At 41.3% G+C, this 144179-nt stretch overlaps 1 protein-coding gene and 2 pseudogenes across 4 annotated transcripts; 1 reads left to right on the plus strand and 2 right to left on the minus strand.

Moving 5' to 3' along the window:
* The first annotated feature begins 7115 nt into the window (after positions 1–7115).
* LOC110219955 (homeobox protein otx5-B-like) lies at positions 7116–69135 on the plus strand. 4 transcript variants are annotated; one of them, XM_078145946.1, is made up of 6 exons: positions 7116–7280; positions 8683–8767; positions 22183–22310; positions 56558–56616; positions 60464–60645; positions 66052–69135. In XM_078145946.1, the coding sequence occupies exons 4-6, from the start codon at positions 56598–56600 to the stop codon at positions 66703–66705; spliced, it is 855 nt and encodes a 284-aa protein (XP_078002072.1). In that variant the 5' UTR covers positions 7116–7280; positions 8683–8767; positions 22183–22310; positions 56558–56597; the 3' UTR covers positions 66706–69135. The 4 variants fall into 4 exon arrangements, with proteins under 4 accessions (XP_078002072.1, XP_020859393.1, XP_020859399.1 ...); XM_021003734.2 differs by lacking the exon at positions 22183–22310 and adding an exon at positions 23311–23406; XM_078145945.1 differs by lacking the exons at positions 7116–7280; positions 22183–22310 and adding exons at positions 8025–8254; positions 23311–23406.
* On the minus strand, positions 38691–39186 carry LOC110219956 (small ribosomal subunit protein eS24 pseudogene; annotated as a pseudogene).
* Positions 69136–81597: 12462 nt separating the features above from the next.
* On the minus strand, positions 81598–82838 carry LOC110219985 (galactoside alpha-(1,2)-fucosyltransferase 2-like; annotated as a pseudogene).
* Between the last annotated feature and the right edge of the window lie 61341 nt (positions 82839–144179).

Genomic DNA, 144179 nt, shown 5'->3' on the forward strand with positions numbered 1-144179 from the left:
TGGGAGCTCATTGTGAAAATGAGTCTAAATATGGACAGACAAAGCAGACCTTACATCTTCAGAGCAATTCCCTCTCACACCTCCCTCCCTTCTTGGCTCAGAGTACCTATGTGAGCCACAATTATGGTCTCTATATGTTTTAACCATAATATGAGAAAGGAATTTCTTAAGAGGATTGATTTTAAATACAATAAGGTAGGAGAATGTCAAAGTGTCCATTAAAATTATAGATCAGGATACCTGTGTTTACCAAGATAAGAAAAGTCCCATTATTCAAGATAGTGTCTGGTTCCAAGTACCTTGTCTTGTCGTCATAAAAAGAGGAATGCTTCTGGTCAGCTTCATCTGGCCTTGTAGTTGCTGACCCAGGTAGGAGCATTTTGAGTTCACTCAGAGAGCAAAGCATGTCTGTTATGCCAAAGCACATAAAACATTATGGTAGGTCTAGCTCAGAGCAGGCCAAAATGTCTCTCCTGATTGACCAATCCAGGTTTTAGGCCTTTCTCAGGCTAACTCTTCATGACCCCATGAATGATAGTGTGCCAGTACTGTCTACAGGGGTTTCTTGGCAGAGATACTGGAGTGGTCTGCCATTTCCTGCTTCAGTGGATTGAGGCAAATAGAATGAAAAAATAGAAGAGAATGTGAAACATCTCATCAGAAAAACAACTGAGGTGGAGAAGAGATTGAGGAGAGACAATGTAAGAATGGTAGGACTACCTGAAAGTTACTTGATAACATCATTACAAGAAATTAAGGACAATTGCCATGAAGTTCTATAACTTAGGGTTCAAAATGGTTTGGGGAGGGGTCTAACACATATGTAAGACCATACTATGCATATTTCTATTTGTCAGTTCTTTCTCTGGATGTGGATAGCATTTTCCCATAGGTCCAAGTCTTCCCATGTTTTTCTAAATCAACCAGCTTATCACTTCTTTTATCACAGCAGGATTCCATCATAATCATATACCACATCTTACTTAGCCATTCCCCAATTGAAGAACATCCATGATTTTAGCCAATCTGATAGGTGTAAGATGATATCTCAAAGTTATTTTAATTTGTTTTTCTATAATCAATAATGATTTAGAGCATTTTCTCAAATAATTATACAGCCTTGATTTCTTCATCAAAGAACTACCTGTTAATATCCTCTAACCATTCATCAATTGAGGTGTGACTTGTATTCTTATAAATTTGATAAAGTTCTCCATATGTTTGAGAAATGAGACCCCTGAGAGATTGTCTATGAAAGTTTCACCCCCCTCCCCAATTTTTCCCTTTCCTTCTAATCTTGGCTATATAGCTTTTATTTATACAAGAACTGTTTAATTTAAAATAATTAAAGTTCTTCATTTTGCACTTCAACAATACTCTCTATCTCTTATTTCTTCACATATTATTCTCCTGTCCATGAGTCTGTTAGGTAATATGTTCCATGTTCTTTCAATTTTCTTATGATATCTCCCTTTATATAGGTCATGTACCCATTTTGTCCTTATCTGGGTACATGATTTAATATATTGGTCTATGCCCAATTCCTGCCAGACTGCTTTCTAGCTTTTCCAGCAATTCTTACCAAATAATGAATTCTTTTTTTGGGGGGGGGGCTGGGCGATGGGGTTAAGTGACTTACCCAAGGTCACACAGCTAGTAAGTGTAACATGTCTGAGGCCGGATTTAAACTCAGGTCGTCCTGAATCCAGGGCCAGTGCTCTATCCACTGTGCCACCTAGCTGCTCCCCAAATAATGAATTCTTATCCCCAAAACTTAAATCTTTACATTTGTCAAACCCAAAGTTACTATAGTCCTTTATTACTGCATCTTGTATGCCTACTCTGTTTCCCTAATCCATCTGTCCATTTCTTAGCCAGTAGCAGATAGTTCTGCTGTTTCCATTTTATGGAGAAATTCATACCATTCACATTCTAAGTTATAATTACTTATTGTGCATTTCTCTTCATCCTATTTTTTCCTTGCTATCCTTCTCTCCCCATTTACTCTATCCCTCCTCACTGGTCTAATTTAATTTTAGCAGCTACCTTGCCCTCCTATTCCTTAATCTATCCACTCCCCATAAGAGTCCCTCCCTTATCCCCCCACCTTCCACTTTAATCTGCCTATATTTCTAAAAGTTTCTCCCTTATTATCTCCCCTATCCTAATTCTTAATCTACACATCCATCTAAAAGACCCTCCCTTATCTTATCCCCTATCTCCATTATTCCTTTCTAGATTTAGAAGACTGTTTTGTGGCACCCTTCTAAAGATAGATGTTGTTCTCTCTTTAACCCATTCCTGATGAGAGTGAGGTTCCAGCACTATCAGCCCTTCCCCACGACTTGCTTCTTCTGTATCAATTTTTCCTTTCATGCCTCATTTGTATAAGATAATTACTCCTTTTTATCTCTCCCTATAAAGTTTTATTTTTTAGAATCACCCCATCACACACAGCTCAGCTCAAACCTTTATTTCCAACTACCCAAATAATGATGACAGTCATATGAGTACTGATAACATTTTCACACATAAAAAGTAGAGTTGGACTTTATTTAGTGCCTTATAATTGGTCTTAAATGTTATATTTCTCCTAGATCTTATTTATTGAATATTCCATTGTTCTGCTTTTTTTTGTCATAAATACCTGAAAGTCTTTCAATTCATTAAATATCCTTCCCCTCCCCCCCATTTAGGATTCTACTTAACGTTGCCAGGTAAGCTTCCCTTGTTCATAATCCCAGCTCTTTTGCTCTATGAAAAGTAGTGTTCCAAGACCTATGATCCTTCAATATAGAAGCTTCTAGGTCTCGTGTAATCCTAATTTTAGCTCCATGATATTTATTTTTTTTTCTCCTGTTGCTTACAGTATTTTCTCCTTAACCTGGGAGCCTTGGAACTTGGCTTTGATATTCCTGTCAGTTTTCCTCCTGGATCTCTTTTAGGTGGTGATCTGTGTTATTTTTTTTTCTTATTTCTGCTTTACCTTCTTGTTCTAGAACTTCAGGGCAATTTCCTTAATCTCTTGTAAAAATGTATCAAGTAACTTTCAGGTGGTCCTACCATTCTTACATTGTCTCTCCTCAATCTGTTTTCCACCTCAGTTGTTTTTCTGATGAGATGTTTCACAATCTCTTCTATTTTTCATTCTATTTGCCTCAATCCACTAAAGTAGGAAATGGCAGACCACTCCAGTATCCCTGCCAAGAAACCCCCATAGACAGTGCTGGCGTGCTATGGTTCATGAGGTCATGAAGAGTTAGAAATGACTCAACATCAGTGACCACGTATGTAACATGTTTGGATTTGGTTGTTGGCATGTTTTCTCCCCTGTTAGATTATGAGTTTCTTAAAAGCAGGGACTGATTTTTCCTTTTTTTTTTTTTGTATCCCAGTGTTTAGCACAGTGCCTGCCACATAGTAGGTACTGAATAAATGTTTATTGACTGACTAATTGATATAAGTACAATCATCCTAACAATTGTGGAACGAGTACTGCACAGTCTTCCTTTACTATTTGTGTCCCTAGTGCTTAGCACAGTGTTTAGCACATAGAAAGCACTTAGAAAATGTTTCATTCATTCATAGTTAGGTAGATTCATTGTTTTAACTGTTGTTGTATTCCGTTACATTCACATACCACAACTTGCTCAGCCCTTCCCTAATTGATGAACATCCCTTAAATTTCTGTTCTTTCCACCACAAAAAGAGCTGCTATAAATATTCTTGCACATGTGGGTCCTTTCCCTTTTTTTATGATCTCTTTGGGATGCAGACCTACCAGTGGTATTGCTGGATCAAAGCATATGCACAGTTAGATTGCCCTTTGGGCATAGTTCCAAATTAGTGCAATGACTTCTCACCAACCCAAAACAACATAGCACATGGGCTGTGAACTGTCCAGAACTGAATAGGAAGAAGAGGGTAATTGGGACTGACTTTGGAAAGATGGGCATTACTTTTGATGGGTCCAAGCATCCCCAAGAAACCAAGGCATATCTTCTTAGCATCAATATTCTCCTGGTCCTGGGGGATGGCTGTGAGTCATAGAATAGCACAGTCTCTGAGGAATTAAGGTTATAGGCTTCCTCCAGGAAAATGGAAAGGAATGTGGTAGGCACAAGCAACTTGCAACCTATAAAAGGCAGTGCAGAAATGGTACGTAAAAAATGCCAATTCACAAGCATTGATTAAGCCCTAATTATTGAAAGTACTCAGAATACAGAGACAAAAGTAAGGCAGTCTCTGTTCTCAGGAAGCTTACATTCCACGGGGGGGGGGGATACCATCAGAGAGATGTGTGCCTAGAGAAGGAAGTGGACTGATCTTAGGTGAGAGCAAGTCATAAGAGGCTGGGATGGATACCCCATGTATGCCAATAGATTTGACGTATCATCAAGAGATTAGGAGGTAGAGGCCCAGCATGTTGAGGCCACTGTCCCTGGAAGATTGACAGGACGTGGACAAGAGCTGCAATGGATGAGAGAGCTTGAGTAGATTGCATTTGGTGTCTTGAAGGGAGTACCCACATCTATTCCTCTCTTTGCACTGGTTGTCCCTGTCTGTCACTACTGAGTTTGTTCTAAGAAACACAAACAAAATTAGGCTGCATGTGCAGGTTTATTTGTCTCAAAGCCTGTGGAACATTCATTTAGAGATAGGCATGGGAGCTCATTATAGACAATGATCTGAAGGATGGACAGACAAAGGGGACGTTACATCTTCAGAGTAATTCCCTCTTATCCCTCCATCTCTTCCTGGCTCAGGATGCCTATGTCAGCCAAAATTAGAGCCTCTATATGTGTTAACCATGATATGAGAAAGGAATTTCTCAACTGGATAGGTTGTAAGTACAATAAGATAGGAGAAGTGTCAAAGTGTCAATTGAAATTATAGACCCAGGATGTCTGTGTTTCTTCCATCATTAACATGACATCATATAATATAATACAGTATGTGTCTATAGAATACCAAGATAAGAAAAGTCCCATTATTCAAGACAGTGCTTGGGTCAAGGCACCTTGACTTTCGCAGAATAATGCTTCTGGGCAGCTTCATCTGGCCTTGTAGTGGCTGACACTGGAAGGGGCACTTTGGGTTCACTCACAGAACAAAGCAAAGCATGTCTGTTATGCCAGAGCATGCAAAGCATCATGGTAGGTTGAGCTCAGAGTGAGCCAAAATGTCTCTCCTGATTGGCCAATCCAGGTTTTAGGCCTTTCTCAGGTGGTCGGGGTTCAAATGGTTTGGGGAGGGGTTCACATCCCCTATATATACCTGGAATGATAGCAGCTAGCATTTAGAGAGTGCTTTAAGGTTTGTAAAATGCTGTACATAGGTTATCTCATTTGACTCTCACTATATCCATGGGAACTACATGCTATTAGTTTACAGATGAGGAAACTGAGCCGGAAAGAGATTAAGTGACATACCCAGGGACACACAGCCAGGAAGCACCTGACAGAGGATTTGGACTCAGATCTTTCTGACTTTGTGTACACTTTCTTTTTTAAGTCTACACTTCTTGCTGAAGGACACCTTGAATTCCATAGTTCTGAGTCCTAGGAGGGCTAACACCAATCATGTAGACCAGGTGCTGCACCTAGTCCAGCCTCAATGTGGAAGAAGAAGAAGTTCACCAGGCTGCCTATGGAGTGGCATCCTGCCTCATCTGGGAAAACTGAACAATTGAAATCTTTTGTGCCTATCTGTATGGGGATTGGGTCTGTGAGTGGCTGTGGCTCTTCCAGCCTGAGCAAGATAGGGAGACCTGGTCTCCAAAAATAATTAAATGAATGAATGAATGAACAATCAACCCCCCCCCACAATAAACAAGCCTTAAATTTGAAACAAACAAAAAACCAAATCAAAACAAAAAGTCTACATTCTTTTCATTGTGCCACCTAGCTGCCTCTCCCCTTCTCACCTCTGTCTTTGGCTTCCTTCCAGACTCAGTTCAAATGTCCCCTTCTTGTAGGAAGCCTTTCCTGTTCCCCACAGCTCCTGAAGCCTTCTCCTCTGAGATTATCTGCCATTTGCTCTGTATGAAGAGAGACAGAGAGAGACAGAGAGACAGAGAGAGAGAAAGAGAGAGAGAGAGAGAGAGAAAGAGAAAGAGAGAGAGAGAGAGAAAGAGAAAGAGAGAAGGGGAAGAGAGAGACAGACAGAGAGACACACACAGAGAGACAGAGAGACAGAAAGACAGAGACAGAGAAACAGAGAGAGACAGACAGAAAGGGAGAGACAGAGGCAGAGAGAGAGCGACAGAGAGACAGAGAGAGAAAGCATGTGTGTGTGTGTGTGTGTGTGTGTGTGTGTGTGTGTTATTTCCCCCAGTAGAATGTAAACTCCTCAAGGACCTTTTAAAATTATTTTTCTCTGTATCCCCAGCACTTAGCACGGGGCTAAGCACATAAGACCCCCTTAATAAATGCTTACTGATGAATGCAGAACTGCAAATAGCTACTTTTATCCAGGGGCCCGCCCCACAAGGCCGGTCCAGGACAAGCTGCGGGGAGACAGACTCCCAGGTACAGGGACATTCTAAGGCCACACGGTCAGTACTGCAGAGCCCGCCCATCTCTCACCCTCATCCAAGGAAATGGACATGAGTGCAGGGACTGTTCTTTTATTTTTTATTTTCGTATTCCAAGTGCCTAGCACAGCCCCTGGCACACATCTGGTGCTCAATAAATGCTTGTTGGCCTGTTGACTTACTATTTAAACTGACCAGAGTCAACTAGCATTTATTAAGCACCTCTATCCAGACATTGGGTTAAGCCCTGCTAACCAAGAATAATTCATTATTTCTTCACCATTAGTAATCATCCAAAAAGCCCGAGGGGTCTTTGGGGACCACCTCAGCCTGCTCCTCTACAGAGCAGGATAAAGCGAAGGCAGACAAAGGAACTCATCCTAGGTCTGGGAAAAATGAGGCTGTACAAAAAGGTGGGGGATGGGGGCTGATGGAGGTGGTGCCGTGGAGGCCAAGGGGGAGGGGACTACGCGTTTGTATCTCATACCACGTGGGCTAAGCCTAGGCCCGAGGGGCGCGCCCCTCTCTTGCGCAGGCGCAGGAGCCACCGCTAGCCGCCGGACTTCTTTTCCCAGAAGGCACTGCCGGTGACGATGCCTCCTTTTCAGTCCCTGGACCGCTCTCAGTCAGTTGCCATGGAAATTGTCACTAACGAGGAGTGGGGGAGGGCCGGAAATGTCGGAGCAGGGGCCCAGGCCACCCGAGGGGGACTTCCGCTTCCTCGTTGTCCTCTTTTCCTCGCCTGGTGAGAGAGGCCGCCTGAGCCCCCTGTCCCTCCCCATCTTGTCTCGCGCTGCCCCGTCCCGGCTCCCGCTCGCCCCCGTCGTCGTCTTCCTTTCCCTCCTTCCTCCTCCTCCTCCTCTCCCTCCTTGCACCCTTCCTCCTTTCCCCTTTTCTTTCTCCCCCTTGCTGCCTTGCCCCCCTTTTCTCCTTTCTGCCTTTGCCTTCCCTCTCCCTTTCTCACCCTTGTCCTTTCTCCGTTTCCTCCTTCCTTTCCCTCCCCATCTTTTCTCTCTTTCCTCTCCCTTTTCCTGCTCCTCTCCTTCCCACTTCTGCCTTCTCCTCATTCCCCTCCCCCTCTTCATCTTTTCTACCCCGTTCCCTCCTCTCCTCCTCCCCCTGTCCCCCTGGTCACCTTAACTCTCCTCTTTTCCCATTTCCCTCTTTCTCTCCCCCTTCTCCTCCTTTCCTTCTCCCCTCTTCCCTCCCTTCTCTCTGTTTCTCTTCCTCTCTCTCTTCCTTCCTCCCACCCTTTTCCCCCTTCTCTTCCTCCCTTTTCTGCCCTTTCCAGACTGCCTTTTCTTTGGATTCCATATTCCAGAGTTAGAGCCCTATGGATTGGGAGGTTTCATCCTGGAGCTGAAACTCCTGGAATGAACCTGGTCACAGGCCTGCACCCAGCCTCTGAGCCTGAGCTTAGGGGAGAAAGGGCATTCAGTGGCATTCATTCATTCATTCATCATTCATTCATTCATTCATCATCAATCATTTGCAGGCCTTGTATCCATCCCTACTGCTACCTTGGGCTAAACCTGGACCCCAGAATTTAAAGTCGGGGAAGAGAAGGAGAGGGGGGTGTTGGTTGTTTGTGTTCCCCCTTCAGGGACTTGTGTGGTGCCTTCATTTCCCTTAGATAGCAAAGCTCTTAACCCTTTTCTCTCTCATCTTGGGAACTAGGGGTGTAGAACTTCACACTTGTGCTGCCTGGGGCATTCATTGGTAAGAACTCTGGATTTAGGGAGCTCAGTTTTGAATCCTGGCTGTGCCATTTACTGCTTCTATGTGGTACAAACATTGTGTAAAACCTGAGATGAGCTAATCTCTGAAATTCCCCTTAAGCCTTCAATCTTTGATCCTACAATCTCCTCTTCTGTAGAAGTGTGAGGTTTTCCAGTCACATCCATGGGGGTTTGAAGGAAATGCTATTTACTTGTTCTCAGGAGGCCATCCTTCAGTTACTTGTGTGTAAAATTTGTCCTCCCCAGGCAGCAAGGACTGTGGCCCTTTTCCCTTCTCCTGGGAGCAGAGGAGCAAGGGTTGTGCCATCTTTTTCTTCTAACCTCAGGCCCTTTCTGAAGGTGGGGGATTTGTTTTCCCTGGGACCAGGGAAGTGCCAGCCTCTCTCATGTTTCCTCTCTGCTTCCCAGCTCTGCCTCTGAGGACTCTGCTCTTCCCCAAGAGGGAAGCATTCAGGAGAGAATGTTCCCTGTGATCCCAACAGCCAGGTGCCAGGTTAGTTGGATTTTCTTCTTTGCTGAAATAATACCTAGATTCTCAGGGTGTGCAAATGCTTCTGGTCCATATGCCAGAAGTGAGGAAACTGGGTCCGTTGTGATGGATGCAGTCCTTACACCTTGAGGAATGCTTTCCAGAATAGCTGGTGTCAAGTCAGTAAGCATTAATTTAGTGCTTCCTATGTGCCAGACCCTGGGCTAAGCACAGGGGATACAAAAAAGGGCAAACTCAAGTCCCTGCCCTCACAGAGCTCACACTCTAATGGGGGAAATAACCTGGGAACAATTGAGGCAGCTAGGTGGTATAGTGGGTGGAAAGCTGGACCTGGTATCAGGAAGACCTGAGTTCATATCCAGCCTCAGACACTTACTATCTGTGGGACCTTGAGCAAAAAACTTCACCTGCCTCAGTCGCTCATCTGTAAAAGGGGATCCTCCCAGGGGCGTTGTGAAGATCAAATGAGATAATATTAGTAAAGCACTTTGCAAACCTTGAGGCAACCTATAAATAAGAGATAGATGGAGATAATCTCAGGCACTAGTGTCCCTTTCCTCTGACCCCAATTAATTAAATTGCTCAGCAATTTATTACTGCTATGTGCTTGGTACTGAGCTTGGTGCTGTGAATTCAAAAGACATTGAATTGACAGTCCAGTTTATTATGGAGATTTCAGTTTCCTTGAGGGAAGACCAACTATTTTATATGTATTAATGATGCCTCTTCTAGCATTGTTTTTAAAAGGACCAAAATGAGTAGGTAGAGACATTCAAGTTTTTAGAAATTCAGGGAAAAAAGATGTTGATAACGGGTTCAGATGAGAAATGAAGGATTCCTGAAGAAAGTACATTTTGGTTTGATATGGGTAGCATATGTTTAGTTGGGGAAGAAAGGAATTAACCTGTTACTTGTGGTAACTGGTGAATAGTCCCTAGCCGTATTTTCCTGTGGAAGGCAGCTCATGGTAGGGAAGCATTATAAAATTAAATGGGATGGGTGCCCATTGTAGTAAACTGTGAGTATCGTTCTCAAGTGACTCATCCCAACCTTAATAGTGAACAAATCTTTGACGTAGGCAGGGAAACAAATGCTGCATATGGAGAGAGGTATGAAAGGCTAAAATTTAGGGGCTGAGATGAAGGTGTATGTGGCCTTTCACTCAAGGTAAACTCAGAGTTCTCTATAGGACTGTGGCTGAGGCACTGAAAGAAAAAAGGTGAAGAGAAGGATACTGTGAGCCTAAAAAGTTCAGTGGAACAGTATGCCTTGGGTAGAATTGGAGTTGGCCATTTGGGAAGAAAGACTAGTCAAAGTGGGGAATGTGCTGGAGCTCTATGAAGAGTTTAGAAATGAGCAGGTTTAAAATAGTCACTTGCCTACAGAGCATTGAGTAGGTGAAGCTTGATGTAAGCTGTACACAGATGAGAGTTCTCTCACCTTAGTATGGCTTCTCCTTACCAGTCTCAATCCTCATTGTTCTCTTTTTCACCTTAAATGGAGCCACTTAGATTACTGCAGTAGCCTCCTACCTGCCTTTCACTTCTCTGTTTGTCTTTCCCCATTCTGTCCATCCATCCATCCGTCTATCCATCTGTCTTTCCATCCATCCACCTATCCATCCATCTATCCCATTGTTGCCAGATTCAGCTTCCTCATGCAGACACCTGAGTGTATCATTTGTTTGTTGAAGACACTTCAGCGAATCCCTATCCACCTGTGCATTACAATTCACATTCTTTTTTTTTTGAACATTCAGGACCCTCAACAATTTGAAATCATTTCCCCCCTTCCCTTTTCTAGTCTTATCTGAGAGAATTTTCCTCTTTGTGCCCGTGCTCTAGAACAGTGGTGTCAAATTAATAATGAGGACCACTGAGCTGTGTGTATGATCTCCGTGGGCACATGTTGACTTCGTTTTAAATGTAATGTCATCTGTGTCTTATTGTGTCTTTATTTGTTTTGTTCAATATTTACCAATTCCATTTTAATCTGGTTCTGGCACACACAGGAGTGATGCATGAATGTGGCCCAGGGTTGAGACCTCTGATCTAGAATCATGAATTGGATAAATGCCACCCCCATGAAGAGCCCCTCTTGCGCATGCTGTTTTGCCTGGCACCACAATGACCTCTGTCCCCTGTACCTACCTGCTGAAATCCTATAAGACACAGCTGAACCACACAGGAAACCTGTCCTCACTACTCAAATGAAATAATATTTTTGACAGCACTTAGGACAGTACCTGGCAGGTAGTGGCCACAATATCAATGCTTCTTTCTTTCCCTTCCACTGTTCATATCCTGCATCCAGTGATGAGAATTCTCTTCTTGCTTCTCACAACACATTTGGCTCTGCCTCTTTTATGCACTCACCTATATCCTTTGGCATAGCTTTCCACTCAGTGTAAACTTCAGGACAAAGGGACCATGCCTTCTTTAATTTTTTATCTCCCCCTGTGCTTAGCTCAGGATTTTACATGTAGTAGACTTTTTTTTTTTAAAGACCAGATCTCCCTATCTCTTCTCAGGCTGGAAGTCCAGAGACCACTCAAGGGGCTGGTCCTACTCTGATGGCCTTGGGGCTTTGACCTCTGCAGTCTCTGACCTGGGCTGGTTCTTTCCTACTTAGGCAGCCTGGTGGCCCCTCTGCTGTCACAAGTTCACATATTAAAGCTGCATTTAATTTGGACCCTTGATGTATTTGTTGGTTTAGTGCATGGAAGCTCAGACCTCTGGAGCTTGAGAGATCCAGCACCCTTTTTCCTGGTAGCAGGGATTACAAGGATGTGCCACCATGCCTGGCCTGTAGGGGACAGTAAGGGCATTCTGAGGTGCCTGGGGGACATATTGAGAAGTTGTGGGATATATACAATTGGGAAGAAAAAGGAGAGAGAGAAACAGAGAGAGAGAGGGACAGAGACAGAGACAGAGACAGAGACAGGGAGGGGGAGAGGGAAATGGAGCAAGCCCTGAAAGTAGTTCAACTAGGAGCACAAATTGGGGAATGCTGGAGGAGAGCAAAGGGAGAGGGGAGAGAGAGGGTGGGGCAAGTGCTGATTGGGTAGTGCAAGCCGGAAAGAGAAGACACTGTGACTTATCTGAAACTTGTCTTTCCAAGGTACCAGTGATCTTTTCACTACTAAATCCAGTGACTTTCTCAGTGGTCATCCTAATCTCCCTGTTGTGTTTGAGAGCGTTGACCACTACTGCCTCTTCCTAGATATTCGTTCCGTACTCCCCCACCCCCCTTCATCTCCCCTCTATGGTTTTTGTAATGCTACTTTCTCCTGCTTGCTCCAGGCTCTGCCCTAGGTGCTGTCCTCTCCGAAATAATCTCCTCTGTTCCATTATCATCTCTAGAGAGATGATTCCCAGTTTGAATATTCAGCCCGAATGTGTCCTCTTAACCCCAGGCACACATTTCCAGCAGCTGGCTGGATGTAGCATCTTATCTCAGATTTAGATGGCCTAAATATAATCTGTTTTCTCCCTTTCTACCTGACCATTTTCCAAATTTCCTGACAGCTGCTTGGGTAGGTGATGTAGTAGATAGAGTGCTGGACCTGTAGTTAAGAGCTCAGTTCAGATCCGGCCTCAGACATTTACTAGCTGAGTGATCCTGGGCAAGTCATTTAACCTTTAACTGCCTCTGTTTCCCCAACTGTAAAATGAGGATAATACTAATACCTACCTCTCAGGGTTGTTGTGAGGAGCAAATGAGATGCTATTTGTGAGGTACTTGGCACAGTGCCTGGCACATCATAGATGTGTAATAAGTGCTTCTTCCCTTCTCTCCCTCTCCCCCCAGTTCTAAGGTTCCCTGATATTCTCAACCTCAGAGCTGTCTCTGTTTCTTCCCACTCCTTCACTCCCAGGACTGGATCAGTTAGTTGCCAGATCTCATCAGTTCTTCCAGCATTCCTGGCATTAGCCCTCCATCACTTTTTACTTGGATGAAGGCTTCAGTCTCCTCATTGCTCTTCCTCTTTCCTGTCATCTCAGGCCTCTCTGATGTATCTTAGCACATTGCTGTCAAAATAATGTTCCCAAGGTAAATGGCTGATGGGATCAGTATCGTACTCAGAAAGTGTCAGTGGCTCCCAGGTCCTTCCAAAATAAAATAAAAACTCCTCCACTTGGCATTGAAGTCCATCCACAAATGGGCTCCTGTCTGCCTTTCTAATACTTCCACTCCATTTCTCTTCCCATTGGCTCTGCCTTCTTTCTAAAATGGAATTCCTCCTTGCCCTTCCCTCTTCATTCAAGGCACAGACCAGATTCTGCCTCTTTGGCAAGCCCTGCTTCTTTCCTTCTGTTGTTAACTGCTCTCTTCCCTCAAATGACCTTGTCTTGACTTCCCTGCATGCCTTCTTTATCCCCCCAATTGCATCCAAGTTCCTTGTACACCAAGACTTTTGGTTTTTTTCTTTTAACCTCCTGCACCTAGCACAATGGCTTTTGCATCCTGCCTTTGACTAGTGTACAATCTTAGGCAGATCCCTTAGCCTTCTGAGGCTTAGTTCCCTCATTTTGGAAATGGGAGAGGCCTGGAAAATAATAATGGAGACCAAGGAAGAGGAAAAGTTAGTGAAGCCAGACATCAGTTCTTTTAAAGGCTTTAGTGAGGTGTCAGGCGTGGGGTATGGCCTTAAAATACATGGGATACTTGGGAGAGTAGAGGCAATGAAAAAAAAGAAAGACAAAGAAAGAAAGAAGGTAAGAAGCCATTCAGCCCAACAAGTAAAAAAAATTACTGAAGCCTGTGCCTGTGGGTGCGCATAGCTTTATGCCAAGCACCGGAAATGCACAGAAAAAACCCAAATTAGGTCGACTTCAGTGAGTTTTGTTAGTCTTATATTTTACACTTCATTTTTATTGATATATTTTGTTTTTGCATTTTCGAAATACAGCCCTCTCCTACATAGATTTGTGTTATAACAAATATTAAAACCAGAAGAAAAAACAGTTTAGCAGAACTAAGCAGGGTAGGAGAAAAAAATTTTCAACTCAAAAGCATATGGGGGAAAAAATTTTTAAAAAAAATTAAATTAAATTAAAAAAAAAAAGAACTAAGCAGGGTAGCTGGGTGATGTGGTAGCCAGAGCCAAGCCTGGAGCCAGGAAGGCCTGAGTTTAAATCTGGCCTCAGGCACTTACTGGCTGTGTGACCCTGGGCTAGGCAGTTTACCTTGTTTGCCTCAGTTTCCTCATCTGTTAAAATCAGCTGGAGAAGGAAGTGGCAAACCACTTTCGTATCTTTGCCAGGAAACCTCTCTGTGCCCTCCCTGCGGGGTTGGGAAGGGCCAGTCAGCCTTGCAGCTGCACATGGAACTCCGCAGCCAAGTTTCCCCACCTTCGCAGGGAAGAGGAGACCAGACTCAGGCGTTCTAATTCTGCAGCACTGTTTAGGCCGTGTTTTGTTCTTTCTGCTGTTTTCTCTTCCACGTGGAGGGGCTTAGGGTCGGGGCACCCCTGCAGTCTGGAAAATCCACGTAAAATTTTTTGGCCCTCCCTTCGTACCAGAGACTTATTACGGTATTAAAAGATACAATATGTTGATATCATACAATACTATACATGTATTTTATGCATTTCTGAGTTTCTAAATTTTTTTCTGTGTCATCTGCTGGCTTTCCTTTGTAGTCTGTGACTTCCCCAAAATTTCCATTTAAATTTCTTATGCTGACCGTGATGAGGAAAGTTGTGATGTGGAAGGGATAACTGGATTTATAGTGTTGTCACTGGACACATGTGTTTCTAGTACTGCTTACTTCTGTCTGCCTGTGTTCATACATGTCTTTCCCATACTTCTTTGCCTTTTTCATAGCCATCACATCTTATGACATTAGAGCCATGTACCACATAGTGTGTTGAGCCATTTTCCATTTGATGAGCACCTGTTTTGCTTCCAGTTTTTTGGTGCCACAAAATATGTTGCTATGATTATTTTGGTGTCTGTAATTTTCCTGGGGCATATGCTAAGTAGTGGGATTGCTGAGTCAAAGATTGTGGACAGTTCAGTTACTCCTTTTGTGGAATTCCAGAATGCTTTCAGAGCGACTGTATCAATGCAGATCTCCACCCACAGGTGTTGGTGAGCTGATTTTCCACAGTCTGTCTGACGGCTATTTTCATTTGATGTCATCTCTGCCTCTTTGCGCAGTTATTTTGCATTGTATGTCTATTATCATTAGTGATTTATGGTAGTTAATAGTTAGGAATTCTTCCTTTGATAACTGTGTCTTTGACCACTTAAAGGTGCTTGTTTTAGAAGGTGTTCATAGGGCCATGAACACACGAGTACTTATTTCCACCCCCTAGGCAGAACAATTTGATGTTTAAAGGGAATTTATTGGTTTGTAGCAGGTTTGATTCCAGCTAAGACAGGAAGAAACATTGTATATTGGCCCAAGAGAGCTCACGTCCATGTCTGAGAGCAGAGCCTTGGTCTCTAGTCAGGTGAAGTGCACCTTTCCCCCCTTGTAACCGTGACAAGGATAACCACGTGCTTCCCCTCAACTCACTGAGCATTTATCACCTAGTTACTTTGCTCTAGAGAAGATACTATACTTTGGGATACACAGATAAAAAGGAATTGCCTCTGCTTTCAAAGAGCTCACATTTTACTGAGAAAATAGCTCAGGGATTCTGAAATTGTGCCTGGGAATGTTGGCTTTTGGTTTTTTTAGATAGTATGGAAGCAGATGTAGTGTGTGCCTATGATGTGCTAAGCATTTTACAGATATCTCATTTGATTCTCACAACAGCCCTGGAAAGTAGGTGCTAGTTATATCCTCATTTTACAGTTAAAGAAACTGAGGCAGACAGACATCAAATGACTTGCCCAAGGTCAGACAGCTAATAAGTGTCTGAGATGCCCAGGCTTCTGTTTGCTACCTTGTTGCCTCTCCTTACACTGTATTCCCTGGTCCACCAGCCAACGGAGCTCTGTGGTAGAGAGGATAGAACATGATCTCTGTCCATGTAGAGCTCTTTGCTCAGGGGCTTTCTTCTGTCACTGGGGCTGGGTAAGCTGTCTTCCTTATCTTGATCTAGGCACCCAGGATTATTAAGTCATCTAGGAAATCACCTTTCTTCCAGAAACATTCTCTGTATTTATGTAATGGCAGTTTCATCTACCCTGTCCTTTTAGAAAGCAGAGCATCTCCCCACAGTATCACCTCTTGGTCCCCCAAACCCTTTCTGGGAAGAGGTTGTTTGAATGATTCTAAAGGAAAGGACACTTTCCCAGTTGAGGGGGCTCTGTTTTTTCCTCTCGGTGGGGTACAGAGCTGTCTGATAATGTATTGGGAACAGAGGAAGGAAGGGTTAGAGAAGGCCAGCTGGAGCTCTGACCAAAGAAAAGTTCATCCTTCTCAGGTCAGTCTTCCTGGAAGCTGGATCTGAGAAGATGCTGGACCGGAAAATGCTCCTTCCTAAGGTAGCATTGATTTACCTCGGGCATATTTTGTGGCAGGTGGGAAGCAGGATGCTGGTGTCAAGGGCATGATAAATGAGCTGTTGATTAGCAGGGCCTGAGAGCCACCTTTCTGTTGGGGATAGGTTGAGGATTTTATGAGACGGATGGGATCTCTGAGTGGAAGGCGTTGCCCATTTGAGTATCTACTTCCTGCCTCAGTCCAGCCCAATGTGGCTTGCCTCATGGTACCTGGGGTACATCTGGGGTAATAGTAGCCTGGCGCCCAACGTCAAACATTGCTCCAGCTGGAAAGCCTTAGGCTTAGGTGCCCAGCGTTCTAAGTGCCAAAGCCGGGGCTCCTTTGGGAGAGGATTTCCCTGCCCCAGCTGGAGTCAGGGCTGGGCAGGCCTGGCCGGCCCTGACACCAGCTGCGGCTGATTGCTAAGAAGGCTTGCATAGGGGAGGGGCAGCAGAGTGACAAAAGCCAGATTTATACCGAATTTTTGTACTGTGAAGGAATTTTGTGTTTAAAGCCAGCCAGCTTCTCACCATGGTTTTTGAGGGTGGACAAATGGCTGGCTAAAACTAAGTTTGAGACACTCCTCCTTAGCTTGCTTAAGCCTTACCGCCCAGGGGCGCATGCGTGCTAAGAGCTTCCAGGCAGGCAAGCCTAGAAAGTGCTAGAGCTGGCGCGTGATGACGTCATTGTCTCGTACTGCGCGCAGCCGTTCTGTGTCAGTCCGCCGCCTTTCCGTGTCAGTCCGCCGCCTTTCTGTGTCTTTCCGCCGCCTTTCTGTGTCAGTCCGCCGCCTTTCTGTGTCAGTCCGCCTCCGCCGCCAGGTTTTTCCATGTCAGTCCGCCGCCTTTACATGTGAAGCCGCCTTTACATATCAATCCGCCGCCTCCTCTGTGGGGCTTTCCATGTCAAGGCGCCGCCTTCCATATCAATCCGCCGCCTTTCCATGTCAGTCCGCTGGCGCTGCGGTGCCTTTCTGTGTCAGTCCGCCGCCTTTCCATATCAATCCGCCGCCTTGCCATGTCAGTCTGCCTCCGCCATTGCCGAGGAACTTTCCATGTCAATCCGCCGCCTGTGCCTCTCCGCGCCCCTGGGAATTTACGTGGCTTCAGGGAGCGAAGTGGGGGCGGAGCGGGGCGGCGAGGGGCGGCGAGGGGCGGCTCGTTAGGTTACGGTTCAAGCGTTTCTTCTTTGTGGGGACAGCGGCATACCGTGCCACTCTCTGGGGACGGACTGGCGAAGTCTGATTCCTGGGGCCAGCTCCTGGTTCTTTTCATTCTCGTCCCCCTTCTCTTTTATTGTCTAATCAGAGGTTTAAGCCATTTTTTCCTCCTTTTTTAGCTTTTACAAAATATTTGCTTCAGAGGGTGTAATCACGAATGCACAGACTTCCTTCGCAGCACATGGGGAGATCCGATCCCTCCACTGCCCATGCTACCCCAGTCTCTGGGGAGAGGAAGGGGATTGCTTTAGGCCAGTTCAGAGCTCAGGCCCAGGCACCCCGGCATCTCAGGGCTTCCTGCTGGGCCGGCTTGCTCCAGTAAGGTCACCGTGACTATGGGGTCACCTCCACCACCTCAAACGAGGAGGAAGACAAACCCCTCCAGGCTCATTCCTTAGAGCTGAAGTCGAAACAGAGTGAGGGCAGGAGAAGGGAGTCCTCTCTCCTCACGGGTTCAGTCCATGGGCCCCAGCATGGATGACCTGTGATGTGCAGCCCTGGAGACTGAAGGAAAGAGGAGGCTGTGTCTGGCTGGCCAGTGTTACAGGGGAGCAGACATAGGGAGCCTCCATGTTAAGTGATCTGAGCAGGCCCAGACAAGCCCTGTCACAGTGTCTTTTTTTAAAATTACCAAGTATTTTTTATTAACCTGTCACTCCTACTATCCACCTCCACACTGTGCAAAAAAAAAAATTAATCCTCAATACTTAGTTGCAAATTAGCAGTAAAACTAATTTCTGTACTACTCGTATCAAAATGTGTATCTCCCTCTGCATTTTAAGTTCGGTCAGGAGGTGAGTGGTACGTTTCATCTTCATTCTTGTAGGTTTGTTAAGTCCTGAAATAAATCAAAGCCAAGAATTGGGAAATAAAGTATCTTTAATTAAGATAACAGGATAGCAAACTGCCTCATCCAATAGATTTCCCAGCATGGAGACCCATGGGGAAGTCTTTTATACCCTTGGGGAGAGTGGGGAGGAGGTGGCACTTGGGAGCAAGGTCTGACCTAGGGATCCCAGCCATCAACCCTTACCCCCCAGGTCGAAGCAAGGAGAACCTGCTTGGCCCTTCATTGCCATTAATCCTGACAGAAGAGGTAACCGTGTCAATGGGGTAACCTGGCCGGAGCAGGAAAGACTGAGGTGGGGGCTTGCAGATTCCAGGGTGGAGGTTTAAGGCGTGGCTAGCTCCACCTAATGTCATTATTTTAAGGGTAGGAATGTAATTTTGACATTGTCAGAATGACTAAGAGGTTGAGGCAGCCCACGCTGCAATTGTATTAACAATTTTTTGTCATTACATTAACGATCTTGTCTGGTTTATCTTTCCAGTGATTAGAATTGTACAGTCTTCCAAAGTTGCTTTTCTCTGTCATCGTAACAGTTGTTCTGTTTCTGCTCACTTTATTTTGCATCAGTTTATAGACCTCTTCCCAGTTTCCTTGAAATTGTCCATTTCATCGTTTCTTAGGGCCCAATGATATTCCGTGTTACATTCACGTACCTCAATGTATTTATTCATTCCCCCATATAAAAAACCCCTCCTTCGTTTCCCTTTCTGGCTACCCCAAAAAAGAGCTGCTATAAATTTTTTTTGGCATTCATGGATCCTTCCTGTCCTCGATGTCTTTGGGGCACAGGCGTGGTAGTGATGTAGGGTCAGAGGTTTAACCCGTTTTCTGATGAAGCCTCTGCGTCAGAGATAGCTCTCCCGGTCGGCTGGCTCAGCTCCTAGTATGTGGGTCCATACCCTGGTCCCCCCTTCTCCTTGTGATCTCGCCCTTTACTCCCTAAAATAAAAGCTCATAAGCACGCGGGGAGGAAAAAGCCACAGCGTGTGCAGGAGTGGGTCATTTTTCCATGCTGGTGGCACCCTGGCCCTGGGGCCCAGAGGACCTGAGTTCGAATGTGGCCTTCCCCTCGGTGGTTGCCCCTTTTCTGACTTTTTACAAAAGAGCCCGCCGAGTCCTGCTGTGGGAGCGAAGGGGGCACTTCCCCAGCTTCTTTCCTGTTCTGGGCCGCTCACGGGGCCTTGCACGGGCACGCGAGGCTGGTCAGCCTGGGGCTTTCCTTCTGCAGTTGTGTTGAGTCGCGGCAGATTTGGGCCAGTTCTCAGGGTCTTGGGGTGGGCCCTGGCCTGCTCCACCAACCTGGGTCTCAGGCTCTCCCCCGGCATGCCGAGGTGGGGCTCCTGGACTGCTGCCCCCGGCCTTCCTGGGCTACTAGATCTGGTGCCTTTGTTTTCGCTGGCTCAGGTTTTTTCCTGGGTCCATGTTCCCTGGGCTTTCAGAGGTCGGTGAGGGGGCATGAGAGCGACTTATTTCTTATTCTGTCATCTTCTGGCCTCAGACACTTGACACTGACTAGCTATATGACTGTGGGTGAGTCCCTCACCAAAAAAAAAAATTAAGAAAGCAAATTTACAGACCCTAGGTTAAGAAACCCTGCTCCAGTTAAGCATGAGAACTCACAATTTTTTTAAAAAAAACTAATTTATTTTGAATGATCAGCAATACTTCCATAAGCTTTTGAGTTTTAAATTTTTCTCCCCCTCCCTTCCCACCTCTCTCCCCAAAAGGTGCCCAATCTGATATAGGCTATACATATACATTCCTATTAAACATAGTTTCATATTAGTAATGTCGTAAGTAAGAATTAGAATCAATAGGAGGAGCTACCAGAAAGAGGAAACAAAACTCAACAGAAGAAAAAAAAGTATCAAATAGTATGCTTTGATCTGCATTCAGACTCCATAGTTCTTTCTTTGGATGTGGATAGCATTTTCCATCGTGAGACCTTTGGAGATGTCTTAGATCCTTGCATTGCTGAGAAGGTCTAAGTCTATCAAAGTTAGTTATCGCACAACACAACTGTTACTGTGCACAGTTCTCTGGTTCTGCTCACTTCACTCAGCATCAGTACATGTCTTTCCAGGTTTTTCTGAAGTCAGCCTGTCATCATTTCTTATAGCACAATAGTATTCCATTACATTCATATACCACAACTTGTTCAGCCATTCCCCAAAGGATGGGCATCCCCTCAATTTCCAATTCTTTGCCACCACAAAAAGAGCTGCTATAATTATTTTTGTTTATGTGGGTCCTTTTCCCATTTGTATGATCTCTTTGGATTATAGCCCTAGAAGTGCTATTGGCTGGGTCAAAGGGTATGCACATTTTTATAGCTCTTTGGGCGTAGTGCCAAATTGCTCTCCAGAATGGTTGGATCATTCACACCTCCACCAACAGTGTATTAGTGTTCCAATTTTCCCACATTTTCTGCGACGTTTATCATTATCCTGTTTTGTCATGTTAGCCAATCTGATAGGTGTCATGTGGTACCTCAGAGTTGTTTTGATTTGCATTTATCTAATCAATAGTGATTTAGAGCATTTTTTTCATATGACTATAGATGGCTTTAATTTCTTCCCCTGAAAACTGCCTGTTCATATCCTTTGACCATTTCTCAATTGGGGAATGACTTGTATTCTTATAAATTCAATTCAGTTCTCTATATATTTTAGAAATAAGGCATTTATCAGAGACATTGGCTGTAAAAATTGTTTCCTAGTTTTCTGTTTCCCTTCTAATTTTGGTTTCATTGGCTTTGTTTGTGCATTAATGTAATCAAAGTTATCCATTTTGCATTGCATGATGTTCTTTATCTCCTGTTTGGTCATGAATTCTTCTGTTCTCCATAAATCTGATAGGTAAACTATTCCTTGCTGCCCCAGTTTGCTTACAGTGTCAGCCTGTATATCTAAACCGTGAACCCATTTTGACTTTATTTTGGTATATGGTGTGAGATTTTGGTCTATGCCTGGTTTCTGCCATACTCTTTTCCAGTTTTCCCAGCAGTTTTTTTCAAAGAGTGGGTTCTTATCCCAGAAGCTGGGGTCTTTGGGTTTGTCAAATAATGGATTACTATAGTCATTGACTGCTGTGTCTTGCATACTTAACCTATTCTGAGAACTCACTATTGTCTATACATATATTGTCTCTAGGACATTAGTGGTCATTATAATTGCTATGACAAGCTAGACTTGGCACAGGTCAGTCTCCTAGTTAACAGCTTGAGTTTAAAACAGTCAGGAAGTGGTTGGACATACAGCATTTAACAAAAAATTTTACTTAGCCCTAACATTGGAAAGGTTACTAAACTGGGCTCCTGAAATGGCTCCTCCTTCTGAAGATAGAAATGGGTCTTATCAGTAGAGAAGTATATGGTGGCTTTTATGGCTGTGTGATATCTGCCAAGTTTGAAGGGCACTGAATTCATATGGCTGAGGGCTTAGGGATAAGATTGGAGACCTGTAATAGGAAAGGCTCTTCTTTAGGCTAGAAATTTTGTATACCTGCCCTAAAAGATGGGGCTGTTCTGAATATTTGTTGTTTCAGCAAAAAGGAATGTCGCAGACAGGACCATAGCTGCAAAACAAACAGGGTCAGGGACAAAATAAAGGAAGTACAGACAAAATGGAGTTGCTTGGTTTTCTTGACTACCTACAGTTTTTATCTGGATCCAAAGTGAGGAGTGAAGGTCATGATGCATTTCTGGTTTACTTGGGGAGAGAGTGTTTTCGATCAGCACACAATCCAATCCAAACCATACTCCATTCAGAACAGAGTATTTGCTATTCCTGAAGCGGCTGAGCATTAGGAGAGCCACTCCTTATAAATATGACCAACCTCTTGCTGCCACCAAGGAGGTCTGTAGTAGGAGGTATCCTTGGCTGAGCAGGATTGTGTTGGATGTTTCAGGAATCAGTGGCAGTCAAGGATGTGGCGGTGGACTTCACCAGGGAAGAGTGGGGGCAGCTGGGGGCCTGCTCAGAGGGACTTGTACAAAGAAGTGATGCTGGACAATTATAGGAACCTCATCTCCCTGGGTAAGAACAACTTTCCTCTGTAACTCAGAATCTGCATGTTATGGGATGGAAGTTTCTCCAGTTCTTGGCTGACTCACTGGTATTCAGGCGTATTCCGTAAGATATATAATATGAGGAGATCTCTGATCCCTTCGGACCAAGAGACAGGGTGTTTCTACTCCCTGTTCCCAGGTGAACAGGGTTTGTTTGGTACCACTGATGAGTTGTTGTGCCCCGGTGGCTGTGCCTTCCCTGTTCTTTGTTCCAGTAGGTCAGAGCTTGTCCCCTAATGCACCACAGCAGATCGCTGAAGACTAGGAAAGATGAATCTACTTTTTGAGGCCAAATTCACTTGTAATCCACTTCCCCATACATGTTGTGAACTACTACACAGATAATCTTACTGCAGTGCTCCGGATCTTCTTGGCACGCCTTTTTCCTGCTGAGGGGAAGTAATAATACTTGCGATGAAGACTGGCCTTTCTGAAGAGCTCTGAGGTTTGCAAAGTGCTGTTTGTGTGTTATTTGATTTCATCATCACAACAACCCTGTAGGGTGAGTTCTGAAGATCTTCTTGTCCCCATTTGGCAGATGAATAAACCAAGGCCTAGAGAGGCTAAGTGACTTGCCCAAAGGCCCATGGCTAATGAGTGTCAGATGGAATTTGAACCTGGGTCTCTCCTGACTTCTGCTTTATCACGTGTGCTTCTTCTTCTTGGCAGCTAGGTGGCAGATTGGACGGAGTACTGGACTGGGAAGCAGGATGACTTGAGTTCAAATCCTGCTTCAGACGCTTACTAATTGTGTGATGCTGGGCAAGCCCCTTGACCTCTCTTAACCTCGGTTTCATTAGCTGTAAAATAGGGATAATACCATCTCCCTCACAGGTTGTTGTGAGGATCAAATGAAGCAGCATATGTAAAGAGCTGTGCAAACCCTTATAGCTATAAATAAATGCTGGCTACCAGGAGTTCTGAGATGACTGTACAGAATGCTCTCCCACATCATTCTCCATGAGCAGGGCTTCCAGTTTCCAAGCCAGATGTGACCTTCCAGTGGAAGAGAGGAGGAACGCCATGGATGCCAAGCAGAAAAGACTCCAGCGACACCTCTCTGGGTGAGTAGGTGAGAACCAGGCAGATGGAAGTCCCAGCTGAGCCCCCACATTTAAGGGGGAAAAGTCCTTGCGCAGTATTGGACCAGGAGTGTTGTTCAGGGTATTCCAGGCTCGTGGCAATTGAGGCTAGCAATTCTCCCTTTTGTAATTCATTCTACAATGTGTTCATCTTTACCTCAAGAAACCATAGATTCACAAAATGTTAGATCTGAAAGATACTTAGATAACATCTGGTGCAACTCCGTCATTTTAGAGATGAGGAAACAGACCAAGAAAGGTGAAGTGAGTCAAATCAAGGTCCCCATGCTGAGGAGCTTAGATTCTGATTGGGGAAGACAACACATAAAAGAACGCTGAAAAAAGGAGTTGGTGGGGCACAGGAGAAAGTTGTGCGCAGGGGAATGGTGAAGAAAGAAGTCTGGAGAGTCATCAGTGGAACCCGGAGAAGAGAAGAAGGCATGAACATGGTAGCTGAACAATTCCTTGAAATGGTGGTTGTGGGAGGAACTGACCAGTTGGAGGAAGAGATTGTAGGAGTGGAGGAGCCTTCCAGGGTGAGAGCTTCTAGGGAATGGTGGAGAAAGAAACCCAGCATCAGGAGAAGAGTGAAAGAGTAGAAAATGTTTTCTAAGATCATCTTTGACTTGTATGACAATAGCAGCCTACTTTGCAGTTTAGAAGGCATTATACTTTGAAAAACCATAAGATGTGAGAGTTGGAAGAGATCTTAGAGGTCATTTGTCCAATGGCACCTGAAGAGGAGTACTGTCTATAACATCCCATAAATAGTAATCCAACTTCCACTTGAAGATATCTTTTAATTGGAAGGCCATTACTGCTTAAGGCTGATCACTCCTCTTTCAAACGGCTCTAGTTGTTGGAAAAGTTTGCTCATGCTAAGTTGAGATATTCCTGTCTACAAGTTCTACTGATTGTTCCTGGATTTACCCTCTGGAGACAAGTACAAATCTTTTTGTTTGTTTGTTTTGTTTTGCCTTCTTTTCCCCTCATTTGACTTGAAGTCTTTTCCTGGGCCCATACCCTCCCACTCTACTGAGTATCAGTTTTCCTCAGAAGCTATGATTCCTTTTCTCCTGAGGCAAGGATGAGCGTTCCCTCCGAGCACCAGATCCCTGTAGATCCTGTCTATTATAACATCTCCATCTTCCTGTATAGATTATCGCTCTTCTGTCATGTGAGCATGCATTATGCTACCCCTTCTCAGCACTTAAAATACATTTCCCCTTTTCTTTCCCTCTTTGTTAGTCTCCCTTCAGTACTATCTTGCAAAAAACATTGATTGATTGTGGATAGGGTGTTGTGAGGTTTAGTCTGTGATGTTTCAGGCCTCTGTAACTTCCATTTGATGTCTTTGTGACTTCCCTTATTTACTGATGTACATTTAGAAATATCTTAGAGGTTGCTCTGTTGTTATATTATTGTTATCCTTAGTTGCTCTATTTGTATTTCTGTCATTTGGATTATGTCAGAAGCAAATAATTTCTTGAGATCTGATTTTCTTTCTAGGAATGTTTTGAATGCTTCCTTTTATTGAGGGTCTATTTATTTTCATTTATGGTTAGGTTCAGATTTTCAGGTCACTTTGGGCTACATCTTGAGCTCCTTTACTCTTCAGAAGATATTGTTCATTCCCTCCTGTGTTTTTTGATGGGTGCAGAATAGTTGTGTGTTATTCGAATTTCCTTTCCTTTATATTTGAAGGTCTTTTTCCTCACTGCTTACAGGATTTTTTTGGTCATTGGATTTATTTACTTTTAATTCCCCCGTTCATGATCTACTCTCCTACCATGGAGTTTGTTTGCTTTAAGAATAATACCTTACTAATCCCATCCTTCTATTTTAAATCCCCACCTTTCCTACGGTTGTCCATTCCTCTTTCCCTGTTGAGTTTAATATATTTCTATGCCAACCAAGCTCTGTGTTTGTCTATTTCTGATAAAAGTGAGGTTCACGTAATGCCTCTTCTCCCCATTGCTTCATCATTGTTTATATATTCTTTATCTCACATACCTTGATTATGTGAGAATAGTACATTCTTTCTCTTCATTCTTCCCTGTTATCTCTTTTGCCTCCCTTTTCTTTCTTTGCAAGACCATCAAAATAGTACAACACTTTCCCCCTCCTTCACGGGTACTCATTTGTCTTATTTTAATTCCTTATGTGAGCTTGGATCACCTTATGATTATGACGGAGCACATATTTTTATTTTTCCCCATTAGAATGTAAGTACTTCATCATATAGCCCCTTCCAAATACTCAAATGTATTCACCTTTCTAATTTTTTCTTTAATTTCTGTGTTTGCATTTCATTATTTCTACTCAGTTCTCTTCTTTTAACAGGAATACTTTAAAGTTCACTGTTCCAATTTTTTACCTGTAGGATTTTACTGTTTTTCAGGGTAAGTTATCTTTAAGTGCAAGTCTTGTATGTTTTGTACTTTAGAGTATCATATTCCCAGCTCTTTTGTTCTTTAAAGTGGTAACTACCAAATCTTGTGAATTTTGACTGTGATTCTTTTGTACTTGAATTTTTTTCTCTCTGTCTCCTTGCGGTATTTTTTCGTTAACCTGGAATCTCTGGATTTTGGCTATGACATTCCTTGGAGTTTTCATTTGAGGGTTTCAGAAGGTAACAGGTGTTGATTCTCTTTCTCTGTGTATATATGTATATGTATATACATATATGTGTATACGCAGACATGTACATGCACACACATGTGTGCGAATATGCACATACACATGTATACACATCCATATACATACACACGTGCATACATGCATTTTTTATGTACATAAAATATGTGAATAAATGTAAGTAGGGGTGTGTGTATACACATACACACACACACACACACGTATATATACACTTTATATTTTCTTCCTGTTTTTCTGTATTTTGATTTTGTTCTAATATTTTTTATTGTCTCATTGAGTCATTGTTTTTTGTTTTGTTCGTTCTACTGTTTCTAGTTTTATAAAATACTCTTTGCAAGTTATATTGGTATGGCATTCAATATGTACATTAACTTAGGTAGTATTGCCATTTCTATTACATTGGGACAGCCTAACCATAAGTGTTTATTTTCCCTCCAATTATTTAGGTTTCTGTTTCTGTAGAGTGCTTTTATAGTTGTATTCATATACCTTCTATTCATGATTTGATAGGTGGATTACCAGGTATTTTATACATTGGATGTAATTTCCTTTTCAATTTCTTTCTGTTGGGTTTTGTTGGAAATATGTAGAGAGGCTAAAGTGTAAAGAGTAATTTTTTTTCTTTTTGTCTTTATTCCCTCAATTTCTTCTTCTTTTCTTATTATAGATAGCGTTTCTAGACTGTTAAATAGTGATGGTGACAATGTACATCTTTGCTTTTATCCGTGGTCTTATTGGAAACATTCCCAGTGTTTCTGTATTACAGATAATCTTAGCTTTTGCATAGAAACTATTTACCTTAATAAGAAACAATTTATTCCTATTTTCTTTAATATTTTAAACATAAAAACATGTTATATTTCTCATTTTTTTCCCTATATCTGTTGATATAATCATGTAATTTTGAAGTTTGTTAATCATTTATTCTATATTATTTATAATTTCTTAATATGGAACCAACCTTGCCTTCCTGGTATAAATCTTACCACATCATAGTATATAATGTTATAAATTCTTTGCTAGTATTAGATTCAGTGTTGTTGCAAAGTTTTGTTTCTCTGCTTTATCTCTTCCTGGTTTAGGTTTCGGGACCATATTTTTCTTAGGGACAGAGTTTAATGGGATGTTACCTTTCTCTTTTTTTTTTCTTGCAAACAATTTATGTAAAATTGGAGTTAATTGTACTCCCTGGTAGGTTTCTGGATTGAAGAGGCCACAGTTGGGTGGCCTAGGTGGGGGCTATTGCAAAACTTCCTGGGAAGTATTTAGAGTTAAGGGCTAAGGGCCTCATTCTAGGGATCTGGGTCTGGGTTTGACATTGGGCTCCAGGGGAAATCTCAGAGGGTAAAAGAGACCATAGGAGGGTAGCCTGGTCTAAGCCTTTTTTTGGGGGGAAGTTTTAAGACTGAAGATAAGAGTGAATCTGAAACTGATGCAGGGTTTCATGATGGTAGGTCCCACCATCTGCCCCAATTCCTGACTTCCAGTGGGCTCTGGTTACATTGAACTTTATTTTTAAAAAATGTAACTTTTCTTTTACTTTTTTTTTTTTAGTTACCCAAAATTTATTTTCTTTCCCTCCTATATCCCCTTACTGGAAAAAAAAAAACACACCAAAAAACCAAACCTAAAACCCTTGTGACAAATATTCATACTTAAGCAAAACAAATTCTAATGTTTCCCGTGTTTGAAAATGTCTCATTCTTTACCTTAAGTCTTGCTACCTCAATGTACAATTCATTATCTTTCCTCTGGAATTATGATTGGTTATTGAATTGATGAAAATTCTTAAGTCTGTCACTACAGTGTTGTTATTGTATGAATTATTGTCTTATTTTGCTCACTTTGCATCAGTTTATACAAGTCTTCACAAGATTCTTTGAAAAATGTGCCTTTCATCATTTCTTATAACATAATATTCTATTACATTCATATGCCATAATGTGTTTAGCCATTCCCTAATAAGTGATCACCCCATAGTTAGCTCTTTGCCACCACAAAAAGAACTAACTGTACATATTTTTATCCATATGGGTCCTTTCGTTCTTTCTTTGATTTCTTTGGGATACAATGCTAGTTAGTGGTATTGATGAGCCAAGTGGTATTCATAATTTGGTGACATTTAGGGGATAGTTCTAAATTGCTTTCCAGAATGGCTAGACTAATTAAAGCTTCAGTGGTGCATTATGTACCTGTGTTCCCATAACCTCTTCAGCATTTGCCATTTTCCTCTTTATCTTCTTTTCCAGTCTGATGATGATAGTGATAATAGCAAGCATTTATTTAGTGCTTTAAGGTTTGCAAAGCTCTTTACAAATATCTCATTTGATTCTCACCATGATGCTGGGAGGTAGGTTCAATTATTATCCCCATTTTACAGATGAAAAAACTCAGGTACACAGAGGTCACTAGGAAAACTGGAAGCTGGATTTTAACTTAATTTTTCTTGACTCTAGGTTCAGTATTCTATCCAGTATGCCGTTTGGTTACCTCTGGTGGGTGTCATGGAAACTCAAAGTTGCTTTAACGTTCATTTCTTTAATTATTAGTGATTTGGAGCATTTTTTTTTATAGCTTACATATCTTGAATGAGCCCTTTATAAGATAAATTTTCTGCAAAGACACATTTTTCAATTAACTGTTTCCCTTCTAATTATGACTGCATTGGTTTTGTTTGTACAAAATCTTAATTTTATGTAATCAGTCAGAATTTTCCATTTTATCTTCTTGGCCCTCTCTGTCCTTTGTTTGGTCATGAACTCTTTTCCTGTCCATAGAAATTTCTTCCTTGCTCCTCTGATTTGTTTAGGATGTAACCTTTTAGGTTTGTTTAGGATGTATCTAAGTCACATATTTATTTGGAGCTCAACCTGGTATGTTGTGTGAGGTGTTGGTCCAGACCTAATTTCTGCTCATCTACTTTACAGTTTTCCTAGCCGTTTTTGTCTTTACATTTCCCTAGTTTGCCAGCACCAAATCAGTTTTATGATTGCTGCTTTGTAGCATACTGGATCTGTGTTCATTTCCTTGTGTGGACTGTTATCTGGGAGTTTATTTTGTCTCCATTTCCTTTCGCCTCTGTACACCTTAGGGCACTGGTACCAAGGTGCTGAGTTGGTTCTGTTTACTGCCGTGGTTCACAGTGTCCCAAGAAGTGCACGTGGCTGCCTTCCAGTACTGTGATCTATGTGGGCTGGTTCTGTCTCTGCCTCTCTTCTGACAGGCGAGGGTCACACCTGGCTTCAGGTCCCTGGAAGAATCAAGCCTTTGAACTGCCAGCTCAGAATGATGGCTGACTAGCTTCAGGGCCATTTGTGGACACTTCAGTTCTTTTCCCTTTTACAGTCCTTTTCTCTAGTTCTGCTGGCATCTGGCCTTTTTTATCAGACTGCTTTCCTTGGCAAGATTCTTCTCCTCACCTCCATCATCTTCCAAGTTTACCTGTGCTCATGCTGACTTCCCTGATGACCCCCTTCTTCACCACTCTACCAGCTTCTGACCATTTTTTTTTTTTACAATTCTGGACTAGGTGGAGTAATTTAATTCTCTTCCTCTCTCCCCTTCTCTCTCTCTCTCTCTCTTTGTCTCTGTGTCTTTTTCTCTATATCAGTTTTCTTTATCATTGATCTTTTTTGGTTTGTTATCAGTTCAGATGTTGGGTTTTAAGTGGAAAAATGAGACTTTTCTATGCCCTTTCACATTGCCTTATTCACTTGGAAATCCATTATTTTGTTTTATCATTGCTTATAAAAAATGTATCTGATAAGATTGAAGGTTTTTGCCAAAGATTGACGTCAGGGTTATCTATCTTTAATTTCCAGAATCAAACTTCTCTTTTTAAAAAAAAAATCATTGTTTCAGCCTGATTACATAAAGATGATTACTAATGTTTCTGTGGTATCGGCAGGAACTTTAGTGCCCTGGAATGTAATTATATTTAGCACTCAATCTTTAATCTCTTTTTTTTTTTTGGCTAGGCAGTGGGGTTAAGTGACTTGCCCAGTGTTGCACAGCTAGTAAGTGTCAAGTGTCTGAGGACCGGATTTGAACTCAGGTCCTCCTGACTCTAGGGATGGTGCTTTATCTATTGCCCCACCTAGCTGCCCCTTTAATCCCATTTTAAGAAGCAAGGTGAAGTTTTTATTATCTCCTTGCATATGTTGGACATCACATTGCACTGGTTAACAGTATTTGGTCCACCTTTTCAAAATTGTTCATCTCTTTTCTTGGGAGAGAAGGCAAGATAAAAAAATTAGTATAAAGCAGTTTTCTTTTTCCCAAGACAAAGAACAGTGGAGATTGATATTTTTTTCTTTCTTTCAGAATTCCTTAGTCAGGAGACCAGCTGTGAAATAATGGAGTCAACTCCAAAGCAGGGCATTTCTCTGGACAAATCATCCAAGGAAAGAGCTGAGACAGATGATCCTTGGGATTACAATTTGGGAGACGCTTGGGAATATGATGTCAGAGTAGAGCAAAAGAAGTACAACCAGGAAAGACGACCCAGGCAAGAGACAGTCATGGACAGGAAAACTTCTACTAAATTTAGTGCCCATGAATATAATATATTTGGAAGAAGTTTCAGTTTGAGGTCAATCCTTTTTCTGCAACAGGGTGTTCACATGGGGAAAATCTACAGCAATGTGGTACATATGAAAAGAACTTTAAGCAGTCTTTAGAAACATGATAGATATTTTTTTTCTCAGGAGGAAGATTTGTAAATGTAATATAATCAGGAAGTCAGTTTACTCTTCAGAGGACCTTATTCAGTTTCAGAGAATGAACACTAAGGAAAACATATGACTGTAATAAATGTGGCAAACTCTTCAGAGATAGAAAAGCCCATAAAAATCATCATAGAATCCATACTGAAGAGAAATCTCTTGATAGGCATCAATCTGGAAAGTGTGTTAGCAGGAGGAAATCCCTTACTCAATATAAAATAATAGATAAACAAGAGAAAAACGCTTTGAAAATAATGAAGGTGGCAAAGTCTTCAGTCAAAAGTTTTAATCTTACTGTACATCAGAGAATACATAGAGGAGAAAAACTCTTTGAATGTAGTGAATGGGGGAAAGCCTTCAGACAAAGTTCTTACCATATTATACATCAGAAAATTCATACTGCAGAGAAATCCTTTAAATGTAATGAATGTGGGAAAACCTTCAGGCAAAATACTTACGTTACTGCACGTCAGAGAATTCATACCGGAGAGAAACCCTTTGAATATAATCGATGTGGAAATCTTTCATCCAGAAGGGAGACCTTACTCAACATAAGAATTCATACTGCATAGAAATTCTTTTAGTTTAATGAATTTGGGAACTCATTTACTCATCAGGTAAACATTATTGAACATAAGAGAGTTCATACGGGAACAAAGAAATCCTTTGTAAGTAATTGGTGTGGGAAAACTTTTAGTGAAAGTTTGTACCTTACTGTACATCAGAGAATTAATATAGAAGATAAACCCTTTGAATGTAATCACTGTGGGAAATCATTCACCCAAAAAAGGAAACCTTACTGAACATAAGAGAATTCATACAGGAGACAAATCTTATGCATGTAAGGAATGTGAAAAATCTTTTAGCTGGAGCAGCTTATTTATTGTATGTACTGGAGAGAGAGCCTTTGACTGTAATGAATGTAGCGAATCCTTTACCTGGCATACACAGCTTACTGAACATAAGCGAATTCATACTGGAGCAAAGAAACTCTCTGAATGTAATGAATGGGAGAATTCCTTTGGCTAGAGAAGTGCCTTTACTGTGCATCAGAGAATTCATACTGGAATGAAACCACTTGTGTGTAATGAATGTGGGGAATTCTTTACCTGGTATACATAGCTTACTGAGCATAAGAGAATGCATAGCGGAGAGAATTCACTCTGGAAAGAAACCTTTGGAATGAATGAATGTGGGAAGTACTTTCACAGGGACAAATGTCTTACTAAACATAAGAGGGGTCATCCTGGAGAGAAACCCTTTGAATGTAATCAGTGTGGGAAATCCTTCACCCAAAGATCTAACCTTATTCAGCTGAGTATACATCTTTCTGAGCACAAGAGTAAACAGGTGAAATTTTTTAATATAATTACAGAATCACAGGATTTGAGATTGGAAGGGATGTGTAGAATGCTCTAATCTGCTCAGTTCATAAAAGGAATCCCTCTATAATTTACCCAACAGGTGGTTATCCTTCCTCTGCTTGAAGGTCCTCAAGAAGGGTGAATCCGTTACCTCTTGCAGTAGCCCATTCCATTTCGGGGATGACTCCAAGTGTTAGGAGTCTTTTCCTGATGTCAAGACTAAATTAGCCTCTTTGAAGCTTCCCTTCATTGCTCCTGATTTTGTCTTCTGAGATCAAACAAAACAAGTCTGTTCTTCATCCTCATAACAGCCCTTCAGATATTTGGAGTTTGTTCCCATGAATCTTCTTTTATTCAGGACAGATATGCCCATTTAGTTCAGTTGAACCACATATGACAAGAACTCAAGGCCCCTTCACCATCTTTGTTGCCCTCAGGGCACTCACGTTTATCAAGTTTCTTAAATTGTCGTCCCCAGAACTGAACACGTTTTCCCCTGTGAGATCTGATGTTCACAGAATAGTCAGACTGTCACCTCATTATTCCTAGAAGCTAAACTTCTTTAAATGTAGCCCAAGATTGCATTAGTTTTTTTGGCTGCCACAGCACACTGCTAGTTTGAATTGACGTTATATTCCACCAATACGCCTAAATCTTTTTCATAACTATGACTTTTTAACTTTTCTTCTCCATCTTGTACTTGTGGAATTGTGGGTAGTTTTGTACCCAAGTATAAGACTTTAATTTATGCCTACAATTTTCTTTTCTAAGTAGATTTAGTCCAGTGCTCTAGCATGACATCATTTTCTAATCTTGAGTCTGTCATCCAATGAATTAGCTGTCCTTCCCCAGCTTTGTCTCATCTGTACCTTTGAAGAACATATCACCTGTGCCTTTAAGTCATTAATAAAAACAGTTAAACAGCTCAGGGCAAAGCATAGCTCTCAGGGATATTCCATAGGAGATGTCTTACCATGTTGTCGTTGGAACTACTCTTGAGTCAAACCGCTTAACCAGTTCTGAATACATCCATTTATTTTATAATCTAATACATATTTCACCATCTTTTCCACAAGAAAAATGATGAGATAGTTTGTGAAAAGTTTCATTAAAATTTAGGTAAAATATACCCACACTATCCCCATCATGGTGACTAGTTTTGTAATCTTGTGCATAATAATACCTAGCATTTATATAGGGCTTTAAGGTTTACAAAGAACGTTATGTATGTTAGCTTATCTGATTTGATCCTCACGACGGCCCTGTGTGGTAGGAAACAAGATTAGTTTAGAATGACGTGTTATTGATCAAGTCATGTTGACTTGTTTTGATTACTTTCCATACACCAACCATCACTATATTAATTCTTTCTAGAATTTTACCAGGAACTGAAGTCAAACTCTCTGACTCAAAGATTGCAGACTCTTCTGTTTTTTAAAAATTGGAATAACATTTGCCCTTCTTTAATTTTGTGGTGCCCTTCCTGTTTTACTAGCTCTTTCTAATGTTCCTTACATTGTCTTTCCAGTTATATCAGTTAGTTCTTTCAGTGTCCATAGATGTAGTTCATATGGACCAGGTGACTTGAATTCATAAGGGGCAAGTAGGTCTTGCTATCTTCTCATTCAATCTCGTTTATTAACATCTTTTTAGTAAGCCTTCCCTCCCAATTTCCAATACAAATGTCATTCTCCTTGACAGAAAATAACATAATGAATATAGGAAAGCTTGGGGAGTGTGCAGAAGAGCGCAAACATGGTCATGAGGTACCTTGAGCTCATGAGAATTGTTGAAGGATATTAGGATTTTCATCCTGGAGAACTTCTAGGGGAAGACATTTTGGACATGATAGCTGTTTGATCTCAGGTTTTCTGGAGGATGGACTCAGTCAGGGTTAGTATCGTGATATATTAGCCCAGAAAAGCAATTCAATCTTAGGTTAAATTGAAGATGTATAGTGTCCCAGAGCAGAGAGTTGATAGGTCCATTTTATTCTCGTGATTATTCTCATCATATTCATATCTTGAATATTTTAAGAAAAGCATCAGTGAACTGAAGACTTTCAAAGAAAGGCAACCAAACTGTAAAAGTGCCTCATGATCACATCATATGAGAATTAGTGAAAGAATTAGGGCTTTCATGCTGGTGAACTTCAAAGGGACCATAATAGCTATCAGGTTTCAGAAGGAGAGAGTAGACATGTTTAGCTTGACCAGAGAGAAAAGCTAGAAACAAGGTGGGGAAGTTGAGATGAATTTAGGCTTTATGTAAGGGAAGATGTTCTAATAATTACCACTATCTGAAACTGGAGCAGTCTTCCTTATGTGGGGTTGGGTTCCTGGATGAGAGAGGATTCTTGTTTAGATATATATTAACTCTATGGCCTTTCAGTTTTGAGATTGATATACTGTGTGACCAGATTATTTCTAAAAGTCATTTAAGTTCTTTATTTCTTTAAAAAATTTATAATTGTATTATTTAAATTTTTTTTATTCTAACCCGAAACTGAAAAAAAATCTACATGCAACACAGCAGCACACAAAAGTGGATTCTATGCGAAATTTTAAATCTCCATTTTATATTATTTTGCTTAAATATATATATATATATGTATATATATATGTATGTAATAAATTAAATACATTACTTTCAAAACTGTCCTACTTATTTGTGCTTCCATCTGTTCTCTTATGTACATGAAAAAAATTATAATGGCTCTTTTTTTGGTATCACCATTGCTACTCCTTCCCCTTTCTCTCATTTTCTCTTCCCAGTTAAAAACCTAGAGAAAGACAAAACAGTAACAAAACCCTTGTAACAAATAAGCCAAAACGATGAATCCATACAATTGTACAGTTGTTTGCATGTTGTCTTGCCTATTAGATTGTGAGTTCCTCAAGAGCAGGAATTGTCTGTTCCCCTTCTGTGTCTTCCCAGTTTCTGGCAAATGCCTGGCACATGGATATTTAGTAAATGTTTATTGACTGACTCAGGAGGTGGGTAACATGCTTCCTCATAGATGACCTGATTGATCATCACATTGCTCAGAGTTCTTAAATATTTCAGTTATTTTTCTTTATGTTGTCACTGTCCTAGCATAAGTTGTTCTGGTTTTGCTTACTTTTCTCTGTATTGGTTCATATCCTTATCCACCTTCTCTGAAACTGACTCTTTTTGTCATTTCTTGTATTGCAGTACATATACTCCATCCATACTCCACAGTTTGTTTAGTCTTTCCACTATTGTAAGAAGCAGTTGAAAGTACCTTGTTAGATTCTGGTCCTTTGGGGATGGAGTGTTTACTGCCTTCAGGATCAGAAAGTTGGTTTTGCTTGTGACTATTCCCTCCACTTTATTATCCTTCTTCTTAACTCTGCCTCTATCTTCTTTTATTTCTGTGCTGAATTTGATGGATTTCCATTCCAAACTCTGCGTGTATGTGTTCAACCTTCCTTTTCCATTTCAGAGTGAGGTTCATCAGATACCTACTCTCTCCTCCCCTTCCTCTATATTTATATACTCTTCTTCTTATACCCCCTAACTATGAGAAATAGCAAATGTTGAGGAAAAAAATCATTAATACCATAATCTGCTTACACAATTCTGCCAGTAACAATTTTGGTTGATTTAGCATGATTCTAAATTCAAGCATATCGAGCTTAGAGAAATGTAAAACTGACAGCACTGGTTTTTTCTCCTCCCTTCCTTGTCTTCAGACCATAAGACAATTTGAGGTAACCCTTATAATAATTTTGAACAAGGAAGAGGTCACAATATATGAAAATGCAATTATGGGGTTAACATTCTCCACCACCTAAATAGCATAGTGGATAGAGCACCGGGCCTGGGATTTTAAGGTCCTCCTGGGAGTTTCAGGATAGAGTCTTACAGATCTGTGAGGGCACCTTTCTGATACAAAACGTCTGGACCTAGAGTTTCTCAGTCTGGGTGCTGCTGGGGTGAAGCTGTGTGCTGCCTACAATGTCTACCAGTTCCTATTGGAACTTTCAAGGTCCTCCACCATGGGCTTTCTTTCCCCCCTCGCCCTTCCTCAATGGAACCTCCACTCTTGGTTCTGCTCTTAGTGTAGTTTCTAATTGGATCTCTTGTTCATTATTCAGTTTTGTGTGAATTTCAGGGTTTTGCTAGATAGATATGTAGGAGTATAGGGTCTCTCTTGAGGCAGCCATTGTGGCACGCAGTCTCTTGTAATTTTATTTGTATAAGTATTAAATGTGATTTGGCAGATTGACTCCCAGATACTTTATTCATTTTGTAGCTGTTTTCAATGGGACTTTCTGTTATTGTTTCCTGTATTTTGTTATTGCTGTATGGAAATTTTATTAATTTTTGTGGGTTAATAGCTTTACTGAAGTTATTATTTCTCTTTATTGATTCTCTGGGACTTTTTAAAGTAAACTGTCATGTCATCAGCAAATTGGGATAATTTTGTCTCACTTCCTTGCTTATCTTATTATGCTTTTAATGTCCTTTTGTCTTACTATTCTTACTAGCATTTTGAGATCTCTCACAGAGTAATACTGGGGAAAGGGGATATTCTTGCTTTGTTCCTCTATTGGGAAAACTTCCAGTATTTTCTCATTGTATATAATGATGGCTTTCAGTTTTAGGTAGATGTTTTTGATCTTATTCTTTAAAGTTCCCTCAGTACCTGTGCTTCATAGATTGTTTTTGGTGTTTTTGCGTATATGAAAGCCTTTGTCAAAGGCTTTTCCTGCATCTTTTGATAGAATCTTTAGGTTTTGGAATGCTTTTCTTTTTATCATGCCTGTGTTAATGCGTTTCCTAATGTTGAAACATCCTTTCATTCATAGAATGAATCCACCTTGATCATTGCAAATCTTCCCCCACCACCACCTTTTTCTTTTTTTTTTTCTTAGTGAAAAAGAACCAGAAAAAATGTGGATATGTATGATTGGGGATGAATAAACAAATTGAGGTAAATGACTATAATAGAATATTACTTTCGTGTGAGAAACATTTTCTATGATGAATACAGAGAAGCAAGGAAAGATTACCGGAACTAATAGAAAGAAAACAAAATCAGGAGATAATATATGCAGTGGTGACATCAAGGGCATTGGAAATGAGAACAACAAAACTCTTGAAGTAGAGCGCTGTGAAATGATGATAATAAAGTTTGATTTCAAAGAAGAGATAAGGGGAGACACCTCCCTCTGCTTCTTTGCACAACTTTGGTTGTGGGATATTGCATGTAATACAGTAGGAGTTTTTCATATGTTGGTTAGTTTCAGTGAACGTTTTCCCCTCTTTCTCTTTTTTTCTCTCTTTATTATAAGGGATAGCTCTTAAGGAGTCCATTGCAGAGGGAGTGTAAAATGTAGATGATATAAAAACAAAATAATAAAATTTACATAATTTTAAAAAGTCTTTAAATTTTTTTTTTTTAGGCAATTGGAGTTAAGCGACTTGCCCAGTGTCACGCAGCTAGTAAGTGTTATGTGTCTGTGGCCAGATTTGAACTCAGGTTTTCCTGACTCCAGGGCCAGTGGTCTATCCACTGTGCCACCTAGCTGGCCCTCCCCCCCTTTTTTGTTTTGGTGAGACAATTGGGGTTAAGTGACTTGCCCAGGGTCACACAGCTACTAAGAGTCAAGTGTCTGAGTCAGATCTGAACTCCGGTCCTCCTGATTCCAGGGCCGGTGCTCTATCCACACCACCACCTAGCTGCCCTGAAATTTCTTCACAAAGCAGAGAATTCCTTCTACTTTCCTTCTGCCAGCTTTTGTTGCCTGGTGGTCAGTCATAAGCATTGATTAAATTATCACAGGTACTGTGTTAAGTGCTGAAGATACAAGGACAAAAAAAATATTCCCTGCCCCAAAGGAGCTTATGGTCCCATGAAGACATATAAATAAGTATATAAAAAATACACGCAGAATAGAGGGAGCGTCATCTCAGAGGGACGGCGCTAAGCAGGTAGAGGCACCAGAAAAGGCTTCTCGTAGAAGGTGGGATTTGAACTAAGTCTTGAATGGTGACAGGGATACCAAGAGGCAGAAGCGAGGGGCAGAACATTCCTGGAATGGGGGACAACTAGGTGGGAGATGGAGTTCAATGTGTGAGGAACAGCAGGGAGGCCAGTATGGCTAGATCAAGAAGGTGTGTAGGGGAGTGAGGAGTGTGAAGGCTGGAAATGTCGAAAGGAAACAGATTATGAACAGAGGACTTGAGATTTGACCTTTTTAAAAATTATTTTTATTTCATTTTTAACATTCTTTTAAAACAAAGTTGAGTTCCAAATTCCTACCCACCTGTCCCTCCCCTACTCATTGAGAAGGCTAGCAATGTGATAGCATTTAAACATTTCTCTATTAGTTGTATTGCCAAAAAAAGAAAGAAAGAAAGAAAGAGAGGGAACCCTACTTCGGTTTACACTCAGTTCATTTGTTCTCGGGAGGTGGATAGCATTTTTCATCCTAAGTCCTTTGGAATTGTCTTGCATCTTTTTTTTTATTTTTGAAGTTTTTACATGGTTTATTTATGCTCTGATGAAAAATTTTCTTCACGGATAAACATCTTCCGTAGTGCCTTTTAATTCTTCTTTTTGCCAGCACCGACATTTGCCTTTGCAGCACCCCTGACTTTCTTCATTCTGTTCTTGCGTTCCTTTCGCTGTTTTCTGGATGTCTTTTTCTTCTCGTACAGGCCATGCCTTGCAAGTCTGTGCTTTGGTTCATTTTTCTTTGCATAGTCAAGGGAATCATAAATCATGCCGAAGCCTGTTGTTTTGCCACCACCAAAATGGGTTCTGAATCCAAAGACAAAAATGACGTCTGGAGTTGTCTTGTACATCTTGGCCAGTTTTTCTCGAATTTCAGTCTTGGGTACTGTGGCCTTTCCAGGATGAAGGGCGTCTATAACCATCTGTTTATGCTGAAGAAGTCTGTTTGTCATGAACTTCCTGGTTCTGATGGTTACGGTGTCATGCATGGTGGCGGCCGGCTCCTCGAGCAGCAGGAGAGGGAAAGGGGGTCTTGCATCATTGTGTCACGATAGCCAAGTCTTTCACAGTTAATTGTCATTACGATATTGCGGTGACTATGTGCAGTGGTCTCCTGGTTCTGACTTCATTTTATATTTGTTCGTATAGATCTCCCCATGTTTTTCTGAAGCCATCCCACTTGTCATTTCTTTTCTTTCTTTATTTTGTGTGCTTGTTTATTTGTTTTTTTGGTGAGGCAGTTGGGGTTAAGTGACTTGTCCAGAGTTGCACAGCTAATAAGTGTTGTGTCTGAGCCTGGATTTGAACTCAGGTCATCCTGACTCCAGGGCCACTGCTCTATCCACTGCCCAACCTAGCTGCCCCTCATTTGTCATTTCTTATAGCACAATAGTATTCCGTCACGATCGTATACCACAACTTGTTCAGCCATTCCCCAATTAATGGGTAAATTTTAATTTCCAGTTCTTGGCCACCATGAAAAAGAGCTGCTAGAAATATTTTTGTACACATATGTCCTTTTCCTCTTTCTTCGATCTCTTTGGGGTACAAACCTAGTAGTAGCATTACCGGGTGAAAGGGTACGCGTTCCCCTTTGGGCATAGTTCCAAATTGTTCTCCAGAGTGGTTGAATCAGTTCACCATGCTGCCAACAGTGTGCATCACTGCATCTGTTTTCCCTAATCCCCTCCAGCGTTGGTCATTTCTGTCAGGTATGGTGGCATCTCAGAGCTGTCTTAATTTGCGTTTCTCTAATACTGATTTGTAACAATTTGTTCAGATGACTAAGTAGCTTTGATTCCTTCTGAACACTGCCTGTTCATATCCTTTGACTATCGGTTAGGGAATGGCTCTCGTTTTTATACATTTTATTAGTTCCCCATGAACTTGAGGAATGAGCCCTTTACCACAGAAACTTGAAGTGAAGGTTTTGGATGTTACTGCATGGTCTGTGTTACCTTTTAGCAAAATGTAGTTTCCCTAATCATTTCTTTGTTGTTGTTGTTCAGTCACTTTAGTTGTGTTCGCCTCTTTGTGATCGCCTTTGGGGTTTTCTCGGCAGAGATCCTAGAGGGGTTTGCCATTTCCTTCTTGATCGTTTTATAGTTGAGGAACTGAGGGAAACAGGGTGAAGTGACTAGCCCACGATTGCTCAACCAGTAAATGGCTGAGGCTGGATTTGAACTCTGCAAGATGAGTCTTCCAGACTCCAGGCCCTGGGCTCTGTCCCACGTGCCCCCTGCTGCCTGATTAACTCTTTTAATCAGGTATATTTTTACTTTTGCTTTGTCTGAGATCATGATTGCTACCCTCGCCATTTTTACTTCAACGGAAGCATAATAGATTCTGTTCTAGCCCCTTATTTTAACTCTGTGTGTGTTTCTTTAATCTCTTTCCGACTGGTCGGCCAACCTCTTCACCATCTTTGGGCTGAGAGCTCCTGAAGCTGCCGCTACAGCTGTCCCAGCCCCCTGTAAGACCCCCCGCGGTGCTGCCGCTCTCTTGTGATGTGGGCCAACCCCAGTGTCATAGATTCTCCTGCTGACCTCCTAAGCTGCCTTAGGCTGGAGAAAGGTCTTTCCCTGACCTTGTGTTGGCTCAGCCACTCTAGCATTTGATGTGACACATTATTTTGAAGTTGTTTGGAGGGGAACGTTATGAGAGTCTGGCTGGGTTTCTGCCACTATTCCGCCATGTTGGTGCCACTTCCTAGGTTTGATCTGGAAGGTAATGGGGGAGCCATTGGAGTTTGAGTAGAAGGGTAGCATGGTCAGACCTTACACTATGAAATCACTTTGGCCCCTAAGGGGAATGTGAATTACACAGGGAGGGAGACTTGAGGCAGAGATATCACTTAGGGGGCTATTGGAATAGTCTGGAAGAAAGAAACTGAGGAGGAAGTCAACTATACTGTTCACTGTGTGAGTGAAGAGAAGAAGTTGTATAATGTCTTGTTTTTTTTTCTAATTACATGTAAACACTTTTTAACATTCACTTTAAAAAAAATTGAGTTCTAAATTCTCTCTTTCCCTCCCTCCCCTCCCCCCTCCTTGAGCAAGCAAGCAATTTGATATAGATTATGTATGTGTAATCATGCAAAACATATTTCCATATTAGCTATGTTGTGTAAGAAAACACAGCTTCTACTCCCCAAAAATAACCCCAAGAAAAAAAAAGTTAAGCATTTAGGCTCCATCAGTTCTTTCTCTGGAGATGGGTGGCATTTTTCATCCTAAGTCCTTCATAATTATCTTGGAGCATTGTATTGCTGAGAATAGCTCCGTCATTCACAGTTGGTCATTGTACAGTGTTGCTGATACTGTGTATAGTGTTCTCCTGGTTCTGGTCACTTTACTTTGCATCAGTTCACATAAGTCTTTCCAGGTTTTTCAGAACATATTCTGCTTATCATTTCTCATAGCACAATAGTATTCCATCACAATCATATACCTCAGCTTGTTCAGCCATTCCCCACTTGGTAGGCAGTCCCTCAATTTGACATTCTTTGCCACCAGAAAAAGAGCTGCTATAAATATTTTTGTACATATAGATCACTTTCCTTTTCCTTTTTTTATTTAATCTTTTTGGAAACAAGACCTAGTAGTGGTATTGCTGGGTCAAAGGGTTTACAGTTTTATAGCTCTTTGGGCATAGTTCCAAATTACTCTCCAAAATGGTTGGGATCAGTTCACATCACTAACAGTGCGTTAGTGTCCCAATTTTCCCACGTCCCCTCCAACATTTGCCATTTCCCTTTTGTGTCATATTAGCCAATCTGATAGTTGTAGGATGATACCTCAGAGTTGTTTTAATTTGCATTTCTCTAAACAGTAAGTATAGAGTGTTTTTTTATATGTCTATAGATAGCTTTTATTTTTTTCTTCTGAAAAGCGACTGCTCATATCCTTTAACCAGTTATCAATTGGGGAGTGACCTATATTCTTATAGATTTGACTAAGTTCTCTGTATATTTGAGAAATGAGGCTTTATCAGGGAAAGGTGCTGTAAAATTTTTTTCTCTTTCTGCTTTCTTTCTAATCTTGGCTGCATTGAATTTTTGTTCGTGCAAAACCTTTTTAATGTGATCAGACATCTAATTCACTTTTTATAATGCTCTTTTTTGGTCATAAATTCTTCCCTTATCTGTAGATCTGACCAGTAAGATATTTCATGCTCCCCTAGTTTGTTTATGATATCATTCTTTGTGTCTAAATCATGTACCCATTTTGACCTTATCTTGGAAGAGGGTGTGGGATGTTGGTCAGTATCTAGTTTCTGCAAAATTACTTTCCAGTTTTCTCTGCAATTTCTGTCAAATAGTGAGTTTTTTTTTTTAAAGGCAGTTGGGGTTAAGTGACTTGCTCAGGGTCACATAGCTAGTAAGTGTCAAGTGTTTAGTCTGTGGCTGGATTTGAACTCAGGTCCTCCCGACTTCAGGGCTGGTGCTCTATCTACTGCACCACCTAGCTGCCCCCGAACAGTGAGTTTTTGTCCCAAAAGCCTGGATCTTTGCATTCATAAAGCATTAGATTACTATGGTCATTTACTACTGTGTATTGTGTGCCTGGTCTGTTTCATCGGGTCAGCATTCTGTTTCTTAGGCAGTACCAGATTGTTTGACTGAATACCGTTTTATAATACAGTTTGAGGTCTGGTGTGGCTAAGCCACTGTCACAGTTTTTTCATTGATTCCCTTGATATTTTTAACCTTTCGTTCTTCCAGATGAATTGTTATTTTTTTTCTAGCTCTGTCAAAGAAATTGTTGGTAGTTTGATTGCCATGGCACTGCATAAGTAAATTAATTTAGGTAGAATTGTTATCTTTATCATATTGGCTCAGTGTACCCATGAGCAATTAATATTTTTCCAATTCTTTAAATCTGACTTTTTTTTTTTGTATAAAAGGTGTTTTGTAATTGTGTTCATATAGTTCCTAAGTTTGTGTTGGCAGGCACACTCTCAAGTATTTTATATTGTTTACAGTTATTTTAAATATAATTTTCTCTTTCTAGCTCTCCTTGCTGGATTTTGTTAGTAATCCATAGAAACGCTGATGATTTATGTGGGTTTATTTTATATCCTGCAACTTTGCTTAAGTTGTTCATTATTTCAGTTAATTTTTTAGTTGATTCTCTAAGTATACCATCATATCATCTGCAAAGAGTGATAGTTTTGTTTCCTCATTGTGTAGTCTAATTCTTGTAATTTCTTTTTCTTCTCTTATTACTTATGGTGAGCAGTTCTAGTACAGTATCGAATAATAGTAGTGATAATGGGCATCCTTGCTGCATTCCTGATCTTATTAGGAAGGCTTCTTCTAGCTTATCCCCATTACACATAATGCTTGCTAATGGTTTTAGATAGATATCACTTATTATTTAAGGAAAGCTTCTTTTCTTCCTATGCCTTCCGGTGTTTTTAGTAAGAATGAATGTTGTATTTTGTCTAAAGCTTTTTTTGCATCGATTGCTATAATCATGATTTGTGTTGTTTTTCCTACTGATATGGTCAATCATGCTGATGGTTTTCCTACTATTGAACCAGCCCTGCATTCCTGGTATAAATTCTACCTAGTCATGGTATATGATCTTTGTGATATATTGCTGTAATCTCTTTGCTAGTATTTTATTTAAAAATTTTGCTTTGATATTCATTAGGGAAATTGTTCTATAGTTTTCTTTCTCTGTTTTTGTTCTTCCTGATTTAGGTATCAGCACCATATTTGTGCCATAAAAGGAATTTGGTGGAGCTCCTTCTTTGCCCATTTTTCCAAATAGTTTATGTAGTATTGGAATTAATTGTTCTTTAAAGAATTCACTTGTGAATCCATCTGGTCCTGAGCATTTTTTCTTAGGGAGTTCATTTATGTCATGTTCAATTTCTTTTTCTAAGATAGAGTTCTTTAAGTATTCTATTTCCTTTTCTGTCAGCCTGGGCAATTTATATTTTTGTAAATATTCCTCCATTTCTCTTAGATTGTGAGATTTACTGGCATATAATTGGGCAAAAATAGCTCCAAAGAATTGCTTTAATTTCCTCTTCATTGATGTTGAATTCACCCTTTTCATTTTTGATACTGGTAATTTGGTTTCCTTTTTTTAAGTGAAATTAGCCAATGGCTTATACATTTTATTTATTTATTTTTTCATAAAACCAGCTTCTATTTTATTTATTAGTTGAGTGGTTTTCTTTCAGTTATTTCCAGTTTGGTGTTTAATTAGGGATTTTTAAATTTGTTCTTTTTCTAATTGTTTTAGTTCCCCAATTTATTGATCTGTTCTTTTTCTATTTTATTGATGTAAGCATTTAGAGATATAAAATTTCCTCTAAGTACTGCTTTGGCTGCATCCCATAAATTTTGGTATGTTGTCTCATTGTTGTCATTCTTTTTAAAAATGAAATTATTGTTTCTATGATGTGTTCTCTGACTCATTCTTTAGTATTATATTAGTTTCCAATTAAATTTTTTTTTTTTTGGTGAGGCAGTTGGGGTTACCTGCTCTATCCACTGCACCAGCTAGCTGCCCCTTTACTGTCTAAATTTCCTCCTGGAACTCATTTAACTGTTCCTTTAAGAATTTGGATGCTCTCCCATTTAGTGTATATATGTTTAGTATTGATCTTACTTCATTGTCTATGGTCCCTTTTAGCAAAATACAGTTTCCCTGGTTAGCTATTTTAGTTAGATCTAATTTTGCTTTTGCTTTGTCTGAGATCATAATTACTACCCCTGCTTTTTCTTTTTTTTTTTTTATTATAGCAGCTGAAGCATAATAGATTCTGCTCCAGCCTCTTAATTTTACTTTGTGTGTGTGTATGTCTCTGTGCTTCAAGTATGTTTCTTAAAAACAACATATTGTTGGATTCTGGTATTTAATCTACTCTGCTATCTGCTTCTGTTTTATGGGTAAGTTTATTCCATTCTCACTTACAGTTGTGATTAATGTGTCTTTCCCTCCATCCTCATCCTATTATCCACTCTGCCCCCCACCTTTTATTCTTCTCTCTCTCTCTCTCTCTCTCTCTCTCTCTCTCTCTCTCTCTCTCTCTCTCTCTCTCTCCCCTTTTACTCTTTCTTCTCAAAAGTCTATTTCACTTCTGACTACTGCCTTCCCCCATCTGCCCTTCCTTGTGTGGGCACCAGTATTTCTTCCCCTACCACCCACCCCACTCCTATCTTCTTTCCCTCCTACTTCCCTGTAGGTCAAGATGGATTTCTATACCCAACTGAGTGTTTATATTATTCCCTCTGAACCAATTCCAATGAGAGTAAGGTCGAAGTGTTATCTACCACTTCCCCCCTCCCCATCTTATATTCTACTGTAAAAGCTCATCTTTTTATGCCACTTTTATGTGACATAATTTGCCCCATCTCTCTCCTCCCCCTTCTCTCAGTGCATCCCTCTTTCTCACCCTTAATTTTATTTTTTTGAAATCATCCCATCATAGTAAACTCACACATGTGCCCTCTATGTGTATTCCTTCTAACTCTCCTAATAATAACATTTTTCAGAGTTAGATGTATCATCTTCCCACATAAGAATGTAAACAGTTAAACTTTTATTGAGTCCCTTGTGATTTCTCTTTCCTGTTTACCTTTTTATGGTTCTCTTGAGTCTTGTGTTTGAATGTCATTTTCTCTATTCAGCTCTGGTCTTTTTATCAGGAGTCTTCTGTTTCATTAAATATCCATTTTTTCCCTTGAGAGAAAGAGATTTTTTTCAGTTTTGCTAGATAGGTAACTCTTGGTTGTAATTCTAGCCCCTTTGATTTCTGGAATATCATATTTCAAGCCCTACTTTCCTTTAACGTAGACACTTCTAAATCTTATGTGATCCTGACTGTGGCTCCATGATATTTGAAATGTTTCTTTCTGTCTTCTTGCAGTATTTTCTCCTTGTCCTGGGAGCTCTGGAATTTGGCTTTACTATTCCTCAGAGTTTTCATTTTAGGATCTCTTTCAGGAGGTGTTTGGTGGATTCTTTCAATTTCTATTTTACCCTCTGGTTCTAAGATATCAAGGCAATTTTCTTTGACAATTTCTCAAAAGATGATGTCTAGGCTTCTTTTTAAAATCATGGCTTTCAGATAGTCCAATAATTCTTAAATTTCCTGTCCTTGATTTATTTTCCTGGTCAGTTATTTTTCCAATGAGATAGTTCACAGTTTTTTTTCCTACTTTTTCATTCTTTTGATTTTATTTAATTGTTTCTTGATATCTCATGGAGTCATTAGCTTCCACTTGCCCAGTTTGAATTTTTAGGAAATTATTTTCTTAAGTGAGCTTTTGTACCTTCTTTTTCATTTGGCCAATTCTGCTTTTTAAGGAGTTCTTTTTTTTTTTTTTGAGGCAGTTGGGGTTAAGTAACTTGCCCAGAGTTACACAGCTTGTAAGGGTTAAGGAGTTCTTTTCTTCAGTGGATTTTTGGACTTCTTTTTCCATTTTGCCAATTCTGCTTGATGAGAAGTTCTTCTCTTAAATGGATTTGGCCTATTTTGTTTTTTAGCGTGTTATTTTCTTCAGTAGTTTTTTGTTTCCTTTACCAAGCTATTGACTCCTTTTGTAATTTTCTTTCATCATTCATTTCTTTTCCCAATTTTTCTTCTACCTTTCTTATTTTATTTTTAAAATTCTTTTGGGGCCTGTGACATATTCACATTTTTCATTGAACCTTTGCATGTAGCTATTTTGATTTCATTTTCATCTTCTGAGTTTGTGTTTTAATTTTCTGTGTCACCATAGTAAATTTCTGTGGTCAGGTTCTGATTTTGTTGTTTGCTCATTTTCCCAGCATATTCTATGATTTATAACTTTATTTTTTTTAAAATTTCATTAATTTATTTTGATTTATCAACAATCACTTCCATATGCTTTTGAGTTTAAAATTTTCCTCCCCTTTTCTCCCCCTTCCTCCCCACCACCCTCCCCAAGATGGAGCACAGTCTGATATAGGCTATACATTTACATTCCTATTAAACATATTTTCACATTAGTGGTGTTGTAAGTAAAAATTTAAACCAATAGGAGGAACCATCAGAAAGAGGAAACAAAACTCAACAGAAGAGAAAAAAAATAACAATTCAACTTCCGTAGTTCTTTCTTTGGATGTGGATAGCATTTTCCATCCCGAGGCCTCTGGAGATGTCTTAGATCCTTGTGTTGCTGGGAAGGGTTAAGTTTATCAATATTCGTCATTGCACAACGTGGCTGTTATTGTGTACAGCGTTCTCTTGGTTCTGCTCATTTCACTCAGCATCAGACTGTTTGGGACAGAGACCACCTACCCAAATCTAAATCAGAGTCTTGACCAGAGTTTTGCAGAAAGGAAAGTTATTTTATTAGCTTTCTCGAGAAAGGACACTGCCGTGTCGCCCAGGATGGTGTCAACCAGAGAGTGCAAGTGATCTTTGTTTAGAGCAAGGATATATAGACCCTAACACAGCAGCCCACCCTAACCCCCTTCCAGTCAGCTCATTGGCTGAGCCTCAGGGATACAAGCTAGGCATGTAAATCTACCCCCAGCAACAGAGAGGACAGAGACGTATAGAAATTATGTTAGCATGTTCCCCTTTTCAGGGCCTCACAGTTTCTGCAGTCTTATATAACTAGTTAGAGGATGAGATAGACAGGATGCTCTTATGGCTCAGGAATTTGTGCTAACACTATCTAGGAGTAGGGGAGGGAGAAGGAAAGGGGAGGGGGTCTTGTGTTCTGAGGGATCTTCACTTGGTGCTGGTGCACATGTACCACTCAAGACCATACAAGTATGTCCAGTTTTTTCTGAAGTCAGCCTGTTCATCATTTCTTATAGCACCATAGTGTTCTATTATGTTCATATACCACAACTTGTTCAGCCATTCCCCAATGGATGGGCATCCTCTCAATTTCCAGTTCTTTGCCACCACAAAAAGAGCTGCTCTGAAGATTTTTGTACATGTGGGTCCTTTTCCCATTTGTTTGATCTCTTTGGGATATAGCCCTAGGAGTGCTATTGCTGGATCAAAGGGTATGCACATTTTTATAGCTCTTTGGGCATAGTTCCAAATTGCTCTCCAGAATGGTTGGATCATTTCACAACTTCACCAACAATGCATTAGTGTTCTAATTTTCCCACATCTTCTCCAACATTTATCATTTTCCTGTTGTGTTGGCCAATCTGATAGGTGTGATGTGGTACCTCAGAGTTGTTTTGATTTGCATTTCTCTAATCAATAATGATTTAGAGTATTTTTTCATGTGATTTTTTTATAGATGGCTTTAATTTCTTCATCTGAGAACTGTCTTCATATCCTTTGACCATTTATCAATTGGGGAATGGCTTGTATTCTTATAAATTTGACTTAGTTCTCTAAATATTTTAGAAATGAGGCCCTTGTCAGAGAGACTGGTTGTAAAAATTCTTTCCTAATTTTCTACCTTCCTTCTAATTTTAGTTGCATTGGTTTTGTTTGTGCAAAAACTTTTCAATTTAATGTAATCAAAATTATCCATTTTGCTTTTCGTAATGTTCTCTGTCTCTTGTTTGGTCATGTATTCTTCTGTTCTCCATAGATCTGATAGGTAAACTGTTCCTTGCTCTCCCAGTTTGCTTATAGTATCAGCCTTTATATCTAAGTCATGAACCCATTTTGACTTTATTTTGGTATATGGTGTGAGATTTGGGTCTATGCCTAGTTTCTGCCCTACTCTTTTCCAGTTTTTCCAACAGTTTTTTTCAAAGAGTGGGTTCTTATCCCAGAAGCTGGGGTCTTTAGATTTATCAAATAATAGATCGCTATAGTCATTGACTACTGTGTCTTGCATATTTAACCTATTCCACTGATCATAACTTTATGTTAAAGTTGGGCTCTGTTCCTGGGGTGGAAGGGAGCACCGTCCCAAGATTCAGGTCTTTTCTGCTACTGTTTTCAGAGCCAGCTATGGGGTGTGTAGGTTTTTGGTGCTTCCCATGTGGTATGATCTAAGGAGAGGTGTGGTCATTGCCTTTCAGGCCTATGTTGTGGTCTGTGAATGAACACAAGCACTCTTCTGTGCCCTAGAACTGTGACCATGGCTCACGTACCCCTGCAGCTGCAAGTGTGTCCCTCTGAGCTTTGGGACTGCGACCTGGGACTGTTTGTGGGCAGTGTGATAGAGTCTTGCACCCAGCGCTAGCAAAGAGCCCCCTGTAATCTCCTTCCATCCCCTATCATCTATGGGTTGAGTGCTCCCCAAGCTGCCGCCGCCCCCTCTACTAAGGAATTGCCTCCAAAGCTTGCTGCTCGCTCCCCATCGTGGCCTGTGTTTCGAGTTCTGCACTGGGCTCCTGGTCTGACCATCACTCCACTGAGACAGAGCTCTCCTGCCAAGCTCCTAAGTTGCCCTGGGCTGGAAAATTGTTTCATTACAACCTTTTCTTGGTGTTGCTGCTCTAGTTGTTTGGAAGGGAATTTGGGAGGGCTCCGGGAATTTCCTGCCTTTACTCTGTCATCTTGGCTCTTCCTCTCTGTTTTTTACTTTTATTTTTTTGCGAAAGTCCTTGACTGCCTGTCTCTCCCCACATTTATGATTCTTTGGATCAAAGAAAAACAGTTTAGCAAAACCAGCTTTACATTGACATTGCCGCCGTGTCTAACCCTAAATGGAGTATTTCACGTCCCTTGTCTTCTACCACTACCCCTTGCAGGGAAGTGTGTTTTATTATTCTTGCTTCAGGGCTTTGGTGTAATTTTAAAAAATGTTCTTGATACCTTTTGTTGTCATGTGAAATCTGTGGGTCTAGTGGAGAATGCACGTTGAAATTAATGGAAATGATAGTTTATATAATCAGCCTACCCTCACATCTTTAAATCATGCTTAAGTATTGTTCTTAACAGTCCCTTTTACTTTTTCCATTTTTCAGATACTTATATTTTTTAGTAAAAATTAAAATGAAACCGAGCAATTTCAAAAATCCTTTATTCTATCCCTTTGATTTTATAGATGAAGAAACTGAGTCAAGTTATTTAAACTCTGATCGCTGCTGGAAATCTCTGAGGTCAAATAGGCAGCAAGTTTGAGCATAAGTTTTTCTGATTCTAAATCCATTGCTTTTCTCTCATGTGTCTCAGATAATACTGCCTGTTTTATCCTTCCCTTTAAAGGGCGAATGTTACTCTGACATGTAGACACAAATTCCAGAACTCATAAGGACACCTTATTTGTCTGATTGATTTACCAGAGTATGTTTGTTTCCAGTCTGTTTAAATTTGACTTTATCTAATATTAGTGTTATAATTGCTACTTCCACTTTCAGCTTTCTTCAGCTGGTTCTAGCATGACAAATTTGTGATGAGTTTTCATTTTTAGTCAATGTATTAAATATTTTTCTAGGGGCAGCTAGGTGGTGCAGTAGATAGAGCACTGTCCCTGAAGTCAGGAGGACTTGAGTTCAAATGTGGCCTCAGACATATAACACTCACTAGCTGTGATTCTGGGCAAGTCACTTAACCCCAATTGCCTCACCAAAATAAAAAAAATTTTTTCCTACATTACATATATTTCCTGTGTGTAATTATTATATTCTGATATTGAATGATTTTTATTAAACCCTTCAAAAAACACTTGCATTTAGCTTAGAACTGTTAGTAATTATTCGTAAATTATAGAATCAAATCCAAACACACCCACACAATGTATGGTCATTCAACATCTTAACAAAACCACACTTAAGATTCTTGTATTTCATGCACTAACTATATAGGATTTGCTTTTTGTTTTTTACTTTGTGGACCCTTTAGGCAGGGGTTAAGTGGTTAGTTGTGTGATGGTGGAGTTACCAAGAAAAGTAGCTGTGTATGGCATGAAACTTATTGTCATCCTACAGCAAGAATGTGTTCACAGCAAATGACATCTCTAAATGCCAGTTGGAATGTACATCCGAATGTGTGCATTTGGCACGGTGAAACAGACAATAGTGATTCTAGGAAGTTTCTAGACAAAAGCCCGTACAATATTAATGAAACAGAATCCATCATCACAAAGCAGATATTTTAAAAAATTAGCATTTCCTTGTCACAAGGGAGTAAAAGGATTGGTAAGTGTTCTCAGAGAAAAGGATAAAGGGATTGTGGCTTCAGCGCTCAGTGTCTGATTTATGCAGGTTGGACTGGCTTCCCTCTGCGGCCTCAAAGACACCATCTTCAGGATCTGGTTGGTTAAAGGGGTGGGGCTAGGGCTAAACATTCATTTAAATTAAGGCAGGGAGCCAAGCCTCTGCTGAGGTTGGGACAGTCCTTAACATTTGGGCCGAAGTTTGGCTTTCCCTCTTAATATGAAGGGATGTTTCTCCCTCTCTATCCCCTTGCCTCGTTATGGCTGAGGTAGAATTGAGGTTTCGGGGTAGGGAAGTGAAACAGACTTGTTTGCCCCTTCATGGCTAAGCCCCGGGATTCCTGGAACCTCCTTCAGTCCTTGAAGAGCTTCCACTGATCTCCCACTTGAGATGCCTGTAGGGCTGGCTGATGGACAGCTCAGCCGTAACTGTTCCTGTTCAGCCGAGCTCACTGAGTTCTGGCGGGGCCCAGCGAGGCTCACCTCATTGTTGCTGCTGCTGCTGCTCAGCTCCTGGGGTCCTCATCACGTCCTCTCAGTCTGTGTCTCCCAAACCGTGTGTATTTCTTTAAGAACTCTGGGGTAGGACTCCATTCCACCTTCTGACTCAAATATTTTGGTAGTCCCAAGTAGGAATGCTTGTCTCTATGAACTACACATCCCAAGCCAGTCAGTTTTCAAATCCCTATTATACATAAAAGCAGAAGAAAGCTGTACCTAATGGAGATTTGCAGTTTCATTTATTACCCTATTTTTCAGTTCTACTTTGTATATGGAAATGCTAATTTTATTTGTTATTAAGTTCAGAGTTAATTTCTTTAATTGCCTGTGATCCTGTGCTCCTCTGGCATATTTGGTTTGGCCATCCTGGGCCCTGCCAAATCTCCACTCAGCCTGACCTTTATGGACAGAGACCTCCAAAAACATGGGCTTCCAGGGGCAGAAGGGCCCGCTTGAGGTCTTCCAGTATGGCAGTCTGTTCTGGGCCTCACTCAAAAGAGGTGCATTTGTGGGTGACCCAGTAAATGGGGGACACTCAGATACTCAGGTGGGTAATGAGGGATCTCCAAAACCCAAGGAATTGATTAAGCCCCTGTGGTTTTTTTTTTTTTAAGATTGTGAGGAAGTGAGTCCCAGGAGCTTACCCTGGACCATGTGCAGCTTGTCTAAGATCTCCCTATCTACTATCCCCCCACCCCACCCCAACTTGACTTAGCAGGTAGGACACTTTGCTTAAGCAGTCTCCCATGCTAGGAATGTACTCCCTCTTCACCTCACAACCCTTAGCTTTCTTCAAGGCTCAGCTGAAGTAGTCTCCCCCCCACCCTACCCCCACCAAGTTGTTAGTGCAATCATTTGTATTTCTTTGGGTTATTTGCTTATCTAAATTTGTTTATCTAAATTTCCCATCATCTCCCCATCTCCCAAGTGAAATGCAAGGTCTCTGTCCTTGGCCCTCTTCTCTCCTCCTTCTATATCTTCTTGCTTGGTGATTTTATCAGTATTCATGGATTCAGGTATCATCTATGCAGATGATTCTCAGATCTATTTATCCAGCTGTAACCTCACCAGTCTCCCACCTGCCTAATGGACCTCTCAAACTGGATGACTCATAGGCATTCCAAAGTCATTATCTTTCCCTCAAACCTTGCCCTCTTCTGGCTCCCTTTCCCTATGACTTTTGAGGGTTCCTCTCTCCTCCAGATCACTGCTGTCATCCTCAGCCCTTCCCTCCCGTTTGTGGCCCAGCCTTGTCCTTCTGCCTTCCCACCGTCTCTTCTGTCTGTCTTCTCTCTACTCACACAGGTGCCCCTTGGTGCTGGCCTTCATCTCTTCCAGCCTGTACTGTTTCAATAGCCTTCTTACTGGTCTCTTGGCCTCAGGCCCTCCACCCAAGTTCATCCTCCACTCGGATGCCAAAGTGATCTTCCTGCGTGCAAGTCTGACCGTATGAACTCCAGTGGCTTCCTCTTATGCCCAGATCAAACAGAAGAATCCTCTGTTTGGCTTGTAAAGCCTTCCAGTCTGGCCCCTTACTGCCTGTACAGTCTTCTCATGGTTTATTCCTGTCCTGGGACCCAGCGACACTGGTCTTCCTGCTGCTCCTCAGACGGGCCACCCCGTCTCCCAGTCAGTCAGGGGTTAGGGCCAGGCACTGGCTCAGCATCGTCCGGGCAATCTTTGTGCTTTTTCACAGTCTGTGTCCCACGCTTACGAGGCTCTCTTTCCTCACTTCTACCTCCAGGCTTCCCTGGCTTTTCTTCATAGCCCGCCTTTTGCAAGAGACCTTTCCCCTCCTTACACACACACACACACACACACACACACACACACACACACACACACACACACACACACACACAGCTAGTTCCTTCCCTCTCAGATGACCTTCTCTTCCATACTTCTGTACATACTTCTTTGTGTGTTGTCCTCCCTCAGAATGTGACTGACCTCTCTGAGGGCAGGGATTGTGTGTTTGCCTTTCTTTCTATCTCCAGCCCTTAACACAGTGCCCGGCATGGCTTTTGTGGCTTCAGTTGTCATGTCCATACAGATGACTCCCAGGTGTATAGATTTAGCCCTGGTCTTTCCCCTGAGCTCTAGTTATACACCTCTAGGTACCTTTTGGACATTTCAAACGCAGTGTTCTGTAGACATCTCACACTCAGCATGTCCAAAACAAAATTCATTATCTTTCCCCCCAAGTCCTTCTCTTTCAGATTTCTCTTTTCTGTCCACGTTGCCATCATTCTTCTGACCACCTGGGTTCACAACTTTAAAATCATCCTTGACTCTTTTCTCTCTCAGCCCACGTATCTGGTCAGTGGTCAACTATATCGTCATTTCTTCAATTACAAAGTCTCTTGTATCCAGAGGTGTGCAAGAACCAGCTTATCAACTTTGGAGAGCTGACTGTTAAATTTCAGCATTTACCCCTCTGAAATTGGCTTGACTTATTGTTTTGTTGACTGTCTAGACTTAAACTGATGGAGAAACTGTTAATAATGAAGATAAAACTTAAAATGTTTCCTGACCTCTCCCAGCTGGTTGTTAAACATTATTTACCAGGATACCCTGCTTGCGTCTATCCACTCCTGTCTGCTCAGATAGCAATGTCAGTCTAATTGAGGCCTTCATCATTTCTTGACCTGGAGTATCACAGTAGCTTCCTAATTCACCACCTTACTTAAGCCTCTGCCTTCCCCAATTCATCTGCTGCACAGCAGCCAGATTGGTTTTCCTAAAGCTGAGGTCTGACTGTGCTATCTCCTGACTCAGTAAGCTCCCATAGCTCCCAGAAACACAATCCAGACTCCTTTCTGCAGCATTAAAGCTTTTCATGATCTCTCCCCAACTTAGTTCTTCACATTGGTTACGTGTTACTCCCATCCCTATACCTCCAGGAGCAAATACAGAACCCTCTGTTTGCTGTTCAAAGCCGTTCATAACCTAACCCTCCCTACTACCTGGCCAGGCTTCTTAGACTGTACCCTTTGCAACCCTTCATGTTACAGCTTGCTCTGTAGACCAGGATCACTGATTTCCTTTCACCGTCTATGCCTCAGGCCTGGAATACTCTGCGTCTTCCTTTCTGCCTCCTGGCTTTCCTGGCTTCCTTCAAATCCCAGCTAAAATGCCATGTCTACAGAGAGCCTTTCTCAGGGAGCCCCCTTGATTATGTCTAATTGATCCAGAGTGTAGATTGTACAGAGTCCTTTGCATGTTGTTTCCCTCATCAAACCCAGAGCTCCCCCAGAGCAGGGACGTTTCTTGGTGCCCTTAGCACCCAGCACAATGTGTGGCACGTACTAGATGCTTAATAGCGGAATGACAGACTGGAATAACCTGAGCCAGATGGCAGCTATCCAGTGCTGGGAAGTCATTTTGCTTTGGTCTTTGGTATGCCCAGCAAGTAGTACTAGGCCTTCCACAAAAGGAAAGGTGTTTCATAAAGCTTTGTTGAATGAAGAGAAGAAACAATCCGTACCCTGGATGGGTTTAAGCTCTTCTTCCTGAAGTCGCAGTGCCCAGATAGGGAAACACAAAGTAATTTCAGGCAGGAGAGAAGCCTTACCATCCGGGCAGTTTTGGAAAAGCAGCGGGGCAGAGATGGCATGTGTGCTGGCTGAGTTTAGCTGAGTTTAGTCATTCACAGATCATGCTTTTTTCCCCTCTACTGTTCGAGACTGTCTTGATTACATCTCCAGCCTTGTGAAAATGGTGTTTCTTGGAGTATCAATCAGGTCTGCTTAATTCTCTGATGGTTGAGCAAAGCTTCACCTGGGCCTTCACAAGGCACAAGTCTCCTAGACTTTAGCCAAAAGGAGCCCCCAAGCAATCGAAAGATTCGCTTGAAATTCTGGCATCTTTGTGGAATGTTGAACTGTGAAAAAAGAAAAGCAAATTGTTCTTCCAGACACAGTGGAAAAGACCTTTTGTCTGGTACAAAGAGAACCCTGAATATGCTGGGGTTGACAACATTTTAGACATTAAGTGGCAGGGATTTAAACCCTACTTTAACACTAATACTTTATAGTTTTAATTATTTTAAGTGGTTAAAAAATCCCTCCAGTTTCTTTGCAGAGAAATGCCCCCAGCCATGAAGATGATATCTGAAGTTTTGGGTCATATTAATGATTAATAGAAGTAACTGTAGTCGTGTGGCCCAGGGCACCTTTGTCTTACCATCAGATATGATTTAGTATAAAGACAGGGGAGAGACACAGGGAAAAGCCCTCATTGGCCACCTGCAAGAAATGAATAAGTGCTCACTACATTATAGATGCAGAGCTAAGTTCTAATGCAAGACAAATGGCTCTCTGGAGGGTAATTTTTTATTGGACCGATAATGAAAATAGGAAAGTGACAAAAAGGAAGAAAATATAGGGAAACAGGCTGTTTGCCTGGTCTTTGCTCAATTGGGCACAGAGTTAGGTTCATTTAAAGCAAAGTTGCTTAAGCTGGGGTCTGTGAATTTACAAAAAGATATTAACTATTTCAAGATAATTGGTTTCCTTTGTAATTCTGTGCATTTAATTTTAAGCATTTAAATACATTATTCCTAGCTTGGGTCTATAGGCTTCTCTAGACTGCCAGAGGTCACAAAAAGACACACGAACCAGTTTTAAGAACCCTGATTTAAAGAGCAAGATGCAGTGATAATCAGGTTTATCCAATGAAAGAAGGGATGAGCCCATTTCCTCTGGGGGAAAAAAAAACAAAAGGAACTGAGGCACTTAAGGGAAAAGAATAAATACCAGTAACTCCCTGCTTCCCACTCCCTAATTGACTAAGGTGTGACAACTTCCTGCTTATTCTTCCATTATAGGCCAAGAAAGACTTCCCACTCACGTAGCCGACCAGCTACCATGAAGCCCTCCAAGCTTGGTGAGTATTGACTTGCCCTTCTCATCCTGGACCCAGTGACTTGTCGCCTGTTTTTCTATGGTATCGGCGGCACGGTGGCATGTAACCCATAGCCTGGGTTACCTGGATTTCTAGAGTTCATGAGACTTTTTCCTCTTCATTCTTTCATTGGGTGCAAGAGTATGCAAGGGCTGTGTTTATTTCTTCCCAGCCTGCTGCATGGTGCCATATGGGCCCCTCAACAGCCTTTACTAAGTGGCTGGTGAATAAATGAATGAACTGGCCTTCCCTGACTTGGGTTTTTCTGTTGTGGAATCATCCCCTTCACCAGGGGTTGAAGTGGCTTGGATCTGACTGCCTCCTCTTCTCTGCCCCCTCCTGGAAGCCCAGCCTCAACTCTTAGGCCTCTTTCTTCTGGAAATCTTATATTTTGCTCCCACTAGTGATGAAATTACAGTGCATGGGCTTCGAGTGTGGGCATTTACTGCGTGTGCATTTACTGCATGTGTGCATTTTCAGCGTGCCGAATTCTCTCCCTCCCCCTCCCCCAGCCACTTCCCACTCAGGAATGTTGGCCCCTCGGGGCCCAGCTATTCTATGGCTTAAACTCTTGCTCTGGTACATGAATAATAATACTAGGCACCTACATAATAATGGCCCTGTGGTTGACTGGGGGCTCCTGAGCTCCGGTTTGCCTCCAGAATATTAGCTTTCTGGGTTGCCGCTTTATGGTTTCCGCAGTACTTTATAAATATTATCTCATTTAAACCACCCTGGGAGGTAGGTGCTAGAATTATCCCCATTTTACAGATGAGGGAACAAGGCAGAAAGCATTTAAGTGACTTGCCTATGGTCTCACAGCTAGTGTCTGCGGTCAGATTTGAATTCCAGTCTTCCTGATTCATCAGTTTTTCCAGTAAGCCACTCAAAAGCGAAGTTTGAAATTGCCTCAAAAACAAACAAAAAAATGCTCATTGAAATAGCTTTTCCTCTCAGATAAGATTGTGTTTGTTAAGTGCTTAGCACGGTGTCTGGAACAAGCTGAGGCTTAATAAATGTTTATAAAACAAACTGTAGATAGCAGAAATTCACTGTTTTTTATACAAGCCTTTTCCTTCTGTATATGGAAAAGTTGTGTTTGATTGTGAAGTTGGCAGTAAAAAAAAATGATAAAATAAAAGTTTTGGTGTTAGCTTGCAAGACCATAGCTGCCCAAATTTCCTCCTCGCCTGGTGGTGAGCAAGGAAGTTGCTTCGGTTCTGCCTTCTCTTGGGTTTTGATTTCATAAGTAACTGAAGGGAAATTCTGAGGGATGCAGGGTAGCAGGCTCATTTCTTCATAAATAAGTAGTTTGCTAAGGAGGGAAGCTTCAGACTAGAAACTTACTTGGCTTGTCTTCTGCTACTAAGTCCAAATTTGATCAAAAGGCTTACTTGTTTTGATGAGGTCTACAGGTTAGGGATCCTGGGACCTTGAGATCACGACACTTTGGGCTCTACCTGAATGAATGCAACTCAAATCTTCTTTCAGCCAGAGAAAAAGTTTATTGGAGATAAACTGTATAGGCCAGGGGGCGCCCGTAGGGATGAGTGGGCATGAGAAAGTCTCAGCATTTAAATGGGGGCCAGGGTGGATCTTATATACACGCAAGTAATTTTGGGTGACCAGAGGAGGGGCTGGAAAAAGGGTCTAGGTGATTTAGGGAGAATTCTGATTGGAATGGCTGAGAGATTGAATAGATAATGAAGGGAACTGGAAGGAAGAAGTTGGGGCTAGGACTTTCAAAGGGAGATAAGGGGAAGAGTAAGAAAAGTTTAAGGGTTTTCTGGGGCCCACAGGCAAATGGGAGCCAGATTCTTTTTAGTGCAAGAGGCAAAGGTCTCGGCTTGGGTCCATACCCCATCAGTTTCCTTTCATTTTTATCGTAAACTTAGTAAACTTTAATTAAATTTAATTCAATTGTTATTTAGTAATAAACAAAATTATAAACACTAATAAATAGGAACATTAAAAAAATACCAGGATTGTTTAAAATAGCTGCACTTTGCCTATGTTCAGTAATGTAGTAACAAAACTGCTCTTTGTAAACCCTTCTGCATTTTTCTTCTGTGCCTTTAAAAAATGTTTTATTGATGCTCATTTTTCATGTTTATCAAGTGAGATGAAATATGTAAAGCCAATTGCAAACCTTAAAGTGCTTTGTAAACGCAAGCTGTCACCGTCATCATCATCATCATTATTATTCCCTCGCTGAACTGCTTTACCCCCAAACGCTTGCTTGCTTTCCCTCCCCAGCCCCATGGCAGTGAGAAGTCCATTTGAAACTGAGTCTTATAACTGATTTTCTTGGGGAAGATTGTGAAGCCTGTCTCCATCTATTTCCATCCCCTTCTTATCTTGTGCTGTGTGTTTTCTCCAACTCTTACCGGTTTGAAATAGGTTGTGTCTGCAGAGCACCTGAGAAGTTCTGCTCACAGATCCTTGCCGTTTAGCTGGGGGTAGAGAGGAGGTTTGGCCTCTGCGGCGGGTGGTCTTTGAGGTCTCATTCCACTTCTGAGACTGAGCTTTCCAGAATGTACAAAAGCGGGCAAAGGAAATCAAAGTGTAGAACTTCAGTGAGGCAGAATCTCATTGTGTTGGTTATATTAGATGGGCGTTGGCATTCCCGAGTGGAGAAGGGAGTGTGTCTACTTGTGGAGATCGGGCAAGACCTTATCTTGGTGGCATTTGAACTGGGTCTTTCAAATCAACAAAACTGTTCATTTATAGATTTTGTTTGTTTGTTTGTTTTTTGGCAAGGCAGTTGGGGTTAAGTGACTTGCCCAGAGTCACACAGCTAGTAAGTATCAAGTGTCTGAGGCCAGATTTGGACGCAGGTCCTCCTGACTCCAGAGCTGGCACTCTATCCACTGCGCCACCCAGCTGCCCCCAAAACCATTCATTTATAGTTCACAGATTGCAATAGGATAAGAAGGAAGGAAGAAGCATTTATTAAGCATCTTCTTTGCGCCAAGCACTGTACTAAGGCTTTACCTCATCTGATCCTCCCAACAAGCCTGGGAGTTGGGTGCTGTTAGCATCTTCACTTTACACTTGAGGAAACTGAGGCAGAGAGAAGTTCTATGACTTGCCCCGTGTCACACAGGCAGTAAGTGTCTAAGGCTGGATTTGGACTCAGGTCTTCCGGACTCCCGGCCCGATGCTGCATCCACTGCTCCGCTTCGCTGCCTAAAACTTATTGGTGCTGGTAGCGTACCTGATGATTGACCATGCCCGGGAACTTGTCTCTCAGTTCGCCTTAATTGTCAGATGTAGCAGGAGATAGACTGAAGTCTCTCAAGGAACTTGGATTCTGCTACAGGCTGGGGGTGAAGCGGGGAGGAGGAATGCGTCACGGCTCAGGAAAGTCACTGGAGAGGGTCAGGAAAGACCTCCTGTATGGCGGCTGCGGCCCTCGGTCGGGAAGGACGCTAGGTTCTGAGGCCTAGGCAGCCTGGCCACCTTGCTGTGTTACTCATGCGTACCGCCCACGACGTGCTTTGTCACCCATGGGCCCCTGGGTCTGGAATCTCCTCCCTTCCCCATCACCTCTTAAGAATCCCTAGTTTGCTTCTAAACTGGCAGTTCTGCCTGGGACATTTGTGAATCCTGTGTGCCAAGTGTGATCAGTCATTCGATCAGCAGGCATTTACTCTACCAGGGACTGGGGAAGGGTTAAAGAAAAAATAGGCAAAACCAGCCCCTGCCTTCAGGAAGCTTGCATTCTAACAGGTTAGTCAGCATGTCAAGAAATAGGTTCATCTGCATTCCATGCTAAGCAGATAGACATTCTTGTTCTAAAGACTCCTAAACTTTTGCCCTTCCTTAGAACCTGCCTTGACCTCTGACTCCTCGACAAGCAGTAAAAAAGGGGCAAAGAGGGAGCGAACCATGTTCAATGAAGTTCAGCTGGATGTTCTCCTGGGGGAATTTCATAAGAACCCGTACCCTAATTACTCCGTCAGAAGCGAGCTTGCTAACCGCCTGGATGTTCCCGAGTCTAGAATACAGGTGAGTTAAAAGTTCACGCCTGCTACGTGCATTTTCCTGGCTGGGCACTAAGCTAAAAGGCTAACCATCAGCACCCACAAACATTTTGCTGAGCTCTGGGCACGCTTAGCACAACCCTGGCACACAGTAGGCGCTTCATAAACGCAAGAAAGGCAAAAACACTGCCTCCGCCCTCACGAAGCTCACATTCTCGTTCTGTAAATTAAAATCCAGATCCTTTTCCTCTTTTGGGGGTGAAGATACATTCCTGCCGTTTCCACATTCATCCTCCTCCTGATAGAATCCTCCAGGAAGTTCAGGTCTCGGCCCGGACCCTGTGCCTGGCACCCGGGGCGTGCAGCGGGCCGCCCGGGGAGTCCACCATCTCTCCTCCCAGAGGGACGAGGTGAGGCTGGCTTCCCCTGCATCTGTGCAGTTTTCTGTGGAGTGTCCCCCTCCTCGTTGCTCTCTCCTGGCCTCCCTGGCTTCCTTCAAGTCCCAGCCCAAATCCCGCTCGCTACGGGAAGCCTCTTCACCCTCCCCCTGTGGCGGCGTCCCTCTCGAGTGATTTCCTGTCCGTCTCCTCTGTAGCTCGCTGGTGCTTGTGTTCGTGTTGCTTCCCCCATTATAGCCCCACGAGAGCTCCGGGGTAGGGATCATCTTGTGCCTCTTTTGTATTTCTAGTGCTTAGCACCATGCCTGGCACGTCATGGGTGCTTAATGCGTGTTTGCTGGCTTGTTGACTGACTCATACTGAGAGCTGGCATTAATGTGGTAGTATTTACTCGCTTTATCTCATTTGACCTTCACAGAAACCCTACAAATTAGGTGCTGCTGTTTCTGTTTTACAGATGAGTAAACTGTTTGTATGTCTTCCTCAGTTTCTCTAAATTCTTCCTGATTTCTTATGGTTCAGTAATATTCCTTTATATTAGTAGGCCATATTTTTTTTTAGTCATTCCCCAATCAGTGGGTATCCACTTTATTTCTACTCTCTTACTCCTACAGAAAGTGCTCCTGTGAATAGTTGGTGTACCCGGGAGCTTGGCCTCTGTCTCTAACCTCCGGTAGTGGTAGCTTGAGGACAAAGACGGTGAGCAATTTAGCCCCTTTCTCAGTATGAGGTCTGGTTTTCCAGACTGCTCGGATCAGTTCATAGACCCCCAACAGTGAGTGAGGGTGCCTGTGTTTGCATTTTTAAAAAATCTTCGCCAATTTACTGCTGACCCAGTTCGTGCTTTGCCAGTGGTGAGCAAGTCAGTGATGGGAGAACCTACAGGTTAACAAATACACAAGGTTTGAAATTTAAAGCAGAATTCACCATAAGACAGGATTGATTTGGATCTCGTTTGAAAATGGTTATTGACAGAAGTGCTGTAAATACAGCTTTTGAAGACAGTCCCTTAGTATGTACCCGAGGATAACATATTGGAAACGATGGGCTTCCTCTTAACATTGGGTACATATTCTAGGATCAAGAGCAGGAAGGAACCTGAGAGATTATTGTCGTCTAATCTCATCATTTTATAAATGAGGAAACCTTCGAAAAATGAAGTGACTTGCTCAAGGGATTTGAACCCAGGTTCTTGAATATAAAATCTAATGCTCTTGCCAGTGCTAAGTACTGGTGTTCTTCTGAAAGACTGAAATTCTACACACACACACACACAGAGAATATGTGTCTTAAGCTAACCAGCACTAACACTTTAGTATGTATGTGCACTGAGAGAGAGATACTTTTTTTTAATCAGTAGTAGAACTCCTTCCATGGACCCAGATTACAACACCCTCAGCTTATACCTTAGTAGATAATTTAATTTAAACTCAGTAGATGATTTCATGAGTTGCTGTTGCCTCTCCCCCCAAAACTAAAACTATGACACAGAACATCACTTGGTCAGGTCCTTTGGTAGCAAGACTCTCCAAGCTTGACTGGGCTGGGCTGGTCCTTAGACAGTACATACACAGACACACACACAGACACACACACACAGACACACACAGACACACACACACATGCACACACAGACACACTCACTCTGTTGCTAGGTTTTGGAATCCTTTTAGCCAAAAATTGCCATTGTGAGTGTAAGGGGAGAGAAAAGATTTCTTTCCATTCAAGCATGGACAAATGGTCTTACTTCGTTTATCTGTGTTTTCAGTATACTTTGCCTTTCTCTTGGCATATGAGGCTGGATCACTTATCCTCTTTAGTAGGGAAGATAAAGTGACAAAACACTATAGCAAAGCAGTAGTACAACCCCACTTGGGGTTAAGTGACTTGCCCAGGGTCACACAGCTAGTAAGTGTCAAGTGTTGATCTGAGGCTGGATTTGAACTCAGGTCCTCCTGCCTCCAAGGCTGGTGCTCTATCCACTGTGCCACCTAGCTGCCCCCTTGGGGCTTCTTGACATGGAGTCTGGGAATCGATTTCGGGGGGGTCTGTGAATGACATTTGTATTTTCACTCACCTCAGGCAAAAACATAGCATTGCCTTCAGCTTTTAAAAATATGATGTAAGAGATGTTGTAGAGCTAAAATCAACAGATTTAGGGGCTGTGGGGGTTGTGGGGTGAAGAGTGAAGGTGAAGATGGTCCTGGGGTTGTGAACCTGTGGAGGCTGGTGGTGTCTGTGGGAGTAATAAGGAAGTTGAGAAGGAAGGGCATATCTTTAGTTCTGCTTTGGACATGGGAGTGATTGAGTTTGAGATTCCTGTGAGCTCATTACCCAGTTCAAAATGCCCATTGAGCAGTGAGTGATGAAGGACGAGTTCAGGAAAGAGAACCAGGCTGTATGTATGCAGATCTGGGAGCTGTCTGTATAGAAATGATCATTAAACCCGTGGTAGCCCGTAAAGTGACCACGTCAGGAAAAGGAAGAGCCCTGGATGGGCCTCAGGGGGCCCCCACTGACAGTCAGGGGGCCTGATATGGGTGATGTAGCCAGGAAGTCAGCCAGGTAGGAAAACCAGGTAAGGCAATAAATATTTATTAAGTGTGCCTGCTGTGTGCCAAGAACTTTCAAATACTATCTCATTTAGTCCTCACAACCCTAGCAGCCATTTTGCATATGAAGAAACTGTGGCAGACAGGTGAAGTGACTTGCCCAGGGTCACACGGCTAGTGAGTGTTTGAGGCTGGATTTGAACTCAGATCTTCCTGACTCCAGGCCGAGCATTCTATCCACTGTGCCACAGCTACCGAGGAGCAGGAGAGAGCAGCGTAGAGAGAGGAGAGTGTCCGGGAGGAAGAGGAGCAGTCGGTCAGTGGACATCTGTTAAGTGCTAAGTGCCAGATGCCATTATCAGATGGTGAAGAGAGATTCATTCAGAAGAACAAGGACTCACCAGAGGCTGCCGTCCAGGCCGGCAAAAGAGGAGGAAACGCCCAGCCTCCTCCGTTCTCACGGCCTCCTGGTGCTTTACAGTTTATCCCTCAGTGGAAATTCACAAAAGTGTGATGCCGTCACTCGTGGCCAAGTCACATCCCTGTGTCTGGGGCCCTATTCTGTCTCATCGGTGACCTCTAGCATTTTATTTGTAAACATAAGTAGAAGTTGTAGAGTTAGGACTTGGGCCTTCTAGTAAAGAAGAGTGATGTCAAAGAAGAAAAGGGATCAAGCTCTCCAGCCTCTTCTGACTGTATAGCAGGCACCCCTGAGCCGTGACCAAAGTTTATTTGGGTTCGTTCCGGGGATGCAGGAGAGGGGAGGAGAAGTTCTTGTTCTTAGAGAGAGCAGAAGTCTGGGGAATGGGAAGGGAGTAGGCATTTACAAGGTGTGCCTGCTGTATGCCGAGCATTTTACAGATACCTCATTGGGTCCTCACAACAACCCTGGGAGGTAGGTGCAATTATTATTCCCTTTTACAGTTGAGGAAACTGAGGCAAGTGACTTGCCCAGGGTCACACAGCTGCTAAGTGACTGAGGCTGGATTTGAACTCAGGTCTTCCTGACTCTAGGCCCAGTACTCTAGCCCAGTACCACCTTGCTTGCCTCTAAGACTGTGTATTAATTCTTTTAAAAACCAGGAATAAATATATGGGTAAATACCCCTCTAGATGGGTGGCCTGGGTGTCAGGAAGATCTAGGTTCATATCCTGCCTCTGTCATTATCTGTATGACCACAGATAAGTCATTAGGCCTTTTTCACCTCAGTTTCCCCATCTGTAAATGGGGATTCATACCTGTAGTATCTCCCATGTGGGGCTGTTGACAGCAATACAGAGTGCTCCGTGAGCTTTAAAGTGCTGTGGAAATGTTGGTAATTATGATTTGTGCTTTTGCTGAATTTCTTTTCTTTCTGTCCTTCCTACCATATGCATTGGACTTGAAGGGTGGGGGTGGCTTTTTTTTAAGCCCCTGACCACAGATGCCTCTTACTCTGCAAGATCCGCTGGCAGCTGTTCCCATGTTTCTGCTCGCCGTGGTTGTGTCCCCCCAGAAGCCAGCTGGGTTGTGCCCTCGCACCACGGGCAGGGTTACTGACCGCACTCTGCCTTCGTCCAAGCCAGCTTGGGCCTGGGGTTGGGCCAGTGCGGTACTTTGCCTCGGTACCTCTCCATCCTCAAGCCAACTGCTTAGATCTCCTGGTTTCCTTCAGAGCCCAGTTGGAGCACCGCCTCATCCACAGAACCTTCCCTGATTCCTGCTCTGCAACAGCGAGTGCCCCGCTTGACTCCTGCCCAGCCACCTCCTGTTGGTAGCACCACAAGGCCTGTGAAACGCTTTACGTAGACTGTGGCCTCACATTGATAAAAGGCTTTATGATCTCAGGACAATAGATATGGAGCTGGGAGGCACCTTAGGAAGTCAGCCGCGCCATTTTAAGGGGCGTATGCTGGGGCACAGAGAGGCCAGATGAGTTGTCCAGGGTCTGATGCAGGATTGGAACTCTGGTTTGCCTAACTCTATGCCCAGTGCCCTCTCCAGCACAGAGCTACTTCTCCAGACGTGCAGGTCATTTTGCTTTTCAGTGAGCTTTTAGTAAGTATTTACTGGGTGCAAGGCACTGTACAATATACCTGTGAATGCCATAAAACACCTAAATCTGTGGATAGGCTCTATTTCCAGAGCAGGGGCTCTTCACCCTTTTGAGTGCCCGGTGAAGCTTGTGAACCCCTCCTCAGAATTATCTTTTTAGTGATTTAAAAGTAATAAAAGTAATTTTAAAAATTTGTGCTGGAGTGGTCATGTCTTACCAAAGCTCCTGTTAATCAAACTGGTTTAAATGAAATCAACTGAGACAGTATTTGTAAAGTACTTAGCACTATATAATTCCTTCCTTTCTTTCCTTCCCTTTCTCCTTTCCCATTATTCCCTCCCTTCCTTTACTCTTCCTCCCTTCCTTCCCTAAAACCTGCTGTTCTTAAGAGAAGAAAAAATCTAGCTCAGTGGACTTTATACGATTTCTTTCTTTCCCCTTTTAGAATTGGTTTCAGAACCGAAGAGCCAAACAATCGAGACAACTGAAAGAAAAGGAAGGTTTGAATTTATCCGGACAGTCCCAGGGCCAGGGAGAGCAGAGCTCCTTGGTTCATGGTTTGAAAAGTCCTCAGACCTCAGCTCCCAGCCAAGTCCCACAGGAAAGCCTCCCAGAGACCACGTTAGCTTGGCCAAATAGATCCCGGTTCCCCTCGTCTAAGGTGACAAAGGCGACCCTTGGGGACGGACCTGGCTTCCCAGAGACAGTGGCGACAGCCTCGGGACTGACCAAGGAGGCTTCCGAGAGCCCAGAAGCCTGGCTTCAGCCTCCTGGCCTGACTGTGGAGTCTCATCCCTGTTTAAAGTCCCAGTCCTGGGGAAGCTCCCCCCAGAGCACGCCCTCCCGGCTCCAGACCCTGAAGAGAGGACAGCAGCCGGAGAGGCAGCTTTGGCTCGAGTACCTCCGCCAGCTGCACAAGCAGTCACAGCAGTATCCCTGGATGCAGGAGTATCTGGAGTACCTGCAGCAGCACCCGGTTCCAGTAGCACCTGCCCTAGCCCCCAGCCCACCAGAATCTCCCCTTGCAGAGACTGTTCCCACTGCCTCAGCATCCCTGGCCACAGAAGCAGCCGGGCCAGAGACCACTCCTGCCAAATGAGTCCTCCCCAAGCCCGGCGTTGCAGGAGCATCTGTAGTCACTTAGTATCTCAACCGTTAGGGAACTCTTTCTTGTCCCCCCCCCCCCCAGCCTCTGCTCCGTAATCCATGATCTGGTTGGCTTCCTGGGACCAGGCAGCTGTTCTTCTAAATTGTCTTTTTGATGTACTTTGAGTTAAACAATGGATTCCCCTTTTCTTGTAGAAGAACAGATCTTTGCTCTGAGGTTGGTGATGGAACTTGGGAGTGTCTTAATCTGAGCCGAGTGGGTGGGTAGCCAGGGTTTTTCCCTAGTTCTGCTGAATCAGTAGTCAGTGATTCAGAATTGTGCCACTGTTTAGAGCAGCAGCGATAAGCTCAAAGAGTGATGCTCGTCTCTTAATTAACAGGATTAGTGGTGGACCCAGGAAGAAGGGTACAAGAGACCTGGGGGGTCTGCACTGACCTTTTCCAGATGAAGGAAGAGCTTCCCCGCGCCATACCTGCCTTTCCAGACAGTTCATGGGCCATCAGTGCTCTTTCAGGCCACTCATTTGGACGGCACTCTGACTGAGCATCTCAGAAATGGAAACCCTCATATTTCTCTTACATTAATCCTACAAATATCCACCCTACAACAAGATTTTTTTCTTACCTGACATTAAAAAAACCTCGGTTAATTGGATGCCAATATTTGTTACCTAGATATTACTCAAAGACCATCTCGGAAGGGCATGGTTTTGAATCAATGTGTATTAAGTGGGCAGAAGTAGACCGTTGTTTCCTCTCTCCCAGTGGGGGAGAACATGGTGGGAAGAGGCCCCCTCGATGACAGCAGTTATGCCTTAAGCCAGTCAAAAGGAACAGAAGATGGCAATAATAACAATAGTATTTTTACAGTTAACAATACACTTATCCCAACCCTGAAGGCAGATACTTCTGCAAGTCTCATTAATCAGAGGTAAACCCTCCTGGTAACAGGCCCAGCGATCGGCTCTGCCAGGACCAGATCCACATTCTCTCACTCTAAGCCCCATTGTCTTCCTCCTAGGCACGCTGCTGTCTCTGTGCAGGACTTTGGAGTCCCCCTTACTCAGCCCCTCTACCTTCTCCAGGGTCCACTTGTGTTCTTGGCTTCCCTTTCAAGTATTAGCTGCTCCTAGTGGAAAGAGACCAGGTGTTGAACCCTTGGGCCAGACTGGCAGCTCTGATGGACTTTGCCACAATGATGATGATTTATTTGCCTTTGTTGTCCTTGACCCTTCCCTGCCCCCGCCCTTGTTCTTTCAGGGAAGCAGCATGGCCTGGCCCAGTGAAAGCCCAGCTTTAGGACTCACAGTGACCTGTGCGACCCCCGAGCAAATCATTTCACTCCCTGGGACCTCAGTTTGCTTGGACTAACTTAGCATCCTCTGAGGCCCCCTCCTGATCACATGATCATCTTTTTCTCTCCTTTGAGCATTTCTTTATTTTCTGTCACTTCAAGGCTCATCTCAGGGGATACTTTGTATGGGAAGCCTTCGCTCATCCCACTCTCCCCTTAGTTACTTACCTAGATAAAGATTGAATTCCCAATAGAATGGGCATTTTGGGGTGGGGTGGGGGGAAGGGAGTTTTTTTTTCCTCCTATTTTTGTATCCTTACCATAGTGCCACACACATAGTGGGCACTTATACTTAGAGAATTGGATACTCAAGTGAGGATTTATTTGAGTCAGTACCCTGCAGCAGTACTTGCTTCATAATTGTTTGTGGATTAAATGTTGCATCTGAAGAGAGGACCTTAAAAAGGGCAATGTTGAAGCCAAAGAAATGACCCTCCGGTGGTGGGCTGGTAGGCACTCTGGCAGTCCGGTGGGCAGGCTAGTTAGCGAGGAGGAAGAGGAAGAGCGGCTTCAGGTGAGCAACCTTCGGGAGAGACAGACCCAGTTCAGGGCAGTTGTAGAAGCGGGGAAAGGAGCAAAACATCTTCAGGATTCTGATGACTCAACACTAAATGCTAATTTAGGCTTGAGGAGCAGGGTAGGTCTTTCAAGTGCTGAAGACCCTCCAAGCAGAGAGGACAGGGTTGCGGTGGTCCCTTTCCTTCCCAGAGCCAGCTGTGCTTCCTGGCTGTTTCCAATGATAGAGAATGCCATTAAGTCTGTGCTGATGATAGATGTTCACTTGACTTCTTATTTTTTAAAGCTTGCCATTCTGTGACTGTCTGCCTCTGGCTGCTTGTAATGAATTAATAACCTCATTCTGTGGAGTGGGTCCCTGGGCAGTGGGGGAAGGTTACTGCTACTCCTGGATCTGAACCAGAAGCAGCTGTCTTGCTATCTTTGGAAATACTCTTCTTGTCTCCCCTTCCCAATGATTTCCATTGTGTGATATGTCAACCCTGTTGGCAGGGACTAAGCTGTATTTTTATCACCCTATTTATGTCAATAAACTTGAATGACTTTTCATTACCTAGCTCTTACTTGCTAATCCTTCTGGCATCTTTGTCTAACAAGGTATTTGGGTACCATAGGTCAAGAGCTGGCAGGGACCTGGGAGGCCAGCCATCCAGTCCAACACCCTTATTTTACAGATAAGGAAACTGAGGCCCAGAAAGGTTAATTGGCTTCTCCAAGACCTCTTGGTAGGCAAAGCAAACCAAGCAATAAGTAAGTGCTTACTGTGTGCTAAGCACTGGAAACACAAACAGGAGCAAAAAGCCAGATGGTTTCTGTCTTCGGAGAAATTATTTTAATGGGGGAAGACAGTAACACAAAAAGGATCTGACAGCGGAGGGAGGTGGAGGGGGGAAGAAGACATGTGGGGGCCTGCTGTGGAAGGTTGGAAGCAGAACCAGGAGGTGAATGAAGTTTGGCTGAGATTCAGGGAGGAGCAGCCTGACCAGGGGTGGAATTTGGACTCGGACCCCCGTTTGGGAGCCAGTGCTCTTTCAAATGCTGTACCACACTGTCTTCGAACGAAGGGAAAAGGATACCTTTTTTACATAAGGAATTGCTTCATTCCAGGCCCAAGGAAGCTTCCATCCTAGAGTACAAAGTGCCATATCTGCCTGTTCACTCATGCAAGTTTCTCAGTCCAAGGCTTCCTCAATTTTTTTCCATTCAGGGCCCTTTTAGCACTTCTTAAACTGTGGGTTGGGATCCCTATGGGGTTGCAACCCACAGTTTAAGACGTGCTGTAGAAACATGCATGTGTATGGGCAGAAGAAATGTTCAGGATGCAATTGTCTGAAATGAAAGCAGAAAAATGTTTAATCAGAGTCCAGCCATGCTGGATATAAACATGAAGTTCCTCAGTGTTAGGAGTCTTCTAAGAAATGACTGAATTAATTTAATCAGCATGCTTCTTCTTGAGACTCCAGCATTCAGATTTTAAACTTGTTTATTCTAACATATTACAGAATCAAAGAATTTGAGAGCTGGAAAAGAGCTTAGCAGCCATCTAGTTCAACCTAAAAGAAATGCCAGTCAAGGTGCTCAGCCAGCCTCTGCTTGAGGACCTCCAAGGAAGGGCAGCCCACCTATTCCCCTTCTGGGCAGCTTTCACTGTTAGGGAGATTTTCCTGACGTCAAGCTCAATTGGCCTTTCTGTGACTTGCAGTCATCGATTTTGGTTCTGTCTTCTTGCTCTGCTCATCCTCCTATGACATGGACTCAAGGCCCTCTACCATACTAATGGCTTTCCTTCAGAAACCCAACAGTTCAGTGCTCTTCTTAAACCTTGATGCCCAGAACTGAACACAATGCTCCAGCTGAAGTCTGATGTGGGCAGAGTATAGTGAGAATGTCGTTTCTGTTCCTGGAAACTATGTCTTAAAAAAAAAAATAAGATTTTTATGGCTGTATTTTCCATTTTGATGTCACCTAAATTTCTCCCTGTATTATTCCTCTTTCCCACCCCTCTTTCAGACAGTCATCCCTTATCACAAAGATTTGTTTTTAAAGAGGAAGAAGAAAAAAGCCCAGCAAAATTATTCAGCAAAACAAAAAGAAAATCCAGTATTAGCAATATTGTTTCATACTCATGGATCCTGAACTCTGCAAAGGAGAGGGAAGGGGAAAAGAGGAAGGGAAGGAGACATTTTCTCATATCTCTTCTTTGGGGCCAAGCTTTAAAAATATTTTTATTGATAGCTTGTTTTTATGTAGCCTAAATTTCGACCTATGTTCCTCCCCCTTCTCCCTCCCAGAGAGCCAAACATCCCTTTGAACAAAGCTTGTTTTAAAAAGAAAAAAAAAAAGAGGAAGAGAAAGTCATCAAAACTGATCAATACGTTGAAAAAAATCTGAAATATATGCAATATATATTGCATCTCTGTGGCCCACTCCTCCTTCCCCCCTCCCCCACCTTCTGCAAAGGAGTGAGGAGGTGTATTCTTAAATCTCTTCCGTGGAGCCCCGTTGGTTCTGTCTAATTTTGCAATATTGATTTTTGGTTGTTTCGTGGTGATTGTTCTTTCCCGCTACCTTGTTGTAGTTACTCTGTGTTATGTTTTCTTGGCTCTGCTGACATCGGTTCGTGTGTTTCCATGCGTCTTTCACATTGGTCATTTCTTACAGTACAGTAATATTGTATTACCTTGATGCACCACAAGTTGTTTATCCATTTCCCCAACCCATGGCCTATACCTTGTTCCTAGTGCTTTGCTGCTACAGAAAATGTTACTATAAATATTTTGGTATGTATCGGGATGTGCGTCTAGCTGGTGCCGTGGATAGAGTGCTGGGACTGGAGTCAGGAAGACAGCAACAACATTTATTTGGGACCTTCCTTTTCAGTGAGAGCAGAGGAATCTCTGGGGAGAATGGTGTGGACATTAGTCACTCGACTTTCATAATTCAAAATTGCTTTCCAGAATGGTTTTTAACCAATTCACAGCTCCAACATTGAATGGGTATGCCAGTCTTTCCCAAATTCTCCAGCGTTGACTATTCCCATCTTTTGTCATCTTTTCAAATTTTTTTTTAGACTGAAATGAAGCCTCATTTGTTTAGATTTGCTTTTTCTTAGCTCTACCTCATTTAATGCAGCCCAAGATTGTGCTAGGTTTTTTCTTGTTGTATCACATTACTAACTCATATTGAACTTTTTTGTTGGTCAGTCATTTCAGTCATGTCCAACTCTTCATGACCTCATTTGGGGTTTTCTTGGCAAAGATACTGGAGTGATTTGCCATTCCTTCTCCAGCTCATTTTACAGATGAGGAAACTGAGGCAAACAGGATTAAGTGACTTGCCCAAGGTCAACAGCTAGTTAGTGTCTGACCAGATTTGAATTTAGGTCTTCCTGACTCCAGGTCCAGTGCTCTATCCACCTAGCTGCCCCTATATTGAACTTAGAGTCCACTAAAATCCCTAGATCTTTTTTTAAAAAAAATTGTGCATTAAGATTGTGAAGACTTTAGGGTCATGAATTGTATTTTCTTTATAGCTACTGATTAAAGGCAAGAGCTTCAGGAGAGATAGATTTGAGAAATGAGCAGCTGATTTAACAGATGATGGCTGAGAACAGGATTTGGATTTGAAGAATCAATGTGGTCTAGTGGAAGCAGTACAGGAGCAGGTCAGGAGAAACCTGGGTTCACATCCTTTCTTGGATAATTAATTGATGTGTGACCATCAGACAAGTCACTTAACTCTCTGAGCCAAGGCTCACAAGAGAAAAGAGGAAAGTCAGGCAATCTGACATGCACCCTAGACTCTGGAAAGCAGATTTCAAAGAGTCTGGAGAAATGATAGGTAGGATCCTATACCTTAAAGAAGGGAAAGTCTTGATAATAGAATTCTGAAGATACAACATGAAGATAATGTGATCAACGAGATGGCAGAACCTTTTTTTTTTCAGTACAACTCCTCCAACCTAATCACTTCGAAACAAAGAGAAATGTGCCCAAACCTACTGGAGTTTAAATTAGATCATCAAGATAGGGGAGACATAATACAAGGTGAAATCTTCATGAAATGATGTTGCAGTGCTGACATACTTTTAGTTCCCACTCACTCTACCCACCTTCAGCCTTGAGCTATCTTTATTGGTGAGTGAATACAAATTCACCTAGTTCAGTCCACTATAACTTGCCAGCCCTAGACCAGGCCATGCTTCACCTCCCATCCACTTCTCTGCACAGGCCTTTTTGCATTCTGTCCTATCACTGTACATGTATCCTCCAACCCCTAGATTTCTACCCAGTGCTCTGGGGCACAGTAATCGAATCAATAATACTTGAGCTTCTAGAAAGGAGGTATTAATCAGCTACCCTATCGATCAGCTTGCCATTCCTGTAACTTCTCAGACTGAAACTGCCTTCCCTGGCCATCATTTCCCTATATGTGTTGTCTCTGCTTATCATAATATAAGCTTATTGAGGGTAAGAATTTCATTACTTTCATATTTACATTCCAAGCTAATAAGAAATTTGAAATTTGGTTGGAAATCAGAAAAAAAGACAACAGCGTAGATAACTTAGAAATCAGAATGGAGAATCTTTCCAAAGTAGGAGAGGCCCTGAAAAAGGACAGATTTGGAGTTCAAAAGTACAGAAGGGGAAGAAAATTTGCTAGAAGAGCAGCAAAAGACAACTTTTTAGAAAGTACATGAATTCTACACAAGCAAAATGAACTGTCTTGAAGACAGTATTTGGGGGGACAATGTAAAACACTATATGTCTCCCAGAGGGGAAAAAAAAGGATAAATTTAAATATCTGAATACTATGCTACATGAAATAAAAAAAACTAGGAAATTTGAATACAAATGACAAAGTACTGATTGATTGAATCTATAGATTGCTATCTGAGAAAAACTTGATGCTTGGAACTTTGAAGCATGTAGCAAACAACAGATTTTGCAAGCAGCCAGAATACCTTTGATTTTGGAAGAAAGTCAATCATATAGGCCAGGATTACTCTACGTATATAAGAAATGAGAAAAGAGATTGAAATAGGATTTTATTTTTTAAAAAAAAGAGCTCATGATGTTTCTCTAAAATAACATAACCTACAAAGACAGGACTAAATGGAAAAAAAAGGGGGAGCATTAACAGAAGGATTTGAGTCACTTCTATAAAAGAAACTAGAGTTAGGGAATGGATAGATTCTTTTTTTTTTCAAGGCGAGCCCAGGGTCAAGCAGCTAGTAAGGGTCAAGTGGTCAAGTGTCTGGCCTTAGTCGGGATTTGAACTCCAGTCCTCCTGACTTCAGGGCCAGTGCTCTATCCACTTCACCACCTCGCTGCCCCAGATTCTTTCTACTTACACGTATGGGGGCCAGATGTGGAAATAAGGGTTTTTAGAGGTTGAGGCTGAGGCTTGCTCAGATTCTCAAGTCACACATAAGTAGGAATTGATGGAGCTGAGATTTGAGGCCACAGCCCATGCAGCTCCAAACACTGTATTCTCACCACTCCACCGTGTGCCCTTCCTGAAAAACCAGAAAAAGGAGAACTTTCTTTGGAGAGTCAACCTCCTTGAGTGATACACAGGCAGTATGTATAACTGGAAATTGCTAGCAAAAATTATGTTCAGGCAGGACAGGGAATGAATAAGCAAACTTTTTTGACTAGCTTTATGTAATGATAAAGATTTTAGTTCTTCTGATAAATAGCAGACCTTCCTCAAGTCTGAAGAGAGAGAAGGGGGGATTTTCTTATTTTTCTTTTTCTTTTTATCAACTGTTTTTTTTCCCCCAGCCTCCAACAATTCTGTTAAACAGATGTTCCTGGTATGATTATTATTATTCTTATTAGTAGTAGTAGTAGTAGTAGTAGTAGTAGTAGTAGTAGTATTACAGTACTATGGATGAAGAAACTGAGGCAGAGGAAAGTTAAGTTCGTTGCCCAAAGTCACATGGCTGGTGAGTGTCAGAGGTCAGTCTGCTGGGTTCCAGGGCTGGCCTCATATTCTGTCCATTATATCACACTGCCTCCCATTCCAGGGTCCTAGTGGGCTAGCACATCCCTCAAACTTGTACTTTTGTGGGAGGATACTATGGTGAAGAATGGTGTTTTCTCAGTGTGAAATGCATGCATTGCAATGGGATTGTACTATCCTCAAAGATGGATATCTTGAAGGCAAGATTTATGACAGTGGGGAAATAGTTTCTTTCTTACTGACTTATTAGTTGTGGATGGATTGTCATTCTTTTTTTTCCCCTCATTTTTGTGTTTTATTTTTTAAAATATATTTTTATCTCACTAAATATTTCTCAACTACATGCAAAACTTTTAAAATATTCGTTTAAAAAAATTTTGAGTTCCAAATTCTCTCCCTACCTCCCACTCGAACTTCCCCTTTCTTGAGAAGGTGGGTAATTTGATATCTATTATACATGTAAAATCATGCAAAATATATTTCCATATTCACCGTATTGCAAACAAACAAACCAAAAAAACACAAGAAAAATAACATTTTTATAAGTATGCTTCAATCTGCATTCAGGGTTCATCAGTTCTGTCTCTGGAGATGGTTAGAATTTTTTCATCCTGGGTCCTTTGGAATTATCTTGGATTATTATCTTGATCAGAGTGGCTAAGTCTTTCACCATTAATTAACAATAGTGCTGTTATCGTGTACAGTGTTCTGGTTCTGCTTCCTTCACTTTTCATGAGTTCATGTAAGTTTTCCTAGATTTTTCTGAAACTATCCTGCTTGTCTTTTCTTACTCCACAATGGTATTCCATCACAATCATATGCCATAACTTGTTCAGCCATTTGCAAATTGATGGGCATTCCCTAGATTTCCACTTCTTTGCCACCACAAAAAGAGCTGCTATAAATATATTTGTACAAATATGCCTTTTTCCCTTTTCTTTGATCTTTTTGGTATACAGACCTAGTAGTGGTATTGCTGGATCAAAGCGTATGTACAGTCTTATAGCCCTTTGGGCATAATTCCAAATTGTTCTCCAGAATGCTTAGACCTGTTCACAGCCCTACCAACAGTGCAGTAGTGTCCCAATTTTGCCACATCCCCTTCACATTTGTCATTTTCCTTTTCTGTCATATTAGCCAATCTGATAGGTGTGAGGTGGTATCTCAGAGTTATTTGAATGTGCATTTCTCTAATCAGCAGTGATTTAGAGCATATTTTCCTGTGATTATTGATAGCTTTGATCTCTTCTTCTGAAAACTGCCTGTTCATAGGATGGATTGTCTTTTACAAGTTAGTCCATCCCATCTATCCTACCAGAACTCCACGCCCCTTTGCCTAGTCTGATCTTGCCCCAGGCACATATTATAAGTGTTAGGATCTATATGGGCTGCCCTTTCAAGGCTTCTGGCCAGACCTGAAGGCAGTAGTGTGTGCTTGTCTTGACACAAGCTACCGTTTTCCTCTCTTCCGTGTTCAGTTGTGTCTTTTTTTCTACCTGCCTCAACTACCAGACATTCAAACTATGTATTGCAATGCCATTGTCACGGAAAAATGCCATTTTCCAAAGAGGAAAATGCTTTCAGGCCTTCAAGATTGCCTATTGGGCCTTAGATGGAGGAAAGTTAGGAGAATTCCAGAAAAATTAACCATTTAAGGCTTTGTGATTGCTTTTTCTTGCTCACTTGCCCAGAGTTGGGTCTGCAGCTTTGGGAGATCTAGGAAAACTCTAGCCTTTGGAAGCTGGATCTGGGAAAGATGTTAATTTAGAAAGGCCAAGGTCACCCACTGCATCCTTGGCCATTTTTATCTTTGTCTTGCCACTGGACTCCAATGACCCTGAAGGAGACAGTGAGGCTGATGACTTTGTACAGCTGTGCCTCACTCAAATCCGATTCACTTGCAAGTCAAGACATCACCCTCATGATATCATAGGTCCTGTTCAAGGACTAAGGAAAACAGCCACACCCTCATCAAAAGGCAGCATTTTTCACTTTCTGCTATCATCTGCATATCTGAATTGATTTAAGCTTCAAGTCTCTTCTTTCATGTTTATCAAAAAGGCTTCTTAACTCTTCTCCACCTTCTGCCCTCAGAGTGATATCGTTTGCATGTCTGAGACTGGCAACCTTAATTCTGGCTTTTGATTGTCCAGCCTGGTATTTTGCACGATCTCTTCTACATAAAGGGCAGCTGGGTGGCATGGTGAATAAAGCACTGGGCCTACAATCCGGAAGACATCTTCATGAGTTCAAATCTGACCTCAGACACATATTAGCTGTGTGACCCTGGGCAAGTCACTTAACCCTGTATGTCTCAGTTCCTCATCTATAAAATGAGAGGGAGAAAGAAATGGTAAGCCACTCCAGTATCTTTGCTAAGAAACACCCCTCCCCCCAAAAAAAGGGGTCATGAAGAGTCAGACACAATTGAAAAAACTCAACAATAACAATAACTCTGCATGTAAATTTAAATAAAGTGACAATTTATAGCCTTGTCATACTCCGTTTCCAATCTTGAGCTAATCGGTTGTTTCACGTTCAGTTTTAACTGTTGCTTCTTGGACTGCACAAAGGTTCCTCAGGAGACAAATAAAGATAGCCTGGCACTCCCATCTCTTTGAGGACTTACCGCATTTTATTGTGATCACACAGTCAAAGGCTTTAGTGTGGTCCGTGAAGCAGAAGTAGAGGTTTTTCTGGAACGCCCTCGCTTTCTGCATAATCCACCAATGTTGGCAATGTGGTCTCTCCTTCCTCTGCCTATTTGAAAACCAGCCTGCTCTTCTGGCAATTCTTGGTTCCCGTATTGCTGAAGCCTAGCTTGCCGAATCTTAAGCATGAGCTTGCTGGCATGTGAAATGAATACAATTGTTTGATAATTTGAATAGTCTTTGGCATTGCCCTTCTTTAGGATTGAGACATAAACTGATCTTTTCTAATCCAATGATCACTGTTGAGTTTTCCAGATTTGCTGGCATATTAGGTGTAGCACGTTAACAGCATCAACTCTGAGGATTTTAAGTAGCTCAGCTACAATTCCATCACCTCCACTAGCCGTATTGTTAGCAAAGCTTCCTGCAGTCTACCTGACTTCATTCTCCAGGATGTCTGGCTTTAGAGCAGTAACCACATCATCATGGTTATTGGTGGTGTTAAAATCTTTCTTCTATAATTCTTCTGTATATTCTTGAGACCTCTTCTTAATCTCTTCTACTTCTATTAAGTCCCTACCATTTTTGTCTTTTAGCCTGCCCATTTTTGCATGAAACATTCTCTTGCTATCTCTAATTTTCTTGAAGTGATCTCTTGTCTTTCCCATTTTATTGTTTTCTTCTGTTTCTTTGCATTGCTCATTTAAGAAAACCTTGCTATCTCCCCTTGCTAGTCTCTGGAATTCTGCACTGAGTTGGGTATCTCTTTTCCTTTCTCCTTTACTTTTCACTTTCCTTCTATCCTCGGCTTTTTTTTCTTTTAAGCAATGGGGTTAAGTGTTTTGCCCACAGTCACGGAGCTAGTAAATATCTGAAGCCAGATTTGAACTCCTGACTCCAGGGCCAGTGTGCTATCCACTGTACCACCTAGCTGCCGCTTCCCAACTATCTGTAAAGCCTCACCAGACCACCAGTTTGCTTTCTTGCTCTTCTTTTTCTTTGGAATGTTTTTCATTGCTGCCTCCTGTACAATATTGTGAATCTCTGTCCATAGTTCTTTAGGCATCCTATCTACCAGATCTAATCACTTCAATCTATTTATCACTTCCACTTCATATTCATAAAGGATGTATTTAGGTCATACCTGTACAGTCTGATGGTTTTCCTTACTTTAAGTCTTAATTTTGCAATAAGAAGCTCTTGATCTGAGCCACAGTCAGCTCCAGGTCTTGTTTCAACCGACTGTAAGAAGCTTCTCCACCTTTGGCTGCAAAGTATATAATCAGTCTGGTTTCTATATTGATCATCTGGTGATATCCATGTGTAGAGTCACATTTTGGGTTGTTGAAAAAGAGTGTTTGCTATGACCAGCAAGTTATCTTGGCAAAGTAAAACTCTATTAGTCTCTGCCTTGTTTCATTTTGAACTCCAAGGCCAAACTCACCCATTATTCCAGTTGTCTCTTAATTTCTTACTTCAGCATTCCAGTCCCACATGATGAATGTGACATCTTTTCAGGATATTATTATGTTGTGTCTTTATAGAACTGATCAACTTTGGCCTCTTTGAAGCATAGACTTGTATTACTGTGATTGTTAATGATGTGACTTGGATTCAAACAGATTATCATTCGGTCATTTTTGAGATTAGTGAATATATCAGGGAGGTATAAACTGACTGCTTTGCTGCATAGAGGGCCCACCTGAGGTTATGTAACACAAATTTATAGTGGCCCCAAAGGGAAGTTTTGTCATTTTTATCAAGTTTCATTCGGCAGCCTGTGAACAGGATCAAAGTTAGTGCATGGTGGGAGTCATCCAGTGTTGGGGCTTGGCGAGGAGTAATCAGAGATAGGCTAAGGGAGCAAGTGGTTCGAGAGAAGAGGATAGAGTAGAGTTGTACTTGTTCATTAGAGGGTCAAGATGGGCAAAGGAGGAAAGTGTAGCCAGTTCAGAGTGATTGCCAGGGAAAGAACTAGAGGGACTGGAAGTCATGATGAGGTCAGAGAATAGTGTTAGGGGTTATAAGACAGAAAAAAAAATTAGAATGATAGATTACGACTAGGTAAAGGAATTTCAGAGTTTACAAACACAGAAGTGGAAAACTTGTGGATGACAGATAGCAAGATCAAAGGTATGACCCACATCTCTGTGTGTCACTAAGGTGGTATGGAGAAGGGGTCATGGCAAATGAGTAAACTGAGGAATGAGGAGGTTAGGGTGTTTGAGGCAGTATCAGTATTGAAGTTCCCTCATGTGAGGGTGAAAGACGGTGAGAAAGGACTAAATTGACCATGGAAGGAAGGGTCTTGGGAGTGGGTAGCTAACAGCCACCAGAGTCTAGATTGGGGGGTGGATAGGGACTGAGTGACCTTCAAAGGGGGAGTCATTTAGCAGCGGTGATAGAGAGGGAGTCTACAAGTGGCAATGCCTTCCCCACCATGACGGGGTGAGGAGGAAGGGAGAATGAGTGAAAGTGCAGCTGAGGGTGGCCAGTGAAGAAAGGTTGTTCCCTTTTGAACCCACTCTAGAGAGCATTGTGGAAGTGGAGGGTGGGTCAGTTGGAGGTTCAAATCCTCCATAGTGAGGCCCCCATCTCCTTTCATTAATGATTGTCACGACCTTCTAATGCTCCTGGGCTCCTGAAGGACATTCTCATTCTCCTCTTCCTCAGAGTGAAAGGCTTGTCTGCATCTTCTCTTTCTGCCCCATCCTCCCACTCTCACTTCCCACTGGCCGCTGAACCACTAGTTCCAGCCCTGGCCAGTACTGACTGTTAACTTGGAAGAGTCCGGTGGGCGCTGACCCTGGGACCTGGGGGCGGGCCAGTGACTGCTAAGGGTTCTGGGCCCTAGACACCACGGGAGGAACAGGCAGCAGGAAAGAGATGGTAATGCAAAGAAACAGGGACATACAAAATTCAGGGATGGAGAGGAGAAGATAAGATCACCTGGACAAAGGGGTGTGTGTGTGTGTGTGTGTGTGTGTCCAAGACAGTGGCCTGGAGTGAGAGGACTTAGAATTGGACTTAAAGGTCACTTAGTCCCACCTCCTCGTTTACCAAAAGGGAAACCGAGGCCCAGAGACATTAAAGGACTTGTTCGGCTCTTCTCTACCGCAGGTGCACAAGGACAGCAGAAAGAAAGGTGGAATTGAATGATGAGGCTCTGCTTCTGGGACCCCAAGCAAGTCATTTAACCTCAGTTTCCTCAACTGTGAAATGGGAGTAATAGCGGCACTGACCCTTGCCACGTTGTTGTGAGGATCAGATGAGACTGTACTAAGTGCGTGGCGCAGTGCCTGAGTAGGCACCAAGTGCGCCATATTCCCTTCCCTCTCCTCCCCTCCCCCAGCCAAAGGCATTCTTGATTCACACGGAGACATGGTTTAGATGTGGAGACAGCAGGGACCTCTGAGGCCGATCCCAACCTTCTCATCTGACAGGTGAGGGGACGAAGGATGCCAGAGGTGATCTGCTCAGTTAGAAACGGGAGTTGAACCCAGGTTTTTCTCACACCAAGCCTTTCGCTTTGTCCACTATACCGCAGAGACACTCTCAGGGACAAAAACAGAGGAAGAGAACCCAGCAGAGACAGAGACAAGCCTGGCCTGGCCGGCACTGACCCTCTGGGCCTTCAGGTGCTTTCTCTGGGCTGGGGGGAAGAGGCCCAGTAGATAGAATACCAGACCTAGTCTAAAATGGGAATTCTGCCTCAGACATTTGTTATGTGTGACCCCAGGCAAGCCACTTAACCCCTTTCAATCTCAGTTTCCTCATCTATAAAATGAGAATAATAATAATACCAACCTCAAAGGGTTGCTGGGAGAATTAAATGAGTAATTAAATTAATTAATTAGTTAAAATTAAATGAGTCCTATACATAAAGTGCCAAGGCAGCCTGGAATAGTGAGTGGAGAGCTGTCCCTGGGACCTAGGAACGTGCGCAGGCCCCAGGTCTCCTCTGAGTGCAGCCTGAACCAGATTAAAATGTCATTGGGAAGCGTGAAACAAAATAAATGAAAACACAGTAAAACACAGAAGATGTTAATTGGTGGTTTTCCAAGTCAGCACGTAGCCTAAAGACTCTAGGAGACCCTAAACTGCAGAGAAGACCCCTACGTGCAGCAGGAGAGCCACTTTCTTCCCTAGGAGTTTCCTAAGCCAATGATGTCACAGGTTCTGGTCCATATAAACACTATTAAAAAGTACATTATAAAAATGCATATATGTAGATGTAATATGCACATATATGTTAAAAGCGCCTTGCAAGCCTGAAAGTGCTGTATCAATGTTAGTTTTATTATTGTTACCACTGCTAACAAAATGAGGGGATGAGGCTCCAGGGTCCCACCCTCCAGTCCCCAGCCCACCACCCAGTTCAGAGGCCAAACCTTTATTCAATCAAGTGCCCAATGCTGGGAGAAGGCCCAGAGATGTCTCCCACCTGTGGGAGCTCAGCCTCCTGGGGGGAAGGAGAGACACAGTGGGAACACAGTGAACACAAGCCCACCCAAGACTTTTTACAGAAGAGTGCAGAGAGGCAGGTGCCGGTGCTGGGTGACTGTCCAGAGCGGGGAGCTAGGGAAGAGGACTGATCCTGTGTTCTCTTCTCAGTCCACTGTCGGATCAAGGGCTGGGATGGGGGAGGGCTAAGGTTGGTCCCTAAGCAGAGGTGACAGGTCAGCGGGGATCCCCACCCACTCTGGCAAGAAGGTGGCCTCAGGTTTGAAGATGTCCAAGAACGCAGAGTTGGGTAGGGTGTAGTTGGCCAAGTAGACGGTGTTTCCTCCAGCCATGTAGGCGGCCCAGAAGCCAAAAGTGCCAGTGGTCATTATGGTGTGGTTGCACTGAGTCAGCAAGGCGAAGTCTTTCACGGCAGACCGCCTTATCCATCCCTTGGCAAACACCACATCACCCCTTGACGTGTCGATGTTTCTCTGGCACCAGGCCATCCCATCGCTGGTGACCACAAAGACAACGTTGGCATGGCGGGCCCAGAACCAGTCCGATGCCTGCTCCAGGTAGCCTCTGTCGGCCACCACACCCTTCCACTTCTGAGGCATGACACGGACGTAGTCCCCCTGGCGTATGTGGACCCCCACAAAAGTCAGGTTGTGGCCTCGGCCCTTGCGCACCTGGTGTAGGAAGGCCTGGGCCTCTTCCTGGACCCTGGCGTTCAGGGAGAACTCGCAGAGGATTTCCTCCCGGAGATGGTGATAGAAAGTCCAGGAGCAGGGGAAGCCCCTGAAGATGAAGTAGTTCCACGGGAGGTGACGGTACTCCTCCTTCATCCTGTCTTCCAGCCAGTAGCTGAGCCAGGGGATCTACAGGGCCGCTCTGTCTGGGAGGACGGGCAGTGTGATGCTGAAGAGGCAGCCCAGAGTTTTCTGCATCTTGAGGGAGATGACAGCCTGCTTCCCGTTCAGCTTTGCCAGGGCGTAGAGCGTAGCATACTGGCCCATCTGGTTCCCTTAAGCAGCCTCTGGTGTTCACTGTCCAGCTGCTGGGCGGCAGCTGGCCTCTGGGGGTGGGAAGGTCGGGGAGCTTCCATGAGTTCTGCCATTTCAGGTAGAAGATGGTGGAAGCCATGAAGAAGAAGAAGAAGAGAAAGTGGAAGATGGGGAAAGAGGAGTCCCAGGCGCCTGTCATGGCCTCTGTAGGGAGGAGAGGACAGTCAATTCACAACCCATTCCAGGCCAAAGACAGTCCCTGCCCTCCGGGGACTCACAGTCTCATGGGGGAGACACAGGTGAAAAATGAAGCACCTTCAAGGTCAGGGAGCAGATGAAGGTCATCTGAAAGGGGAAGGGGACAAGGAAAGGCCTCCCATAGAAGGTGGGCTTGAGGTGAGGCCTGAAGGAGGCTGGAGGGAGATGATTCCAAGCATGGGCGCAGCCAGGGAAGGCACTGAGGAGGCATGAGGTGTCCTGAGATGCAGAGTGGGTGAGGGGAGCAAGGCATCAGAAGGCTGGACGGCTAGGAAAACTGGCCCAGGCCTCCATGTAGAAAAGTCCCCATGGACTCCTGGACTCACCAACCCCCTTGCCTTCCAGAGACGGGGATTCATGGCCCGTGGGCCCCGGGATGGTGGTCCTCTGTGGTGGGAGTGATGAGGTTGGGATCTGGGCCCCAGAAAGGAAAAACCCTGGACTTTCCCACATGGCCAAATCTCTGGCATTGGCCTGAGGCTATAATCCCATGCACTGGCCTTTCATTGTGGCTACAACCAATCTCCCAATTCTCCTTACCCTTAACCTAGCCTACCCATCCCCACACCCGGCCATTTCCCACCCTTAATCCTAGCTAGGCTCCATTGTCCAGGTCCCAGGAGTTCTGTTCACCCCAGCTTACTGGCCACTCCCATGCAGATCTCCTTAGGCCCTCCTCCAGTCACCCCAAACCACTTGGCCACTCCTAGACCCCTCCCATGGTCTTTCTGTATATAAGGTCCATCTTGTCTCCATTAAGATGCTCAGATTCCTAAAATCTAGCCACTGCTCAGATTCTTAGAATCTTGCCAATACTTGCAGACTCCTAGATTCCTCAAGAGTCTGGCAGTATGGCGGATCTTTAATAAACCTTGTTTTTGGCTGAAAGAAGGCTTGGGTGGAATTATTTTGGACAGGACCTGTGTGTTGTGATTTTGGGGTCCCAGGACCCCTGAACCCATAAACCGCATCACCAGCACCCCTAACCTCTAGACCTCATCAGAAGGTGGTCCCATGAAGGTGGGGGAATCCCTAGGGCTTCCTAACGACTCAGATCTGGGGGTATGGACAGTGTCTCTCATAGATGGAAGGGGAGAAATGAGAAAGGCAGTCAGGTTCAGCAGCCAGGAAAAGGAGGGAAGGGAGGGTGCGGTCTGGAAGGGCCTGGAAGGGAGAGGGGGAGCCCTGGCAGAGGCAGAGAACATGCCAGAGTTTTCAACCTAAGGACCCAGGAAGAGGGTGGGGATTTCAATTGGATTCCACCCAGCAAATCTTACTGATGCTGTGCAACCAGAGCTGGGGAATCGGAGACAAAATGAAGTGCAGACCCAAGAAAGCTTCCTGGAGGAGGTGGCCCCTGAGTAGAAGAAGGGAGAGAAGGACTACTAAGGAGGATGGGGAGGGAGTGCTCATTCTTAGCCTGGGGGCCTTCTCTCTGAACCTGCACAAGGCAGCACTCGCCCTCCGAGGCACTAGGGAGCCACTGAGAGTTCTGGAGAGGGGGATGGCAGAGGGGAAGCTCTTCAGGGCTGAGGTGAAAAAGCCACTGCAGCAGATGGGGCAGATTGGACGGGGGAGAGGCTGGAAGCAGGGAGGCCAAGCAAGATGTGACCACAGTAATACAGGGGAAGGATAATGAGGGCCTGAACTTAGAGTAGGGGGCAGAGTCCAGGGGGCAGGGAGGAGGCCTGGGGGGCAGGGAGGAAGCCTGGGGCAGGGAGGAGGACAGGGAGGAGGCCTGGGGGCAGGGAGGAGACCAGGGAGGAGGCCTGGGGGCAGGGAGGAGGCCTGGGGGGCAGGGAGGAGGCCAGGGAGGAGGCCTGGGGGCAGGGAGGAGACCAGGGAGGAGGTCTGGGGGGCAGGGAGGAAGCCTGGGGGCAGGGAGGAGGCCAGGGAGGAGGTCTGGGGGGGCAGGGAGGAGACCAGGGAGGAGGCCTGGGGGCAGGGAGGAAGCCTGGGGGCAGGGAGGAGGCCAAGGAGGAGGCCTGGGGGCAGGGAGGAAGCCTGGGGGCAGGGAGGAGACCAGGGAGGAGGTCTGGGGGCAGGGAGGAGGCCTGGGGGCAGGGAGGAAGCCTGGGGCAGGGAGGAGGCCAAGGAGGAGGCCTGGGGGCAGGGAGGAGGCCTGGGGCAGGGAGGAGACCAGGGAGGAGGCCTGGGGGGCAGGGAGGAGACCAGGGAGGAGGTCTGGGGGCCAGGGAGGAGGCCAGGGAGGAGGCCTGGGGAGCAAGGAGGAGGCCTGGGGGGCAGGGAGGAGGACCAGGGAGGAGGCCTGGGGAGCAAGGAGGAGGCCTGGGGGCAGGGAGGAGACCAGGGAGGAGGCCTGGGGAGCAAGGAGGAGGCCTGGGGGGCAGGAAGGAGACCAGGGAGGAGGCCTAGGGGCAGGGTGGAGGTTCAGGCTGAAAGAACTCACCCACACACTGGCAGTTTGGCCTCCCAGGAGAGCAGTAGTTACTTCTCCTAGTGCCTGGGCCTGCAGGAGTTTTCCTCTCCCCTCCCTTTCCCCTCTCCCCCTTCCCTTTCCCCCTCCTCCCTCCCTGTGCCCCTCCCCTCTTCCCTGTGCCCCTCCCTCTCCCTTCCCTCTGCCCCTCCACTCTCCTCTTTTTTAAAAATAGCACGTTCCCCTCAATTACATGTCAAGACAATTTTTACAAGATTTTGAGTTCCAATTTTTCTCTTTCCCTCCCCTCCCCTCTTCAAAAAATGATAGGCAATTTGATATAGGTCATACATGTGTTATCATGTGAAACATATTTTCATTTAGTCACAGTTGTGAAAGAAGAAACAGCTCAAAAGGGGAAAAAAACCAAGAAAAAGAATAAAGTAAGTGAAGAAAATATGCTTCAGTCTGCCTTGAGTCAATCAGTTCCTTATCTGAATGTGAGCAGCATTTTCCTTCCCGGTCCTTTGTACTTGTCTTGGATCATTGTGTGGCTGAGAAGAGCAGTCATTCATAGTTGGTCTCACACAATGTTTTTTTTTTTTTGGTAGTAGACTTCCATAGCCCTGGTTTGAACAAAAGAAAGTTCAGTGTGCTCCAGAAAGCAGCCTGGGGGTTGATAGCTATGAACTTATGGAAGTCATAAAACAATGAATTAGAACTGCAGACCTGGAAAGACCCTTTGTGGTCATCTAATAGAACCTCTGATGAGATAGTATTTATAAGGCCCTTGGTGTGCTTAACAGATGCCTAGTCCCTTGATTTTCTGCTCAAAGCTTGATTCTGAGCAGTGGTGATCTAGCATCCATGAGTCATCCTGAATTTGTGCACTGGATGCATCCCCAAATAAAGAAGAGCCTTTCCTACATGGCTTTGGTCCTGCTCATTTCACTCAGCATCAGTCCATACAAGTCTTTCCAGGTTTTTCTGAAATCTGCCTGTTCATCATTTCTTATAGCACAATAGTGTTCCATTACATTCATATACCACAACTTGTTCAGCCATTCCCCAATTGACGGGCATCCTCTCAATTTCCAATATTTTGCCACCATGAAAAGGGCTGATATGAATATTTTTGCACATGTAGGTCCTTTTCCCTTTTTTATGATCTCTTTGGAATACAGACCAAGTAGTGGTATGCTGGATCAAAGAGTATGCACAATTTGATTGACCTTTGGGTACAGTTCCAAACTGCTCTCCAGAGTGGTTGGATCAGTTTGCAACTCCAGCAACAATGCATTAGTGTTTCAATTTTCTCATATCTTCTACAATATTTATCATTTTCCTTTTCTGTCACATTAGCCAAGCTGATAGGTGTGAGGTGGTACTCAGAGTTATTTTAATTTGCATTTCTCCAATCAGTAGTGATTTAGAACATTTTTTTCATATGACTATAGATAGCTTTAACTTCATCTGAAAACTGCCTGTTCATATCCTTTGACCTCTAATCAACTGGGAATGACTTGTATTCTTACAGATTTGACTCAGTTCTCTGTATATTTTAGAATTGAGGCCTTTACCAGAAACACTGGCATTCTGTAAAAATTGTTTCCCATGTTTCTGCTTTCCTTCTAATCTTGGTTGCATTGATTTTGTTTGTGTAAAACCCTTTTTAATTTAATGTAATCCCAATTATCCATTTTGCATTTCATAATGTTCTCTATCTCTCTTTTGGTCATAAATTCTTCCCTTCTCCATAGATCTGACTATCCCTTGCTCTCCTAATTTGCTTATGGTATAATCCTTTATGTCTAAATCGTATACCCATTTTTATCTTATCTTGGTGTAGGGTGTGAAATGTTGTTCTATGCTTAGTTTCCACCATACTATTTTCCAGTTTTCCTAGCAGTTTTTGTCAAATAATGAGTTTTTGTCCCAGAAGCTGGGGTCTTTGTGTTTATCACATGGTAAATTATTATAATCATTTACTACTGTGTCTTATGTAACTAACTATTGCACTGATCCATCAGTCTATTTCTTAGCCAGTACTAAATAGTTGTGATGAATGCCACTTTATAATATAGTTTTAGATCTGCAATGGCTAGGCCACCTTCCTTCGCATTTTTTCCCATTAATCCCCTTGAAATTCTTGACCTTTTGTTTTTCTAGATGAATTTTGTTAATATTTTTTCTAGCTCTATCAAATAAATTTTTTTGGTAGTTTGATTGGTATAGCACTAAATAAGTAAATTAATTTAGGTAGAAGTGTCATTTTTATTATATTAGCTTGGCCTACCCATGAGCAATAGATATTTTCCCAACTGTTTAAATCTGACTTTATTTGTGTGAAAAGTATTTTGTAATTGTGTTCATATAGTTCCTGGGTTTGTCTTAGCAGGTGACTACCAAATATTTTATATTGTTTACAGTTATTTTAAATGTAATTTCTCTTTCTATCTCTTGCTGCTGAGTTTTGTTGGTAATATATAGAAATACTGATGATTTATGTGGATTTATTTTATATCCTGCAATTTTGCTGAAGTTGTTAATTATTTCAAGTAGCTTTTTAGTTGATTCTCTAGGATTCTCTAAGTATACCATCATATCATCTCCAGAGAGTGATAGTTTTCTTTCCTCACTGCTCAGTCTGATTCCTTCAATTTCTTTTTCTTCTCATTGCTAAAGCTAACATTTCCAGTACAATATTGAATAATAGTGGTGATAATGGACATTCTTGTTTCACCTCTGATCTTACTGGGAAGACTTCTAGCTTATTCCCATTACAGATAATGTTTGCTGATACTTTTAGATAGATACTACTTATCATTTTAAGGAAAGCTCTATTTATTTCTATATTCTCTAGTGTTTTAAATAGAAATTGGTGCTGCATTTTGCCAAAAGCTTTTTCAGCATCTATTGAGATAATCATATGATTTCTGTTGGATTTGTTATTGATATAGGTAATTATGCTGATAGATTTCCTAATATTGAACCAGCCTTGCAATTCTGGTGTAAATCCCACCTGGTCTTAGTGTATTACTCTCTTGAGAAGTTGCTGTGATCTCTTTGCTAATATTTTATTTAAATTTTTTGCATCAATATTCATTAGAGAAATTGGTCTATACTTTTCTTTCTCTGTTTTGGCTCTTCCTTGTTTAGGTATCAGCACCATATTTGTGTGATAAAAGGCATTTGGTGGGACTCCTTCCTTGCCTGTGTTTCTAAGTACTTTATAAAATATGAGAATTAATTGTTCTTTAGATGTTTGATAGAATTTACTTGTACATTCATCTGGCCCTGGAGATTTTTGATTTGGAAGTTCCTTTATGGCTTGTTCAACTTTTTTTTTTTTTTGGTAATTGGGGTTAAGGGTCACACAGCTAGTAAGTGTCAAGTGTTTGGTCTGAGGCCGAATTTGAACTCTGGTCCTCCTGACTTCAAGGCCAGTACTCTATCCACTGTGCCATCTAGCTGCCCCCTCAACTTCTTTTTCTAAAATGGGGTTATTTAAATATTTTATTTCCTCTTCTATCAATATGGGCATTTTATATTTTTGTAAATATTCATCCATTTTACTTAGACTGTCAGATTTATTGGCACACAGTTGAGCAAAATAGCTCCAAATTATTGTTTTAATTTCCTCTTCATTGATGATAAATTCATCCTTTTCATTTTTGATACTGGTAATTTGGTTTTCTTTCTTTCTTTTTAAAACCAAATTAACCTAAGGTTTATCTATTTTATGGTTTTTTTTTTTGAATAAAACCAGCTGTCTATTTCTCTTGGAACTCACTTAACTTCTCCTTTAAGAATTTGGATGCTATACCACTTGGTGTACATATGTTTAGTATTGATATTACTTCATTGTCTGTGGTAGCTTTTGGCAAGATGTAGTTTTCTTCCTTATCTCTTTTAATTAGATCTATTTTTGCTTTTGCTTTGTCTGAGGTCAGGATTACTACCCCTGCTTTTTTTACTTCACTTAAAAGTATAATATATTCTGCTCCAGTCTTTTATCTTTACTCTCTGTGTGTCTCTCTGCTTCAAATGTGTTTCTTATAAACAGCATATTTTAGGATTCTGGTTTTTAATCCACTATGCTATTTGCTTTTTTTTTTTTAATATGGGAGAATCATCCCATTCATATTCACAGTTATGATTACAAATTGTATATTTCCCTCCATTCTATATTTCCACCTTTTTATACTTTCCTCTCTCCTTTCACCCTGTCCTTCCTCATCAGTGTTTTGCTTCTGACCACTCCCTCCCCCAATCTGCCCTCCCTTCTATCAGCCCCCCTCCCATTTCTTTCCCATTTCCCCTTCATGTCACTGATATCACAGTCCTCTGCAAGAATGAAAGACGAACAATAATTCTACTTCTGTATATGGTAAAATAGATTTTTCTACCCAATTGAGTGTGTATGTTATTCCCTCTTTGAGCCAAATCCAATGAGAGTAAGGTTCAAACAATGCTCACCCTCTCCTTTCTTTCCTTCTACTGTAATAGGTCTTTCAGATAGAGGGAAGATATATAGACCCCTCATGGAACCCTCTCAATGGTTATATGCTCTTTGAAGGGTAGGTATCCCTGAGAGTGGAAATCAACTCTGATTGGTTAACACATAATGAGAGAATGAGTATTACAATGAGAGATGGACCTATTTTAACCAGGGACTGGGAGATGTGACTGATGATGTCACTCATATACAAAGAAAGACTATCTCAAGTCAGACCACCCCCAGGCTCAGACAATCTAGCCTGCCTGAGTAGAAGACAATGGGCCAGAATTAAGCTTTAACCTAATCTCCAAATGAGAAAGGGAAAAAATCCTAGGCCTCCCCAGTATTAACAATTAGCTATTCAATAATCATTTCTTTCAATGATTTGATACTATTAAACCTCCATTATACTTTTTTCTTTAATTCCTTTGATATTCTTGATCTTTTGTTCTTCCAAATAAATTCTGTTATTATTTTTTCTAGCCCAATAAAATAGTTTTTTATTAGTTTAAGTGGGATGGCACTGAATAAGTAGATTAGTTTAGGTATAATTGTAATTTTTATTATATTGACTCTGACCATCCCTGAATAATTAATAATTAATTCTCCAACTATTTAAATCTGATTTTATTTGTATAAAAGTTTTTTTTTAAAAAATAATTATGTTCATGTAATTCCTGGGTTTGTCTTGGCAGGTATACTCCCAAGTATTTTATATTGTCTACAATTGTTTTAAATGGGGTATATCTTATTATCTATTCTTTCAGGGTTTTATTAGTGATATGTAGAAATTCTGATGACTGATGTCGGATTTATTTTATGTGCTGCTACTTTGCTATAATTATTGTTTCAACTAGTTTTTTTGTTTAATCTCTAAGATTTTCCAAGTATATCATCATATCATCTGCAAAAAGAGAGAGTTTTATTATCTCACTGCCCATTCTGATTCTTTCAATTTCTTTTTCTTACCTTATTCTTATTGCTAACTTTTGTAATACAATATTGAATAATATTGGTAATAATGGGTGTTCTGGTCTGATTTTACTGGGAAGGCTTTTAGCTTATCCTCATTACAAACAATGCTTGCTAATGGTTTTAAGTAGATGCTTCTTATCATTTTAAGGAAAAATCCATTTATATCTATGCTTTTCAGTGCTTTTAATAGGAACAAGTGTATTTCATGAAAAGCTTTTTCTGCATTTATTGATATAATCATAAGATTTTTGTTATTGATCCAATCAATTACATTAATAGTTTTCCTTATGTTAAGCCATCCCTGCATTCCTGGTATAAATCCCACTTGGCCACTATGTATCATCTTTGGGGTACCTTGTTGTAGTCTTCTGCCTAGTGTTTTATTTAGAATTTTGCATCCGTATTCATTAATGAAGTTGAACTACAATTTTATTTCTCTTCTTTTTGCTTTTCCTGGTTCAGGTATCAGCACCATGTTTGTTTCATAAGAAGAGTCTGGGAGGACTCCTCCTCTGCCTATTGTTCCAAATGATTTATTTAATATTGTAATTAGTTGAGCTTTAAATGTTTGGTAGAATTCACTTGTTAATCCATTTGGTCCTGATGCTTTTTTCTTAGGAAGCTCCTTTATGTCTATTCAATTTCTTTTTCTGAAATAGATTTATTTAAATATTCTATTTCCTTTTCTGTCAATCTAGGCAGTTTATATTTGTGTAAGTATTCTTCCATTTCACTTAAATTGTTAAATTTATTGGCATGTAATTGGGAAAAGAACTTATAATTGCTTTGATTTCATCTTCATTAGTGGGATATTCACCCTTTTCATTTTTAAAATTTTTTTTTTAAATTTAAAAATTTTTAAATTAAAAAAAATTTTTTTTTTGGTTGGGCAATGGAGGTTAAGTAACTTGCCCAGGGTTGCACAGCTAGTAAGTGTTATGTGTCTGAGGCCACATTTGAACTCAGGTCCTCCTGAATCCAGGGCCAGTGCTCTATCCACTGTGCCACCTAGCTGCCCCCTTCTTTTCTCTTTTTAAAAATTATATTAACCAATGGTTTATCTATTTTATTTTATTTTTCACAAAACCAACTCCTAGGTTTATTTATTAATTCAGTGGTTTTCTTATATTCAATTTTACTAATCTCACTTTTAATTTTTAGACTTTTCAATCTGGTGTTTAATTGGGGAGTTTTAATTTATTCTTTTTTTTCTAATTGCATGCCCAATTCATTGGTCTGTTCTTTCTCTATTTTACTGATAAGAGCATAAAGAGATATAAATTTTCCTCTGATTACTGCTTTTGCTGCATCCTATAGGTTTTGGTATGTTTTCTCATTATTTTCATTGTCTTTAATGAAATTATTGACTATTTCTGTGATTTGCTCTTTAACACATTCATTCTTTTTAAAAGCATTTATTTACTTATTTATTTATTCATTCATTCATTCATTCATTTATTTATTTATTTATGTTTAGTTTGCAACATTCACTTTTATAAGATTTTGAGTGTTAATTTTTTTGCTGCCTCCCTTCCCCTCCACCGTCCCTAAGATGGTGTGCAGTCTGATATAGGCCATACATATATAATCATATTAAACATATTTCCGCATTAATCACGTTGTAAAGACGAATTAGAACCAAAGGGAAAAACCACAAGAAGGAAGAAACAAAAAGAGAGAGAGAGAGAGAGAGAGAGAGAGAGAGAGAGAGAGAGAGAGAGAGAAAATAGTGTGCTTTGATCTGCATTCAAACGCTATAGTTCTTTTTCTGGATGTGGACAGCATTTTCCATCATGAGTCTTTTGGAGCTGGCTTACATCCTTGCATTGCTGAGCTCTAAGTCTGTCAAAGTAGGTCATCACACAATGTGACCATTACTGTGTACAACGTTCTTCTGGTTCTGCTCACTTCACTCAGCATCAGTCCATACAAGTCTTTCCAGGTTTTTCTGCAGCCTGGCTGCTCATCATTTCTTATGGAACAATAGTATTCCATTATATTCAAATACCACAACTTGTTCAGCTATTCCCCAATTGCTGGACATCCCCTCAATTTCAAATTCTTGGCCACCACAAGAAGAGCTGCTATAAATATTCTTGTACATGTGGGTCCTTTTCCCATTTTTATGATCTCTTTGTAATCCACTCATTCTTTGAGAATAGATTGTTTAGTCTCCAATTAATTTTTAATCTGTGAACCCATGGTCCCTTATTAAATATAATTGTATTGCATTATGATCTAAAAAGGATGCATTTAATATTTCTGCTTCTCTGCATTTATCTAAAAAGTTTCTATGCCCAAATATATGGTTAATTTTTGTGAAGATACCATATACCGCTGAGGAAAAGATATATTTATTTCTATTCCCATTCAGTTCTCTCCAGATGGCTATCATATCTTTTTTATTTATTTTTGGTTAGATTTATTTAGTTCTGAGAGTGGAAAGTTGATCTATTTAATTACATTAATTAATTGACATTTAATTCTTATTATTTCAGCCACCCCCCTTTTTTTGGTGAGGCAGTTAGGGTTAAGTGACTTGCCTAGGGTCACACAGCTAGTAAGTGTAATGTGTCTGAGACTGGATTTGAACTCAGGTCTTCCTGGCTTCAGGTCTTTCAGCTCTTAAACACATGACCTTAAGTGCCAAATTTTAAGTGTATTTTACATTAAGGGTGGATCTGCCCTTAGATGGTCAAACGTCCTGATTATCTTCCTGGGAGAACACATCTGACTTGAAATAAGCCCATGTTCTAATTCAAGTTAGGAGAAATGTGCTAACGAAACTTACTGCTTTTTGTGACAGACCTCCATTCAGGAATTAAGCTCTGTTTTGCTGTGAATCACTCGATTTCCTGGAAATTTCAAGGTTGCCTCTTCCTTGTTTTCCCCCTTCCAACTCCTAAAGTCTTGAATCTTTCCTCCAATAAAAAATCAGATGGCAGAGGCATGGGGGAGGAGGAGCTGTCAGAGATGACCAGCTTGGTAGGTGGTGGCCCAGGTGGAATATGAGCTCTGGGGTGGAGTTTGGTGGCCTGAGAGGAGTCTAGAGCAGAAGAGGGTTCATCCCAGTGGCCAAGGAATTCCAGGTGATGGATGGCAGGGTTTAGGGAGGAGAGGCAGAAACAGTCCTAAACATCTGACCCTGGATGTGATTGGAGGAAAGGGCCCATCCTGGGGGCCTCAGAGGCTAGGCAGAGGGCAGTAGAACCCTCCCAGAGTGGGCTGCCTGAAAACTAGAACTTGTGCTGAGATGGCTCTCCCCATGCAGCTGAACTATCTCTGCCTTCCCTGAAACTGAGATCTCTCTACCTTCTACCCTTGGAAATGAGATCTTTCTACCTTATTCCCTCAGACCTGAGATCACCCTGTCTTCTCTTGGACCCGAGATATCTGCCTTCTGGACGCCAGCTTTGTGGGTGCAGTTCCCAGGTAGGTCTGAGCTGGCCCCTCACAGACCTGTTGGCTATTCATACCATTGAGTCTCCTCCTCCTCCTCTGACCATGTGGCAAGTGCCCTCCACGTCTACCTGGAGCAATCCTCCCACCTTAGTCTGGCTACTGGACAAGCTTCCCGCTACTAACTCTTTTCCAGACTCCGAATCACTTCCCAAATATCCGGGGATACTCTCCCCAGATTTAAGACTAGGTCACCTTTTCCCAAAATTCAAACTTTACCTAAAGGGATCCAGGAATCCTGTCTTGAATGAAAGACAACTGAAAGGCTTGAGTGAACCCCAAAATGCAAGGGTAAAGGGCACGGGTCCACCTCAAAGAATTTGATCAGTCAAGCCCTCTTTCAGTCAGAGGCAAGGTTTATTGTGTCACCAATAGAAGCTGGTGAAATTTTAAGAATCTGCACATTTGGTAGGGACAAGACTGATTTTTTTCATAGGGAAAAAGATTGTGAGACTATTTGGATGGGATCTAGGGGTGACAAAGAGCCTGGGGTGATCTGGAGGTAACAGAGAAGGGGTCTAGATGGAATGACAGTTGAAAGGCTTATTGAGTATCTGGTGGGGATGTGTGGGAAAGTTTAGGAGCTGGGTTGTTCTTTTGGGGTTCGAGTCCCATAACCCGTCAGAGAGAGATCTCTGACTCAGGTGCCATTGAAGCTCTGACTGTTCTCATCCCATCTAGGATCCCAAACCCCATTTGCCCCTTGGTTCTCTGAAGGAGAATGGGGGAGAGGAAGGGGACAGAAGAGAAGCAGCAGGAGAAGGTGGGACCATCTTCTTTTCCAAGTCCAACCCTACCTCTAAGTTGCAGTCTCTGCCCTGAGGGCAGGGCCTCACCCTCTGTAAATCCTCTTAGGCCAGCCTCCTGCCCTGGAAGAAAAAGCAGACATCTGCCCCTTTGGGATCGTCCTCCCTCTCCTGCTCAGGCTGCAGAAGACCAAGGCCTGACCCAAGCAGGGAGCCTGCAGCCAGAGGGAATGGCCCCTGGGAGTTGCAGACCCCCCCACCCCAGGTGAGTTAATCTGATATATGATAAACCCAAAGATCCAAGCTTTTGTGACAAAAACTCTATTGCACAAAAGTTGCTGGGAAAACTGGAAAACACTATGGCAGAAAGTAGGTGCAGAGCAACATCTCACACTGTATACCAATATAAAGTCAAAATGGGTACATGATTTACACATAAAGGGTAATACCATAAGCAAATTAGGAGAGCATGGCCTTGTTTATCTGTCAGATTTATGGATAAGAATTGATGACCAAACAAGCGATAGAGAACATTACAAAATGTAAAATCCATAATTTTGATCATATGAAATTTAAAAGTTTTTAGCACAAACACAACTGGGGCAACCAAAGTTATGAAAGTAGAGAACTGGGGAAAAATTTTTTTCCAACAAGTATCTCTGATAAAGGCCTCATTTCTTAAATATGTAGAGAACTGAGTTTAATTTATAAAAATACAAGTCACTCCCCACTTGATAAATGGCAAAGGATGTGAACAGGCAGTTTTCAGAATAAGAAATCAAAGCTATTTGTAATAATATAACAATGCTCTAAATCACTATTGATTAGAGAAATGCAAATTAAAACAACTTTGAGGTACTACTTCATACCTATCAGATTGGCTAATAGGATAAAAAAGGAAAATGATGGATGTTGGAGGGAATGTGGAAAAACTGGGAAACTAATGCACTGTTGCTGGCGTTATGAACTGATCCAACCATTCTGGAGTGCAATTTGGAACTATGCCTGAAGAGTTATAAAACTGCATGCCCTTTGACCCAGCAATACCACTGCTATAGCGATCGATAACCCAAAGACATCAAAATAAAGAGGAAAGGATCTATTTGTACAAAATATTTGTAGCATCTCTTTTTGTGGTGGCTAAGAATGGGAAATTGAAGAGATGCCCATCAATTGGAGAGTGGCTATACAATCTGTGGTATATAATTGTAATGGAATATTATTATGATATAAGAAATGACAAGGAAGAAGATTTTAGAAAAACCTGGAAAGACTTACACGAACTGATGCATAGTGAAGTGAACAGAACCAGGACAGTATTGTACACAGTAACAGCAATATTGTTCAATGAAGAACTGCGAAGGACTTAGCTATTATCAACAATACAATGATCTAAGACAATCCCAAAAGACTAATGATGAAGCATACTGTCTCCAGAGAAAGAACTGATATTGTTTGCATTCAAATTGGAGCATGCTATTTTTCACTTTCTTATATTCTTTTTCTTTTTTTCAAGTCTTTCTTTACAAAATGACTAATATGGAAATGTTTTATATGATTGCACATGTATAACCTATATCTTATTGCTTACTATCTAAGTTAGGGAGGAGGGAATGGAAGGAAGGATGGATAGAATTTGGAACTCAAAACTCTAAAAAACAACAAACACTAAAAATTTTTTAGCATGTAATTGGGGGGGAAAATAAAATATGTTTTTTAAAAATGTTAAAAAAAAAAGAAAATAGGGGTTCTCCACCATGCGGCATGGCACCATGCATTGCTTACAGCAAATGGAGAAATTTGGAATCCTCTGAATGAGTTCACTTACTCTGACAATGTACTTTCCAGCATATACACAGAGGTGATGAGGTTGTGAAAAAGATAAACTTTAAATCAGTTGGTATTTAATTACTTTGGTTTACTTTTAGTTTAATTGTAGGATTAAGCTCCTTTCTTTGTGAAAAGCTAGCCCTCACAGCTAAACCAGATTAACACAGATATTCTCCTAAGTCTAGGTTACCTATAGATTGAATGAATACACAGATTGGCAAGACTTTATCATTTAGTAGCAGATGATTTATAGGAAGACATATATCTTTGTCGGACTAAAATAATCATGGAGTTGTAAGACTCTTTTCAAATGCTAAATTCTCCTTTCTAGTTGCTGGAGCAAAGAGGTTGACAATAGTATAAGTCCTAGCGGATAAGCTCCTTTTTATTTTTTCTTCAGCTGGAGGTTAAGTCTAAGTTGAATAGTGTAATCTTCTGAGGTTGGGTTTCCCTTTCTGGCACATGGAGGATGGAGTGTGATTACTAACTGGAAACCATGAATTCCTCTTTCCAGTCTTTCTTCAAACTATATGCTCCTTTAAAGTAATACTTTTGGTTGCAAAACTCATCAGCTACAGAGCAAAGACTCCTGGGGTGTTCTCACTTTGACAGACAGGTTGATAGACACAGAATGAATCTAGGTCAGGGAATAAATAGTCAGATGACCTGCCTTGTCTAATTGAATTATGTTCAGAACATGTCTCCTAGGATTGTTGTAATTTTTTTCCCTTCTTCTGTAATAAAAATAAGCTCTGTAAATCACAGCTTTGTCACAAATTACTGAGGAATTAGTTGACCTTACTTAAAGATAACCTGTCAGCTGTTGCTATTAAATCATTGTTTACTAGCACATTTTATACCTCAGATTATTTTCTATTTCAGATAACTAATTTTAGCAGTTGATGCCTGCTTTGCCAGAGATAGCTCAGTGTTGGAGAGGCTCCCAAGAAAAGTGTGGGAGAGAATAGGTATTACACTGCATTCCAAACTGAGGGTCTACAGAGTCATTGTACTGACCTCATTGTTGTATGCCTGTGAAAGCTGGACAGTCTACCAGTGCCATGCCAGGAAACTGAATCCCTCCCATTTGAATTGTCTTGGGAAGATTCTGAAGATCACCTGGCAGGATAAGGTGTGGGACGCTGAAGTCCTTTCTCAAGTTAGATTGCCAAGTATTCACATTCTACTGCAGAGAGGACAACTCTGAGGAACTGGTCGTGTTGTTCAAATGCCAAAAGTATGTTTGTCTAAAAGACTATTTTATGGGGAACTCATGCAAAGAAGGCGCTCACAAGGTGGTCAGGAGAAATGATACAAGGACATTCCCAAGGTCTCTCCGAAGAACTTTGTAATCAATTGTGAGATATGGGAGACACTGCAAAGGACCACCCAGTATGGTGTGCCTGCATCTGCGCCATGTGAGTAAAGCAGAATGGCAGTAGCTCAAAAGAATAGTGAGATGTACAGATTTAGAGCCATCTCCACCCCAAATGTTCACAGGGACTATTTATGCCCAACCTGGGATCCAATTAGTTTGATCATCCATGGTCAGGCACACCTTGACCCTGACATAAGGATGTCATTTTGGTCTTTGAGCACAAAGAACAACAAAAACTACCAACCATGCAACTAAATATTATAATAAAGAGATATATGCTATGCTATTGACAAATGAAAGCAACCATAAAGCAAAGGCATAAGATGTTTTGGCCATAACACATTGTACCCAGGTAGCCTCAAGCCCTCAGAGTAACAGCAGATAACTGTCCTTCACTTGGCTGGAATATCTCATACCCCTCAGTTCAGTCTAGATTGTTATTAGTATGTCTTATGGATCCTTTTCATGTTTTATCAAGATAAGACTTTGTTTCAGCCTCTCAGGAAATTAACTAGGTCTTTTCTTTTTCTTTCCTTTCTTTTCTGTAATGAAATATGAATTCAGCAGCCCTCCGCTCTTCTCTTCTCCCCCCCCCCACTGAATACATTACTACACTTGCCAGCTTCTCACAGAATTTTCTTTATAACATATTGCTTTTATCAGTTCTGATAAGGAAGAAATCTCACATCATATTCTTTTTTTCTCCTCCAGAGATCCTTCTACCTCACAGATAAAACATATACGTTGTCCCAGATTCCATAGAGAGACACATTCCACAGTATGACCTTTCTCAACTTTATTCCAACTGATCACATCAATGCTTTTCTCAATATTTCATTGGGCTCTTAATGACTATGGTTTTAAGTGTTGACTCTGGTACTCAACAAGGATATGACTTTTTGGTAAATCCCTTTTCTGTGCTTCAGTTTCCTCTTGTCACTTGATGAGGGTTAGACTGCATGAATTCTGGAGTCTTTTTCAGCTCTAAAGCTTGTGACTTTTGACAGTTTAGGAGTTGGTGACATTCCAGGATGTGGTTGTGGACTTCACTCTAGAGGAGTGGAGCCTCTTAGACCATCCTCAGAAGGAATTGTACAAGGCGGTCATGCTGAAGAATGCCAGGAACCTTCTCTCCCTGAGTAAGGACATTTCCACTGGCCGCTCTGAGTCTGCAGTCTTCATTTCTGAGCATTCTGGGTTTGGAGTATTTATCAAATGAAAGAAAGGGAAAAGTGCTGGTCTCCTGTGTCCAAGAGACAGGGTCTTCCTGCTGCCTGGTTTTCCTATTAAAGGTCAATACATTGTGTGAAGTTAACATGAAGGTTTCCTTGTTGCTCCTGAAGCTGTCTCTTGCCAATTCTAGGTAGCCTGAGGTCAAAGATCAGATCAGTGTTGAAGCATCTCAGATGTAGAACTAATCCCATGGATTATTTAGTCCAAACTCTGCCTGGACATTAATTTTGTTGCCAAATCTCTGAAAACTGCTCAGACGATTTTTCCTTGCAATCCCTTCCTCTTTGGGAAGGGCCAAGTGTTTAGCATATTCTTCTTTTTGAGAAGCATCAATTTGTAGCTCACAGCTCCTACTTGTGCCTGATATGATACATTTGTCCTTAATCTTCCTTTACATTGCCTTCAAATTCCAGCACAGATGGTGGGAAAGGAGGGAAGGGAATAGGAATTTCCATTCATCTGCTGTTCACCAGCTGTTGTGCTAAGTGCTTTCTTTACAATGTTATGTCATTAGGTGATATTATTATCCCCATGTGATATTTGAGAAAACTTAAGCAAACAGAGGTTAAGTGACTTTCCCAGAGGCACACAGCTAGTAACTGTCTGAGAATAGATTTAAACCCTGGCATTCCTGACTCCAGGCCAAGGGCTCTCTCCACTGCACTACCAGCTGCCTCTCATTTCTAGATCATGGAAACTTTATGATGAGTCCATCCTCCTATGAAGATCAAATTTTCTGATTCCGAATTGGCTCCATGATCTTCTCCTCTACCTCTCCCCCAAACTCCCAAAATAAATGCTATGGAAACCTTGCTCAAGGACTTCTGGAACCATCCTGTGCTCTTTGCTTGCAAGCCCCTGTCAGTGGCAGGAATAACAGACTGGCCAAGAATTTGACTAATTCAGGTTTGTTGAGCTCCTCAGCAGAAGAATCTCACCAGAAGAAGCAATGACTCCCTGAATGAACAGTTACGAGGTGTTTATAGTTTCAGGGAGTGAGAAGCAGGATAGGGGACAGGGCCAAAGCTGGTTCATTACATGCATTAATGGGAGAATAATCCAGATATGTGTGAACATGGTGTAGTGATTCTCAAAATAGAGTAGCTTTGTATGTACGCTGTTTTCCCTAAAGAGAACTAAATTGCAAGTTTTTCTCCATGCTCATCCCTGATTCCCCATGCTCAGGGCTTCCAGTTCCCAGAGAAGATTGATTTCTTATTTTGAGGAAAGGGAAGCACCAGGAATGCTGGTGCAAGAAGGTCTGAGGAGCTGCCGTCCAGGTGAGTGAGGTGAAAGCAGGTACTGGAGAGCTGTGGTTGCAAGAGGCTTCTAGGTGTGATGATGAAGCAAGTGCTTAGATTTGGGGGCAGGAAGACCTGACTTGGAATTCTTTTTCAGACACTTTTAGCTGTGAGTCCCTGGACAAGTCATTGGGCCCCGCTGAGTCTCAGTTTTCCCATCCGTAAAATGAGGAAGTTGGACACTATGGCCTTTAAGCTCTCTTCCAGTGATAAATCTATGATCCTATAAAAAGTCATTTCCCCTGAAAATGCAAAAAGGCGTTAGGCTTTCTAACATGGGCTCTTTCTTAGACCTTCTTCAAGGCAGTGAACATTTATTAAGTGCCTGCTATGTGCCAGACCCTCTGCTAAGCACCAGGCATATAAAGAAACACAAGAAACATCCCCTGTTCTCCTGGGACTCACAGACTGGTGGGGCAGACGACATGTCAATAACTACATAGAAGCCTGTTATGGGCAGGACAAATTGGAGCTCATGGAGAGAGGCAAGGCCCTAAAACTGAGGAGGATGGGGAAAGGCTTATTATGGAAGGTGGGCCTAGTTGGGGCTTCAGGGAAGCCAGGGTAAGCTTTCTAGGCCATGGGATGACAAGGAAAACCTGTGGAGTCAGGATGGGGAGTGTCCTGTTTACAGAACAGAAAGGAGGCCCATGCCACTGGATTATAGCATGTTTGGTGGGGATATAAGGCAAAAGAAAATTAGAAGAGTAGGAGAGGGGTAGGTGAAGAAGGGGTAGGTGATGAATAGCCCTACAGCAGATTTTATATTTGATCTTTTTCCTAGGGAGATATAGCAGGTTGTTGAGTACATTGTGACATGTCAGTCAAGAACTTCAGGAAGATGAACTTTGATAAGTGGGTGGAGGAATGGCTGGAGTGGGGGGAGACTTGGGGCAGCTGGAGCAAGTAGCAGGTTCTTACAATACCTCGGGTGTGAGGTGACTGGGACCTGAACCAAGACAGCAGCACTGTTGGGAGAGAAGGGGGTGTATGGGAGAGATTACCAAGGTAGAATCACAGGACTTTGCAGCAGATTGAATATGGGGATAAGGAGTGTGAATTGGGAGAGTCAGTGAGGAGTGCATGGCACCTCATTTGTGAGCCTGCAGTCTTGGAAGGATGCCTTGGAGAGCATTAGGAAAGTAGGGAGATGAGAGGGTTGGGGGAAAGAGAATGAGTTTAGTTTGGAGAACCAGGAGAGGAATGTCACTAAAACTTAGAGAGAGAGAGAGAGAGAGAGAGAGAGAGAGAGAGAGAGAGAGAGAGAGAAAGAGAAATGGGTGACTGTGTCAGAGGCTATAGAGAAGTCAAGAAGGATGAGGATAAAGGAATGGCCAGTGGATTTAGCAACTTTGAAATTTTTGGTAATTTTGGAGAAAAAGGTTTCCATTGAACAATGAAATTGGGAGCTGGATTGCAGAGAATTTCGGAGAAAGCAGAGGAAAGGAGCTGGAGACACCAGTTGTAAAAGGGTGTCTCCAGTTGTTTAGAAATGGAAGAAAGATGCTGGAAAATATTTCTTGGGTTGAATGGATCAGGTGACCACGTTTTGAGGATTAGAGAGATATGGTTTTATTTGTGGCAGAAGGGAAGGAGTCATTAGTGCAGGAAAGACTGAAAAGTGGTGAAAAAAGGGGATGCTGAAAAGGCAGCATACTGAGGAAGGTGGCGAGCTGGAATGGAATGATTTACACATGGAAAGGAGTTTGCTTTAGCTAGCAGAAGGAGGATAGTTTCATCTGATAACAGAGTCAAAAAGGAAAAAAAAAAGGCACCTGATTTGTGGGCAATGAGAATAAGATAGCTCTTGATAAATATCCAATTTTTTTGTGAAATATGAGGCAAATTTCTCTGCTGAGAAGTTGAATGGGGGATGGACAGTGAGAGCCAGCAGTAAGGGAGGGCTGGGGGAGAATGAAAAGAACTGGAGAAGCTGCTGTGGTGAATGAAACAGGGAGTCATTTATGTTGTTGTCCAGTCATTTCAATTGTTTCTGACTCTTCATGATCCCATTTGGGATTTTCTTGGCCAAGATGCTGGAGCGGTTTGCCATTTCCTTTTCAGGATGATTTTACAGATGAGAAAACTGAGGCTGACAGGTCTAAGTGACTTGCCCAGAGTTGCACAGCTAGTAAGTGTCTGAGGCTAGATTTGAACTTGAGTCTTCCTGACCAGTACTCTATCCACTGCACCACCCAACTGCCCCAAGGGAGCCAGCTAGGGGGATGTCAAAGTATGGCCTTGCCACAGTGAGGGTCACACTGAGATTATGTAGCCTGAATGTGTAGTGGACAAGGCAGCCTGGTTTTATGATTTTCTCTTTCTCCATTCAGCAGTATCTAAATAGTAGCAAAGGCTGTTGCCTTACTTAGAATTAATACGTGGCTATGCTTTACATAAATCATCAACCTGTGTCCCTCCTCTGATCTCTAAGACTCAATCTTTGGCCCATTTTTTGAGAATTGTTGGTCAGTTTGGGAAAGTGGGAAGTCAAAACTCCCATGCGTCCCATAGCGTGAGATGTTTCAGGAGCCTAGAAAGAAGTCTCTGTGATCTTCACTATGGGTCAGGGTAGGGCTCATCGGGGTTAGAGCCAGACAAAGGTCACTCAAAATAGGGGATAAGGTGCAAGAAGGAGACAGAAACAGAGCCAAGGCCAGAACCTGCATCGGAAAGTAGGATATAGATCATTTAATTTACTTTCTTGCAATGGAGGGAAGGGATTATAATTATACATGTGTGTACATGTGTCTTTGTATATATGTTTTATTGTTTGTTTCTTGCAGAAAGAGACATTAGACCTGAAATAAAAGAGACTACTGAAAAGCCAATCATTTCCTTGAAAGAAACTGTGGAGTAAAGCTTTATGAGTGATGGTCCCTGTGACTTCACCGGGAGACAAATCTGTGTTGTATTATTTCACAGAATCCACACAGGAGAGAAACTTTATGATTGTCATCATTGTGGAAAAGCCTTGAGTCAACAGTCATCCCTTATTTACCATAAAAAAAAAATTCATACTGGAGAGAAACCACATGAGTGTCATGAATGTGGTGAAGCTTCTAGGAACACTCATCCTTCATTATTCATCACGGTATTCACAAGGACAGGAAACCTTACGAATATAATCAGTGTGGAAAGGCTTGGAGTTGCAGCTCTAGTCTTGCTGTACCTTGGAGCATCCACATTGGCGAGAAACCTTATGAAGGTGATTAATGTGGAAAGGCTTTCACACAGAACTCCAACCTTACTCAACATCAGAGAATCCACACTGGAGAGAAACCTTATGAATGTGATCAGTGTGAAAAGGCTTTCAGAGAGAACTCCAAGCTTGCTCTATATCAGAGAATCCACACTAGGGAGAAACTTTATGAATGTGATCAATGTGAAAAGGCTTTCGGTTCCTGCTACAGTCTTGCTGTAATCAGCGAATCCACACTGGTGAGAAACCTTATGAATGTAATCAGTGTGGAAATGATTCAGATTTAAAAGCCATATTACTCTACATCAGAAAATCCACACTGGAGAGAAGCCATATGAATGTAATAAATGTGGAAAAGCTTTTATACTGAACTCCAAACTTGCTCAACATCAGAATCCACACTAGACAGAAACTTTATGAATGTGATAAATATGGAAAGGCTTTCAGATAAAACTTCAAACTTGCTCTACATGACAGAATCCACACTGGAGAGAAACCTAATGTGATAAAACTTTCTATGCACACTCTCACCTTACCAAACATATGTGATGAAAGAAGAGTCCAAGAGACATAATTTCTGGATAATTATTTCATTAATTATGGCTAGTGCATAATTAATAAAAGGATGGTCATTTAGTTATCGTTTGTAAACCAAAGATGAATCATGAAGGCCTTTCTGTATTTATATGCCCTCAGATAAGTGGGTGTTACCCCCAGGCATTAATCAACTGATTGCTTAAAAATTAATGAGAATGAATATTATAATGAACATTATAATGAATATATGATTATTATTCTAATGAGGGGCTGGGGGACATGACTCATCACTTAATCTTGGACAAAGAGACTTATCTCTATCCAGACTACCTCTCCCTAGGGTAATCTAGACAAAAAGGGGAATCCACTTCTCCTCAGATCTGTCTGATTAAAGCACAGTGAATTCACCTAGACTAAAATCTCTCTAAGTTTTGGTCAGATAAGTCTTGCCCAAGATTTCATCTCATCATCAGCCCTGTCCTTCAGAGGCTGGCTGAATCACCTACAGGGGCTGATTTCTGAATGAGGAAATAGAAAGGGGGGGGGAAAGCTTAGTTCTAATTCAATAATTGGTTATTAATATGAGACAAATAATCATTTCACTCACATCATAGAATCCATTTTAGAGGATGTACCTTGTTAATATAATCAATAGGAGAAAGCATTTAGGCTGTCATCCCTTATTACCCATCAGAGAATTCACATGAGATTGAAATCATTCCTGTAATGGATGTGGAAGACATCATATGGACTATAGAACTTGTTAGACATAAGAAATTTCACCTTGTGAACAAGCCCTATCTGGACTCAATTGGGAAGGTCTGTAGCCAGAGATCATCTCTTCCTTTACATCAAGAATTCATAGTGGAGGGAAGACTTATGGATGTGCTCAATGAGGCTCTGCCTTTTCCTAGAAGATGGAGGTCACTAGACACCACAGTATTCACACTAGAATGAAGCCTTATAAAAACAGTAATTGTGGGAAGGGCTTCACCTGGAGCTCATACATGTGTACATTGGAGAAATCTTCCTGGAAATAAAACTTATGGATCTAATTAATGAAGGAAGGTGCAGCACAGCCTCATGAGACATCACGAATCTTATACTGTGCATAAAACCTTGAAAATGGGGTGAATTTTACTCTGAAATCCGAGGTTTCTCCTGACTCCCCTAAAATATTCCATGGCCCTCTAGGATGAAGCCTGCCATTGGCTTCCTCACTTAAGTGCACTCTCCTCCCACTGCAGTGAGACAGACCTTTCCAGCTCACCTCTCAAGCTGTCCTAGGCTGGTAACCTGCTTCACTGATCCAAAATTGGCCCTGAGGCATCATTACAAGGTTGTTTGGAAGGGAATTTGGAAGAGCCCAGGCAAGCTACTGCCTTACCTTGTCATCTTGGCTCTGGAAGTCCTCATGCTAGTTATTGCAGGAAATATTCCCTTGATATCTCAAATTTCAGAGGCTAGCAAACCTTCTTTCTCTCTCCAGTCTGAATTCTCTCTTGTGACAAAGAAAAATAACTAGGTCAAGGAATCCAATCCCATGGACACATTGGTTAGTGAAGATAACCTTCCATCCTGGTAGTGAGTCCTCAGAGCCTCTTGGTGAAGAGGGAGTTATTTCTCAGTATTTGATCTGAGAGACAACACTATTTTGGACAGTTACCCAGAGGGCTACTTGCTTCAGTCTTTGCATTTATATTAATGCAGCCATTGCATTTGTATAGTATACACTCTAAATGGTTCATATGGTTCTACTCATTCCTCTGCACATCAGTTCATACAAGATGAAGGAAACAAAGTAGATAAGAAAAAAAACCCAGAAGCAGTTGAATGCAGTGGCCCAGAATTTGAAGAGAAAAAAAACCCCCCAAAATACAACAAGAGCTTCAGGGAGATGGACATTGGCCCTATGAACAGGCTTGAATGGGGGAAAAAGAGGCTGGAGACAAAGAGCTTGAGGCACAGAAGGAGAGAAAGAGAGAGAGAGAGAGAGAGAGAGAGAGAGAGAGAGAGAGAGAGAGAGAGAGAGAGAGAGAGAGAGAGGAGAGCAGAGAGACAGACAGAGAGACAGAAGAGGAGATCTTGGATGAACATGAAAGGTCAGACTTTAGGGTAATGTTAGTCTGTTACCTGTTACCTGTTAATATCAGGACCTGAGCTGTTTAAAGGGTTTGGGGGTAAGAATGTATGTTGTGCCCTGGGGGCACCATGGAAAAGCAGGACCTGGGTGTGCAGCCCCACAAAGCGGCTATCCTTGGAGAAGACCTTAGGAATCTAGTGGAGGAGGAGACAAAGAAGGGAACTGGAGCTTGGGGAGAAGCTCTGCATGTGCGTCAGGGAGCAGCAGGCAGGAAGTACCTGGGTGTGTGGTGTTGAGGAAGGGCCATGTGAAATTCTAGAATATAATTATTCTTAAGGATAAATGAAATTTCCTTATATTGCTTATTGTTAACTGTTATTAAAATTTGAGAAAAATAATAGCAAATTAGCTCTCATCTCTGATTACTGAAATTTTGCTATTTGGGTCAAACCACATGGACTGTAATTTGATATTTTTCTAAGTTTTGATTTCATGTATGATTATCTGAGTTATCATGAAGCCAATACTCCACCATTCAAGGGAAATGCCATGTGTTATCCAAAGTGAGTTCTACATGTGAATATTTTTGTCTAGGCAAGTTGAAGGGATGACCTTTCAATAGGTGAAAGTAGGCTTCTCTTGACTCAATTTCCCCATTGTGTTATTTCTATTCTGAACAGGAAATATTCCCATCTGGTTAATTCAGAGCCTGGCTTTATCAAAAAACCTAACCCTAACCCTGTGAATAATGTGGATCTTTGCTATATGAATGGCTGGCAAATATAACTCTTGCCTGGAATAAAACAGAGCTAATGAAGTTTTCCCTGGTATGGCTTACATCAAGTCAGTCTGTATCCTTGAGGTGACAGGCTTGATATCATCATAACTATATCCTTCATTTTCCATTTATAGCAAATTTCTATAATTAGGGCAAGTGAACTGTGGAAGTTTTATTGTTGCAATACTAAATCTAGTAATATTAAAACATGTCTGAATTACTATATATAGGATGCAAGTATGACAGATCTCAATGCTTTTGATCTGGATTTTTAGTCAATTCTCTATCCTAGGCCACTAAACAAATGAATTCTAGAGCTTCACTATCCACTTGCTAATAGCTACATATATACATGTGTATACACACACACACACACACGCATATATATATATGTACACACACACACACACACACACACATATATATATTTATATACACACCCCACCCACACATATATTATATGCACACATATATAAGTCAGTATGTAAGCATGGCACGTGTCTGAATATCAGCATATAGAGCGTATGAAAATCATAATTCCCTTCACAATACACATTATCTCTAAATTTCTCAGTGACAGTCCACTTTAAAACCAGAAACTTTAGCTTGTGAATGGGATAGTGTGTTTCAGTGTCACTCAGAATTCTACTGGCAAAGGAAATGGGTTTCATATGGCCATTACTTTTTTAGGATAGAAGTGGTCCCATGTGTGCCAAGTTGGCAACTGCATGCAGGACAAAAACATTGCTTAGGTCTGCACCAGCCAGTACTGGTGCATATGTAAGGCAGCTGACCAAGTCTTTAAATGCCTGTTCACATGTGTCTATCTAACAGTCCCAAAAAGGCTTTATTGGTTTCAAAACAACTTTGTGTTTCTCATCTTTCTGCCTCCATTCCTCTTCAATTATATGTCCAAGTAAGGATTTAGTAGTTTAGCAGTATCAGCATCGTTTTAAAACACATTTTCAATAGTAACCACTAAATCTTAGAAAAGTCCTCAAATCTTGAATATTCTTTGGCCTTGGCCAAAGCAGGAGTGCCTCTGGCTTTTCTGGATCAGTGCTTATACCTTGTTGTGACACAATGCATTCCACATGCTAGACAGAGGAGCTATAAAACTGGAATTATTAATTGAAAGTTTCAGGCCATTTTTCTGTAGCAGAGCCAATATTTTCATCAGTTTCTCTTCATATTCCTCAAGAGTCTTTCCAAAGACAGTGTTGGCATCAAGGTGCAACAACTAACCCTAGCAGGTAATTCATGTCACTGGCTACTTTCTCCATCAGACTTCCAAAAGTGGCAGATGCCACTAAGAAGCCTTGTGGGGCATATGTTTAAACTGGTAAAATTCATTTGGAGAGATAAAAGCAGTAATGTCTTTATTTTGTTTTGTTAAAGGAATATGGTAATATCCCTGCACAAATGCACCACAGAAAACCATTGACTGCCTAACAGACAATCCAGGGCAATCGAGGCCCTTGGCATAGTGTATTGATCCACTTTTGTTCTTTTTTTCAAAGTCTGGTGGTATGATTACATAAAAATCTTTCCATTCTTCTTCAGGACCACCACTATCAGTGATGCATAGGGTCTACTAGATTCTATCCTTATTCGTCAGCATGTTCTCAAGATATTCTCTGTCATTCACAAGAGCCAAAGGAATCTTTATGGAGCTTTCCCAAAATGATCATGAGTCAGTGATCTGGACTTTTTGGGTTGTTCCCTGTGTACATTCCACATCCCACTCATGCAGTGAGAACACACTATTTTTCTTACTTCACTTCTGCCTCAGCCACTCCTGGGAACTGGCACTGAAAAATCGCTAAAATTAACCAACTTAGTGTCTACTTTTGTGAAGCATGCCCTTATGATAATCATCATTGCCATTTGACTCAATCCTTCTGTGTGCATCTGTACAAACTACGTAGATTGTCAAAATGTCCATGTAGAGTTCCAGCGTATAGCTTGTAATATTCAGCTGGTATTCTGAACAGACTAGAATTAGTTCCCATTAGTGCTGAAACTCTATCAACACCTAAAGTGTCTGGACAAACCAGGGCAAGAATGTCCATTACTTTCTTGACACCAGCAATATTTTTAGGAAATTCCAAGACCATTCCAATGTATCCCAAGCATGGATAGATTTTTTTTTAACCACCCAGTCCTCCAACTCTGAAACACACAAGAAGCTATCTAGGTATTTTCTCCAAATATCTCTCAAAGAATGTCTGGAACACAATGGCCACCTGTATTCCATTGTACAAGACAGAAATACAATCCACATTTCCAGTTTTTACAGATACTGCTGTTCAAGGTCCTATGTAGTAGATCAAAGTGCCATGTAATTCAAGTTTCCCATGTTTGTCCTCCTCATAGATCCTTTCCTGAGAAAATTCTCAACTTGGGTCAGTGACATTTCTCTGCCATAACATACCTAATCCTGTATTTGCCATCAGGTGGAATTTTTCTGCTGTATCCACTGGGTTTCTCCCCCTTTTCACATTCAAAAGAGATTTTACTGTATGACTCAGGGGAACTAGGTCTGCTCCAATCTATGCCATCTATGAGGTCAATGGATCTGTCTTCCAGTGACCTAACCAATTTGGCATTGGGTTGTTCACTTGATGACACATTGACATCAGTTATGACTCATATCTTGCCTTAGAGAGATAGCTTCCTTTGAACCTCTATAGTCAAAAGGAGGTAAACTTTTTGGCTGGTAAACTATATAGCCTCACCATAATTAGCATATTTGTTATGTTATAGTTGGCCAAGATTTTTCCTTAACCTCTTGAATAAGTGAGAACTCAAACATATTTCCAAACTTGATCATCAAATTGTAGTACTTTATTGTTCCTTTCACTCATCAGAATCACCATTTAAATTTTTTTTTTGGAGCAATTGGGGTTAAGTGACTTGCCCAGGGTCACACAGTTAGTAAGTGTCAAGTGTTTGGTCTGAGGCCGGATTTGAAGTCAGGTCCTCCTGACTTCAGGGTCGATGCTCTATCCACTGCGTCACCTAGCTGCCCCTAGAATCACAATTTTATCAAAGGTATTCTCCACCTCACATGGAGTGGTGGTGTGATAAACCAATGTCCAATAACCATTTCCTGTTAGAATTTTGTTTTTGCTAACTTGTTACGATTGCATGACTCTGACAATTCACATAGCACATCCTTATTGTCTTTTCCTAACCTTTCTAAGAAGACAATTCCATTGTCCTTAAAAAATTTTATAACACCCCCATTCCCGTACACAGAATCTACTCCAAGTACCAATCTTTACATGCACCAATATTTGCAAGGTGGCAATGTTTGTTTTTTTGCTAATGATATTATTGAAGAATCACAATGTTGCTCCATAATGTCGATATTTAACCAGTTACTAGATAATTATACACAGTTGACCAAGTAATTTAGTCAAATATGATATTGCTTAGCAGCAATAACAAATATCAAACTTAAGCATGCTCAAACAGTTGAGTAATCGCTATAATAGTAGAAGCAGTCACAAAACAGGGAGCATCCTCATTTGTGGCACCAAGTGCCAAATATTACTATTCATTAATGCTTAGATAGTGCCTGAGGGTGCTACTAGATAACATTTGAAAACAAATCAATTCCAAAACCAGGAGTATCCTGTCTCAGAAGAAAAACCCAAGGAGTGGAGCATTTGTGACAACTGTTACGTGAACTTTTCCTCAGAATTAGCCACTATTTGGCTTACATCACACTCCACTCAAGTGATAAAATACAATAATGATGATTTTAAAATTTAAACAACAAAATAGGTTTAAAATGTCAAAATGAGAAACAAACCCTGGTAATATTGATATCTTGAGTTCTTGGGCAGCACTGGGAAAAAAAGAGAAAAGAATTGTTCCCAATGAGAAGCCCACAATGAAACCTTTTGCTTATGCCCCCTTTAAAAGAGCAGAACTCTTCAATAATGGGCTGGGTTTTTATCTGCTAGCCCTGTACTAAGGAAAGCCTCTCTCTGAAGGGGTTCTCACTGCTTTCCCACCCTTTGGTCACAAAGAAAGTACATGAGGCAACTCAAAGACAAGTTTGGTCATAGGTGTTTAGAAGATTAATACTAAAAATCTGGCAAATGTAGTCTTCTAACAAAAAAAATTAAAAACCACACACTTAAGTGGAAATAAGTCAGGGATTGCATAAGGACTGGCCTGTGCTCCTGTCAGTTTTTCCCTCATCAATCTTGCTACCAGAATGAGCACCTGACCAAAAAATCCCAGCCCCTCCCCGCAAACAACAACAAGCCATAGTCACAAACATCTCCACTGCTTCACACAGTACTCACTTTCTAGAGCTCAACAAAAAGGAACTGCAGGTGTCCTGGTCACTAGCTTCCGTGATGGTTTCACTGCTTTTATCATGCATCCTTTTCTCCTTCTCTCTCATTACTAGCTATGTGACTCTGGGCAAGTCACTTAATTTCTGTTTCCTTAGATTTCTCAACTGTAAAGTAGGGATGATACCTGCACTTATCCCACAAGGTTATTATGAGGATCAAATGATGTATTTTAAAAAATTTATTTAGTATTTTATTTTCCCCCAGTTACATGCAAAAACAATTTTTAACATTTGTTTTTAAAACACTGAGTTCCAAATTCCTTCCCTTCCTCCCTCCCCACTACCCTCCACATTGACAAGGCAAGTAATTCCATATAGGTTATACATGTGTAGTCATGCAAAACATTTCCATAATAGTCATGTTGTGAAAAAAAAAATAACCCCCCCCCAAAAAAAAACCTCAAGAAAAATGAAAAAAAGGTATGCTTCAATGTATATGCAGACACCATCAGTTCTTTCTCTGGGTATGGAAAGCATTTTTCATCATAAGTCCTTCAGAGTTGTCTTCGATCATTGTATAGCTGAGAATAGCTAAGTTGTTCACACCTGATCATCTTGTAATATTGCTGATCCTTTGTACACAGTACATTTCACTTTGTGTCAGCTCATGTAAATCTGTCCAGGTTTTTTGAGAGCATTCTGCTCATCCAAATGACATTGCTTATTCCCTTCCCTCTCTCTTCCTCCATTCCCTTCACATCCCCCATGATCCTCTCTCCCCTACTGCCAAAAGTCTGCTTCCCATTTCCTTCCAAGGATGATGTTGCCCCTAATTTCCTCTCTCCCAAAGCTACAAATCACAGGAGGTTTTGTGGCCAGTCCATCCCTTTCTCTAGGTGATTATACATATGAAGGTGATCTAATTTTTAAAACCCCCAAGATTAAAGCCTATAAAACAAGTCGGAAGATGCTTTTAGGAAGACAAACCATCATTCATGATTAGTTCCATATCACAAGTGATTCCTCTCATTATCTACAGAATGGAAAAACATCTCAAATTGTGCTTTCCATGTCATGACTGAAGCTATGACTCTGGGGAAACTGTGGTTTGAGGAAATAGCTATAGATAGCATGCTGGAAGTTATAGGGAGGTGAAGGAAACAACATAGTTAAAACAGGCTTCAGTTAAGTATGTGTGGATGGGAGGGTATGCCTTTACATGTATAAAAATAGACACATGTAATGTCCACACATAGATGCCATTGGGAGAAAGTTCATGGACCATAATGAAAGGACACAAAAATTTAATCTCTCCTCACACAGGAAAATCTAATGAGTCACTTAAAAATGTTTGACATCTCCTGTACAGGAAATAACAAAGACAGTCAAAGCTCTATGTGATCTGTTAAAAGATTTAAAGAGCGGTGAGCCTACAGCAGGCAGATAAAGAAGGCTGGAGCAAATTGGGATTTTGAAAAAAATCACAGAAAGGATCTGAATAGGATGAAGCAGGAAGTTTTGGAATAAGTAGCATGACTGGACAAGGCAGAAAATGAGTAATCATCTCCTAGGATATATATTGAAGTAATATATTGAAGATATGGATCTGAGGTGGATCAGGGTGGTAGCAAAGGTCTTTTTCCTCTTGTGATTTCCTAGATTAGGATAAGTACCTGAGCAAAAAAATTATATCTGAGATCAAGTTAAGACTGTCTATAGAAAGGTAAGTTTCATCTGGGAAGTTGGGGAAGTGGGAGGATGAAGTTCAAGAAATCATATCTGTTTGGAAACCCTCAGTAATTGTTTGTGTGACTGAGGATATTTAGAGGATTTCCTTCCCAAGGTGAACTTCTTGACGGCTATTTTATTTCAGTGCATGTAACCACTTGTGTCATTTCACTGTAATGGAGAGATCTCCTGGGGAGGAACTCCTTAGGCACTTGTTCAAAAACTTAGGATCTTTGAGAGGTGACCAGAGTCGTTGAGATGTAAAGTGACTCACAGACATTATGTATCAGAGGTGAGACTTGAAAGGAAGTCTTCTGGACTTGGAAACCAGTTCTTAGTCCACTAAATCATGTTGCCTCTCTAATGATCTTAGAAGCATCTACTTTGAATATAGCTTTCCCCATAAAGGTCACTTAAGATATTTTTAATAATGTAGGCATATGAAGTTTTGATTTTTGACTGAATTCTTTCCCACACTTCTATGATTTATTGGTTTTTCTTCCCTATGAGAAGTCTTTGATGAGCTTGAAGATGTGACAGCTGAGAAAAACATTTTCCACATGCATCACATTGATGGGGTTTCTCTCCTGTGTAGACTCTCTGATGGACGTGAAGGTTTGACGTGGTACTGAATCTTTTGTCACTCTTTGAAGGGATAGGGTTTCTCTCCTGTGTGGATTTTCTGATGGGTGTGAAAGCTAGAGTGGAATCTGAATCTTTTGTCACACACTTTGCATTGATAAGGGTTCTCTCCTGTGTGGACTCTCTGATGAGCATGAATACTTGCGTCATTCTTGAATCTTTTCCCACATTCTTTGCATTGGAAAGGTTTCTCACCTGTGTGGACTCTCTGATGAACCTTTAAGTTTGAATTGTTTGAGAATGTTTTCCCACACTCTTTGCATTGAAAAGGTTTCTCTCCTGTGTGGACTTTCCGGTGAGCATGATAGCTTGAATTGTTCCTGAATCTTTTCCCACACTCTTTGCACTGATAAGGTTTCTCTCCTGTGTGGATTCTCTGATGAGCACGAACACTTGAGTCATTCTTGAACCTTTTCCCACACTCTTCACATTGAAAAGGTTTCTCACCTGTGTGGACTCTCTGATGAACCTGCAAGTTTGAGTTGTACCTGAATCTTTTCCCACATTCTTTGCATTGAAAAGAGTTTTCATCTTTTTGGACTCTCTGATGAACCTTTAAGCTTGAGTTGTTTCTGAACCTTTTCTCCCTTTCCATACATTGAAAGGACTTCTCTCCTTTGCGAATTTTCAGATGAGCCTTTAGTTGTGACAGTCGACAAAAACATTTTCCACATGCGTTACACTGATAGGGTTTCTCTCCTGTGTGGACTCTCTGGTGGGCCCGAAAGGTAGAGTTGGCACTGAATCTTTTACCACACTCTTCACATTGATAGGGTTTCTCTCCTGTATGGACTCTCTGATGATCATGAAGATGTGATAGCTGAGGAAAACATTTCCCACATTGAGTACACTGAAAGGGTTTCTCTCCTGTATGGAGTCTGTGATGAACACGTAAGCTAGAGCTGGTATTGAATCTTTTGTCACACACTTTGCATTGATAAGGTTTCTCTCCTGTGTGGACTCTCTGATGAACCTGCAAACTTGAGTTATTCCTGAATTTTTTGTCACACTGTTTGCATTGATAGTGTTTCTCTCCTGTATGGATTTTCTGATGGGTATAAAAGCTGGAGTGGAATCTGAATCTTTGCCCACACTCTTTGCATTGATAAGGTTTCTCTCCTGTGTGGACTCTCTGATGAGCATGAATACTTGCGTCATTCTTGAATCTTTTCCCACATTCTTTGCATTGGAAAGGTTTCTCACCTGTGTGGACTCTCTGATGAACCTTTAAGTTTGAATTGTTTGAGAATGTTTTCCCACACTCTTTGCATTGAAAAGGTTTCTCTCCTGTGTGGACTTTCCGGTGAGCATGATAGCTTGAATTGTTCCTGAATCTTTTCCCACACTCTTTGCACTGATAAGGTTTCTCTCCTGTGTGGATTCTCTGATGAGCACGAACACTTGAGTCATTCTTGAACCTTTTCCCACACTCTTCACATTGAAAAGGTTTCTCACCTGTGTGGACTCTCTGATGAACCTGCAAGTTTGAGTTGTACCTGAATCTTTTCCCACATTCTTTGCATTGAAAAGAGTTTTCATCTTTTTGGACTCTCTGATGAACCTTTAAGCTTGAGTTGTTTCTGAACCTTTTCTCCCTTTCCATACATTGAAAGGACTTCTCTCCTTTGCGAATTTTCAGATGAGCCTTTAGTTGTGACAGTCGACAAAAACATTTTCCACATGCGTTACACTGATAGGGTTTCTCTCCTGTGTGGACTCTCTGGTGGGCCCGAAAGGTAGAGTTGGCACTGAATCTTTTACCACACTCTTCACATTGATAGGTTTCTCTCCTGTATGGACTCTCTGATGATCATGAAGATGTGATAGCTGAGGAAAACATTTCCCACATTGAGTACACTGAAAGGGTTTCTCTCCTGTATGGAGTCTGTGATGAACACGTAAGCTAGAGCTGGTATTGAATCTTTTGTCACACACTTTGCATTGATAAGGTTTCTCTCCTGTGTGGACTCTCTGATGAACCTGCAAACTTGAGTTATTCCTGAATTTTTTGTCACACTGTTTGCATTGATAGTGTTTCTCTCCTGTATGGATTTTCTGATGGGTATAAAAGCTGGAGTGGAATCTGAATCTTTGCCCACACTCTTTGCATTGATAAGGTTTCTCTCCTGTATGGAGTCTGTGATGAACACGTAAGCTAGAGCTGGTATTGAATCTTTTGTCACATACTTTACATTGATAGGGCTTCTCTCCTATGTGGACTCTCTGATGAGTATGAAGATCTGACAATTGACAAAAATATTTCCCACATGTGACACATTGATAGGGTTTCTCTCTTGTGTGGACTTTCTGATGGACAAGAAGGTTTGACTTGATACTGAATCTTTCTTCACACTCTTTGCACTGATAGAGTTTCTCTCCTGTGTGTACCCTCTGAACAATTGGGATGTATGAAGCTGGATGAAAATTTTCCATCTCTTCACTTTTATTGGGTTTCTCTCTTATATGGATCCTCTGATTAATATGAAGCTTTGAAGTATCACTGAATCTTTTGTCATACTCTTTATAATGGCTCAGGTTTTCTTCCATGCAGACTCTCTGATGAACATGAAAGCTTGAGTTGTCACTAAATTGTTTACTATGGTCTTCACTTATGTACAGTTCCTCCATTTTAAGGCCATTGATATTTATAGATTGAGTGCTTGAATAATTATTTCCTTCAGATATGTCAGAATTTTTCTCCCATCTGATTTCTTTGGCGGGTAAACTGTTAGAATTTTGAAGCTGATAACTGCTGAGAGGCCTGATGTCTGTGCCTTCTCTTTCCCTAAGATCTTGCACCTGGCCATCTTCAAAGATTTTCTTTCCCTTGGACCAAGCTGCAGCTTGTTGGGCTTTGTCAGAGGAATGTGGATCTAGTAGCTTCTGTGAATCATTTGGCATGGGATGAAATTGTATTCGTTTTGTGTTATGTGTCACTTGTTTCTGGATTGAAAAATTACTTTTATTTATTCCAAGTAGCTGTGCCTCCTTTATATGAACCTTCCTCCAATTGTCCTGATAGGGCCCTTTTTTCAGGTCATGCCAAGGGACATGCTCAATATGTTCACTGTTGCCAGTAATTTTATATCTAGGATTCAGCACACTGTGCTCAAAGCTGAGGTGATGCAAGGAAAGGTTTATTTCTTCAAGGTCCCTAGAAAATTTTGCTTGAAGATTCATTATGCTATTTTTCTCAGAAGCAAAAGTAGTTGTCATTTTCTAGCTTTGGCTGTGGGGATATCTTTGGATTTCCATATAATTGACTGCTCCCGTGTAGTTTATCTCGTATTCTTCATTCCAGTCTCCTGAAATCATAAAGAAACAATTCATATGATAAACTTGGAATGATTTTATTCTGAAACTTTCAAGAAACATATTTGGATCAGTACCATAGGAAGAAGGCCAATATTAGTACTAAATCAATTCAAATTGAGCTGATTCAACAACAGTCTATTATGTACCTAAAATGGTCAGAGGAGAGTGCTTAGTTCTAAGGGAAATACAACAACATAAAAGAGTTCAACCTTTAATTGGCTGGCAATAGGAAGCCAGTGAAGGTTTGGGGACATAGCAATGACATCATCATATGTGTTCTGGAATAAAACTAAGCGAATTATCATGCACAGTATAGGAATAATGGACAAAAGGAAGATCTATTATTATATAAAGACAATAGCCCAAGAGGGTAATAGTGAGGACTTTTAACCATTTGGTTATAACAGGAATTAAAAATTCAAAAAAATTCAAGAAAGAATTAGTAATAGTTAATAGGATATATGCCTAGTTATGGTCACTGTAGGAGATAAATGGCCTTAATACAAAATCATTTGTATGACTATGTATAATTAGGTAAACTAAGGAAAGAATCTATACCACATCTCAAAACCACTTGATGCCATACCCAATTCTCTTCTCCTTTACTAAGTCTTTGTGAGTGACAGGGGGTCTTTTTCCAAGATGGTGGTCTCCATGACTCATTCTAGCTCTGATATTTTAGAGGGTAGAAATGTGGAATTCATTGAATGGCACCTCAGCTCAGCCTCAATTTCAGTAACAGTTGAATGAACCATTCTCTATGACTTTGGGCAAATGATATTCCTTCCCTGAGGCCTCAGCTTCCCTCTCTGTGAAATCAAGGAGTTGAATGAGATAGTCCCTAAGTCCCCTTCCTGCGAACTTGATTTTTAGAAGGTTTGGGGAATTGCCTTAAAGCCCTCTTTTAGTTCCTCCCCATATTCATGATTTTGTTTGCTATACAGATGAGTTCTTCATCCGGCACCCAAGGAACACATTTCTTATATACTAAATATGAAGAAACAGAGTATTATTCTCGATTAGTAGGTGTTCTAAGATGAAAATATCTAATGATCCTCCCCAGCAAGTACTTTTTTCTGTCCTGGGATATCTGTCTTTCCCCACAGGGTGATGTTTACTGCCCTTAAATCTCCAGAATATGGGTATGTTGCATGCTACTAGATCTGAGGCTAGTTTGTGGTTCTTAGACTAGGGATGAAGAGACCCTAGTTATGGCCCTACTTCCCCATCTTATCTCTCAGAGATAAAAGAAGGAAATGGCAAACTACTCCAGTCTGTTTGCCAAGAAAACCCAAATGGGGTCACAAAGGGTTGGACATGTATGAAAAATGACTGAACAACAACAACAAATGCATGTGTTTATAAGCTCCATAGTTTTTTTTGGAAATGATGTATTACAAATTAACATTTAAAAAAAAAAGGAAAGTGATTGATGCAAACCACTGAGTTGCTCCCTTATTCTCAAGTGCCCAAAGGAAAAACCATACACTGAATTTGTCCCAGTTTCCCATTCTCTTTTATATTCTCAGCAAATAGCAGAAATTAAACCCAGAAATGTATCTCAATGAAGACATTTAGTTTAAAGAACCGACTTGGAAAATTTTGAATGGAAAATTCCTAAAAATTACGGGAACAATTTTGTTGGAAAAGTATGTTTTACCTGGAAAGACTTACACAAACTGATGCAAAATGAAGTGAGCAGAACCGGAAGAACATTGTACACAGAAACAGTAATGTTGTATGATGAACATCTGTGAATGACTGGTGTTCTTAGCAATGTAATGAGCCAAGACAATCCCAAAGGACTCACAATGAAAAATGTTATCCTTCTCCAGAGAAAGAACTGATGACATCTAAATAAAGACTGGAGCATACTATTTATTTTTCCTTCCCTCCCTCCCTCCCTCTCTCCCTTCCTTCCTTCCTTCCTTCCTTCCTTCCTTCCTTCCTTCCTTCCTTCCTTCCTTCCTTCCTTCCTTCCTTCCTTCCTTCCTTCCTCCCTCTCTTCCTTTCCTTTTGAGTTTTCTTCCACAAAATGAATAACATGGAAATATGTTTTACATGATTACACATGTATAACCTCAAAAGCATATGGAAGTGATTATTGGTAAATCAAAATAAATTAATCAAAAAATCGTTTGTTGTCACACCAAAAGAAAAAAAAGAATTATTAAAGAATACAAGCAGCAGATCAACATAAAACAGAAGTCAAAAGTAAACCTGTTTAAAGATAGCTTGCAGCAGAGAAAACCAAATCATCCAAGTCTTTCTGAGAGTATTTGAAGACCAAACTGGAATTACAAACAGAAGACAGACGGGTGACATCTGCGAAGATTTTTAACCCAATTCTTTCAATAGCATGGAAAATGCCTATACTCAGTAGGAGCTGACCCATACTGGCTCCAGAGAGTTGATTGTCAAATTTTAGTGTGAGCATTTATACCTCAGAAATTGACAAATATTACAAATGAGGGCTTGATTTATTGTTTCATTGGTTATTTGTCTCTGCTTAAGAAAGTAATGGAGAAAATAATGCAAGCTAAACACAGAAATGTGTAATACATACATGTTCTGCTCATTTCACTCAGCATCAGAACATACAAGTCTTTCCAGGTTTTCTGAAGTCAGCCTGTTCATCATTTCCCAAAGCACAATAGTATTCCATTACATTCATATACCACAATTTGCTCAGCCATTCCCCAATTGATGGGCATCTTCTCAATTTCCAATTCTTTGCCACCACAAAAAGAGCTGCTATGAATATTTTTTGTACATGTGGATCCTTTTCCCATTTGTATGATCTCTTTGGGATATAGCCCTAGAAGTGCTATTGTTGGGTCAAAGGGTATGCACATTTTTTAGCTCTTTGGGCATAGTTCCAAATTGCTCTCCAAAATGGTTGGATCATTTCACAACTCCACTAACAATGTATTAGTGTTCCAATTTTCCCACATCTTCTCCAACATTTATCATTTGGGTAGGTGTGATGTGGTGCCTCAGAGTTGTTTTGATTTGCATTTCTCTAATCAATAGTGATTTAGAGCATTTTTTCATATGACTATAGATGGCTTTAATTTCTTCATCTGAGAACTGTCTGTTCATATCCTTTGACCATTCATCAATTAGGGAATGGCTTGTATTCTTATAAATTTGTCTTAATTCTCTATATATTTTAGAAATGAGGCCCTTATCAGAGGACTGGTTGTAAAAATTCTTTCCCAATTTTCTACCTTCCTTCTAATCTTAGTTGCATTGGCTTTGTTTGTGCAAAAACTTTTCAATTTAATGTAATCAAAATTATCCATTTTGCTTTTCATAATGTTCTCTATCTCCTGTTTGGTCATGAATTCTTCTGTTCTCCATAGATCTGATAGGTAAACTATTCCTTGCTCTCCCAGTTTGCTTATAGTATCAGCCTTTATATCTAAATCATGAACCCATTTTGACTTTATTTTGGTATATGGTGTGAGATTTGGTCTATGCCTAGTTTCTGCCATACTCTTTTCCAGTTTTCCCAGCAGTTTTTTTCAAAGAGTGGGTTCTTATCCCAGAAGCTGGGGTCTTTGGGTTTATCAAATAATAGATTACTATAGTCATTGACTACTGTGTCTTGCATATTTAACCTATTCCACTGATCCACCACTCTATTTCTTAGCCAGTACCAAGCAGTTTTGATGATTGCTACTTTATAATACAATTTAAGATCTGGAATTGCTAGGCCACCTTCCCCTGCATTTCTTTTCATTAGTTCTCTTGGTATTCTGGACCTTTTGTTCTTCCAAATGAATCTTATTATTTTTTCTAACTCCATAAAATAATTTTTTTGTAGCTTAATTGGTATGGCACTGAACAAGTAAATGAGCTTAGGTAGAATTCTCATTTTTATTATATTAGCGTGGCCTACCCATGAGCAACTGATGTTTTTCCAATTATTTAGATCTGACTTTATTTGTGTGAAATGTGTTTTGTAATTGTGTTCATAGAGTTCCTGGGTTTGTTTCAGGAGCTAGACTCCTAAATATTTTATAATGTCTACAGTAAGTTTAAATGGAATTTCTCTTTCTATCTCTTGCTGTTGGGCTTGGTTGGTAATATATAGAAATACCGATGATTTGTGAGAGTTTATTTTATAGCCTGCAACTTTGCTAAAGTTGTTTATTATTTCAAGTAGTTTTTGATTCTCTAGGATTCTCTAAGTATATCATCATGTCATCTGCAAAGAGTGATAGCTTTGTTTCTTCTTTGCCTATTCTAATACCTTCAATTTCTTTTTCTTCTCTTATTGCTACAGCTAACATTTACAGTACGATACTGAATAACAGTGGTCGTAATGAACATCCTTGTTTCACCCCCAATCTTATTGGAAATGCTTCTAGCTTTTTCCCACTACATATTATGCTTGCTGAAGGTTTTGGATGGGTGCTGTTTATTATTTTAAGGAAGACTCCATTTATACCTATGCTTTCTAGTGTTTTTAATAGGAATGGGTGTTGTATTTTGTCTAAAGCTTTTTCTGCATCTATTGAAATGATCATGTGGTTTCTGTTAGTTTTGGTGTTGATATACTCAATTATGCTGATAGTTTTCCTAATATTGAACCAGCCCTGCATTCCTGGTATAAATCCTACCTGGTTATAGTGTATTATTCTTGTGATAAGTTGAACAAATATATGTCCTAGAAATGTGTTACCTTTAGCTGCCATGTTTCTCCTCTTGGTAATTAATTTAAATATTTTCTGGCTTTTGAGGTTCTTTGAGGCACTTCTGAGACTCCTGAGGCCTGCTCCTTATGATAATTGCTTAGAAGCTATTAGACACTGATTATGTTAATTTCCTACAAAAGGTTAGACTCTTTTTCTGTTTATTTTCCATTTCCCCCTATAAATACCTTGTTTAGGCAGGTCAGTATTGAGTTGTTCTATTGCATATCACATTTTTATTCTTCTAGCTTTGTACTAATTTGGATCTTTGCTTCAACAAACTAGTGGTCTGACTGCTCGTTGACAAAAATCTAATTCAGAAAGGACTCTGACATCCATAATGAATGCTTTTTGTGTGTTAACATTTAATTCATTTCATTTTTTTTTGGTGAGATCTGTTCAGTGCTCACCATTTCCAGCAACTTTTGATTCAATTTTTTAAAATGAAGTTATCACAAGGTAAAGAAGTCATCCATGTAGTCTGCATTGTTTTTGCCTCTCCACCCTTATTCTTGATGCATATTTTTCCAAATATTTCCAATGTTCTCACCTATTCCCACCTTTTCACCAAAAACACTGAGCATCAAATTATCATACAGATAGGGAACACAGCTGTGATTTCATTGGTATGGGCAACTACCTGATGAAAAAATTCTCTCTACCAATGCAGGTTGACACCTTCTCTGAAGCTTCCAGTCTTAGAGAGCTTCCTAGAACCTTAAGAGGTAAAGAGACATGTCCCAGGTCTTTCATAGGCACAAGTTAAGCTTAGATTTTCTTAGTTCTAAAGTCAGGTCTCCATTATAGTATACTGCCTCTAAACATAAGATACAATGTTGATTTAAGTGAGATTTTAGTTGAATCCTTCACTGACTTTCTCTGTTTTAATACTGAACATCAGCTGTTGCTGCCTAGACTGAAAAGATTTTCCTGGTTTTTAAAAAATACTTATCACATGCCTTGGCAAAGAAGATGCCCAAATATCCCGTGAGATGATGATTCTTGGTGTAATAATGTAACCAAAGGTGACAACTCTGAAACCTATTTTGACACTCCAAGGGGAATCTATAAGCCCCACACACTCCCTTTTAGCTGGTTCCTTCCCTCTATCTTCTGGTTTCATTGAGAGGTTTCATTCATTCATACCATTCCATTGGTAGTGGATAGAGGTCAGTTCCCTTAGAGGTATGTTCATTCACTGGCCCCAGGATGAGGATTTCATTTATATTGACAGCACCTAGTAGACAGTATTAAATGACCTATAATCACATTGTTGGCAGACTCTTGACTCCTTTTTGGCCATTCACTGTAGAAGGGGAAGGGAACTAGACAGGCCTGAGAGACATTTTGTATTTTGGTCTTATGTGCTGACACAGCAAAATAGTTCCTTATTAAGTGATCAACCTAATTTGAAATGGGTCTCCCTCCACTTAACTAGAAATTACTTGAAAAAACAAATTCAGACTCCTGCTTGGAATGTACTCAAAGCCATTTCAGCATAGACCTAGCCAGAGCTTGCCCTTCGCAGTTGATCTATGACTACCTTCCCATCTTTATGACCTAGCAGAGGAGAACTTGGGGAATATGTTTATTCATAAAATGTTTAAAGGAGAGGATTAGCTGATCATGCAGTTTTTAAATGCCACAGAGTAAACAAATAACCAAGCGCTAAAGTAGCACAGAAATCAGAAAAATCATAGAAAAAAAGTATAATTTAAAAAAAAAGGCTACTGAAATTATAGGCCAAGAGCTGGGTTATTTTTAGGTTTAAGAAAAAGTGACAAATAGGCTCCCTTAATCAAGAGACACAGATATGTACAGAGAGGAAAATCAAAAGAAACAAAATGAATTCACAAAGAACATTGAATAAAAAGAATCATCAGAACTTTTTAGATACAAAGGTTTGTGTTGCAAGGAGGCAGGTAGAAGGGGTAACTAATGATTGAAGCTGCTAATCAAATGTAGCTGAACAAAGATTTAAAGAGAAATAATAATTTTGTAAATGGTTTTGTAAACTATTGAGAAAGAAATCACACTATGCAGTTACTTTTGTATTCCTGATACTCCAGAGCAGAGAGGGACAAAGAAAGAAGACTATAGACCAGTTTTGCTGATGGATAAAATGCAAAATTTAAAAATAAAACTTAGCAAAGAGACTGAAGCAGCATAGCCAACAAATTATTTCCTGAGAATAATCTGAATCCATGTTGATGATGCAAGAATGATTTAATTTGAGGAAAACACATAGCACAGTATAAAAAAAGATTATATCAATAGACATGGAAATTAATTTTTCATAAGAACTGGCACTCATTTATATGAAAAGACTGTAGAACATGTAGTTAGGAAAGGGCTGTTCTTTTAAACACAATTATATCAAATCTGTCTCTGTGCATATATGCATCCACCAGACTTATCGTCACTATCATCATGATCCTAATCACCACCACCATAATCATTATTATTATTATTTCAGTGGAGAAAGCCTAGATACTTTCCAAACAAGGGTAAGATAGTTTCCAAACAAAGCAACAATATGCCCTCTCCTTGCTGGCATTTATTTATTATTGATAGCATAACTGCTATTATTAATAGATAACTACTATTGCTAGCATGATTCTGCAGAAGTTGCCTTAAGCAATATCTTGGGATAGTGTATGAATATGAGCAAAGGGGAGACCAACTTATATCTATTTGAGAATGTCTGAAAGGAAAGCCAAACAAATATGTAAAGAAATTTCTCTGGATGATTAGTACCTTCAAGTGATTGATCAAAAAGCATTTTTAAAGGACTTGCTGAATGCCACTCACTGTACTAAGGCTTAGGGATACGAAGGAAAAGCAAGAGTAGTCCCTGCCCTTAAAATACATTCTAATGGGGGAGATAGTGTGTGTGTGTGTGTGTGTGTGTGTGTGTGTATTTATACACAAATATAAATATAAGTATATACAAGATGCATACTGAATAGATAGATGCTGCACTTATAGGGGAAGGCCATGGCAGCTGGGGAGAGCCTCCTGCAGATGGTGGTGTTTCATCTGACTCTTGAAGAATGTGAGACATTCTAAGACACTCTATTGAAGAGGGCGAGCATTCCGGGCATGAGGCATGGCCAGTACCAAGATATAGAGAGGAGATGTTAGATGTTGGCTCCTCTGTGAGGGACAGTCAGTAGACCAGAGAGATTGAATCCTGGAGTTTGTGGAGGAAAGCAATGTATAAGAAGACTGCGAAGTCAGGAAGTGGTTATATTATTAATAGATTTGTTTGGCAAACAAAAAACAAACAAAAACCCTTCACATTTGATTCTAGAAGTAAGACGGAAGCAATGAAATTTGTTTATTAGGGGATAATAATAGTCAGAACTACACTTTAGGAAAATGAGCTTTGCACCTGAGAGGAGGATGGATTGGATTGAGGAAAGACTCCAGGTAGAGTCAATTAGAAGGCACCTGCAATAGTCCAGGTAAGAGATAATGCAGACCTGAAAAAGGGTGCATTCTTTTTTCAAAATTAATTAATTATTTTTAGTTTTCAATTGAGCATTAAATTTTCTCCTCCTCCCTTTCCTTTCCACTCACCAAGATGGCGTGCAATCTGATACAGGTTCTATTTATACGTTCATATTAAACGTATTTTCACATTAGTCATGATATAAAGAAGAACTAGAACTAATGGGAAGAACCACCAGAAAAAAGAAACAAATCAAAGCAACAAAAGAAAAGGAGAGCAAATAGTATGCTTCCATCTGTATTAAAACTCCATAGTTCTTTCTCTGGATGGGGATAGCATTTTCCATCATGAGTCTTTTGGAGTTGTCTTAGATCCTTGCATTGCTGAGAAGAGCTAAGTCTATCAGAGTCAGTCATTGCACAATGTGGTTGTCACTGCGTACAACGTTCTCCTGGTTCTGCTCACTTCACTCAGCATCAGACCATGCAAGTCTTTCCAGGTTTTTCTGAAGTCAGCCTGCTCATCATTTCTTATAGCACAATAGTATTCCATTACATTCATAGACCAGAACTTATTCAGTCATTCCCCAATGGATGGACATCCCTTCAATTTCCAATTCTTGGCCTTCACAAAAAGAGCTCCTATAAATATTTTTGTACCTGTGAGTCCCTTTCCCTTTTTTATGATCTCTTTGGGATACAGACCTAGAAGTGCTATTGGCTAACATGACCCTTTTCTCACATTCCTCCTAATTCTCTAAAAGGGTTACATCAAGTCAAAGCTTAACCCACAGTGCTCCTGTGTGCTTGTCTTCTAATAGATACTCCTGAATTTAGGATTTCCATCTGCAGCATGATGTATATAGTATGAGAAAAACCCAGAAGACCTGTATCAATTCCTGACTGACTCATACTGCTAAACGGAAGGCCTTCAGAAGGGCCCAGGCAGCCCAGCCCAGGAGCAGGAATTCCTGGGTATGCACAGTTTTATAGCTCTTTGGGCATAGTTCCAAATTGCTCTCCAAAATGGTTGGATCATTTCACAATTCCACCAACAATGCATTAGTGTTCCAATTTTCCCACATCTTCTCCAACATTGATCATTGTCCTGTTTTGTCATGTTAACCAATCTGATAGGTGTGATGTGGTACTTCAGAGTTGTTTTGATTTGCATTTCTCTAATCAATAATTATTTAGAACATTTTTTCATATGACTATAGATGGCTTTAATTTCTTCCCTTGAAAACTGCCTGTTCATATCTCAATTGGGGATTGACTTGTATTCTTATAAAATCAATTCAGTTCTCTATATATTTTAGAAATGAGGCCTTTATCAGAGACACTGGCTGTAAAAATTGTTTCCTAGCTTTCTGCTACCCTTCTAATCTTGGTTGTACAGGCTAAAAGGATACATTCTTTGTGAATGAAGTGAACATATACTGGACATGTTATAGAAGAAGAAATGTCAAGATTAGGTGAATCTTTTGATCTATGGGATGACTGAGAGTGAGGAGTGGAGGATGACAGTGTAGGTGTGGACCTGGGTGCCTACAAAGATGGTGCTAATGATAATAAAAGCAAAGTTTAGACTGGGGGAAGGTTATGGGGTAAAGATAATGAATTCTCTTTTACACATAGTGAATTGGAGATGCCTACAGGAAGCTTGAATTGGCAAATAAGAAGTTAGTGATGTGGGGCTGAAACTCAGGAAAAATGTTGGATTGGATACTTAAATTTGCTAATCATGTTCTACATAGACATACTCATTGAACTTATGGAAGATAGGCTCACCAAGTGAAAGAGAACATAGAAAAATCGAAGAGGGCTCAGGACAGAGCCCTTGAGAGCACCCATACTTAATGAACACGACATGGAGGAGACTGAGGAGGAGTCAGAATGGTAGGTAGAGAACCAAGAGAAAATCATGACACAGCAACCCAGAGAGGAAAGACTTTTCAGGACATCACCATCAATGTTACAATGTCATAGGAGATAGTGGAATAGTGGGCTGGGCATGCAGTCAAAGAGACCTGGGTTCCAGTCTTGCCTCTGATACATACTATCATAATGGCCTTAGGCAAGTTCACATAACCCCTAAGCGCTCCATAAAATTTTCTATAACTATGTGTTTGAAATGAGTTGCTATTGGCAACATAGTCACCCTGGACATTCCTGAAACTGTTGAAATAAAATGTGTGAAAAAAAACCCCAAAAGCAAATAAAGAAATACATTCATGGAAAAGGAGAGATAAGCAAGGCAATCATGAACAGTAGCCCTGCGTTTGGTCAATCAGTACTGAGAAGGAAAACTATGGGAATAGTGATCCTTGTTTAACAAACTAACCAAGAAGCTGAAAAAGAGTTAAATAGACATCACCATCATTATCCTCCTCCTCCTCCTCCTCCTCCTCCCCCTTCTCTTCATCATCTAGCATTTATATAATGCTTAAAGATTTGCGCATTGCTTTGCAAGTAACATCTTATCCTCACAACAATGCTGGTATATAGGTGCTATTTCTATACAGATGAGGAAACTAGGGCAAACAGGTTAAATGACTTGCCCAAGGTCACAAACTAGTAGTAGAGGGTCCATGTGAACTCAAATCCTTATGACCTCAAGTCCTAGGCTTTATCCACTTCGCCACCCAGCATTCCATAGATTTATACCATATTCAACGTAAAACTTCAACAAGACAGGTCAATAAGCAATTGACAAACTTTTATTAAGCCCCTACTACATGCCAAGAACCGTGTTAAGTGTTGGAGATACAAAGAAAGGCACAGGGCGATTCTCACCTTCAAGGAACTCACAGTCTGATTAGGGAAGACAACATGTAAACCAGTATAAATAAACAAGATATGTACAGGACATTTTAGAAATAAGTACAAAAACTTCATTTTTTCAAAAGTAGAGGAAAACAGAGCTACGTCTTCCCGACTGAATTTGTAAACAAACAAGGAATGAAATGGGAGAGCACAGGGACTGTTTCATTTTTGTCCTTGTATAACCAGCACCACTAAGAATCTGGTGGACAGTATACAAGTAATAACTGCTTGTATAATTGCAAGATAAAATTGACGATTCTGAGAACATGAAAGTAAAAGGATTTTGCACAAATGCATGTATATACACATTTGTGGTCAGCAGATCTAGGATAAGAGAAATTGATGAGTGGTAGACCTACTTTTGCCATCAAATACTTCTGATACAAGACTGTTATCAGAGACAGAGAAAAGAAATAGATCCAACTCTTCAGACCATGGACCCTTCCCAGTGGGTCAATGGTCAAAGGACATGAACAGTCATTTTCCAAAAGAAAAATTACAAACTATGTAGATCCACATGACAAGAATGATTCCCATTAGGAATAAGACATAGACACAAATGAAACAGCTCTGAGGCTGAACATTTATCAGACTGGCAAAGATGATAGGGACAGGGAGTGGACTTAGGATTACACAGTTATAGGGACCCTTTCCTCCCTCTAGCAAGGTAGCCTGGCAGCTTCCTGCAGCTTAAGAGTCTTAGACAGATGCCTAGAGTAAACTGCCTTGACTTAGGTCACTAAGACAGTATGAGTCAGTCAGGAATTGATACAGGTCTTCTGGGTTTTTCTCATACTATATACATCATGCTGCAGATGGAAATCCTAAATTCAGGAGGATCTTTTAGAAGACAAGCACACAGGAGCACTGTGGGTTAAGCTTTGACTTGATCTAACCCTTTTAGAGAATTAGGAGGAATGTGAGAAAAGCCACTGAACTGTTCTTGTACTTTGGCGAAGCAATCCCACTGCTGGCCACATGGCCCAAACAGGTCAAAGACAGGGAGGAAACATCCAAATACTCATGGAAGTATATTTTGTGACAGCAATGAACAAGTAAAGAAAGATGGAAAACTGCATGGAGGATGGCTGAAGGAATTGTTACATGTAGCGGGAGAATGTAATGGAATATTTCTAAGACATAAGAGAAAGCCGAAATGAATAATTCAGATGAGTACAAAAAGGTCTCTATGAACCAGTGCAGAGGGAAGTGATCAGACCCAGGAGAAGAATATATTCAATCATCAAAACAACATAAGGGGAAAGAGTAAAAAGCATCAGAGTTTGGGTTAATCATAATGACCAGTTAACACCCCCTCCCCCCAGCCAGTGAACAGATAATGAAGCCCCCTCCCTATGTTCCTCAGTAGAAGTGGGAATACTGTTAAACAGTCAGGGTTGCTTGGTTTAACTTCCTTAAAATTTTCAAGGTTTTCAAGCAGAGAGTATCAGGAAAGAAATAGGAGGTAAAAACAGAAAGCATCATTAGAACGTTGAATAACACCTGTCTGGGTTGATGCTGGGCTATCTGAACCCAAGATTGCTCCTAAAATCAGATGTTGGGATGCTGAGTGTCGGTCGTATCTTACTTACCATGTGGTGTTTCAGCCCCAGCGCTGGGCTGGGCTAACCTGGATGGAGGATGACCTTCCGCACCTGAAGATTTGGGATGCTGGGCTCAGACTCCCACAAACTGGAACAGGAGCAGCTGGAGAGAGATGGGGGGTGCTTATCAAGGTGCTCAGAGGCAAGATTGCTGGACGAGGCACTTGGCTTCTGTTAGAGAGGAGGATCTGGAAAGTGAAACGCAGCCCCTCTGAGGGAAGATCTGGGAATTTTTAGAAAGAAGTGATTTCCTGGCTCAGGATGAGTGGCTGCAAGCTTCCCCTCCCTGGAGGAAAAACCAACGGCTGTAAGAGCCCCAATGATAGCCAAGAGAGAGTCACCAGGAATTCCTGCTCCTGGGCTGGGCTGCCCGGGCCCTTCTGAAGGCCTTCCGTTTTAGCGGCATGAGCTAGTCTGTCTGACCCCCAGAAAGACCATTCTGCATGGCCAGAGCCTGAGCTCTGCTCCCAGGACTCTTTGGAGTAAAGTGAGGACAGGTAGTCCCTCGTGTGCCTAGGAGAGCACACACAAAAGGAGGCGTGGCCTGGCCAGCCAGGTGGGATGCAAATGACTCAGTCCAGCCTTGCTCCACAATCACCAGGGTCCTTATTTGGGGCTGGGCCTGGGAAGCCTGGGAGCGTTTTGGAGGGCAGGTGGGGGTTGGGAGGCACCTGGAGCTGAGTTCAGTTAGGACTAGAGTGGGGGGAAGGGTTGGGGAGGCTCCAGGAGCTGAATTCAAGGAGAAGGGATAAAAGGGAGGGAGGAGCAGGAGGAGGGGGAGAAAATGAGGGAAGATTGGGAAAAGAGGAAGGATGGGAAGGAAGGAAAGAAGGAGGAGGGGAAAGAGGGAGAGAAGGAAGGGGAAAGGAGGAAAGGGGAGGGGAAAGAAAGGAGGAAGGAAAGTGAGCAGAAAGGCTTGTCGGGTTTCAGCCCCAGTGCTGAGTTTGGGTAATGTGGGGGAGGGAATCTGTGTTGCTCCATCCTATGAGGCCTCGTAGACAGACCTGGGGTAGGAAGATTGAGGCTGAGGAATTAGGAGGCAACCCTTAGTCATAGAGAATCTGGAGACTGGGACCTGGCTGAACAGTAATTCCACAGTGGCCAGTATGAGGTTAAAGTCATGCCTTCCAGAGGCCTAAGGAAATGTTTTGAATCTATGTTACTAGTGAAAGTTTTGAGCTGGCGTGAGGGCACAGAGTACACCTCCTACCCAGCCTGCAATCAACTATGTACCCAAAGGCAGGAGGCCCGAGTTCAACTCTGACTTTGGATACTCCTTAGGTCTGTGACTCGGAACAAGTCACGTCACTTTAGTTTGCTTCAGCTTCCTCCACTGTAACATGGGCATAATAACAGCATTTACCTCTGAGGGTTGTTGTGAAGATCAAATAAGATCATATTTGTAAAACCATTAGCCCAGTGTCTGACACATAGGTGCTATATAAATGTCTATTCTCTTGCCTTCTTCCCCCATTAGACAGAGGCCTGGGAAATTTTAGTAGAGGCCTGAGCAGCTCTCTTCCTTCTCCCTGTTATCCCACCCCTTGCTTGTAATGTTCTCTGTAGATTTGCCACTCCTCCAAATTTCTGTCGATCCACAAATATATATTAAGCACCTACTATGTGGCAAACATTATGCTAGGCTGTTAGGGAGAAAATTATCATCAGCCCTCATTTGAAATGACAACCAGGAATGAAATCCTGCACAGATTGTATGTGGCATGACCAATATATATGGTGGTAATTTTTATTCAGTCGTAAATTTCTCTTTTAACAGAAATCTTCAGTTGTGTCTTCTGTGTTCTTTTAAATAATGGACTTTATGGGTGGAATCTTAGAGCAAAACCCAGCCCATCTAACACTGACCATTCTGTAACTTTGTCATCTTTGCCAATGGGCGAGGCAGGAGGGGAAACCTCAAGGTTGGTTTCAGGTGCATCTTTCTTATTGTTCATGACTCAAAGCATTCTTTTATGTGGTTGTCAATAGTTTACAGCTCTTCTTTTGAAAATCACTTGCCACTTAGTCACGTTATATTCATTAAGCAGCGACTCTGGACCAGACATTGGGCTAAGTGTTAGGGATACAAAGAAAGGCAAAAAAAAAAGCCTATTCTCAAGAAGCTCAATGTCTAATGGGGACGCAACATGCAAACCGCTATGTACAAACAAGATATATACATGATTAATTGGGGATTGCCTCAGAAGGAAGGCACTAAGATTAAAGAGGTCTGGGAAAAGCTTTAGCTGATACTTGAAGGAACCCAAGGGAGGTAGGAGTCAGAGATGAGGCAGGAGAGAGCTCCAGGCTTGGGGACCAACCAGGGAAGATACTTGGAGTCAGAAGATGGAGTGTCATATTCAAGGAAAAGTAAAGGAGGCCAGGTCATTGGGTCACAGAACATGTGGAATGGAAAGAATAGCTAACATTTATACAGTGCTTGCCATGTTTCAGGCACTGTGCTAAGCACTGTACAATAATTATCTCATTTGATTCTCACAACAACCCTGGTAGGTAGGTGCTGTTATTATCTCTATTTTACAGATGAGAAAATTGAGGCAAATAGAGGTTGTGACTTACCCAGAGCCATATAGATAGTAAGTGTCTGGGGTTAGATTTGACTTGACTTGGACTTGAATTTAGGTGCAGTGCTACCCAGCCAGATATCGATGTAAGAATACTGAAAAGGTAGGAAGGGAGTGGGATAGAAAGGACTTTAAAAGCCAAGTATATGATTTTCTGCTTGATCCTGGAGGTAATAGGGAGCTAGTAAAGTTTATTAAATGGGGGGAGGAAGGACAGGGTGTGACATGATCAAATTTTTCCTTTAGGAAGATCAATTTCACTTCTAAACTGAGTAGAAGATAGGCATGGGGAGAGACTTGTGGCAGGGAGATAAACTGAAAGACTATTGTAATGGTCCAGGCAAGAGACAATGTGGTGGCAATGCGAGAAGACAGAAGGAGGAATGAGATGTTATGAATGTGGAAATGATGGAACTTAACAACTGATTGGATATGGGGGTGGGTAGAGAGTGAAGAGTCAAAAATGATACGTAGATTGTAAGTCTGGGTGGCTGGAAGGATAGTGTCACCTTCTACAGTGCTAGCATTGTTAGGAAGAGGGGAGAGTGTTGGGAAAAATAATGAGTTCAGTTTTGGACATGTTTGAGCTTAGAATGTCTACGGGATATCTAGTTTGAGATGTTTGCCTGGCAGTTAGACACTGGAGATCAAAAAAGAGGTTAGTGATGGTAAAATGGAACTGAGAATCATCTTCACAGAGAAGATAATTGAAACCATGGAAGCTTATAGATCACCAAGAGAAACAGTACAGAGGGAGAAGAGAAGAGAAGAGGGCCCAGACTGTATGTTTTGTCCTTTATTCTTGAAGAGGACCATGACATCAGAGACATGATGACATGACTTGCAATTGAATTTGATTTGAGTGAGGAGGGCTGTGCAAAGTCACCAGCCTCACTTTCTCCTCCAGAGCCATCTGGGTCCAGTGGCCAGATATCGATAAGGATGACTAGAGATAGCCCATGATGCAGTGGGAGACTTTGGCCCTTTTAAGCTGAGGTCTTTTTAAGTTCTCACTTTGAGTGAAGCAACATCCATTCAGTGAATCAGCCCCTTTAAGAAGTGAGTCAAGGGGTGGCCCCTTTAATTAAAAAAAATCAAACTGGGAGAGGAAGGCCCTTGGGGTTGCTGGCCCAAAGAGAAGTAGCTACTATTCACATTCACTCTGAGCCAGGAGGGCCCAAAAAATAACCATTAAATGGTGCTTGGGCAGGGCTGGGAACTATTGTTGTGCAATCAACGAGATCCAGAGTGAAATAGTGGGCAGTCAGACAGGAGGAGAACCAGCAGTAGCAGTGTCATGATGAGTCAGAGAGGAGAGTATGAAGAAGGGGATGATTTTGAGTATCAGAGGTTGAGGAGAGGTCAAGAAGGATGAGAGCTGAGAAAAAGTTGTAACTTTGGATAGAGCAGTTTTGGCTAAATGATGGAGTCAGAAGCCAGGCTAAGAAGAATTAGAAAAAGAGTGAGGAGAGGAATTGGAGATACCTACTGTAGACATCCTTTCCAATACTGTTAAAAAGAGCAATTGTGGAAGACAAGGACTCTTATCAATGCAGTGATTGCCCATGCTTCCAGATAACTGTTGAAGAAGAACACTTCCTACCTCCTGACAGAGGGGAAAGACTGATATGAAGGATGAGACACATTTTTGGATGTGGCCAATATGGTAGGTTTTCACTTGACTAAGCATATTTGTTAAAAAAGGGTTTTGTTCTTTAATTTCTTTTTCATCATGGGGAGGAGCTGGAAAGAAGAAAAATAAACACCTGATAATTGAAAAAAAACCCAAGTGGTACTAGTACAGAACTTAGGGGCCATGCCCTGAGCTCAAAGTATATGGGATCAACTAATTGGATGATGGTCCATCTTGAGGCTTAGCTCCAACATAACTCCTACCCTTCACCCATCATAGCCCAACACTTCTCCACTCTACCTCCTCCTTACTGCTCTGCCAGCTTCAATTTTTCCTCCTCCTGAGAGTGCTGTTAGCCCCTTACAGCAGTTATATCTAACTCCCATCCAGCCACTCAGGTAGATGTTCAGGTTCAGGTTTTCTTTTGAGAAAATCCTATCCCCTACCAATTCCCTCAACAAGGGAAAAGTACTTATGGTATGTATGAAACAACAAGATTTGGGAATCTCTGATTTAAAACCACAAGTTACCTTTTAAAATTCTCCCACACATCTGAAACATTATTCCAACTATGCTCAACAAGCTGAAGAACCAAAAAAAAAAAAGGTTTTCTGAATTTTCCCTCACATCCAGGGATGTGCTGGAGCCAGCTCATACCAGAGAACCAATTGTTTTTGTTTTAGAATATTTTATTTTTTCCCCAATCACATGTAAAAATAATTCTTTAACAATTTTTTTTAAGTTTTGAGTTTCAAATTCTATCCCTCTCTCCTTCCCTCCTTCCCCCTCTACCATGGTAAGCAATCTGATATGTGTGATACGTGTGCAGTCATGTAAAATATTTCCATATTAATCATTTTGTGGAAGAAAACTTGAACTAAATAGAAAGAAAAAGAAAGAAAGAAAGAAAGAAAGAAAGAAGAAAGAAAGAAAGAAAGAAAGAAAGAAAGAAAGAAAGGAAGGAAGGAAAAAATAGTATATTTTGGTCTTTAGATGCAATCAGTTCTTTCTCTGGAGGCAGATAGTATTTTTCATCATGAGTTCTTTGGGATTGTCTTGGATCATTGTATTGCTGAGAATATCTAAGCCATTCACAGCTGCTCATCATACAATATTGCTCTTACGGTGCAGAATGCAGAGAACCAATTGTGAAATGTTCAGTTTGAACATTACACCTGAAATTATCAACTGCTACAAGGGCTTGATTTCTTGATTGTCTAGACTCAAGAAAATGGTGGAGGAAATATTAATAGTGCAGACAAAACTTAGAAGTGTGTTGTGCATAAATTTTTGGAGAGCCAATTGTTAAACATTTACTAGCACATTCTTGCTCACATCCCCAAACTATTTACTATGTCCTAACTCCCTTTAGTTAGCTGCTGGGATTTTGTAGCCCACTGTGTAACATATCCCAATCTCAAGTACATGACCAACTACCTACATTCTAATTTGATTTTCTTTTCCACCTGCCCCTTTGATTTTTTGAGCATCCCTAGATGTAAGAGAAACTGAAGAGGATAGATCCTCCCCAGCCCCCTGTGTAACCATCTTATGACCTAACGGTGTAACTGCCTCATGATCTGACATAAAGATAAAATGGAATCATCAAAGTGTGGCCAGGATCAAGGAGACTGGAACATTAAATAACAACTAAACAATGTTACCTGGGAAAACAATCTATCTCAAGAATATTTTTCTTGAGAAAAGCATGTAGTTGTCCAAGGAATTGATCACTCCTTGGACAACTACACAGTAAACAGGTAGTTGGAGCTCTGATCAAACTCCAACCATTGTTAGAATGTGCACGAACTCTGGATCTGAGTACGTACACAAAACAAAATATCAAGATTGTTTCTCCCTGGTTTACATGGATATAAAAATGGTCATTGGAAAGGGAGATTTTGGAGACTTTGGTTGCAAAGATAGGGGGACGCCGATTCTTTGCCAGCAGCGGATCGCTTGCACGGCTTTCGTTGTGTTCCGGGGTAGGACGCTCCCCATGGCCTCCCTGTCCAGACCTTTTGGTCATTCTCCAGTCTCCCCGGTCTGTTAGGTATTTGAACTCACCTGGTCAATGAGTGTATATCCTTTCTTTTCTTATTCCTGCTTTCCTTTATGTTGATTATTACTTATTGCATTGAATGTTATTCTTATCTTTATTGCTTGTGTGGTTTTTAATCATTATTAATCATTGTAAATAAATATGATTATTGGTTAAGTTTATCCTGAGTACATGTCATTATATCTTGAGATCTGAACCTAAATTGAATCTGCGCAGTATGTAATCCTTTCGATTACACTAGAATTCACCATAACCAATTAACATAGCAATAAATGTTCTTGTTGACTCAAGTCTTTTAGTAATGGTTGTGTTCTTAGAAATCTAAGATCATTGCCAACAAATAGGGTAAATTGAACGATTGAATAAATGAATGAAAGAGTAAGAACCTGTGATTGGAATCTGATGGAGAGAGAAAAAAAGAGAGGCATGGGGGAAGCAAATTGCATAAAACCTAGAACACTGGTGCTGAATATATTCATTACTCACCACCCTCATTCTTTATAAAGAGAGCTCAGAAGCCAAAGAGAAGGAAAAGTATAAGAAAATGGGACAGAGAAATACGTAATTAATGATCAAAACTGTGAATGTAAATGAGATGAACTCTCCCATAAAATGGAATAGCAGAATACATTAGAAAACAAATCCAAAAATATATTATTTGTAAGAAGTATACTAGGAACCTAAAGATTTACATAGAGTTAGAATAAGGGATTGATACAAAAATTTTTATTCTTTAAATGAAGTAAAAAAAAGGCAGGACTAGCAATTATCATCTCAGACAAGTCTACAGAAAAAATAGACTTGATGAAAAAGATACAAAGGGAAACTATTTTATTGAAAGGTAGTATAGGCAGTGAATTGATATCAGTACTAAAATCTATGTGCTGAAAGGCATAACATCTACATATATAAAGGAAAAGTTAAACAAATCACATTATACAGTAAAACTATTACGCAGTACCTCAATGTATTCCTTCTAGACCTAGATAAATCTTTAAAGAAGTCCAAACAAGAGAGAAGCCAAAGGCTTGAATATAATTTTAGAAAAGTTAGATATGGTAGACATCTGGTAATTGTTGAATGGGAATAGAAAGCAGTATACACGTTTCTCTCATTGGCATGACATCTTTTTAAAAAAATTGACCATATATTAAATAATTAAAACCTCACAAAATGCAGAAATGCATAAATATTAAATACATCTTTTACAGAACACAATGAAACAAAATTACATCCAATAAAATATCACTAAAGAAATGGTTACATTTTAAAAATAATTTTACAATTAACAGAAATATATTTCCTCTTCCTCCTACCTCTACCCATTTAGAAAAGACATAAACGAAATTATTGCAACAAATATTCATAGTCAACCAAGACAAACTCCTTTACTGGCCGTGTCCAAAAATATGTCTCATTCTGTCATTCAGTCAATAAGCATTTATTAATTCCAGACTCTGCGCTAAGGACTTAGGGTACCACTAAAAAAAAAGATAGTCTCTGCCCTCAAGGATCTCACAATCTAATAGAATAAAATATTGCACCCAGAGTCTATCATTTCTTTGTTAGCAGGTGAATACCATGCTTCGTCATCATTATTCTGAAATCAAAGATGGTCATTGCATTCATGAGAGTTCTCATGACTTTCAAAGTTTTTGTTTTTCACAGTGTTGCTATTGTATGACTTTTTCTCCTGGCCCTGCTCATGTCATTCTTCATTCATTGAAACATGACTTTGAAATTGTTAGTTTTTAAAATACTGAAATCATAGTTAAATTGTTCTTCTGATTCTCCTCATTTCATTCTGTATCACTTCACGTATGTAATCTTTGAAACAATCATTTCAACCTCACTTCTTACAGAATGATAATGTTCCGTTTTATGCATATACCAAAGGGACAAGTCAGAAGAAGTTGAGCCAGAAATAAAATAAACATGACTGGATGCCATCATGAAATTCTGCTCAAGGCTGGGAACTTATCCTTCAGGCTGCAAGTGATCTTAGTGAACTAGGATATATCTGCCATACAGTAGGTACCGATATTGAGTTTCAAGGACTGAAAGTAGAGAAAAATGTTTGAAACAATCTCTGTGGCAAACGAAATAGGAAGTCACATTTATCTTTAGGGGTTCTCTTTAGTACATGTGATCAGTAAGATATTTTGCTGTGGTTGAAATTCTTATAATATTTATGATTTAACATCTTAAGACTTCTCTGCAGTTTGCCTTTTTTTTTTAATGGTAAGTAAGAGATGAAATATTGGTAAAAGCTTTCCCACATTCATTACATTCACATGGTTTTTCTCTAGTATGAATTCTTGGATGGGAAATGAGAGATGAGTTATGAGTGAATGCCTTTCTGCATTCATTGCATCATAAGGTTTCTCTTTAGTATGAATCATCTGATGGGAGATAAGGGATGAGCGTTGGTGAAAGGCCTTACCACGACCATTACATTTACAAGATTTCTCTCCAGAATGAATTCTTTGATGGGAAATGAGCTGTGGATAAAGGTTTTCCCTCACTTGTATTCACAAGGAATCTCTCCAGTATGAATTTTCTGATCAGACCTAAGCTGTGGGCTCCACCTACAGGCCGTTCCGCACTCATTGCACTTTTTTTTTTGTTTAAATTTTTATTTTTACATAGGGAAAAATCAAATATGCATTTAGCCAATTTGGTTGCAAGTTCCTTAGCTTTTGCCGTTTCTTGCTTGGCAATACGAGCCACTTATTTTGGACCCAGAGCACTGTCACCCTAGTGACGATGGGTCTCATCAAATTGGTCATTGTAATTGGTTTTGATGGCTTCTACCAGCTTAGCCAGGGCTCCCTTACCTTCATGGTTAATCTATGTGAAGGTGATGCTTGTGCACGTCTTTCTTGTGAACTAAGCGACTCTGTCTGGCTTTACCTTTGATAATACAGTAAGAAATCCCCATTTTTTGGCACAAGGCAGGTAGGAGGACCACTAGCTCACTGGGGTCCACGTCACATGCAATCACTACCCAGTGTGCTTTCTTGTTTTCTACCAGGGCAGTAACAGCTCTGAGGCCACAGGTAGTCTCTTGGTGGGGACATCTCCTTTGTCTGGCAGCTTTTTGTTCAGCCCGAGCCAGCAGCCTTTGCTTCTTCTTCTCTTGCTTTATCTCAGGTCTGTACTTGTAAGCCAGTTTAAGCAATTGAGTAGCTGTCTGATGACCAAAGCCTGGGTGAACTGGTTAATTGCTGGTGGCCCTTTCAAATGCTTTTAGAGGATAGACCTTTGATGCTGCAGTGTGATGTGCTTTTGACAAATAGAGTAGGATCCCTTTGGGGCTGCATGTCCTGACCAACACCAAAGTTCTTGGGCTGCTTCTTTGACCACTTTCTTGGCCTCCTACTTCTTTACTACAGCAGGAGCTGGAGCCACCTTCTTCCCCACGGCCTTCTTCCCTTTTAGCATCTTGGCTGACAGACCAAGAAAGGACTCATTGCATTTATAAGGCTTCTCATCAATATGAATTCTTTGATGGGAACCAAGTTATGTGCTCCATCTGAAGGTCTTCCCACACACAGTATGTTCATAAGGTTTCTCTCCAGCATGAATTGTCTTTTTGGACGTGAGATATGAGTTGTGCACAAAGGCTTTCTCACACACAATATGAATTCTCTGATGTCTGATAAGTTTTGTGCTCCAGCAAAAGTCTTTCCCAAATTTATTACATTCATGGAGTTTCTCTCCCATATGACTTTTCTGATGGAAAGAAAGTTATGTGATCCAGCTGAAGGCTTTTCTACAGTCATTACATTTATAGAGTTTATTTCCAGAATGGTTTCTATGATGGGAAGTAAGAGATGAGCTGCGCCTAAAGGCCACATTCACTACATTCACAGTTTCTCTCCTGTATGCTTTCTTTCTTGTCCAGTGAGTTCTGTTTTTCAGCAGAAGGCCTTCCCGCATTCAGTACGTTGGTGTGATTTCTCTCCGGTGTGAATTCTCTCGCGTTCAGTAAGCTTTGTGCTCTGACTGAAGGCCTTCTCTCATACATTACATTTATTTGGATTTTCTCCAGTATGAATTCTCTCGTATACACTAAGTTGTGTGCTCTGGCAGAAAGTTTTTCCACACTTATTACACTTGTATCATTTCTCTCCAGTAGTTATTCTATAATATTAAATAAGAGTTGAATAACTACTGAAAGACTTCCCATAGTCATTATGCTGAGAAAGGCTCTATTACATTTAATTAGTTCTCAGCACTGTCCATAGATACCATATTTATGTAGGTTCTTTTGTTTATGAACATTATAGGACAAAAGACAAATATTTCTCTCAAATTTATTGCACTGAAGACCTTTCATTTTATTAAGAGGCTTCCTGTGGGTAATTTTTACTTAACTAAAATAAATATTCAGGTTGCCAAGTTGTCTCTGAAATCTGACATCAAATTCCAAGACTTCTCCCAATGTGAGACCCTGGGAACCAAATCCTGGTTGTTCTTCCTGGAGTCATTATTTCATAGACATTCCCAGCTTCAAAGCAGACTTCTTACTTTCAGGCTGAATCTCCCCATCTGAAAGAACTAAAAATGTAAACATTTTCCATTTATCCTCTTAAGAGAAAGAAAACCACAACACATTTAGTCCAGTCCTATTGCCAACTGTGCCTTGTCAAACCCCAACCTTGGATTACTCTCCCTTCTGATGGCTTTGCTTCTATTCAAGACTCAGTTCAAACCCTACCTCCTCTCTCTGTCTCTGTCTCTTTTCCACCTCACTGTTGGTGGGGAAGGGAATAGGAAACAGAGCAGCATTTATTAAACACCTGCTGTGGGCCTGGTATTGTGTTAAGTGCTGTGCTGACATTATCTCAGTTGTAGCAGTGCTAGTGCCTTCCCTTTCAGATTGCTCTCAGTTTACGCTGTATAAATCTTAAGATTCTTCTTTGCCTTCCTTTGTATCCGCATCTCTTACCACAGTGTCTGTCATGTACTGTTTGTTGACTTTGGACTGACTGTCCTGTTTTCCCTATTCAGGGAGAGTTCAGCACTTAGCACAATGCCTGGCCATGCCTGTACCATGTAGTAAGGGCTTAATAAATGTTTACTGCCTGAGTGGCCTTCAACTGTGACTGGGTAGAAATAACAACTACAACAGCAACATGGCCATGCATTTCCAATCGAATCTTTAGTTTCTAAGTAACTCATGGCATTTTAATGTTGAAGACAAAACATTTTCTTCAAGGTAACCCCGCATATAGAACGTAATAGAGGAAATGATTCTTATCTCATGGGTTTCTTGGATAAAGGAAACTAAACACTGAAAAGCTAAACACTGAAAAGCTATAAGCTATTCCTACTCCCTCGCATGGGCCATCTTCTCAAAAGACTTACAGCACCTTTGTTGCCCAGATCGGAAACCATATCCAGGAGGATTTAACCCTTCGTAGCTTTGGAACTTCTGCCATGGGGCCCAGATGCACTATTGGTGACTGCTTAACCTGGCCCAGTATTTCAGGCAAGCCCTAGCCACAACTTACTTAACTCCCTATATCTCAGGCTTCCCACAGGTCTCATACCCTTCTCCTCTCCCTTCCCAAGCTCTGAAAATACAATAAAATCCTACCATTATTCCTGGAAGGAGTGTGTCAATCTGTTCCCTTCTGGCCCCATTCACCATCCTGAACTTTCCAGAAGTAGGTGCCAATGTGTATAATCTCCCCATCAGAGTGTAAGCTCCTTTAAGGCAGGGAATGTGCTTATATTGGCTTACTGACTTGCCCATGGTAACTGTTTAATAAATGCTTTTCATGGGAAAATGATAAATGTTGGAGGGGATGTGGGAAAATTGGGATACTTGAATTGTTGATGGAGTTGTGATCTGATCCAACCATTCTGGAGAGCAATGTGGATAGCCCTGTACTCAAAGGGCTATAAAACTGTGCATAGCATTTGACCCAGCAAACCACTACTAGGTCTGCATCCCAAAGAGATTTTAAAAAAAGAGAAAAGGACCTATTTGTATGAAAATATTTAGAACAGTTCATTTCATGGTGGCAAAGAATTGGAAATCAAGGGGATGTCCATCAGTTTGGGAATGACTGAACAAGTTGTGGTATATGCTTGTAATGGATTGCTATTATGCTGTAAGAAATGATGAGCAGAATGATTTCAGAAAAACCTGGAAAGACTTACATAAACTGATGCAGAGTGAGGTGAGCAGAACCAGAAGTACATTGTACACAGTAACAGCAATATTGTACAATAATCAACTGTCAGTGACCTAACTGTTCTCAGCAATACAGTGATCCCAGACAATTCCAAAGGACTCATGATGAAAAATGCTGTCCACCTCCAGAGAAAGAACTGATGGAGTCGGAATGCAGATTAAAGCATACTATTTTTCAATTTATTTTTCTTGCTTTTTTTTTCTTTTGGTCTGTGTTTTCTTTTGTAACATGACTAATACGGAAATATGTTTTATAGGATCGCAAATGTATGACCTATATCAAATTGAGTACCATCTCAGGGAACGGGAGAGGAAGAAAGTAGGAAGAGAATCTGGAACTCAAAATTTTGAAAAATGAATGTTAAAAATTGTTTTTACGTGCAATTGGGGAAAATCAAACATTATTTAAAAATGAATGCTTTTCACTCATTCATTCTCATGCAGAGACTATGAGAAGAATTCTTAGTAATTTATCAGTAGGGTGGAATAAACCTTTGTGGGAAAAGTCCATGAAGGGTTTAAAGAGATTGATATTTGTTCTTGTCTTGTCAATCAATAAACATTTATTAAGCACCTGTTATGTACCAGGCACTGTGCTAAATCTGGAGATACAAAGAAAAGCAAAAGACAGACCCTGCCCTCAGGTACCTCACAATCTATTGCTTCCCTTACTACTTTGTCTTGATACATCTACAAGCAATCAACAAACATGCATTTACTAAGTGTGTACTATGTGCCAGGCAATGGAGAGACAGAGACAAAAATGCAGTAGTCCCTGACCTCAAGGGGCTTGCCTTCTATTGGAAGAGTCCATAGGTCCAGAGATGGAAGTGATCTTGGAGGTCATGTAGTCCAACCTTGTCATGGTATGGATGAGGAAACCGAGCCCCAGAAGTTAAATTACTTGCCCATACTCAGCTCATAGACAGCACAGCAGTAAGCTGAGATTCTAACTCAGTTCCTTTAATGCCAGGTTCCACATTGTTCTATGAAACTCAGGCTAGATGATGCCGTAGAGGCATCACAACACACACACATACATAGTGTGTGTATACACAAACACACATAGTGGGCCTCAGGAATTCTGATTCAGGAATTCTGCCTGGGGATAGATACATCAAAAACGGCAGGCATGTGGGGAGTTGAAGTCAGGGAGGAGGAGGAGAAACAGGGAGAGAGGCTGAGCTGGAATTGTACAAAACAGTGAAATAAAGTGAACATTAAACAGCTGATGTCCTCATTTGTTGTCCACAAACTGCTTTTTTTTAAAAAAAATTCCTATTGAAAACAAGGAACCTGTTAGTGTTCACGCTATCAGCAATTGTTTCTAATGACAATCAAGAAAGCAATCTAGTTTGGTAGGAGCATGTCAGTTTTGGGGTCTGAGTAGAATCTTAGATTTAGAGTTGGAAGGCTGGCAAGAACAATCTCGTTTTACAAATGGGGAAACAGAGGCAGAGGGAGTTGAAGTTACTAGCCCAGGGTAGCACAGCTAACGAGTTCTTGAAGCTGGTCTTCTGGATGCGAAGTCCAGTAATGCTTCCCTTACTACTTTGTCTTGATACATCTACAAGCAATCAACAAACATGCATTTACTAAGTGTGTACTATCCATTATACCAGAATTTCTTAACCTGGGAGTGAACTCAAAGATTTTATTTTGATAATTTTTTTTTTTGGCTGGGCAAATGTGTTTGAGGCCAGATTTGAACTCAGGTCCTCCTGAATCCAGGGCCAGTCCTCTGTCCACAGCACCATCTAGCTGGCCCCTATTTTGATAAATTATTTCAACACAATTAT

The sequence above is a fragment of the Phascolarctos cinereus genome, unplaced genomic scaffold, assembly GCF_003287225.1.
Source record: "Phascolarctos cinereus isolate Bilbo 61053 unplaced genomic scaffold, phaCin_HiC Scaffold_726;HRSCAF=1367, whole genome shotgun sequence".
Taxonomy (NCBI): domain Eukaryota; kingdom Metazoa; phylum Chordata; class Mammalia; order Diprotodontia; family Phascolarctidae; genus Phascolarctos; species Phascolarctos cinereus.

Excerpts from the sequence above, each read along its gene's own strand:
- LOC110219955 (XM_021003734.2), top strand. The coding sequence starts at position 23,366 with ATGGATGCCAAGCAGAAAAGACTCCAGCGACACCTCTCTGG. Across the intron at positions 23,407-56,557 it reads CTCCAGCGACACCTCTCTGG|GCCAAGAAAGACTTCCCACT; the intron begins GTGAGTAGGTGA and ends CTTCCATTATAG. Across the intron at positions 56,617-60,463 it reads CATGAAGCCCTCCAAGCTTG|AACCTGCCTTGACCTCTGAC; the intron begins GTGAGTATTGAC and ends GCCCTTCCTTAG.